The 121896-nt window shown below is 39.0% G+C and overlaps 1 protein-coding gene across 3 annotated transcripts; it reads left to right on the top strand.

The window, feature by feature from the left end:
- The first annotated feature begins 9754 nt into the window (after positions 1-9754).
- Positions 9755-86459, top strand: KLHL4 (kelch like family member 4). Of its 3 annotated transcripts, XM_010402752.4 has the most exons (12): positions 48293-48407; positions 49046-49460; positions 69112-69282; positions 69712-69848; positions 70339-70535; positions 73394-73606; positions 74663-74849; positions 77826-78050; positions 79911-80073; positions 82729-82941; positions 83963-84134; positions 84810-86459. In XM_010402752.4, exons 1-12 carry the CDS (start codon positions 48380-48382, stop codon positions 84867-84869), a joined length of 2181 nt encoding a protein of 726 aa, XP_010401054.1. In that variant the 5' UTR covers positions 48293-48379; the 3' UTR covers positions 84870-86459. The 3 variants fall into 3 exon arrangements, with proteins under 3 accessions (XP_039428019.1, XP_010401054.1, XP_019143347.1); XM_039572085.1 differs by lacking the exons at positions 48293-48407; positions 49046-49460 and adding an exon at positions 9755-9803; XM_019287802.3 differs by lacking the exons at positions 48293-48407; positions 49046-49460 and adding an exon at positions 62668-62708.
- The last annotated feature ends 35437 nt before the right edge of the window (positions 86460-121896 follow it).

Genomic DNA, 121896 nt, shown 5'->3' with positions numbered 1-121896 from the left:
CTGCTCTGCTGTGTATTAATTTCTCAGTCAGCTGTGCAAAAACATCTATAATATCACTTTCAACCCAGGCTGTGAAATGGCCGACAAAACAAGTGTTCACTTCTCTGGGGACAACCACACTTTCTTCCCTCGGAATGCTCCGGTGCCCCTGCTCCGGGGGATATTCCACTATCGCTCTCCTTCTGTTGAGACATATGACTGCAAACATGCTCTTCTCACAAGCAGATAAATGTTTCCTCTCAATCACAGCAAACCATGTCTGTCAGCTGCTCATTTCCTCACAGCACTTCATTGTATGTTTTGTATTGAATTGTATTTTTCGCATGAAATGTTCTTGCCTTATTTAAAATGGCAAAAAAATCCCAAACAAAACAAAAACACTGAAAAACCCGAGCAAAAGCACTGAGCTATTTGATTACTATGGTATAGGATTTCTGTGAGTAGCTGCATTTTATACATTGTTGAATATCTGTGCTGAGGAGTTCAGCAGCTCTCAGGACTTACCTGTGAATAATTCGCAAAATCCATTCTTCTGAGCCTGAACTCCTCTTCTGAAGCTCTCTGAACTTGGGCAGTCTGGGAAAAAAAACGGAGAATTTCTCATTTTTCTTCTTTGTTATGCTCTGCTGTTCCTCCAACAGCTCCTGCACTTCTGTGACAATAAAACATTGACTATGGAGCAGCAATTGCAAAAGTTCCTTTGTCAAATTCCATCCATAACTGCAATCCAGTAATATCACACACAATATCCTCGTGCAGGCAAAACACTCTAGGATTGCAGGTACTTCATTCACAACTTCAGCTCCCTGTAAAATGCAGCTACTAAATGAGAGACCAAATGAGACTTTGGATCAGAAGTAGTTGATCCTTGGCAATTTTATTCCTATTATAACTTATACAAAAATACAGCTTTGGTTCTGTACAAACAACTTTTCTGCCACATTTTTACCTGCTCAATCATTTTGTCCTTGTGGAAATGACAACTATCAATTTCACCTGGGTAATATAAATGTGCTTGAAGAAAACAAAATGTCACTGCTTTCAATTACAAGGGCAGCAGATAAACATCAACTCATTACAGAGTACTTAAAGCTCAAGTCCAAACTTACTATGAATTACTTTCTAAATCTAAATGCCAATATTATACTTAGGTGTATTGATTCAGACATATAAACCTATTTAACTCTCTGGGTCAGAGTTTGTTTTTCTTTCGTCAGGAACAGATTACTAAGGAAAGGAGAACAGTGGTGGGTTTGGATAATGGAAAGAGTTTGCCTCGAGTGCCCAGCTTCATTAGGAGGTGACAAAAGCCTGGGATTGCAATGCATGTACCAGGCCAATCTTATATTTTACATAATGCTCAACTCTGAAATTAGATGCTGAAACTCTGATTGAAAGCAGCGCTTTGACATACACAAACAGTGGAGGGACTTAAGAACAGGCTTGAAGCTAAACAAGTTCTTCATTGTATTGAGGCTGCAGAGAGGCCCCTCCAAATTCAGTTAATTGGGCAAGAATCATTGCATCAAAGACCAACTCACACAATGGAGTTCTTTAGTCACTCTTTGCCATTCCTTATGGAATTACCTGCCTTGCAAATTTTAATGAGAATCGTTGGTCTCTAAAAACACAGGTTTTGTATCCCCATCCCCTCAGATGCCTCTGCTACATGAGCTTGGCTATAGCAGTGAGTCTAACAGTTCCCTGGAAGATTTCAGAGCTTTTCTCAGGACTCTGGGAAAACTAAATTACTCCCCTGAAACCTCACAGACAAAACTCTCCACTAAAACCCAAAATTAACCAAATTTTAACTCAAAACAATGCCTTAGCAACAGGCAGAGGGATGAGAGAATAAACTCAAGGAAATGAAAATCAGTAAGTATATTCTAAGGATCCAATACTCACAATTCTCCTCCCCAGATCTGTCTGCCCTGCTCTGGAGCAGGAGGAGATCCAGCCCAGCCCCAGCTGAGCTCCCACCTGGCAGAGCTAGGGGAAGAGTGTCCTCACACCTGGTGGGATTACAAATAACAAACACCCTCAGAGCTGCTATGGGATTAAAAATCACCCCCTCACAGCAAGAGTTACTCCCCACTGCCCCTGCCCAAGGAGGGTGGGGGAAGATAGAAGGGCTGGAAATGAAAGAGTGACGCTGGGAATGATGCTGTCCCTGCCCTGTGGGAGAGGAATATGTTGTTATACTTTGTCTTTGCTTCACACTACAGAAACCTGCTGAAATTAGTAATAAATTAAATCAGTACTCTCCCAGTCAAGTCTGCTTTGCCCACAGGTGATTGGTAAGATGGAGGAGATGTCAGGCAGTATCTTCTATATTTGCCTATTTTGCTTAGTCTTTGTTGAACTTTTTGCTGGAAACACCAAACAATGAATGTGGAGAAGTACTCTGTGATGTTCCAGGCTGTTTTTTCCCTCACAGGGCAGCACTCTCCGGTATAACTGAACAGTGCTGAGGAACCTTCCTGCCTTCCTGAATGTCCAAAGGAGCATTTTAAGTGTTAAGCAGCTCTGGTGATCCAGCTCTAAATGTATACTCACAGCAGAATTAACAGAAAGACATTCAGCTGCAGCTGTGCAATCAGTTGCTGCTCCCTTCTGGTTTGTTTCTGCCCTCCCAGTAAATTCAGGCACAAACACTTCAGTCAGTGGGAACTGAATATTTACGATGGGGATTAAACAAAGGGAGACCAGCACTTTCCTTGTGGAAGTTCTGAGCCAAAAGAAGTTTTGTTTCCTAAATGCTGTAGTGGTTTGGTTTTCTTTCCAATCATGAAGAGAATCATAGTAGTCATTAATATATGTAGTAGTAATTTATGTTTACTCAAGATATCTATTCCAATTTATTTTTGGTGATTATGTTTGCAACTGACTTCAAAGCATGGCTCCCAATTGAAACTGTAGCCAAGCAGTGTGCAGTAAAAATGCTGTGTTTGGGTTGCTATTACATATTTATGGTATTGAATATGATGAGTAATTTCAGACTGGAGATTATCCATGCAGAACAATATCTTAAAACACGTTCTCAAGTAACCAGCAGATGATTTGCCATGTTATTGGGAAGCATTTCTAGGCTGGTGTACAGAAAGAAAACCTATCAGTGGTCAAATATATCCTCACTTTCTCCACATTTCTTACCTGCAACAAAGAGAGGGGATCACACAGCAATCTTTCAATGTTTTTCATCCAGAACAGCATCTGAGGGAAATTCCCGACTCTGGGTTTTAGCAAGGTCTGTGGCACCTACTTTAGGCCCTGTGAGCAAAGGAACTTACTGCAAAGCTGCTCTGTTTGTGGGAGATGTCTGCTCACGTGGACAGGGATTCCTGCTCCCAGGAGGGCTGGAAGAGCTGAGTATGGGAGGTGGTTACAAGTGGGCTCTGCTGGTGACATTCTACACTCTCAGCTATTCTCAGCAGGCTGGAATGAACTTTCTATCCCTTACTAGTTCAGTGATACTGGATGGTGGAAATGTCTGTGCTCCTCTCTGTGGGCTCGTTCAGGAGAGCCTCAGGGGCAGCGTGGCCATAACAGAGCCTGAACACCCTGGGTGGAGGAGCCGCAGCTCAGAATGCTCTGAGCTGACCCCATTTCTTGTGTGAGATGATGAATATGCTTGCTGGGAGAGTTCCCATCAGTGCAGGAGGATGTAATTGTGGATATCTGACACCCTGCTGAGACTCTACATCAAACCTCCAGAGGAAGGAGTGATAGCCGGGCACAGATCATGTGCTGGATGAGTGACAGTGGTGCTGACAGGGAAATGCTCAGAGCCTCAGCTGCAGATCCCAGGGAGGAGCCGGCACTGAGGTGTGAAAGGCACACCCGGGTGCTCCATCAGGAGTGGCAGGTTTATAACACCATGGCAAAGGGATGAGAGGACCTGGCTGCAGGGAGATAAGTCTTTACAGAAGGACCGTGTGTGATTGTCCCAATGAAATCAGTGGATGGAGCCAAAACATAAATTTTTTGAGAACAGCAGCACTTTTATTCCTGGCTGAACATTTATGAATAACAGCAATTAAGCCTCAGTTTGCTAAGATAAATAGAAAAAAAAATATTGTTTTTTACTCGAATATGTTTCAGACATAGTATGAAATTACAATGGGATCCATTCGAAGTTCCATAATCTTATTTTTCAATAAAAGGCATTCTTAAAAGGTAACAGTTTCCACTATAAGCAGTTGCATTCAAATTCTTAACGAAGTAGTGGGAATCTACAGAAATCACAGAATTCCTTGTGTTATCCATGCATTACAGGTGTTATTATTGATGCTTCAGTGCTTTTAACAGAAATTGTGATCAAAGCCACTAATAACTGAATCTACATCTCCAAAATCCCAGCCCAGGGCTGATATCCATATTTAAACCCGAATTCTCATATTCATTTAAAATCTAAACAATCTGGATAAACACAAAAGTTTAACGTGTTTCTCTTCTAAATATCTTTGAAAGATTTATATGCAGTCTAGCACATAAATGGAATTAGACTCTAAACAAAGGGACATTATTTCACCCAGGTAAATATTTTTATCTTTAGCATTCTGCTTCCAATATGGATTTTTATTTTTTTAAACAAAAAGGTCGATGTCCCCCCAAGCTTGAGGGGTGTTCTCATAATTTTCTTCAAACATAGTTATGGTGTATTTTATTTGTCATTTAAATATCATTAGGAAAACCCAATCTTTTTCTTGCAAATGTCTTTGTAAAACTAATTTCTAAAATCGTGTGAAGATGGCTGTATTCACTACATATTATTTTCTTATCTTCATCATGAAAATGCTTTATGTTTCTAATAGTGCACTCATATTTCAAAGGTAACAGCTCCAACCCTCCAAACCTGTGGAAAGGAATTTTGGAAGGAGCCAGCAGAGGGACCCCTTCAGTAAAAAATTAAAAATCATCCAAAACCCAACCCTTGAATCAAAACCCACCAGGGTTTTATTTAGGCACAAGCCCAGATAGTGTCTAAAGTAGCAAAACACACGAAGTAGCTGTATTTCCTATGCAAGACAGTGAGGTTTCAAACAAAAGAATAAATTCTCTTTCTGTGTTTGTACATTTCTAATAAAAGCTGTAATATTTTAAGATTACCATTCAATTACATAATATTAAGGCTGACTGGTACCCCTTTGGTAAGTACCACTGTGTCAGGATTAGAGTTAAGAAAATTATCTGGTTGTATTTTATGTTGTTCCCTGAGAGTAAATAGGAAACTGGGCTGTGACAGGAGCAGAAACTTATCTCCCAAAGTGTCCCTTCCTTCTCGAAACCCTCGCCTCACGCAGAATTAAACAGGATGTCCACCGGAATGTGACCGTATGAAAACAACCCCCAGCTGCAGAGAATGTCTGGTTTCAGAAAGCATCCTACAATGCTGGAGCTGAAGCCTGCTGGTGAGTGGTGCTGGAATACTTAGAAAGTGTGGTTCTGCAGCAAACACTTCCTAACTGCATCTTTAATTTGAGGGAAATTTGATCAGGGAGTGTGTCTTTTGCAATTGTTGCCATGGCAGCTTAGCCAGACATGCTGGTGTAGAGACAATTAATTTTTCACATTGCAGGAACTTGGTATTTTATAACCTTCTGCTTTTTATTCTTCAATTCTGTGAACTTCCAGAATATTATTTCTAGTCAAAAGTGGTAGCACCTTTAGAACCAATGCTTGTTCACACCGCAATGTGACAGCCCCCATGCTTCTAGAACTTTTATTCTAAAAAATATTTGTAAACTATGAAATTCTAGAAATGCAAATTCAGAAAAGATTTTATTGTGCTGTCTGCTTCACGGACGTTTCCAATGTTCTAAAACGCTATTTACATGTACAAGGCTACTCTATCACACTCTAAAAGCTCTACTTTTACATTAAGACTGAAAAGTAAATCAGATTCCAACCACTACAGATTTAACCTGCTTTTGTTTCTTAGATATGGAACTCAGTAAAGTTTGAAGACTCAAAAGAGCTTTGAGGAAAAGTAGCTTGTTTTCTAATCACTATTAACGCTTCTTGAATGATCTTATTTACAAAGGAAAAGGTAGCCTGGAACCTGTTAACCCCTCAACTTTACAGATGTGCCTCTTTCACAGATAGACAAAATTTACAGTCCAGTAACTCGTTGTGATTGGAGAGAAAACTGATGGCAGGTCTATCTTTGAACCTCTTTATTAATTATGATACAAAAAGATTCATTTTTGCCAATATAACAGTGATATTATAACAATAGCAAGACAAAAGGAAGCCATTTCCTGCATGCAACAAAATACTTTCACTGTGCTCTTTGTCTAAAAATTCATCTCCTTCCTCTTCAGGTTGTTTTGAGACTTCCTTCCTTCCCTCCCAATTCTCTCCCATTCCCTTATGTCATCTTAATAACTCAAGTCCTCCTTCAAACACTTTTACACTGGCATGGCCTTGCAGAGTAAAGTGATTGTCAGCAGAAAGGGATTCTACTTTTTTCAAATTTTCATCATTTTTGATGGACATGTAAAAATTTACCTAGAGTTAAAAAAAAAATCACGTGGGGAAATAAGTTTTTGATTATCTATGCCAAGGTGATGGAGAAATTTATAAATGTATCAGAATAGCAACATGGGAAATAACAGGAAACAATTTGCAGAGAATTATTTTATGACAGGACAGTTCTGATAATTTACCAAGATAAAATTTTCATTTAGAGTTTCAACAAAAGAGACAACCTAAACATTAAAATATGTGCTCTTCTCTATTCACTGATTATCTCAAGCTCTGTTTTCCACATTCCTGATACCTTTTGGGTTCTCCTGCTCCCAAGAACTGCAAAAAAGAAACAAAATCCAATTGCATTTGTCAGTGCATACACAGGAATTCTTCCCCCCCCATGTGCTGATAAGGATCCCACTGCAGACAGATGGCAGATGCTAATTCCTACCCAGCTGACACACGGAGAGTTTTTGATCACCATGTAGGGAAGGAATACAATGACTTGTGAGTTAGTTTGAAAAACTCAGTAGATGACCGGAATTTGCTGGGCAGAAGGCATATGGTCAGCAAAGCTGGAAAGAAATGAGCAGGTTTGGGATTATTTTATCTGACTTCTCAAATCTGCCTATTTGAGGGGCTGTTGGGGCATTTCTACAAAGGTTTCTTACTTTGTACATTTATAAAAATATGCGAGAAACGGAGAATTTGAGGATCTCTGAACAGAATCTATATATATATATATCACTATTTATGTAACCTATAGATAGTGATATATCTAAGAATCTCCACCCACATTTCCAATTCTTGAAGTCTTACAGCACTTTCATAGTAAGAGCAGCTAAATTCTTGGCATTTTGGGATTACAGAAACTCCTCACTAGTAATTTAAATGTGTTTGACATTTCTGGAGTGCACAGTTAAAGAGAAAGGGAAGAAAATATAAATTCAGAACTACAGGTCCATAAAAATCCTTCCCATTTTTTAAAGGTTAAGGTCTGACTGCACCTCAGTGCAAGGCTGTGCTTGGAAAACACATCAAACTCTGTGGTTCCTGTAGCACAGGTGTAACAAATTCGCTTCCAAATGCATTTAAATATGGAATTTCTCCCTGTACATTATCTCTAATTAAAGGCTGTCCCTGCTATACAGCCTTTACACCAGAACTCTATTTTCTGTCTCTTGGCAGCAGGTGGCTTCCTTCCTCCTGTGTAAAAATTCAAGAGCTTGGTCCTACAAGACACCACAGATTTAAACAAATGGTCTTTCTGAATGAATAAAATTTACTTTAACCAGCAAATAAAAAAATATTTGAATACATTATTAATAATAGGGTAAAAAAGGAACAGAGAAAATATGAAATCTTTCAGTTTGTCTCTTAGAGAGAAGTCAGCTGTCAGGTATTGTGTCATCACAACAAAAACCACCAGAAGTGGGCAATCACCGAAATAAAGAGCTGTACTCTTCTTTTTCTGTATTGTCCATCCTTACTTATACTAAAATTTGTGCTGTATTATCTAAACTACGCTACTCTGAATCCAATGGCAAAACAATTTTTGGAAGCTCAGCTGGAGAGATGAACTTGCCATAAATTATTTTCAAAGGTACTGCTTGGCTTTTTAAACATTTGTTTCAATGGCATTTATTTTTTCCCCAAAGCAATGTCAACTATTGCCTTACATAACTTTTATTTAATTTAAAATCAATAAAACGTTACTCATACAACCTTGGCATTCAAAAATGACATTTCTCCTTTGTTTTTACAGTACACACAGCAAACAAAAATCAATGCTTTATCTCTCCACACTTGGATAAAAAGGATAATAAAGCAGCAGGCTCACAGTGCTGTATGATATTGATTATGGAGTCTCTCAAGATAAATTACTAAGATTTAAAGATTATTCTTGGTAAGTCAGCACTACATATTTTTTATCAGTTTTCACAAGACTTTGAGAGAATATGGGCATCAGTACATGAGCTAAAATACATTACACTGGGTGTAATTCTTTGAAAATCTCTTCAATGAAAAATGTACCCAAGGAGCACATTTAAAAGTGAACTTGTTCCATATTTTTTTCTGTAGGGGAAAATGGTGCAAGTTTTCTGATCAAATTCATTGATGACACTCCAACACTTGTTCAATACATGGAGAGACATGGAACAGATTAGCATTTGCCTGCAGTTTTTAGCAAAAGAGAAATTTAGGACAAGAGAAAAGTTACTCTGTAGGCATTACTTAATTTTTAGCAAAAACTAGCTTTTCAAGATAAGCCTTTTTGGCGAATATTATAGTACAGGCCAGATCTATCTTAGTATTACCTATAAAGTATGTTTTGAAGAGAAATTTAAGATAAGAAATTTTTATGTGCCAGCTTAAAGGACAACCTTTTTTATGTCATTTTGAAAGGATTGCTTTAAGAGTTTTTTCAATTTGAGGTTAATTCCGAGATGAATGTAGCTCACTTATCAGCTTTATTTTGCCAGTAAAACTCTAATAAATCATTAGCTGCCACTGAAACCTGCACAAAACCCCCTGAATCTTAACTGTTCTAACTGAAAAGTTATTAAACCTTTGACCCAGAGGAAAATGGGACTAAACAGAAAAAGGTTTTAGCAGGCTGGAAGGGGTATATTGCTGAATATTATTCTGTAAAATAAATGAAAACTGCTATCAAACAGTCTCACTAAAATTCACCTTGGTGTGTTCTCTGGTCTCCTACAGTTCTAATGACCTACGAACACCAGGGAATAAAATACATAACATTCTCAGCTCACTAAACCCCCCAAAGCCTAGCTCTAACTCTCCAGAATTGTTACTTCTTAGCTTTGCAATTATCCTGCAGGAAATATTTCTGTAATTTCAAGGAGACTTTTGATTTCTGGAGAAATTTTCTGGTGGGATTTTTGAAATAATGATGTTTAGAGACTGGGAAATGTCCTGCAATGCCAAGTCCCATGCAGTGGCAGTGGGCAGGCATGACAGAGGTGTTGTTCAGCAGCAGAAAGTGGAGGCCTCAGGAAATGGTCCCTGGCAAAGTTGATGTTTAATGTGGATGGTGAAGGAAATTCAACGGAAAACATTTATCAGAAGCTTCCGTGCAGAGAGGAGATAAGGTTGTAGGGAAAAATGCAAATATTACTCAGCAGGCCAAGGGCAAAGGAAATAGGAAATGGGCTAGAGAGTTCTCTGAAATAATCTGTCACTGAAATGTGAGGAAACAGACTCGTGTCCTGCCTATCCTTCTATTTTAAAGCCTTCCACAAGTCAAGATCCTTTTGCAGCATTGTGCCATTATCTGAAAGTTGGCTACTTCCAATTTGAACTCCTTGAAGGTAGGATAAAAAGCTTAATTTGGGTCTTATCTTGACACTTCATTTGCATGTTTATTATTTGAGCCTTTGGAGTAACTCATAGGAAAGTCGTGAGCTTATCACGGAAACAATACATCTCAGAAATGCTGTAACCACTGACTTTGGGGCTTTTTACAGCTTGCACAGAAATGCTGAGGGTTCAGCCAAAATCTTTTAGGAATCTCAGAGGGACAGAGCACACCTCTGGGAGGGGTGTCACCTCTGAGCCTGCTGGGGCTGGGACAAGGGGTGGAGCAGAGCTTTTGGGATCTGATGCAAGGAGGAAACCTCCTCCTCATCTGCAACACTGAACCTGAACAGGGATAGAAAAAGATAGTGCTCCGAACTCTTCATTTTTAACCTCGAAATACTCGACTATACAGGCACTAAATCTCAAGAATGCCTTCATTACAGGTAATGAAGATGCTTTTATGAATGAAGACAAAATAGATGCTTATTAAAGTTTGATTATCGATGTTTTTATGATAATAACATTGCTCAAATGAACAGAACAGTAAGTCCTTACACAGAGGGATACACTAACAATCCTTCCTTCAGCCATATCTTGTATTCTCCACATTGATTAGAAAAACCCCTAACAACTTTCTCAAAGGTGAAAAAACTGATCTTAGAAATCATAACTGCTGCAATGAATGCTGCATTATCTTTTGAATTCCAGTTTCCTTGAGTTCTTATTCAATAAAATATTACTGAAATTGTAGTAATTCCCTAGGTTTGACAGATGCTTTCCAGGCTTATCTGAAAACACAGCAGGAAAGAGAGAGAAGTGCATTTTATGGAATATTCCCAGTGTTTAATTCCAGATACCAGTAATATGAAACAATACTCTCTAGGTGCTTCAGCAGGAAAGAGAGGCCCCTCCAGAGGGTGATTTAGGACAACCAAATTAGAGCTGTTGCTGTGAATGGCACTCGGAAGGCTCATGAAGCCAGGCAAAGTGAATCCTACAACGGATGGTATCAGGAGGATATAAAAGAAATGCAAGCCAGGAGAAGAAACAAAGGAGGAAAAGAATCAGTATGATTGCAATCTTGCACTCAACTGGGTGCTTGTCTTTGTCTGTCTGCTCTCCTGCCTCCATTGTTCACCCTCCGTATCTTTTCCTTCGCACCACTTTCTGTTTTAAACTACAGTACCATGTGTTCCTCACCACTTCCTAATTTATAATCCAGATAAATAAATGACTTCATCAAAAAGGATTCAACCAGACAGTGTACTCACATGGCTCAGTGCTTACAACATTTCTGAAGCAGGCTTTAGTTTATTGTAAATGAGCAGAGGAAGTGGATCTTACAAAGCGTCTCCTCAGTGAGGAAAAAACAGGTTAAAGGTATCTCATTCATAAAGCTTGATAACAAGAAGAATGGCAAAATGGCTGTGGCTGAGGCAGAGAAATTTGACAGTAAAATAATGCAAATGCAACAGAAATGAAGAGCAGGGCGCAAATGCAGAAGGAATTTCAACTTGGATTGGCTGAAAGAGAAAAGAACAAAGAAATGACAGATTAGTCGGGAGATGTGATCACATCAGAAGGTGTTAAAGATATTCTCAGGTATGCTCAGTGATAGAGATATTCTCGGCTTTGTTTTTATTTCTGTAATTCATTGTGCTTCCCTTTGCAACACTGCGGGGGCTGGGAGGAGTTCCAGCTGCGTGTGGCTGGAGCTCTGGGCACTCAGAGATCCTGCCTGGAGCAGAGGCTCCACGCTGGGCTGGGCACTCTTGGCTCTGGGACACACATCCCGAGGCAGCTCAGGAGCAGAGCTGAGAGCCCCCAGCCCTGACCCTGCCTGCTGCACACACTGGGGCTGCCCAGAGCACTGCAGTGGCTGCTTTTCCAGGTTCTTTTCCTTTGGAAGGAAAGCTGAGTGCACAATGGAGCGGGGCACCTCACAGTCCCCTCCTGGGACGAAGCAGGATGCAGACACAAGACTGGAGAGCAGCATGGGGAGACACCGCCTCAAGGGCTGCTCTGAAGCTCAGATTCAGCAAGTGATGCCAACACGTGTCACAGCTCTGTTGTGAATGAAAAGGATGAATGAAAAGGATGCTGAAGTAATTTTTATACTGCACTTTTGATTTTTATTGGATAAGTCAAGTGGCTTGGCAGTGAAGAAGGAGTTAAAATAGGCAGAAGCTGTATACATGAAGAAAATAATCCAGTTACTTCCGAGATTCATGACTTTTCTATATAATTAGATAGTTCTACCCTTTTTTTAAGCACTGGCTACGTTAAAGCTCTGTAGGTAGTGATGACAGCTGACTGAACATATGCCTGCATGAAGTGAGAGATCAGATCCAGTGAGATTTCTTTAGGAGAGTTCATTTCAGAAACCTCCACCACCTTGCTGGCAGCATCAATAAAAAGCACTGCTCTTGCCTAATTTGCTTATGCAGTAGACCTGATCCCCACTGGAGAACATTTGGAGAATAAGTTTGGGAATATCACAGGGAGGAAGAAGTTTGCAATCCTCTTGCTCTTCCTATGAATATTGCATGGATATTCAGAAGATTTAGATTCGATTGTAGAACAACCTGTCTGGTTATTTTAATTTTTTTTAAAGTAGTTCATGATTTCTACTATTAAGTGTTGGTAGACATATTGTGCCGTCTACTGAAAACCAGCCAATATATTTATTGCTTTTTAATCCTAGGATCAAGAGGTTTAACTGTTTTTGTTAAAATCAAAACAATTTCAGACTGCAACAAGAACGTGTTGCCTTCCCTCACACTGTCAAAAACTTACCAAGGAAAAAATACCCCCCAGAAAACTCTGCATAGAGCAAGATAATGCATCATTTTAAGTATGATTTTTTCAAACCATGTCTAATAAATATTCTGAACTCACAGGACCATACTCTGGGGCAGGAAAACAAGAACTAATGACTCTTGAGGAATCGACCATTTTCCATTTGGAAACTGCTTCTTAACACAGCTACAGCCACGCAAAGCAAGGTTCCTTAACACTCTGTCTCTTCTGATGAGACATAATTGATATCAGGCTATATGGGACACTCTGTAAATACAGAGGATAAAAACACTGTAAAAACAGAAGATAAAATAGGCAGTGATGCCAGGATGTGTGAAACAGCTGAATCCACAGATGTCCTTTTTAGAGAGCAAAAACCAACTTACTGTGGGGCACAGAAAAGGTGAGTCATCCTTATCTAATACATACATGTATGAGAATATATAGCTATTATGAAATTATTATAAATATATAAGCTATTAAAAAATGGTTGCGGTACCACTTGGCCACAGAACATGCCTGGATAAAATAATCCTTATGGCCACTACGTGTTCAGCGCCAGTGCTCAAAAGTTTGATGGGATGACTCTTCGAGTCAACCAGATAAGGCAGAATTTAATTGCTTGACTACAACATCAAAAATAAAACTGCATAATTTGAAGTGTGCAGCACTTGAATGTTTTGCTCAGAAAAGGAGCAGGACTCTCTGCTTCTGTTTCACTTAAGAAATGTGAAGTCTTTACATAAAACCTTGTTTACTACGTTGGATAATTAGCTTGTCAAATATTAAGACAGTGTCAGTTCTGTTCCATTAGCTAGCTGAAGATACCATAAATTACATGGAAAATGTCCAAGGAATAATAATATCAAGGAACACCATCCCCTGGAGGAGTTTTGGTGGTGGTTTTTTTCCTCTCTCTCACTGTATATCCTTTGCAGAGAATTTCTAGACAGAAAGGTCCCCAAATTTAGCCCACAGACTGGGGTGTAAATACCCAGAAGGGGAGATCAGCTCCATCAAAGTCTGCATGTCATATTCTATTTACAACCAGATCCAAGTGTGTGAGGGTTGTTATAACATGATGCAGACGAGGCTCACTGAGCAAGGTCAATGGGATGGAAGAGCTGGCATCCCTCTCCCTTCCCCTCCCACAGCACATGGACACACATCTGCCAGAGCAGCAGAGTCTGGCTGTTGTTCCCTGTATGCAAATGCAGCTTACCACCTTCTCTCAAACACTCTGGAGTGTTCTCCACAAATAACTGCACTATAAATAACCTGCAAAAATATGCACCAGGAAAAAAGGCAGGATCTCAAGGCAGCTGTCTGCTTGGTTCTGGTGAAACTCTAGGAATTCTCAAATAGCAGGCTTACTCTCTGAACTGAGGAGTGGGATGGTTTTACTCTGTAACTCCATCTAAAGATGGCTGGATTGATACAAATAAAATCAGTAAACAAAGCATTATTAAAGGTTACAGCATTTTTAAGGCTCTTTGCAAATTTTACTGTGAAAAAATACCAATACTCATAAGCGAGTGGATTCAAAATCACTGAGAAAGGGATAAATTGCATTAACTGCAGCAGCTCTGTGAGTCCTTTTGGAGCAAACCTTTTGGATTTCGGGGTAAACCTGGATTGTCACAGTCTGCTTCATGGATCTTTGCAATTACAAGTGTAACAATTTAGAATCACAGAATAATTCAGGCTGGGGACATCCTCTGGAAGCCTCAGCCCATCTAGTCCAACCTTCTTGTTGGAGGCAGGGTCAACTATGAAATAGCTGAGAGTTAAAATTAAATTTTAATAAAATAAGATCTACGAAGATTTATAACAGCAGAAACAATTTACTCCAATAAATACTTCCATATCAGATTTTCAATTAATAACATTTAATAATCATTGGCACACATTTACCAAAATTAGGGACAAGAATGTTTTCTCTAAAAAGATTGAAGGTTTTTTTTCCCATTTTTTCATACTTTCCCCAGTATCAGAACTGGGAACCAGTAGCCTACCTGGCTTGCAGTCTTTTAGAGGAAAACAGTGTGGGATCACATGAGGAATGGAGAATTTTATCTGCTCATGACTGATCCAGACACTTATCCACAGAGTCTGGTCTAGCAATAATGGAGAAAATAGCTCGAAAATATCACACTTTGGATGTGGCCTGAAAAGACTGATAGAAGTTTCTAGCAGAGGGAAATGTTCTCCCTGTTCTTTGAACTACCTCAGGCCATGCTTTTGGGGGAGCAAAACAGTTTGTGACTCCCACAGACAACCTGGCCCCACGAGTATTTGGTGTGGCTTTGCTGTCTGACAGGGTGAGGTACAAAGGAATGCCAACGCCTCCCAAACCCAGAAAAATCCAAAGAGAAAAGCAAACTGCAACGCAGATACTGTTTCAGCTTTTAGTTTGAGGGGTTTAAGGATCTTAACTTTATAAAGATGTTTTTAAAAAAAATTGAATACTAAAAACTGTAATTGTAATTCCAATACTCTCTTTCTGTTCCAGTTTTTGCTTTTTTCCCCTGTGCCTACTGTTCATGCTGTCAACACTTGTCTGGTTCATTTTGGTGTCTGAGAACTCTTAGAATTACAAAATAAACGTACTGTATCAAAAATCTTGAGACATGAAGACTTGTACAACAGCTTGTATTACACTACATCAAAATGGGAAAGAATATATGACACCGTTATCAGCTTGTGAGAGTGGATATCACACACAGAAAGGCTCTAGAGATCCCAGGAGAGGACTGAAGCTACTCCTGTAATCCAGCAAGCAACATGTGTGCTGTAGGTGGGGAAGCAGGGAGCAGTGATAGGCAGAGATAATGGTGTAGAGCAGAGCAGATAATCCAGAGCAGATAAGTAATTTGTGGTGGCTGTAAGCACTTTTGCACCTGTGAGGAGAAACTGTGCAAGTAATTTGAAATATGATTAGATCCTGTTCTGATTTCCATTCTTGTTTTGGAAGGCACAATGAAAAAGAACCTTTAAAAAAAATTAGAAGTTTTTCCATATGTCACTTTTGAATGTTGGCTTGGTCCTTCTGTCCAAAATGCTTTTTCAGGTTTTGTACACATCCGTTCAGTGGGGCTTGGGTTAAACATGTTCCAGCGCCTCGTGGGGTGAAATTTGTAAGGATGCATCTATTTATTTCCTTTGCCCTAACTGGTTAGACTATTTCCTTTTTCTCAGAGTCCCACTAACTGCTCTTCATTCAGACTTTGCACAAGCTCTTTCCACTCCACTGGCTCAGAACCTTGTCATCCCAAATCCCTCAGGACATCACTTCCCCGAGCACGCCTGGCTGTAGTGCTGTCACACCTTTCAATTTACTGCCTTTCTCTGTTTTCCTGCCTCATTCTCTCTATGGGTCCTGCAAAATTCTTCCTCCTTCCTGGCTGCTCCTCAGTGTGGATGAGCAGCTTGCAGAGGAGTAGAGCCAGGACAGAAACCCCACATTTTCTGCACCTTTGACAGTTTTACAAACCCCTGGCCATAGTAATGCATTTGGTGTGGGTGAAGTGAATGTGGAGTGATTGGCAATGAGCTGTGAGCTGTGACAGTCTTGGGAGGAAGAAACACTGTAAAGTTGAACAGAAGTAGAAAAGACATAAGAGGTAGTTCTTGCATAACCCTAGAGTACTTCTGGAGGCTTTTTTTGAAACATGATTTCAGTAAATTTTTCAGTAAATTCTCTTTGCTGACAGCAATATTTTTATCGTTTGGAGCACAGCATTTATTATTCATCTTTTACTCAGTTATTCGGAGTTAGTTATTATTATTATGACTTATTCTAAGTTATTCATATTTGAGTGTTTATTCATCTTGTATGGATTAGAGTCTTTTGCTAAGTGTTAATTAAGAATTTGAATATATCTCTTAGTTTCTGAAGCAGATATCCAGTACAAAACCTCTACTAAAGAAAGGAAAATCTGCCTGGTTTTAAAGAATAGCAGATCAAAGCTGCCTGAGAAAAGGAATGGTGTCTTGGAAGAGAACTAGGATTGCTTTCCAAAGGGCAGTCTTAATCCTTTCATATAATATTCATACATGGAAGTAAACTCAAGTCATGCTTCAAATAACTTATTTCAGAAATTAAGTCTTGAAGTCTAACTTGAGTATTTGCCTAAAAATAGTAAACACGTGACCACAAAAAGCTTAAAGCTGAATTCCTTTAAATCCGAATGCATTTTGGAGTATTATTTGAGAAGGTCAGGAAAAAAGGCCATGAAAATGAATTCAGTATTGCTGATATAGTTTGATGACAGATACTTTTTAATACACCAACTTCAAATAATTTTTGAACATGACTTTAATGCACTAGAAAAGCTGTGCACAAGTTGAGATCTCTGACTATACAAAGGACAGAAGCTCATTTCTTTGGTGACAAACATCTTCAAGACTTACACAGAAGGACAGAACTGGACAGAAATGGTAAAACTGGAAAACATGGGAAATAAAACTATCTCTCCATTTCCATTTCTAGTAACATAAAATCTCCTCCTAGTTGAGGGATCGAATACGTAAGACATGCCATGATGTAACCTGCTTAAGCCAGTAAGTGTTTTAACAGCAGGTTAGGAACAGTTATCCCCGATCCTGGATACCTATTCTCATCCTAAAACTGTTTTGTTAAGCCATTAGCTCTGTACATTCAAAGTCAGACAAAAGTTACAGCAATTGGAAAATGATAAAAATATAGCTGAGTTTCCTTATTCACTAAAAGAAGTAGAAGGAATCTATTTTATATGAAATTTACTTCCTTGTTATAATTTAGTGTTTGGAAACATCTTCATAAAGAAGATTTAAGTCCTGTATTGCTTAAATAGACACTGAAAATGATTTTGCTGGTATCCGTTACTGAATTGCTGAAAGAGAATTAACTTCCAAGAGGAATCAAACAGTTGGAGGCCTTATGTGAAAATCTAAGAAATAAGAAGTCAGTCATTCAAGGAACCATTTTCTCTCCATGTAAACATCTCAGTGATGCTTCTTTCAAATCTATTTTGTTTGAAGAAGTATTTCCTAGATAAGAAATAATTACTTGTCTTTCATCTGTTTGGTTCATCTGCTCTTTCAGTTAATTTCTCCATCATTTTAATTGACTGCCAGTACTCTTCCTGCTGAGGGAAGAATTAAGTCACAATAGATTTGTTAATGTTATAACTATATTTTAAGAGGTACCAATAGGTTTGTTATGAGTATTATGCTGTAACAGGAAAAGGGAGAGCTTATGTTTAAAGGGCTTGGAAAACTGATTGTTTAGAAACAAAAAATTTAATGTCCTCACGACACACAAAGCAGACCCAGGAAACAGCATTTGTGAAACCATTACTGGGTGTCCCATGGTTCCCCTCATCCCATCCCTGCCCCGCTCAGAGGGTTCATTACCATCACTCAGAATTAATGCCTCAGCTCACAGCACACAGTGTGCTGCACACGAGGCTCTGGGAGCAGCTCGTGGCTGAGATAACAAATCCAGCCCTTCAGCTGCTCCTGTTTGCGGTGCAAACGCGGCCCAGCTGTGCCTCACCTTGGCACAACAGCAGTCTGAACCTCATCGTGTCCCTTGGGGAGCTTTTTCCCCAAAACATGCTCCTGCCTGTGTGTAGCTGGCAGGGTTTCTGTACCTCCCCCAGCCCGGGCTGCTTTGGAAGCCAGGCAGATGCGTGGCCCTGTTCAGCAGCTCGAGGTGCTCTGTGCTTCTTACAGCCATTGCTGCCCCAGCTCCTTCTCCCCAAAGGCTCCACACCATCTTCCTGACCACTTGCTTGGGAGAATTTTCTCCTTCCTCCAATTTTTTTCTAAGCAGCTTCGTGGAGTTGTTTCTGAACTGATGGCACTGATCTGTAATAGAGACGCTTCAAACAAGTTTCATTGGACAGACTTTGCACCAAAATCTTACACAACAGCCTCACCACTGTGTTGGAACAAAGCACAAACCCGGCAACAACTACTCTGCAACCTATTGTGCACTATTCACCTTTGATCTTGGAATAGCTCCCTCACTGTTTTTAATTTCATGGGCTAAGTAAATGCCAGCCCATATGCCCACGAGATTTATGCCCAGAGAGACCCCCAGTGTTGGAATAAAAACTATTTATCAGAGAGCAAAAAACCTGTTCCCTGGACCATGTTTTTGTCACCTATTCATTTTGGGACAAAAAAATTCCGAAAACTCTGTGTCTGGTGAATGGGAAAGGGCATGAAAAGTTCAATAATGAGTCCTGTGAGCACAGGGCTGCTTCAGGAATGGGAATAGGTTCTGATTGGAAATTTTAAGTATTTCTTGAACAAGGTCCATACAAAAATTTTCCATTTGAAAATACCAGTCTCTCAAGCCACAAGCAACAAACCCTATTCCCTTCTAAGGAATCTAATGACAACAGTAACCACAATTATCATCCTGCAGCCGGCTGAAATTGGATCTCTTTACACCACAGAACAGATAAATGGTTTGCAACAGCAGCATTAATTCTAACCCCCCTTCCTAATTTACATAAAGAAATTAATATTCTGAAAGAATAGTCTCTGGTGTATTGGTGGGAATATAATTAACAAAATCAAGACAGTATTTACATGAGTATTTGTTTTGATAAACAACAAAATGTGCCGAAGACAATTTTTGGGAATAAATTGGTATTTGTTTCTTTTATAGATGGCATGAGTTGGCCTAAAAGCTTGATTTTCATTCAGGATTTTAATTACAGCCATAGCAAAAAATGCTTGCAAATTCTGACAATAGTTGTCGAGTTTTTTAGTCTTTTTTTTTAGTCTTAATCACTCCTCCCTCACTGTGGAGAATATATTTTTAAAAGTATTTATTGCTTCAGCAGCAATTCACCCTGGAGTACAGGACATCCATCAGGAAGATCAATAAAATCTCAGCCCTAAGGGGTTTGGCCAAGGCTGACTAGCATATAAACCACAGATGATGCTCAAAACCTAAACTGAAAACCAAATGTAACTTTAAAAACTCTCAGGGTAAAAACACTGCCTCTAAAATCCTATCTGCTTTTAGCCCTGTGGGGGGACCAATGGGTTTCTATTCCTGAAAAGCAACAAAAGGCTCTCATTTTCTCAGACAAACCCACAGAAATGTGTCACAGCCATGACTCTTTTTGGGTGCTTTAAAGGTCTTTTTTTGGCTGGCATCTATAATGATAATAATTTTCATTACTGCTTGTTCTATATCAAAAACTGCTGAAGTTTAACAGTCTCTACTTAAAGTACATTCATAATTAATTTTCTAGCACTTGATACATTTTAACTGTGCTTACAGCACTAATCCTTGAACTCAGCTGAAAGGCATAAAAAATAACAGGATTTCTACTGTACTCCAAGCCATTCCATTTGCCATCCTTCTGTATCATTCTGGAACAATGGCTGGAACAATGATGCTATAACCACAAAATGAAGTATAAAGGCTGTTTCTGGAGTCAAGGAGGGAAGGATTTAAAAAAACCCAAAGAAATCTGTGATATTTCCTTTGCTGTTTTTCGTGGTCTTTTAAAGTTACATATGACTCATTTCTTGCTTTAATATCCATATTATTGAGGTTGTGCATAAACCCTTATACTCAATCTAATTATCTTTTTTTGCCAGAGTGTGCATTTATAAGGTGTACATGGTTCACACCCAGGGATTTCAGAACTACAAGGCCCATTTTTTTATACAAGAATTCAACATGTGTTTGGTTGGGTTTTTTTTGCTCTGCACAGAGAAATCTGGTGTGGGTTCCTCTTTTCACTCCATAAATTCAGTCTGAAATTAGATAGAAATGTAAGACTTGCTCATTTCCCTGTGTTCTCACACTCTTTTTTGTCTGTTTTATGCTGGCCTGCTCATGGTTCTTGTTGTATTTAAGTTTACAAAGCAGTGAGTGACTGCAGAGCAGGGTGAGCCACGGGGAGAGCAGCAGGCTGGGCACTGAGGGGACACCAGAGCTTTCTTCTCTCAGTGACCACAGTCAGATATCAGGAAATCCTGCAACAACAGAGCCAACACAGCTGAACATCCCCTGAGTTAATATTTTCTGGAGGGGGATAATTTTTACATTTTTATGGGGTTATGATCATAACCCAGGATCTCTCTCCTGGGCAGACACACACGACTCAGAGCCCATCATTCCACCAGAGCATGGTTTGACATTTCTCTGTATGGAACCTCGGGGGCCTTTTTATTGCCCAGTTGCTGAACTTTGCTGACTTTTTGTTCAAATCTACAATTCTTCACTGCCAGGGCCTGAGTGTGATAATCTGCTGCTCAGTCTCATCAGGAAATGTTAACAACTTGTAATTCAGGTCCTTTTCCCAGATGCTATAAATATGCTGGACAGCAAAGTTCCAACCTCCAAACCTTATATAACTACTAATAAATTCCCTCAAGGTTAAAGATGGGCTTGCACTCCTACCTCGTTTTGCACTTTAGCCAATTATTTTTCCTCTTATGTACCTTCCTTGTTGCATATCACAAGATATGCAGATGAGGAAATATCCTGGTGAAACACTTGCAAACAGGCAGCAGGAGCTGTAAACCCAGAGGTCCAATAATTATTGGTGCTTGTGTGCGTGCCCAATGTAAGGATAAAATGGGTAATCAATCAGAAACTGTGATGCATGACAGATGAGAGCAGATAAGAAAAGGGAAATGAAGAGTTGTAGCTTGGCTCCTCTGGTTATAGAGCAAAGATAAGACTTTCAATGCTGCTCATCAGTCACACCATAATTCCTGCCACCTCAGATGCAACATCAGATAAATGTATTTCCATAGCAAATCCTTTTTTGAATCAGATCCTGGTTTTGTTTTTTTTTTTTTTTTTAAAGCCTTCCTAGGCCTTTCCTTGAAAACTATTCTGGAAAGAACTGCCATATTTGAGCATATATTTTAATGACAGTTAATACTGACATCTAGATACTTTTTAGGACTACAAATAGAGGTGTTTTCAGTGCTGTGATGACACATATGAGACTAAAGGCTGTATTAATTCACTACCAAGTGGTTTTGGGAGCATCTTAGAACAGTCAAACCCATCTAGAATTGTTTTTTTTCCCCTGGGGTGTTCTAGAAAGTTGAGTTGTTCCCTTCCTAGGGAGACAACAGTCATTATTTCTTTTCCTCTTTGGCCCTTACTCTCTGTTGAAATTCCCATGAGCAGTCAACAGCAAGTTTCTTTCCTTTTAGACATTTCCTAAACCTCAATGTCAGCTTCCATTCAGACATTAATTTTGAAGAAATTGTTATCCTCTGCATTTTTACCCCAAATGATATTATTTGTATTTAAAACATATTTGTATGTCAAAACTCCAACAAGGAATCCCTGCTCTATAACGAGATCTTTTCTAAGATGTCAGTACTCATTAGTGCTTCAGTAAAGACACTGGTGCTGTTATCACAGTTTGAAGTGATAGTGCTTTTGCTAGAATTTGATTATTTAAAAAGTCTCCTTTGCTGATATTCTCTGTTTCTCTGTTAATGTTCTCTGGCTTGGAGGCATTCAAGGACACTTGCTCGAATCAAGTATCTAAATAAGAACAATATTCTCAGTTTGCCCCTTGACATTCATGTGAACAGGGTTAGGTTCCCATAGCTGAATTTGCAGGAAAAACTGATGGTTAGAGCTTTTGGCTTTAAGATGAAACCCTTCCTACGGAAATATAAAACCTGCTGCTTCTACTTTCAACCAGTATTTAATTCTTGTACCTTTCAGTCAGTTCCCACACCATCATGTGTGCAAATGAAATGCAGCTTACACATGTAATGGAATTAACATAAAACCCTCATCAAATAAAGAGTTGCCTTTAGTCAGGCTTCAGAAGAGAGCCCTTGCTAGAACTGCAAAGATAACAAGTCAAACGCTTGCTCTGAAGTGCTCGAGTTTTCACTCAAAGTGCTATTTTCTCACGTATCTGAAGCTCAGGCTTCTCTACCACATCCAAAGATGTCTGACACAGATCTACCCAAATCCTTCTCTAACACCATGAACCCCATTTACAATCTTTTCATTTTTATTTAAAACTTGTTCCTGAAGAAAAAAACCCCTGCCTTTCATCATGGCAGTTTTGCTGTGATTGTGATGTTTCCTTCACCATTCCTTACAGAAATTGGATAGCCTACAGGTGCATCATAATGAAAGCTCCGTGCAGTCTATCTCCAGGCTTTCCACCAAGGTGACACCAAAAGACTTTAAGTTGTTTAAAATTGTATTCCTTACTGAGCTCCAAGGTATGAAACAGTTCGTGTTTTGACAGCTTATTTAACAGCTTTTGCTGACTTCACAGGCAGTTTTATCCTTGGCCATGAAGCAAAGCAACCAGGGGCAGCCAGTTCCAGAAGGGAGGAAAGGGCTGAAATAATGAAATAAGAAATAGTAATGGTTCATACACTATAAGAAGAAAGGGAAAAAAGCTATTTTCTAATTCAAAAAATAAGTAATTTCAAATTTATGCTTTGCTTTCCTTTCTGCAACAGCTCTAATATTCACTGCCATTTGCTCCAAAGTCCTGTTATTCTAAGGCACATGCCATGGCTGTGTCACAATTTTCCTGTCTAATTAAACAGAAAAAGCTCTCTGAGTCATATCCAAGGAGCCACTGCAGTCCTGCTAACACACTCTCACACGTGTTGGAAAGGCTTTCACTCTAAAACAGCTTTTATCCATTTGCACGTGGCCAAACCACTCACACCCCTGTCTGCATTTCCTTTTAGAGGATTCCCCTTTAACCCTTCAATATTTCACATTGCCTCAAAGAGCAACCTCCAACATTTTCTTTCAGGGGAAGTTTTGTGTTCAGTACATGACTTAAACAGGATATTTAAGAGTTTGAAGGAAAAACAGAACAGGACTTGAGCAGGAAAAGTAGCCTAGAACTAAATTAATCCATAAATTCTGTTTCCACTGTACAGGAAACAGAATTAAAGAAAAAGTTATTGAAAGTTAGGGATAAACATGGAGCTATCTCCAGGAGAGAAGCAGTTCCGAGAACTCTGCGAAGGAGTTTCAGAAAGCGATAGTATATTAAGCCACAAAATATGAGACTTAAATGTTCATCCCTGCAATTACCCTTTATGAATCAAAATCTTTGCTCAAAACTCTTAACATCTATTTAATCAGGCAGTGTGTTTTGATTTTCTCTCTAGTAATATTTCAGAGTCTGAGAATTTTCCATAACCAGGACTTTCAAACTGGGTGGTTTTCAATCAGACCTGCAGGAAGGAAGAATCTGCTGCTCAGAACACACTGCTGTTGGTAGCTACAGTGCCCAAACCCAGTCTCATTAAAGATGAGACCGGAATGGGAAAAGCAGTATTTGTGCCTGCTTTGCTTACAAAACAGAGTGGTCAGAGCGTTCCCCCCGGTGTGAGGAGCTCCTTTGTGCTATTCTTAGCCTGATGGAGAGCCATCCTCCCAGGGAAGGGCTGGGTGTTACCATCATCAGATCCAAACTGCTCGGGGGTATCACTAACCCTCCTGTAGCTCAGGCAGTGACCAGTCAAGTGCATTAAATCCCAGAATATGCCGAGTTGGAAGGGACCCACAAGGATCATCGAGTCCAACTTGCAAGCAAGTGGCCCCTACAGGGATCAGCCCCACAACCTTGGTGTTCTCAGCACCAGTTCTGACCAACTGAGGCAATCTCAGGGCCCCTAGTGACAAAGGTGGCAGCAAGGCTTACAGAAGGACCTTCTCCATATCTTCCAGGTTTTAGGAAAAATTTCTTCACCAAAAGAATGCTTAAACATTGAACAGGCTGACCAGGACAGTGGTGGAGTCACCACTCTGGAGGTGTTAAAAAATGAGTAATGTGGCCCTTCACAATATGGTTTAGTGGGTATTGAAAGGTTGGACTCAATCTTGGAGGCCTTTTCCAACCTTATGATTGCTGTGATTCTAAATGTTCACTAACTGTACTTAAATTAGCAAAGCAGGATGGAACGGCACTTAGAAGGTGTTTACATGATGTAATATAATGATATTTCCATGCTGTATAATTGCAGAAAATTTATAACAGGTTAAATCATTTATCAATTTGAAAAGCATATGTTAACCTTTCTCAGCTAATCAATTCCTTCTAAAAATAAAAATAGATTTTTTTTAAACTAAGAATAAGTTTAAAGTTAACAAAAGGACTGAACCAAAATTCAACATCATGGCAGGTTTAGGCAAATGGCACAGAAAAAAAAGCATCTCAGAACCCAAAGCTCTACTTCAATTTGCATCTTTTGTGCAATTTCCACTTAAAAAGCTCAGTTCCACTGAACAGAGCCAAGACTTACTCATTAAGTACTGCCAGGTATGAGAAACTTGGGAAATAACTGAGACTCTTATGAAAGATTACAATGAAATAATGTGGGACAATTCACATTACTGAGCATCACTGCTCAAATCCCCCTGCTGTCATTGTCACACGCCACGCAAGGTTTATAATGAACTTGTATACAAACGTTAATTAGAAATTTCTTGGAAGTTTAAGAACAGGAAGGGTTTAGTGAGCTGTGACAAATGCTCTGCTAAGGCACGTGTCCTTTTTGTAGCATGACTGCCAGGATTTATTCTGGTGCAGCTACAGGAGGGTGCCTGATGTGGATCCAGTCTGGACCCTGCTCATGCACTAAAGGCTAAGTTCAGCTGTAACTTGAACAGGTACACACACTGATATCAGGCTGTAAATGTGGCTGACATGCCTTAAAAACATTTTATATAGTTACAAAATATCCATGCCAATCTGATAGGAAACACCTTTGGCAGTGCCCAGTTCTGTTTGCCATGAAAAGCTCATTTACAGGAAGCATCATCCACAGGACTAACAGAGTCACCTACAACAAACTGAGCTCAGTAACTTCCCTGTCACCACAGGGGAGGAGAGCTGAAATATGCTGGACATGCTCCAACAGCTCCATGCTGACTCAAACAGAGACTTATTCCTATTTTCTGAAGTTAAATACATTCTTCCAACTCAGATTTTCAAGCATGAACTGATCAATACCTTGTCAATACTTTGCACACTTCACACATTTTCGTATCAGCTGTCCATTTTAATGTTTGCCTTGCTAACATCGAATTTCTTTGCTGTGCAAGAGAAAGCCATTCCCTTGAGTAGTCCCATGAGTATTAATTACTCACCTCACTAATTTCAGTAGAGAGAGGAGTTGAATAACTGCCAGATCCCAGGTCTTGCCTACAATTAATTAAACCCGTGGAAAAGATGTTAAATGCTGCACTGGCTAAAGGTTCTCAGCAGCCACATCCAGGTGTGCTCACTGTGCCCGCTGCCATTGGTACAGCAAAGAGTCCAGGAGGCTTTTAAAAACAAAGATCAAAACCAATCAAAGACAGTACAAATCCCAACAGTTAATACATTCATGTCTTTTTCTCACCAAAATGTAGAGTTTAAGACACAGAGGTGAGAAGGAGTGTGGAAGCTGCTGTACCTGTGACCTCCTTGCAGCTGTGTACTGTGGGCCACAGGAACACGAAAGCTTTGCAGTTAACAACCGCCTACATTCTGTAAAAAAAAAAAAAATTCCTCCCCAAAACCCAAATAACAAAAACCCCCTCCTCACCCTCAAAAAAACCCCACTAACTAATATTTTTGAGGATATAAAGAAACTTATCATTTCAATTCTAATCACAAAATCACACACATTTAGAGATCACATCTACATTTGGGTGCAAAAATATTTAGGAAGAAAACAATGAAGACAAAGAAGAATAAAATAGAAGTCTAGTAAGTTTCAAAACATTGTGTGCCATAAGTTTTAGCACATTCTCTGATTTTTAGCTCATTTTCTCATACAGAAAAGCAGCATTTTGAGCCATTAAATTAACAGATCAATGGATGCATCATTACTGTCTAACAGGTTAATAGAATTACTGGCCAAACCAAAACCAATGGACTTCTGTATAGTGCATGGAGAGAAAAAAACCCCACTCTAATGGGTATGTCTGGGAAACTTTAAAATACCACTATATTTTTCCCTCTTTACATACTGTAGCTATCCCTTCACAGACACACTTAATTGACTGGAACAATTCTACTTGGCTTCAGTGACTTTATAATTTGTCATAACCATCTCACGAGCTGTTGAGGAGACAGACTCTTCCTCATACTGCCAAAACAATCCTATGAAATATGGTTTGGTTTAATTAAAGTATAATTAATGCCTTGAATTTTAATTATTTCTGCTGTGATTTGGAGATGAAAATATTCTTCTGCCAGAATAACACATTTAATAAGAAATGGACACATTTTGTATTAATTCCCACTCTATATCAACTTCAGGAATGAGTTCCTTTGATCGAACAGGCAGAACCTGGGAAAAAAAAAGTAACCCACAAACCTACAGTTTTCTGCCTGTCAGAATAGAGATGCAGTTGTTGAAAATGGAATTCATTCATTTTATGTGGCTTGCAAAAATAAAACTGAAATCTGTTTTCTGATGCTAAAGGCTATGGCAGATTTTTCCTTTTATCTAGAGATGTGACTTGGAAAAAATATTTCATGGTTAACAGGAAGGGAATGTTGAGTGACACATTGACATGAAAATATTTTTGCTAAATGTGCATGTGCTAAATTTTAATTCTGCTCTGGAGAGACTTGAGAAGAAAAAAATCCCTACTGAGATAAACACAGGGCACTTTCTCTTCAGAGCAGTGATTCCATGACAGGTTACGTGGAAAATAGGGTGGAAACATTTATTATACAAATTGTAAAGTGTACTGATAATTTGATTTTTGTCAAATATGACATGGTTAACATTTGATTTAGTACTGCTGACCAAAATTTAACAGGTGACAGAATACTGCAGCCAGGGGAAAAACAAACCTGGTTATTCAGCACTTACTACTTCACCATTAGGCACTCTTAGTTTATTCCTTTCTGAGCTTGTTAACTATTGCTCCTCTGGGAAAGAAAAACCCCACATATTTCAAACACAGAAACAGAATAAATTGCATAGCAAGTCATGGAAAATAAATAAATAAATAAAAATAATCTAAGATCTCTCAAAGGCACCACCAGTTTTCTTCTGGTGCAGAAAAACTTTCAACTTAATTTGCAGATTCATGGAGTTTGAGATGGTCAATCCTTTATAAGACCATAAGAGAGGGTTTTAGTTGCACTAGTTAATTCAGGGCTTTTTATTAGCTGAATTTCCTGACTCAAATGTGTTTTGTGTCTATGAAAATATGGTATTTCTATCAGTGGGAATGAATATGGAGTATATAAAGGATTTATAAGACAGTCTCCTTTGTACTAAATCAATGATCTAAAAAAAGATAAGCCACTGTTGTCACCATCTGCCTTTCTTTCTTCTCCTACCTTTGTTTCCATTTATACCTCCTTGGGATTCCTTCCCTTACTCCCAGAGGAGCTCTTAACAATCAAACCTAAAATGAATTCAAACAGCGACTCTAAACATTAATTCCCCCAGGTTGAGAATGAAATACCAAGAGATGCCAAAAAATCTTACACATTCAGAAAAACAGAGCTACAAACATATGCAGTAACATATGCCTTGAAATGAGCAGTACAGTTATTTTAAATATTGAAATGTTTTTAATTTTTGAAGACAGGAAAACAGCTGAACCAGGAGCAGCATCATTAAAAATCTGGCAGTCTAAGTTTTCAAACGTTAAAGATTAAAATGGCTTCCAAATGCATCAACTATAGACCTAACATAACCCAGCAGTAATTGACATTTACCCTGGATTACCTCCTGTCTTTAACAGGAATTTTTCTGATAAGTATTGAATAAATGTATGAATTGCCAAAATAATTGCAATATCCTTGGGCATTTGCTTTAAAACATTAATTTATTCAAATAATGGAATGCAAATGTTACACCAAGACACAATCCACCTGCCTCAGTGTGCAAGGGGAAAGTTTTCCTCAGATTCTCTCCTCTAAAAGCTGTTACTGCCCCTGAAAACCCTCCCTGTGTCAGACCCTCAGCAGGGAAACAGCAAAGCTCCATTTTGTTGCTCCAAAATGAGGAGCCAGGAGCTGCCTGGGTTTGACACAATGGGATGTGTCAAACTGTCCATGACCACAGGACTCAGCTCTGTGTTCCTGATCCCATGGAAAAGGGGGTGGCTTGTGGAGGACAGGATTTTGCTCACCCCCAAAGCAGAGGGAAAGCTCTTTCCTTGGCAATCACTGAGATGTCCTTTCCTTTCCATCTGTCCAGCTGTGACTCTCCCAGCCCAAACATCCCACGCTGTGCCCTGGGTATGGATCCAGAGCTACTGGAACTGCCACAGGATCTGAAATGGTGAATTTGAAAGGATAAAGCAGCAGATGGGGTTTATACTGTTCTTTACCACACATGCATCAAACTTCCTGTGAATTTGTCAGGCTTGTAGTGGCTCCCATGGGACAGCATGGGACAGAGACAAAAGGCCTCTCTCCTAAGAGAGGCTAAAGGAAGACAAGCTCACCACTGATTGTCGCTCTCCCTTAGATCCCCAGCTGCCCAATGGAGCAGGGAGGCTCCATAAATCCAGTCTCCTAACAAGCACAAACAAAAAATTCCTGTGGAATGGCTTGTAGCTGGAGGGTGAGCTATCCCAGCTAAGCAGCAAACAACCCATTGGAAAAATTGCGTTTAAAAAGGGAGGAAAAAATAACCAAGAAATGGCTGGTCTGAGCAGTGTGATTTATAACATGCCAGCCCTTGGCTTCTGTTTTGGCTGCTTTCTTTAGTGCAAGGAGCTTTCCTCGGTGAGCAGGAGGTGCCCTTGATGTTGGGAAGCAGCTCTGGCTGTGCTGCTGAGCCCCTCACTCCCGGGAATGCTGCAGGATGGAAGTGCTGTCCCTGGGAGCTCTGGCTCCCTGTGGTGGTGCCTGGCCAAATCCAGAGCACCTCGCAGGGGACTGGAGCTTTCAGCAGGCTCAAATCCTGCAGCTACAGAGGGGATTTGGCTCCTCTCCTCAGCTCTGAGCACAGCTGAGGTGTAGCTCTGTACCTTGGGGCTATATCAAGTTCTATTTTCATGGTATCTTCCAGAACACAATTGAAAAAAACAAAAACAACAAAACCTTTTCCCACCAGTTCCTTTTCCTGCAGAAGGATCTAAAACTAACTACATTAAACATATCTGGTCTTCAATAACTCAGAGGAAATATTGCAGTTTTTGAAAGTAGTGCTCATCACTAAGGTTTGTAGCCTCCGTGTAGTAGAAGTAAATTAAGAATGAACTTCAGGTGGAATTCACATTTCATTTGTTTAAAAGTGTTTAAAAATGTGAAATCCAATGAAATTTCCTCTCTCTTGCACTACTGTAATACCTTCACATCAAAAGTCAACGTTTTGTTAGAATTTCTGTTAAACAGCACCTGTAACCCAGCAGGAATTCTGCCAGTGATTCCTGTTTGGTTTCTCCTCTGCCCCAGTCTCAGCTACACAACACAACACTCCCTCAGCCTTAAGCTGTAAGCTCACAGTAGGCTTGAAAGATAAATTCCCAATACTACTCCTCCACCTACAGATAACCCACCAAGTTACTTTAAAATATGGAAATTTATATATATAAACACATACAAAACGATATATGTTATGTATAATGCATTAACACACACATTATATAATGTACATTATACATATTTCAGCTTGCTAGGAGTACAATAGAAAATTTTGTATCATGAGGGGTGTGGTATTTTGCTAAACAGCACCACTGTTAACTAGATTATGAGATAAATTACAAGAATTTGTGTAAATATGAAGCTAGCCTTGTTCATTTCATACTACCAAATGGAAAATAAATAATTCAACTAAAAGTAGGATTTTTTGCTTGTTGCCAGGAAGAAAATGTTATTGGAAGCTTCAGTGCTTGTGGCAAATGGTATCAGTCACCATTAATTTGACTAAAGCTGTCAGTTTTGCATTATTTGACAGGCACTTCTAGTTGGGGCTTATTTTCTGAGAACATTTTGACAAGTGTATCACAGTACAAGTATTCCTAAACACAATGAAGGGGTTTAGGAGGCAGTCCGAGTGATGCAGAGCAGAGAGGTGTTTTCACTTCTCAGAACTCTGAAGAGCAGAATGCCAAAACTGAGGTAAATATTGCCCAGGCAATAACAAACATACAAAAAGCTCTCCTCAAGTTTTGCACTGTGAGGATATGAGCACAAGTAATGTAATTCATTCTATGTTTCTAGAGGTTTTGTTTTTTTTTTTAGCAGCACTGTGCTTGTTTGTGAATAAAAAAGGAAGAATGAACAGATGATACTGAGGACTGTAGATATTAAAAATTGGCTGGACTGAGGATGCTTCACTGCAACCAGCTGGCAGATTTTACAAAGAGAACTCAGCAGAAGCAGTAAAGGGATGGCACATGTGACTCAGAACATCTTCCAGATTTTCTTGGCACCCCAAGAGCTGCCCCTTGGTGCTCTTGCTTAAGGACAGCCCTTCCCAGCCCCACCCAGATCACTACTCCGTGCAGGAGAAAGGAAGATGACAGGATCCTAAACTCCAAGGCTATTGCACAACAAAATGCAATAACCATCCTTCAGACTGAAAACTCCTGTGAGCCACCTCGTCTCACCAGAAAACATCCAATGGTTTAACCAGGAGGATGGAAATTCACTATCAAGATTGAGTGTGTTCATTTACCTCTAAAAGGAAAACTTGTCCCCTCCCTCTTTTTCCCAGATAGCTGCTGGTGTCCTCAAGTCCCAGCTATTTTTGGCAGGGCCTGCTGAACTGTTCCAGGACAGAACATATAATAGCCTCTAAGGTTGCCTTCAGCATTCAACTGTGGATGAACTGGCAGGAGGTTCAGTAACACAGCCTTAGATAATGGGTTGCCGTGGCAACATTCCTGCCTGCTGCCAAATTCTGGAGCTCAAGTTTAAAAGCTGATCTCAAACCAAGGTCCTTTTCCAAAAAATCTCTAAGCTCTTATTAAAAGAAGCAAACACACCACCATGTTCCTCTAAAAAAAAAAAAAAAAAAAAAAAAAAAAATCCATCCCACATGAAAGGAGGCAGTCCTTGCTCTGGCATTTACTCCCAGAGCTGTTACCCCAGCTCTTCTGACCTTGATATTGGCTTCTCTTATACTAAAATGCTACATTTCCACTATGAATTTGCCTGGCTTAAAATCAAGCATGCAATATTTATATACTTCTACTCAAGCACGTGGAAGATAAGAATGCCATTTCTGAGGCAAGCAGCAGAGTTTAAAAGGGAGTTCTGTTGCTGTGGGTTTTCAAAAGCACCTTTGGGCACTGCCCTGTGCCCCTGTGAACCTCAGCAGAACTCAAACCAGAAGTTTCCCAATAACTAATTTTTTTGCCCTGGAAGTTCTGAAAAAGCAGGAGAAAATAGTTGCCCTAATTTTATGAAATTTAGGGCACACTGAAAAAGCTCTAGACTTATCAAACAGGTTTTATTAATACAGAAGGTAATGCAGAAAGGAGTTAAATTTATAATGGAGCTCGGATGCCATTCACAAACTGCAGTGATGGCACAATTTTATCATTATATTCCAATTCTTAGAGCTTTTGAATTTGGGTTTCCAATTCCCAGCTCTAAGTTCTCAATACATTTAAACTACATTACAGTGAAAAAAACCTCAACAATCTGCATCAACTCAAACATCCTATCACACAGGGAGAGAATGCCAGGAAATACAGTATATAAAGGGGTTTTTCCAAGGAATGTAGAACTCTTTCCACTCAGTCTTCAAAAAGCATCCACACTTAGAACCAGCTAAAAATGAGAGATGGAGCTTAACAATCACTGACACTTCAGATAAGAAATATCCTCAGCATCTTCAAAAGCCTCTCAGTGATGGACATTTCCATGGATCTTTCACAGTGTTCACTGTCAAGCAAATGCAATAATCCCTATGTCAGATGGCAAGGCACCAGCAGACCAGAACTTCTCTGCACTGACTCTGCCTCGCACATCTCACTTTTCCACGCCTCAGTGAAGTGCCCGTGTCTCACCTTTGCACTGCTCAGCACTCAGCAAATCCTCCAACCCAGGCCAGCACCATGCCCTTGTTGTTATAAATTCAATTTAGTCACTACATGGGTGGTGAAATCCAAAGGACTAGGAGGAGATTGCCTTTAGCAATTTCATGTTAGAGTATATAAAGCTTTCCCCAAAAGTTTTAGATCACTGAGGTCTGTCTGCTGCAAAAGCGAAGTAATGGGACAAAAACCCCATCAAGCACATCAGGTCTGGCTGATTCATGCATAAATTAGAATTCAGATTGCCTGAAAAAGTATTTTAAACAAGTATCTTGGCAAAATACCGCATTCTAGGTGGTTCATTATACAAATAACATCAACTAAGGGCAGAATAATTGCTTTGTTTCATCTCTTTCTGCATTAAGTGCGTGCATTATTATTGTATGTACTCTCCTAAAACAAACAACCTCCTTCACTGGCTATTAAAAAGTCTTTTAAACCACTTGAATCACAAACCTCCCCGGTTCTCAGCTGTGCTTGGCTTTACACAGGGGTCTTGTTTGTACTTCCTATAATTCTATGTCTGCACATCTGCAAATGTGCTTATTGTGAGCAGATTATAGCAGCACACCGGGATCCCTGGAGCAGAGTTCAAGGATAACGTTCCTCACGCACAAGCAACACAACAGAGGGCTTTTAAAGACACATTGTTTGCAGTGATTTGAAGAAATGAACCTGTCTTTAAAACCTCTGTCAAAGCTTTAGGCTCTCCTAACTCCCAGTGCTCGCAGGTTTCAATGGTTACTGGAAGACTTTGGGCGTGTAAGAACTTTGTGGATTTAGAGCAGGGAGGAAATTTGTCTTTGGGACATTTGGCTCTGCCACCCATGGCTTCCCTTCTCCATCCCTCCTCCTTCTCCCATCTGTGGTGGGTTTTCAGGACCTTGAGGGAAGAGTTTGTGTCTGGTTTTGTCCCGGGATGCTCAGAACCAGTGAAGTTTTAAGAGCAGATTAACAGAGCAAAGTAAAACATTCTGGCCTCTCCTTTCACAGCATCTCTTAACTCCTCTTGAGAAAGTTTTATATTGAAAAACACCACATTAAAACAAGAATCCCAAGTGCGAGTGGAGTCTGTCCTGGTTTAGCAGAATGGAAATATTCAGCAAAACTGGGGAAGTTATGCCAAATTTTCCAAAGATAGTGGGATTTAGGCTTGAGTGTTTTAGGAAATTGGGTAACTGGCTCTTTTCCTGGTCTCTGTGGAGGTTTAGGTTGGATATCAGGGAAAGGTTCTTTCCCCAGAGGGTGCTGGGGTACTGACCAGGCTCCCCAGTGAATGGGTGTGGCCCCAAACCGCCAGAGCTCCAGAAACATTTGGATAACAGGGGACAGGGGATAATTGTTGGGGTGTCTGTGCAGGGCCAGGAGTAGGACTGGATGATCCTTGTGGGTCCCTTCCAATTTAGGATATTCTATGGTTCTATGAAAAACTCCTAGAAAATAATCTAGAGTTCAAGAAAAAAGTGCCTGCAGTGAAATTTAAGAAACTAATTCCAGAAAAGAGATCAGTAGAAATTTTAGCAGTTTCATTCTCAGATTTAGGATCCAAAAACTCCCCATCCTATCCCATAACAGAACTAAAACTGTGGCAGTTTGGAGAATTCCCCCATGATTGATGCAATCAGCTGCCAAAGTCTCACTGATAAGGTATAGCAATCATATATATATATTTAAAATACACATAAATTATACACAGTGCAAGTGCTGCAGAGTGGGATGTTTGCAAAAGGAAACGAGTATCTTCCAACTTTGGAGATTCTATGGTACAAGTTTAACAAGAAAGTAGATTTTGTAATTTTTTTAGTATGAACACAAAATAATGACTGCTTTATTTTCATGATCCTGAGCTTAAGACAATGAAAATGCACCACAGAACCACTTATCTATCCTTAATGTAGTTATTATCTACCTGAACCAGGTCAGCAGTTGATGGAAACACAGAAAATCTTTGAGTTTCTTCTGTCTCCCAGCTCAGACTGACTTTAAATCAGGGTGTTTACAGAGTTGTGTTTCCCTTTGGCATCAGGCATTTCTGAAAGCACCCCCACAGCCTGACAAGCCGCACAACATTCTGCCATCTCACTAAAAAAAATCTGAACGTCTGTTTTTTATAAGGGGAGATATTTACCCAGATGAATTAATTGGCAACAAGATTTTCTGAAATACAGAAGTCCATTAGGCAAAGAAAAGTGATGCACAGTTCCTTGAGGACCTCATTTTAAAAATAAAATATAAGTTGCTGAACAGTTGCACTCAACTATTCTGGTCCATGGCATTATTTTCTGTTAAATCAAATATCCTGCCCTAAAACCCTCCCCATGAGCAGAGTGTCCTGATGAGACAGAAATATTGCAGTGCTTTCTTTTGAGGAATTATTCTGCCCAGGGGCGTATCCTCACTGGGTATTGGTTACCCAGGGAATGGAGAACTGGCTTTGGCCTGTGATTCTGGGTTGGGAGCATGGACACTTCTTGGAATAGTCAATATATTTTCTCTCCCAGTGTGTACTTCCTTCTGGGTGACTCACAGAAGGACATGGACAATGTTCAGGACAAATTAATTATCGAGGTAATCAGCCTCTGGTCTCTGCTTTAAAGAGAGAAGGGTCACAGAGAGCACAAAGTTAATTTATATATGGCAAAGCAAAGGCAGGGGAATATGGCTTTTCTACAAAATCATTTAAAGATTTGTGAAGAGGCTCTTAGAGCTTTGGATCAGAGATAATGGAAAAATACCCAGTACATATTCTCATTATAACTTCTAGACCAATACTGTGACATGTTCATCAGAAAAATCCCAATTTTTCAACAGATTGCTTTTGCTTACTAGGAATTGAACTATTTCTTATCTGTAGCCGCACACACTCACAGACCTGATTTGGTGCAAGGAGACAAGTGAGACATTGAAATCTATCCTGAGTATTTAAAAATATCAGGAAATATCCCATTACCTTGACTTTTATGGCTGATCAAACAGAGCACATTGTAGTCTGTAGCTGCTGAATACAAGCTTATTTCTCTCCACCCAAAATCATTTTTCCAACTGTAAGTAATGAAAGTTGTACCCAAAAGTAGCCAAGAAAGCCCTTGCAGTTCTGTAGCACAAATAATCACTTGAAACTGTGTCTTTGTGACAATCTAATTTACTATACAACATCTGCAAGCTGACAGCCTGTGCCATGTAATTAAGAAATAGATGCCTGGTAAGATTTATGTGCTGGGGGAACCCTCTGGAACCTAACAGGTTTTTGACAGGACTGAAGAATTGGACAAACTCAATAACTCTACTGGAAGATCATATAATTTCCTGACTAAGGTTTTGGTTTTTTTAAAGTTTTTAGATTACGTTTATTTGCTTTAAAAACAAGCAATTCAGGGAGTTCCAAATTCAAAATGGCATTGTTTATATTAGAAAGGCTATTGATGGAACTTTATGGATTACATAATACAACACAGGAATTTCCACCTGGCTGTGTTCACATCCCACTGCTAAATTAAAGAGGTGGGAAAGGTGCCTTCAGCCTAGGGATAAATAGTAAAACTGGCTTTGAGGAAAATCAGGAAGAGAGAGAAAATAAAGAATAAAATATTAATCATAATATTAAAGCCTCAAGCTAAAACAAAATAAAGCAAGGAAAGGCTTTAGTCATGCTATGGAATACAGCACTGAATTCTTTATAGGAATGACACCACAACCAAGCTCAGGGAAAAAAAAGGAAATTTTAGTTTGGAGTTAAAGAAAGTGGGACTGTTCATACAAAAGCTGTCTCTTTTGCAGGGAAATGGATGATCTATTTCAAGTACTTTAAAGCTACTAAAGAGAACATCACATAAGGACAATTTTGCACTGACCTGGACTAGGTGCCTGAGATCTTCCCATTTCAGATTATCTCATTAAAAATTGAGATGGCAGCTCTGATCCATTTTATATCATTTTACACTGCTGGCAGTATTTTAAATGGGCTCCAACAACAACAAAAAAATCCCAACCTTCTTTTTCATTTCTCTTATTTCAAAGTGTGTTTCTTTAATCCTTGGGCTGAAAGGGTTCCAAACTTGTGCCTTGCAGCCCCCCTGGCAGGGCCCAGGCAGCATTTCAGGCATTTCATTCCCACCAGGCACAGCCTGTTTGCCTGGTGACAGTTTCAGGTGCCACACAAACCATGTTGTGGTTTGAAAAGTCTTTATTGTGTCTTTCAAACCCACACCCCTCCTCTGAGAAGCTCAGCACTGCAAAACTCTCTGTGGGTGTTATGGGCTAATTCGCAAAACCTGAGCTGGGCTGAGGACCAGCAGCAGTTGAGGAACACTAATTAAAATTTGTAAAGACTAGTGAAAACCTTTTACTTTGCTTCATTCCCCCTTTACTTTTCTATACTGCTGGCATATATCAGCATCACAGGTGAAAAATGTCTCCAAACAGCTTGAGGAAGGGGGACACAAAGCAAAGCCTCTCTTTAAATCACAGCAGCACTGAGTAAAACTGTTAGTTCCTACATGCTGAGAATTCAAATACTGTATTTGTTCTAAATATGCACTTTGTCCTCCTCAAACACAGCCAGGCAAGGGCTGCCCTTTGGCTTTCAGGACAGCTCTGACATTAAACCCTCCTGGAGTCTCTGCTAACACGTGTAGCTAAAGATGCAGCTTTTTGTGGTTCAAGCCTCAGTCCTGCAAAGCTGATTTGTGCAGCCAGATTAATGAGTCATCTATGTGCTGGCAGTGCTACAGAAAGTTTTGTGCAGTGTTAATCAAAATATTGGCCAAAATAAGATATTTAAGTTAAAGAGGTCTCTGCTTTTGAACTAGGTGAAAAGGCAACTGGAATTTTGCAAGTGGTGTCAGAAAGAAAATAATTCCTGTACTGGTATTAAAAAAGCCAGACAGAATAATCTTCTCTTATTAAAGCTTCTTGGACTTTACCAAGTTGGTGAAAAGAAGGTTATTAAAGATCCTGATACATAAATGACGTGAATTCCACCACAGATTTTCAGTATTTCAGCGTTGTTTCCTTTTGAGAGTAAAATGTGTGTTGTTTCCCAGAGGACTGTATGTCCTGGTAACCCAGCAGTGCCTTTGCTGTGGCGTGTACTTGCTGTATGTAAGTGAGAGCTCTGAAAGGCAGAATGATTAGATTGTCAGCCAGAAGAACAATGAGCTGTGTTCCAGCCTACAGAAAGCAATTTCAGAGGGAAAACCCACCTCAATGGAGCAGCAAGAAGCAGTTATTAAGTAAGGAGAGGCAAATAGCTTTTCTTTCCCCACTGCTTTCTCCTGTAACATTTTCGTTAACATGACATATAAAATGATGAAATAAAGCAGTAAAATAATCAACTGCTAGAAGTGATTAAAAAGCAATCACATGTCCAAGGCTTTTCTGCATGTTTCTGTGGTTAGCTGAATCCTGTATTTTAGAGCAGTGGAATTTGGGAGTTATATTTTCCCTGTAATCACTAATTCCACATTAGCACCACCACATTTACAGACTTAGTTCTTTAAAGTCAATTGTATTGTACATGAAAATGGTGATAGCATCCAATATTCCTAAATGTTCAAGAAAGTGTAAAGCCACCAAGCACTCACTAACAAGAGTATTAGCAGTAACTTAATTTAGGAAATGAATGCCACACACTGTCACTCCAGCTGTGCCAAACACCTCAATATGCGCTCTAAAGTAAAGCTAAAGTTCTTTATAACCTCTGATGTGTAAATTGAGACCTCAGAATGATTTTATACAAAAAGCCTTTCAAATTGGCACAATCAGCCAAGAGCATCTCTGTTGGACCCCTGGGTTCTGAGAATTTCAGCCTTTCAGTGCTGAGAGGCAGTGATCCTCAGAAATACACTGTATTTGACCTGAAACCTTGGGAAAAGCTTCCTAAATTGTGTGATAACACTGAGGTTATTGCTGTGTAATTAAAAGTTATATCACTGGGTGGAATTTGTAGAAATGTAGAAAATTAGGTTTAGGGGATATGGGTAATAATAGGTTACAATATGGAGGATTTGGGGTGTGGATTTTTTTTTAATCTTTTCTCCTTCCTCTTCAAAAAACTGAGTGCTCTGTCATTGGGTCAAAAGTCCCACACTTCAGGATGTGAAAACTTAGTAATTGGGTTGTAAGTAAAAGCATTACTTGCTATTTGGTAATTGGTTAATTTAGACTTTAAAAAGCCTTGAAAGTAAAAACTCACGGCCATTTTCCACCTTGTAACCTTGGAGGCACACTGTGCAGCTGTATTATAGATAAGATATAATAAACAACCAAGTCCAAACAAGAATTCTCAATCTCCTGCATCTGAATTCAAACTCTGAGTAAAAGAACTCGAAAACCAGAAACAGACAAAATTAATACATCTCTCTTTGTGACATATGCTGAACTATATTAGTTAGATATTACCAATTTATTTCAGCAGAAGCTTAATTTTACGAGGCTTGCTAGCCTTAATTTCTCCTGAAACAGCTTCCTGTAGTGTATTTGCAACATGGTTTAATTTATTACAGCACAGTTGTCTTTGCTATAGAATTTCTATAGTTAATGTATGCAGCTGCAAGTATTTTCCTTAATCAAAGAGAAAAGGGCCACTTTCCATTGCCAAATCTCATCAGAGCACAGGCACCCAGCAGTGATGGGTATTTCAGTCCTGCTCCCCAGAGGACCCTTCAGGAAGTGGTGCTGCTTGCCATCACCACCCAAGCACCAGAAATTCCTGCTGACCAGCTCGGGGCTGGGGAGTTCCCACCTTTCAGCCATGCAGGATCGGCCACCTGCATCTCACTCAAACACCCCCAGCTGAGCTGGGAAACTGATAAGGGATTTAAAGTTTTTGTCTACAGCTTTTAACACAGAAACTCTGTCACACCTGCAGGAATTCCTCTCACGTCGTTAGTGTTTGGGGTGGCACAAATCACAGCAAAACTCAGGTTCAAGATTAAGAGATAAGGAACTGTATCAAATAAGACTGCTGGTGAAGCTCTGAAAAACAACTAAAACAGCATAATCTACACTAAAAACGAGGTGATCTTGTTGATCACACCCCTGTCCTGGGCCATAACTGGATTTTTCAGCCATTTTATGCTAAATAGTCAGAGTTAATGTGTTGGGTTCTGTTCCTCTGTTTCTCTTTAGCAGGCTCTGAATCTCTGGTCCTTTGGGAATCTGTCATTAATAGGCTTTGCCTCAGAATATGTTATTTTCAGTAATCTGTATTTTCTGAAGGTTTCATGTCATCCCTCTCTGCCTGAAATTTGCCGTCACTTGCAAATGTAATCACAATGTTGTTCAGTACCTTTTTTATTATTAGGAAATAGATATGAAGATAAAACATATTCTATTTTCCTATCAATCCCCAGTTTTCATCTTATGGTGCAGTACTTACATGTAAATCTATTTTTTTTCCCAGAAAATATGAAAACACTTACTAAAAATTCCTTACACACCAAAATAGAAATGCTGAGTCTCTTGACTCTAAAAATTGCAAACATGAAAGAATCAAAGTTTTTTTGCATGAGAAGGATGGGGCTTGAGTGTTTTAAATGTGGTTTTGTGTTTTTATATTCTGGGCCAGTATCACAGAGTGAAAATGCAGCCTCAAGGTGTTTTGGCAGCTGACAGCAGCAAGAGCCAGGCTGAACAACAATAATATTGTGATGTGGGTCTGTATGGCTTTTTGTCAAAGTGAAAATTGAGTTATTGTGTGCTTTTGCAGGTGACATGAGCAAAGGGATGGTGTTAGGGTGCTGGCAGACAGGTTGCTGACAAGGATATTGGTTCACAACACTTTTTCAGATGAGCTTTGACTATGATGCTTTTGAACATATGATTTTAAAAAGTATTCTGTCCTCTGCATTCTTAGGGAATCAAAAAGGAGAGAAAAACCTCTGGGGAAATTGGTAGGAATGGTGACAAGTGGGAGGGAAACTGAAGCCAAAGAAAAAGTTGATGGATTATTATGTTACCAAACCTCAACTGTGAAAGCCTCAACTTGTAAAAAATGGCTCTGTTCCCTTGTTGATGTCAAGGTAAAGCAGGTGCTGTTCCAGAATTGTTCTTTGCACCCTTGCAGGGACCACAGAGCAGCTTGTGGCAACTCAGATGTGTGCCTGTGTCCCCATCAATGTGTGCTGGGAGTCAGAGAAGTCATTAAGGAGAAAGACACGAAACAATTGTCTCAAGCCTCTCCAACACCTGCTGCAGGCTGCTCATTTTCTCAGGAATAATCGAAGAGCTCTCCAGCCCCTGAAGTCAGGGATTCAGGGGAGATGCAGGACTACATATTTTAAGGGGCTTTATTGACATACAGAGCCTTTCATGAGCCTCAGAACACATGTGTGGGATTAAAACATAAACACTTCTGAGAACTATTACATTCTACAGTGCACAGAAATCCAGCTGCCTCCAGGATTCCCATCTCCTACAATTAAAGGTGCCATTTATTACTTTTTAAGAGACAACAAACAAGAGTCACATTAAAAAAACTTCCCAGAGAAGGCTGACCTTGGGCATAAGTCCTTGTTCTGCCAAGGCTTTCAGATGGCAAATGATAAAGAGCTGTACTGACAAGTGTCAAATCTAAATACTGGGCTTTGTTGAGGGTATGCCAGATCCTTTCCATACTCTTTCATATCCAACAGGAATAACTGGGGTTTAAATAGGGGTTGTTTTTATCACTTAGTGTGCAGAAAATCCAAGTATTTTCTGCAAGAACCTGACAGCCATGATCCTTTTACATTTGTGGAATATAAGCCATCAGATGTTCCTTTGATGCAGCTGTTTCATGTAATAAGTGCAAGCTGCAGCTACCCTTCTACTACTTGCTAGCAGTTACCAGTAATTTACTAGTAGTTACTAGGCAAGCAGCAGTCGCCTTTAACTCAACACACATAAATACTGCCAGGTTTGCACAGCCCGGCCACAACAGCACGAGACAGATGTTGATAAACTGAAGAGAGTTCACAGAGGGTCCCTGAGGCTGATAAGGGCTGAAATATTTGCCCAAAGAGTAAAGTCTGAGGGAACAGGGCTTGTTCAGCCTGGAGAAAGGAGAATTGCCAGTGCCCACAGGAAGGATATCAAGAAGATGGAGCTATGCTGTTCATGGAGCATGGGAGGAGGAGGAAAGATATCAGACTGTGGGCAGGAATCAAAACAAGCGAGGTCCAGACAACTTCTAAGGAAAATGATTTTACTATTGGGACAGTGGAGCATTGGATCAAGTTTCCCAGAGGTGTTCTGATGTCTCTGTCCTAAAGATTTACAAGAGAAAATGGAATAATACCTTGAGTGGCCTGCTCTGCCCTCACACCTGCTATGAGGAAGGAGGATGGCAGCAAAATGAAACTACACAACACCTGGTATTTCACTGTATATAGCTCCATTTCTGACTGCTTGGTTGGTATATGTTGGGTTTTTTACTGAGAAATGGCATTTTACATGAGCAGTAATGAAGACAAACTCTATTTATATCACAGTGCCTACCTGGGGTTGGAGGCTATTGCAGTGAGGGACTAACAAGTGCGTTCATGCCTGCTGCCCATCAATGACCTGCTCAGATGAGTTTTCTTTAAGTAGAAAGGCTTACTTTGCTTCAAACTCTATGGAAAATACTCTCCCAGAAGACAATAAAGGGCCAGAGAGAGAAGAATGAAAATAACTTGTTCTGGAGTACTTGAACTAGTAGGATACTCCAAGAATAAGCAAACAAAAAAGCCTCAAAACAATCTCAATGAACCAAAACCCAGCAGACCCTTTCTGACTCGCCAGTAGATACATTAGGATTGAACTCTGCACGGGGGGGGACATTTTTGTGGTACTCAGGGTTAACAGGGGAAAAGGGATGTCATTTCATGCCTCAAAAGATAACCAATATTAAGTTTGAAATTTTTCATTGAAAAGTTTGTAAGAATTTTTTCTTACAGTTGAATATGTTTAAAGTTATTTTAAGCAACCCACTTGGAAAAATGCTTCCTTAGAAATGGGCTTTCAGAAAGTCAGGATGCACCTATTAGTTTTCTACTCTCCATATAATACCTGCAAAATTACAGATTGCCTTTTTCTAGCTCTGCTAATCCTTCTTGAGAGTTGGGAGTGTTACTACTCACAAGGGGCAGATTTTCTATAAGAACAGTAGTTCCCCATCACTTCCTGTGACAAAAATTCCATGCCTTCATCCATGTGATATTCCAAGAAAACCTTCCTAAGTAGTCAGAGAAAGCTCTGAGGAAAAACACCCCAGCAGAGCTGGTTCCGAGCCCTCCTTCCAGCTGGCAGAAGTGGGGAGCATCCCTGCTGTAGCGCGAGGGCTGTCCCAGCTCTCCCTGGCCCTGCGGGTGGGAAGGGTGGAGGCTGCAGGATGCCAGCAGGGTCACCGCTCCTTTTCCGTGCTCCTGCTGGACAGGCCTGGAATCACAGGAGGGAGGAGGTTGGAAGGGTCCAGTAGGCAATGAAATAACTAATGTAACAGTTGGCTTTTCTTGAGCACAGCTGTTTGACAAGAACATCTCAAATTTTACTAAATATAGTAAAATCCAGTACAAATAATTTTTATGCATGGTTGCATCAATCCACATTTTTTCCATTTTTTTATATCTTGTTCTTGACTTGTGACAGGTGTTTCAAGTCATGAGTTTGAGCTTATTTTTGCTGCATTAGTGGCATCACATTCAAGCCCTTGTCCATGGGAGACCCTTCCCAGTGGATATTTGCTATTTCTAATTTCACTCCAGTATTCCGGTTCCATTTTGAGGGTGGCAACTTTGTCACTGTTTATCAAGATCTTAATCAGACTGACTTATGCCAGGCTCATGTCTCACATTCTTTTTCTTTGGATCTTGTGGGAATGCTGTGATTTTTTTCCAATTCTGGCACAGAGCTTTGTAGGTGGGTTGCAATCTGTAGGATAGTTCCCAGTTATTTGAGGAAGCAATTGCGTCTAAATGTGTCAACACCTTCCCTTAAGTGGATCATCTCTCCTGCCTCCTTTAGTGGGGAGTATGGGAAGTCACTGATTGTCTGAAACTGATTTGTGTCTGTGGCATTCAAAGTTTTCTTTGAAGAGAAAGTGGAGCTTTCCTGCAGATTTTAAATATAGCTGTTTGTTCTGGGTTTTGTCCTGTTCCTTTCCACTTAGCTCTGACTTCTGCAATGCTGCTGCTGAGCTATGCAGATGTTTCCTGGCCTATCTCTTTCCCAAAGGATGGACTAATGGGAGCTCTTTTTAGCGTTATTTTCAAAACAGGGTAATAAAAATATTCAACTTCTTGTTGTCTGTGTCTGGCCTGGCCTGCAGTGGAAGTGGCTGAGTACACAGAGCGTGCAGACCCTGTGGAACACGGTGTGGGCAGAAAGGGAACAGTTTTTGACATAGGGCTGGTTTAGTTATCAACAGTCTGTGCACATGTAAATGTGATTATGCTGTTTCCCCCCAGTGCAAACACTGTAAACAATACTGATACAAGTAATTAACTTGACTTTCTAAAAAATGTAGTATCATAACAGACACCAAATGTCTTCAAAAATATGAGAAAACATTCTTCACTTTCTGTACTTGTCTTGCCTATGCAGATCTTTCCTAGTTGAGTCAGTTACCTGGCATCGAAGGACTCTGGCCCAAAGCTATCCTTGACTTTAATAAAAAACTCACTTTTTTTTATGGCCTGCCTCATATCCAGTAAAGAACTGTTTTATCAGCTCTTTCTGCTAACCTAGACCTTGCAATAGTCCTGGCTCTGGAATCCACAAGTGGTACCTTTCTGGACTTATTCTACAAGAAAGGTGGATGATTCCTTTATTATTCTTTGCTAGTCCTGTAGAAACAGATATTTTTCTAACAGGTTTTCTGTAGGTACACTGTACTACCAGGCTCAGGGCAAAGAGAAAAAGAATAATTTACTGTAATGCTATTGAGAAGAGAATAAACATTACATAACTGCATAAATATATTCCACTCAGTTGAATTTTCAAAGAATGAAATTACTGAGTTATTAATTAGAAAATCCAGACATTTTGAAACGCATTACAAAACTCCTTTCTGTTAGGTGTTTTGGTGGCAGATGGACTTGGGAGGCAGTTGTAGCTAAAAGTCATTTTTGAAGCCTATTTAAAACATGATTTGTGGCAAAATTCTAAATTTCTTTTTCTAGGTAGTTCCAGATGAAAGTACTTTTATAATTTGCTAAATCAAATGGTGCATTAGGTATTCACATACGTAATCTTAACATTATTACAAAAACCTATTTAGACTCTTACTTTTAATACATATCATTCAAATTATCTGCAAGCTCAACATGTTTATATGAAGCTTTTCAAATCATTCCCAGTTTCCTGCTGGGTGCCAGTCTACCTTCAAATTTAATGTGTTTTCCTAATGGGAGCAAAGACCTTTCCCAAAATCTTGTATCCATTGAATGAATGGAGGGTTTCTTGTGGATAAAGACTTCTTTTTCCTCAAAGTCCTCGCAAGCCTGCTTGGGATGAGCAGCTGGCCACCCTCCGGCTTTGCTGCTGGACTGGAGGGGAGATTTCTGGAGATGGATTTGTTCTTTCCAGCTGACAACCACATGAATTTTACTTGGCTCTAGCATAGCCATGAGATAAAGATATCAGAGAGGCCCTGGCATGTCACACAGTCACAGAAGAACAGGTTGGGAGGGACCTCTGGAGCTCATCTGGTCTGAGCTCCTACTCGAAAGCAAGCCCAGTTAGAGCAGTGACACAGGACTGAGTCCACTTAGGATCACAGAATCCCAGACTGGTTTGGATTGGAAGGGACCTTAAAGCCCATCCAATGCCACCCCTGCCATGGGCAGGGACACCTTCCACTATCCCAGGTTGCTCCAAGCCCCGTCCAACCTGGCCTTGGACACTGCCAGGGATCCAGGGGCAGCCACAGCTGCTCTGGGCACCCTGTGCCAGGGCCTCCCCACCCTCAGTGGATCTCACTTTCCCTGAGGAAGGAGATGCCACAGCCTCTCTTGGCAGCCTCCTCTCACCTCCCTGATCACCCTCACAGGTAGAAAGTTTTTTGTACATCTACTCAGATTTTTCCCCTGGACCAACACGTGCCTGCTTTCCCCAGTCCTGTCAGAGGTTCCTCTGGAGCAGCCTGATTCTGTCGCCTCTCTCCTCTCCCATCAGGCACCTGCAGGCAGCAAGAAAATGCCCCTGAGCGTTTTCTTCGTAAGGCTGAACAAATCCTGCTGTAGCTGCCTCCCCTCATCCATCATATGCTCCAGCTGCCTGACCCTCTTGGTGGCCCTGGCTGGACTTGCTGTAGTCCTAGAAAATCCCATTCTTAGGAGATTTCAGCCATGAGGGGAAAAGATAGTGCTGTTATGTGGTTTTTCATCTAAATGAGACCAAAGGCCTTAAATTAAGGATAGTAATAGCAGAAAAATCTTGTATCTTATCTATTTTCTCATTTAGAAGTTTGAGCCCAATCAGAGATACACCTAAAAATATATGAGAGATTCAGAAAGAAATTGCCAGGAAGCAAACACTCATTGCATTCAGGTTCAAGGGAACTAATTTTCTCACCAGAAGATAGATTTAAATGATGAAAAGCAGGTACATGGCATAAAGCTGCTCCAGGGTTATACATATATATTCCACATATCCACTTCCAACAATTTCAGGCCTGAAGTTTTGGGTTATCAAATCACTTGTGGTGACGTAGTACTGCTCATTGAAATTTTAGCCAGAACACTAACAAGCTCTGTAAAAAAATAATTTCCTTATGCCCTACCTGAAACATATTCTGTGCTGACTCAAGCTGACTTTCTGAGCAAGATGGTCTCTTCAGCAAAAGTCCAGTTTGACTATTTTAATTTTAGTTAGATTCACTACATCTGCTGAAGCATGTACTGAGTTAGCAGGAACAGGAGTAATTCACGAGCAGAAATGCTGTTTGTACATTGCCCAGTACAATGCAAGGAATTTGCTCTTGATGATATCTCAGAGCAAAGGATGACTTCTGCAAAAGGGATTTAAGGGAAGAAAACCGGCAGAAGCTTTGTGACATGATGAAAAAATATGGATTAAATGTATCAGAGCTGTTGCTAAGAGGAGCTGACAGAGCTGCTGAGATAGCTCAATGACCTGATTAAAGAGTAGCGAGAAACCGTGTTCTCTGTCCACCTCGACAAGATTTCATCATAAATTATTTCATTAGCTTGGTATATAGAGACTCCCTCCCTAAAATAGATGTCAGATTGCCATGTAGGCAATCCTGAGGAATATATAGAGATACCACTGGGTCTCATTTCTTGTGTGAAATTGAAAAGAAAAACATCCTTAGGTGTGCAGGCTGAAACTGAGAGGTCAAGAAATATTATATTGAATATTATATACTTGTAATGCAAGAAAAAAACCCTGAAGCACTTGGGTCTCCAGAAAGTTTTAGATTGTTGTAAAAGATCATCATTAAAGTGTGAACATTTTTTACACTGACTTTTGGATATACAATAATCTCTCTTGCTCAATGCCCAGCCTTTTCACTGATCCACACACTCCTTATAAATCCTTGAATATTCCTGAAGTTTGGCAGCAGCTTCCTTATTAGCTCATATTCTCAACAAGCTTGAATTGAACCCCCCTTATTAAATGCACCAACAGGTCTTTATATACTTTCTTCATAATGTGACTTGTTAGAAGCTAAGTTTTCCAGCTTCTCTCTATTCCTAGAACACCTAAAAGAAGTCTTGTTAAAGTACATTTGATTGCAACAGCTCAGCCTCAATGTTCTCTATAGCAACAAATATGCATTGGCTACGTCTGTCAAACCTTCCCTCAGCTTCTTCCTTTCTGCCTTTTATGGCCAAGCCTTTCACACAGGTTGTCTTTGGTACAAAGTCTTTCCCTCTACGTATCTAGATAGTAAAATATCTTTCAATTATTTTACTGTTCTTCACTCATCCTGTAATTTCTCTCCCATGCATCCAGTCCATGATGCTGCATATCCTTTGCTCAAATACCATGAGTAGGACAGGAGCAGGGGAGCCCAGCAAAAACCTGATGATTTCTTAGTCCTATCCTCTCATTTTGCTGCTTCTTCTTCTTCTTTTTTTTTTTTTTTAACTCTACTTCACATTTCCTTGCTTGTCTCAATATGCAGTCCTAAAAGAATAAAAAGCAGATTTTATTTGAAGGTTCAATGTCCCATCATAGAATTTAGGTAAAAAAAGAATTAAAATTCACAACAAATACAGAGAAAAAGGAAATTAATATCAGAAGGTCTGAGAGGAGAGGTAAGAAGGTGTGTTGGAGAGGGGTAACCTCCTTTAGGTCTGAATCCTGTTCTACTAACTCTGTTACAGCTTCTTCTGCTTCTGCACAGTGCTTACAGCTGGATAGACCATCAATAGCCAACCTGGGAGAATAAAGCATAAAAAAAATCCAGTCCATTCATTTCTTTTCAATTTGCACTTGAAAACATTCTGTGTACATTATTTCAAACCACACAGGGAACAGTTCTCACAGCCCTGCCTGGTAACCAAGGGATGGGAATGAATACATCTCTATTAAATCTGCTGAAAACACATTACAGTGCACGCTATCAAAAGAAAGAAAAGAAAGGTGTTTTCAAAAAACCCCAAGAGCGTTTCACTGTCCGTGAGAAATTAAGAGCAGGATGGGAAGGGGTGTTTACTCAGGCACTTAGCCAGGAAACTGTGTTTTCCACGGATCCAGTCATTCAGGGAGCCCATCTCCGATTTTCCTGAGCTCCCTCCCTCTCTTCTCCCAGCCCTGCAATTATATTGAGAAATCTATCTGTAGGTGAGAAAAGACAGCCAGTCCTGCACCATGCATTCAAACGCTTCCTCTCCTTTAGGTAAGTGCTACCACACCGAGGCCATTTGTAGGAATTTTACACAGCAAGATAAACAAATGCAGACCCTTAAGGAAACGCGTGAGCTGCAGGAGAGTTTTGCAGAGAATCGCTACCAGAAATCCTCCTGAAAGAATCCTCTCTAAATCTCCTGGGAAATGCAGCATTGCTAATTAGCAGGCTTGATGGAAAACGCTGTGAGATAGATAGAAAGTCTTGTCACTTTATTTGTGCGTGCTTCCCTGCATCTTAAGTTGCAGCTCCGGCTCCCTGAGGATCATGTGAGGCTGGGTTATATATTGGGAGCCGCGCTATGGTGCTGGGAGTGTGTAAGCCTGGCAGCTGGGGAGTGTTATGGTTGCTGCTTTCCTGTGCTAAGCTGATTTACTTGTTTAAGGTCTGACCTCATCATCCTGTCAGTATGGATTCCCACCTATACAGTTAACAGCAGCTTAGCATCGGCTGCGAGAGCTCGCGGTGTATTAATCAGAAGAGAGAGGGAGAGAGCTACTGCTATTGGTTCTTTTGTTGGCTTTTCTTAAGAAGAGGAGTTGAAACAGAAGAGATAACAAAGAATCCATTTCCTTCCTAAAAGAATAGGCTTCTGTATTTTTTTTTTTTCCCTCTATAAAAAATGTCAGTATCTGGAAAGAAAGAGTTTGATGTGAAGCAGATCCTGAGGCTCCGCTGGAGGTGGTTCAGTCACCCCTCGCAGGGCTCCGCCGGCTCCGGGGGCTGCCATCAGCAGGAAGGATATGAGCACAGAGGGACTCCGGTGCAGAACAGGTTAAAGAGCCACTCTCGGGACAGAAATGGGCTGAAGAAAAACAGCAGTCCTGTCCACCACAACATCCTGGCCCCTGTGCCAGGGCCAACGCCGGTGCACCACCGATCCATCCAAACCTGGCAGCAGCAGAACCTCATAGAGCAGCTGCGATCAAATGAGGATATTCCCCAAACGAGCACTGAGGAAAACTCTGTCAAAGAAGATTCAAGTAAAACCACACAGGAGCTGCAGATGATCACGGAAGAAAATGCAGATGAATCTGCAGAGAGGTAGGAGTTTTAAAGTCTGCACTTGGAAAGCCAGACTTGTTTCCAAGTTATTCCCTAAATCTGCCTTTGTTTTTAGCCAGAGTTCCTCACTGCATTAATCTCACTTTATGTATGTGCACACCCACACTCAAATGAGAAGGAGCACTCTCACATCAGAAAAATGAACAGAAACATTGTCATGAAATTTTGATCTTTGCTCAAGGTACATAATTCCATAACTCTTCCATATGCATACAATCTGCCAGTTTGTCAAATTTTCTCTATCAACATTCACAGCATATCTATTTTTTCTCTTGATTTATTATGTGTGAGTGCAATGAAAAAAGGAGCCTCCTGAAATCCTGTCCTCATTCTGACTTTATCAATGGGTGCAACTTTGACAAATGGGAGCTGCTGGAGGTGCATGGGCTCTGTGGTTGCCATTGATCTCTCAAATTTCTCACTGATTTTCTTTTTTTGTCTTCCTGGCAAGTAAAATTAACCTTGAACTAAGTGGAAAGGAAGCATCATTCTTTGCTTTTTCAAAGGTTTCTTTGAAATCCCAATACTTTCACAGCTTATTTATTATGCTAAGACAAATATTTTCTGCAAGGTCAGGTGAAAAAACATTATAGCTATGAGCTCTTAAAGGTATAAGCACAAAGGAAGAGCTGTTTTTAAGTTGGGAATAACAGAGAATACAATATTAATACCCCTTATTTGATAAAGCCTTTTTATGTTTTCTTTTTCAAAACTCATGTCAGTATTTTTAGCTCATACAGCAACAGCTTATACAGCATTTTCACCCCACCTTTACCCCACCCTGGACTCAAATCAAACATTTATAATATGATTATTTGCACTATTTGATGAGATTGCCATCAGTCTTTGGGAATAATTTAAATGTATTACATTGCATTTAAATACAAATTTATCTTACTAGAAGTTATAATTCTCTCAGTAAAAATCAAGCTGACAGCTTGCATATTTTTAGCAGTTATTATTTTTCAAGTTGTGCATCTGCTGTGGGGAACATCTGCAGACTGAACAGCAAAAACTGCATCCCAAAATGTCACTTGGAAAACAGTCCCAGTAGTCAGCAGGTACCAGATAAAATCATTACAGAATAAAAACACTGAGGAAGGACTGTGGGAGTTCTGTGTGTTTCCAAGGGCACTGCTTTGGAATGGGGAAGCAGCATACTCTTAGTACAACATTTCAAATGGTAGTACAAATTTCCTGTAAAAAAAGTGATTTTAGACACACCTGAGAAGGAAAATCAATTTAATTTGAAGGGAAATAAGAACAGCTATTCAAAAAAATAAGATTCTACACCATGGGAAGAAGGAGGTAAAAAAACCCCTAATCAGTTCAGTTTGGGAGGTAATAAACCACTGCCTTTTAAAATAAGATGTGACATTTTCTCCAGCTATATTTAAAGTTTCTGCTAAGACCTCCTGAAGTTTTGTACCCTCATATCCGTTCAAATTTAAGTTCTGCTCTTGAGCTGTTTAAAGTTGCAGCTTTCAGGATAGTTTTGGGAATGTATATATCACAGGTTGTTATATAAATAAGTGGGGTTTTTAGGACTTCAGTAAAAGCCTTTGTTTCATGTTGTAGGTTAAAATCTATCTTAACATTCATCTTAAAAAGCTGAACTGGTAAGAAATTGTTTAGAAAGTGATTAATGACTATGAGTTTCTCTATAATTAAAATTTATTTCAAGAAAATAAAACTAACCACAAAAGACAACGTAGCTCCAATTTCTTAAACATGTACCAACAGAAATCATTAAGTAAAACACTGTTCCCTTCCCCCACAGCATCCAGCACAGGCCACAGATGAATTAATACATAAATTGGCTGGGTAGAAATAAAATACTGAGAAGAAATAAGGAGAAGCAGCCCTATATCTACATCTACCTATATCTAGGATGTAGATATCTGTATCTGGATATATTTTCATTTCTTCAAAACAATGTCTCATCTTATACCTTTGAAATCATCTGATTAAATCCTTCCAGATCTCCTTTTCCTTTAGAAGTTCCAGATAGTCCCAATCAATTGCAATCTGTGGGTAATTAACACATAAAAATCAGGTGTTTCCAGGATCCGCTGAGCCCATGTCCTCACTCTGCTAAAGTCACCACAGAAGGAGCCGTACAGGTACTGCAGCCACATTTCACATCCACACCTGAGGACACCAAAGACAAGTTTGCTTTCTATACCATAAAAGCTCCGTACATTCAAAGCAGCTGTCTCTAAACCAGTGGATTTATCTCTGCCTGGAGCAGTCCCATTTTTGGGTGGATCTAAAGCAGTACTCTGCTGACTGTCATGTGGACATCCAAAATAGTAGAAAAGGAGAGAGAATCTGGCCAATACCTCAACCCTGAGCAGAATGTGAGAGCAGTTTCTACTTAGAGTTTAATGCTTCCCATGATAAACTTCAGAAACAAAACCAATACTCTGAATTTCTTCAGAAAAACTTGAGCTGTCTTTCTCTAGAAACCTCAGGAGCCAATGCTGTCAGTGATGGACAGAGAAAACCCTGGGGTTTGATGAAATAAGGGCTGGTTATTGAGGAGGAAATGTAAACAATAAAGTTCCAAACAACAGTTCTATTTGGAATACATGATCATCAATATGCTTATTTCTGCTTTCTTCTATCCATTTTGGTATTCCTGTCCCCAAATTAAATACTGCAAGATTTAAAGAAACCTTTCTGGTCCATGGTCTTGCTCCTGAATTATATCCCATGACAAGTGACAAAGTAAATGAGGCTCAGGGGACTAGAACTCATTAGTTTTGTCCTAATCATTACCACTTAATGTGTGGTCAACAAATACATTCTGGGCCATAAATAAGTGGTTTATTGGCACAAGGGTAAGGAAAGTTTCTCAGCAAGCTGGGGACTGTCTGGTCCAGAGTTGCTCAGGAAAACTGCTCAGCTGTCAAACAGCCTCCTAGAAGCACCTAAAATGATGGATGCTTGACCTGCTGCTATGAGATCCTTATGGAAGTTACATCTATAGTTTGGAAAAAATATGAACAGTGGACAATATATATTTAGTGACCTCATCCGGCTCTCCCCAATCTGCTCCTTGAATGAGGGTTGGGACCTCCTCACAGGTGAAAAACAGAGAAATCAGATAAAGTCTGAATAGCCACCAAGTTCTTTTGTTTGTAGAGTGTATTTCCCAATATCACATTTTTTGGTATTACTGGGGTGATCAGGGAACTAAACTTTTGGAATTTGGCCATGCCAAGGCAGAGCAAACACCTCCAGAGATTTCAGGTTTGGCTTAGAGAGGGAGCTGAAGTGAGCTCTGCAAGAACCCATGGGAAATGACCTGTGGATTGCTGCTGGTGCAGCAGGCAGGGCTGGGGCAGCTGAGCACTTGAGCTGTTCAGGACATCTCTGATCTACCCTGTCTGGAATCTTGTGAGGTTCTGGCTCCTCTGCCAGGGGGACCAGGAAGCACTTCCATTTCTTTCAAAGAAAGTGATCTGGCAGTGGTGCAGAGACACCAGCGCACACTGGCAGGATTTGATTGCTAGGTTTTAACAGAAACTTTGCTCTTGTGTGCATCAACACAGGTGTGCACACAGACTGACAAAGCACTGAAGACTCCTAAAAAGAAGAATTGTGATATTAAATTACTTCAATTACTTCCCTTAATAAGTTCTGAACTCACAGACATTGACTTCTCCACGAGAGCACCATGCCCAGCATTTATTAACATTATGCCACATTACCACATCCATCCCTGCATGCCTGCCAGGTTTCTGATTCCACAAGTGTGCTACTGCAGACCACGAGTGCTGCTGAAGTGTTTCCTAGTTGCCCAAAGGCAGTTAGTTTTCAATAGTAAATGTAGCATCCATTCATCACTTTTCCCTTATGCATTTTTTTTTCTAATTATGTGGCTGCAAAAAATTGCTGACAAACTCCAGTTTGGGACAAAGTCTAGACTTACTAATGACAAATGTTTTCTAATTTCCCACATGAGACAAAATATATTTCTAATTAATTTTAATAGAACCTTTTGATGTCGTAATCCAAGCAGTCAGTACTGATGCACATGGAAAGAGATACTTGGGAGGAGTATCCTCCCAAAGGCAGTCCTTTTCTGGGGTGGCTATTTTTGATGTACAGCTATTTTGATAGTTCATCTTAAGACTTGAGAACTCGCATTTTTTTGGTTTTGTCAGACATATGGAAATAACTATCAGACTATTTTCTTCACTGTCTCTGACATACATACAAACACACGCACGTGTGCATGACTATTTCAGATGTTGTCTCCTATGTGAGGGTTTTCCCTCGAGTTCTGCTTGTAACTCCAGTAGCAGATGACAGTCTTGGCTCACATTCCAGTGTGAAATATAGAAGAAGAAAATATCTGATAATTTTCCTGGTGAAAATGGAACATAAGACTTATTCCGTGAAACCACTGGTCAAACCAGACTGAGAGGGCTTTTGGCACGGAGAGTGAAGTTCTGGGTATCCAGATTAACAGTGAATCACAGGAATGACTGATAATGGACCCCAAGCAGCAGTAAATGGGAGGTCTGTGATGTGCCCTGTGCAGAGAAGGTGATAAAGGGCTGCATTCACAGGGTACATCACTACACTCTTTCCCTGTTGTGGGTAAGAATTCAGTTCCATGAACCATCTCTGATGCCCAAGGTAAATGTTTAGAAATGATGATTCCTAATCTCACATCACAGCAACCTGTATTTTTAAAACAGAACTACTCCAATTTTATTTTCACTGAACCTCCAGCATTTTGAAAAAAGTTTTAAAAAAACTTTAGAAAATAAGTATTTTAGAAGCATGTAGCCAGGCAGAATTTCAATCCTTCTGTGACAAAGTTGGACCAGCTACATTTTGGTGCTTCCTTGCTTGTCTACAGTACAATTTAGGCTCATTAATGCCTTGGTCTTTCCCCCTTGGGTATAGGTAGGATATTGTTCCCCTTATTCTTCTTATTGCACCACTTTTCTTCTTTACACCCTTTGTTTATGTTAGAAAATTGCTGTAAGTCTAAAGAGCTGCAATTCTTGAAGTCTTGTCTCAGAATTCCCATTTCTGACAGCTTTGATATTTCATTGCTCTCCTGCCTGTCTGCAGCAGGTCTGTCTGGACTTGCAGCTCTGTGGGCAGAGCTGGATGTGTTCCTGTTGGGGTCTGGCAGCTCTAGTGGAGAGCTGGATTACCTCTGTGTCATCCTGGCTCAAATCTCTTTGAATATCCTCAGTGGTTGTTTTTCTTTTATCAACAGCATGGTGCTGTTGCTCATGCCTGGCTTGTGATTCATGTGAAACTCCTGCCTCTGTACCAGAGAGCTGTTCCCAAGCCATCTGTACATTTTTGCAGTTATTTGTTCCTAAAACCAGTACTTTGCACAAATAAATTCCATCTTGTGTTTATCAGATACTGTCTCCAATTGGCTAATATTCAGTTCTGTTGTTATTTGATAGCCCTGATTTACTGATTTAATATTCAGTTCTGATCCAATACCCCACCATACTTGCAACTCTTCTCAGCTTGGCACGACCTCCAATTTTAACATACAATATCAAAGATTTCTCTTTATTTCTTCCTCCCTTCAAGTGATTTAGAAAATTTGAGAAGTTATAAAGGAACTTCCTTAGGAACCCAGTTTGATTTACCTTCCTATTTGTCAGTGAACCATTGATAAACACTTTAACAGCACGATTTCAAACCAGCTTCACACTTGTTCCAAAATGGGTTACTCCAGACAGACCTTGAGGTTGAACTTAGCACTATCTGATAAGAGATGCTGAAAATTAATATTCTCATGTTCAAGATATAAATGACAACTACTTTTTTTCTGTTCTCCATAATGTCTGGTAAAACCTGTTAATGAGGCACTTCAGTTTACTTTGACATGTTATTCTTTCAAACTCTTGCTGACTGTTAAGTTTTATTTCTAAGTGCTTAGAAATAATAATTATATGAATTTTAAACTGTATAATTTGGCAAGAAGGAACAACAAGGAAAAGAAATTATGTTTGTGTCTTGTGGGGAATTTTGCAGTTTCTTTACTATTCAGAACAATTTCATATAAATTCCAGCAGAATGTTTTAAGAAAGATGATTTACTGCGAACCTGCAATGGACAACCAAAATGCTTCATTGTCACCTCAGGGACAAGCAAAAACTGATTGTCTTCTAACAATGATCTTTAGCTAAAGGTGAAAATATGAATTTGAAACTGGATTGGTTAAGATGCTGTAGCTGATCTGAAAGGACTCAGAAGTGCAGCTGGAGCAGCCTCTGATGAGGTGGAAGCACCATTTGGAACAGGGTGAGGGTGACATCCCAGGCACAGGGGGTGGGTGAACATCACTGGGTGCTGCCCCTGCAAGCACCAGGGATTCCTCTGGTTGTACTCAGGAGCTGAACAAAGGCACGTGTGGCACGGGAGATCCTGAGTGATACAAAGCTGAATTTTGACAGCATTTTACAGAAATTCACTCACAACTGGTTGAAATATGGTAGGTGGGGGCAACCAAGGAAATTTGATATCTAATGTTTGCTAAGTGTGGAAAATCTATGAAGTTATCATAAATGGTATCTGATGCAGGATTGAAATCTAAGAGGAAAATCCCCTTTTTCCCAGCAGTTGATAATTCACCAAGAGGAACAGGCGTTTTGAGGCCAAGTGCAAATGCACTGAACAGTGACCAATGAATTAATTCTGACTAAACAAATGCTGTGACCTCATACAAGAGCTCTTGGTACAGAAATTAGAATCAAAATGTCTCAAAGGCATCCTTGGGATGTATTCCTACTCCCACCTTCTATTATGACATCTTCGGAGGAACTTGAAAAAGCAAAAAAAATGGGGTATTAAAGTGGGTTGAAAAAGTTATTAAAGATGAAAGGAATGAGTAAAATTGTATTTTGAAATTAATTTTATATTCACCCTGTGGAAGGACTGGATATTTATTTAAAACATTTTTTTTCATAGCTAGATAAATAGAATCATAGGAAAATGATTCTATTTATTTAGCTGAAATTATTATTTAGCTGAAAAGGGCCTCTGGATGTCATCAAGTCTAACCCCGTCTACCCACCAAGAAGTCTATAATGAGAAATAATCTGACTTACTAGAAAACACACAATATTTTACAGGCCTACATCTAACATGCTTAGCTTTCAAAGATGAATTATTACAGGCAAGGGAAAAAAATACCATTTAATAGTAATTTAAGAATCTAGGACAATTGCAGTCATTTCAAAACAATTTTTTTATGATTCAATTATCTTCTCATTTTCACTCCATAGAGCTTGCTCTCAGCAAAGACAGCTGTTAAATGACTTTTTAAAGAGTTATTACAGTTCTTAAAATCACTTCTCAATGTCTCCAGAAAAAGTTAAGGAGATGATTAAACACATGTGTCCGATGCAGAGCAGTTTTTGCAGACACACTGGGCATATGCAACTGAAACATCAACAAGGAATTGGATGGTCGGGGAAACATTCTGGGAAAAGGAGGAGAAGGTATTGCTTGGCTTGAAAGTTATAGCCAGACAGCATCCTAAAATTAAGAAACTATTTATTTTCACCCATGGTTTGTGGCTGAATTGTTTACTTTGGAATACTGTAATGAGGAACATTATAAAATCCTTCAAATTTAAAAAATAAAGGGATTTTTTGCTATAATCAAACAGCTAAATTAGCCCAGCTAAACCAGACCAGTTTGGTTTAGCTCCTTTCATTCTGCTAGAATAGAATAATTCTCTAATGTACTTAGAGAATGACTATATCAGGCAAATAGATAAGACTGTGGCTTACTTGTGGTGTACCCGGTGGTGTGCAGCATAAAAGAACTAAAAAATGAAGCTGAAATGCTGTTGGGATTCACAGAAAGAGCTGAAGATAAGTATAGGATATAAACTTAAAGAAAATAATCTCTAAAACAAAGTTATGACCAAATATTTTCCTCTGTGACATCAAACTCCACCTCAGTGACTCTGTCAGCAGATCCACCAGCACTGGAACTTCCCTGCCTGCTGTGACAGCAAATCTGCTCCCAGGCCACCTCCTTCCCTCCTTTTTCAAGCAAATGCTTAACAGTCAAAACTCAATTCAAAGCAAATTAAAATAGATAGAACAAGACCAGAGAGCCTGGCTCTTTAAAAAAATTCTGCCCATCCAATAATTCTTAGCTTAAAACATCTTTGATTTCATTGTAGTAATCGTTTCTATCCTATGTGACGAGTGAGGATATTTCACTAAAACCTGCCTGCTGCTCAAAGGGAACAAGAGGATAACTAAAAGTTTTTAAAGGAGCATCCTACTTTCATTTGAGGTTTAAATATATGCTATAGCATCTAAATTACTACAGTTTAAAAATGTTTTGTCTGGAAATAGGCACTGACGTCCCATGCTGTTTTAGAGGATAAAAAGTTTGCCTCATCACATTCTCAACGACAACCCATTTAGGCCCAACAGACATAATTAGTGGAAAAGAAAGCAATAGCTGATATGTGGTCCTTCCTTCAGTTTTGCTGTATATATTTTGAAAACCTTGGGAAAAGAATCTAGATTTCTTACCTGGATATTAACACTGGATTTAATCAGATTTTTACCTATATGACTAGGATCTGGAAACCAATATATGGGTTATGTCTCAGATTTGTTGCCTGCTTCTAATAATTACCTCAGAGCAATCACTCAGCCTCTTGCTATCACTGTTCACTCATGCAAAAGAGCATTTTCCTGGGGACACAACAGGAACTGAGCAGGGTTTTCAAATATCCAGATTTGCCTGCAAACAGCTACTCCAATGCAGAGTGGAATTCATGTACACTATGATTGATTCGTTATATTTTATAGTTTTATATAGTTTATATAGTTTTATAGCACAGTTTATCTTCTCGTTATCCTGACATCACAGAAATCAAAGTCTGCTAGAACTTTCCTGTTAAAATAAGTAGAGACCAATATACTTCCAATAAAATGTTCTGAGCAGCAAACAAAGGCAATACTTTTGAGAAAGTGGACAGCCACTGTCACCCTTTGCCATGCTTCAGTTTGCCTGATAAGTTACAAGTCAAGAGGAAGGGAGGCACTCTGGCAAGAAATGAGCATTTTCAAACCCTGTTCATTTTAACAGAAGTTGAGAAAATGAAGAACCTTTTTGAACTGGGCAAATATACCTTGATTTAAATGGAAATTGTGAGCAAACGACTAAGAAATCCTAGGAGTTGGAGAAAAGCTATTTTAAGCTATTACATATGGTTTGCGTTGCTAGGGAAACCTCTTTTACAGTGCTCATTTAGCACAGATGCTCAGGAAAGCTCTGTCTCCATGTCAGACCTTTTCAGAATGCTGCAGAATGTGAAGGAATAGAGATGCACATACACACACATGCAGACAAAAATACCTCAGTAATTTTATCTTAGTCATGTTCCATGTCTTCGGTTCTTTCCCACTCTGCCGCGACCAGCAGATCAAAAGCTCGGATTCCAGGCTGAGAATATTTGCTTAAACACTGCCTCCAGTTTTGATCCATTTGGGTTCGTGTTTTAGACACTCATCTTTGTAGAGCAGGAGCTTTGCCTTTGTCATGTACTCAGTGAAAAGGCAAAGGAGAGAGGCCAGCTCTGACACCGTTTCTGGCCACCCTTTGGAGCAGGGCAGTGAATAAATATACACCCTGAACAAAAGCTGGGGGGCTCTGTTATGTTTCTAACTGATATATATTGATCATTTAAAGATGAAAATGCTGGTTCTGGGTCATGACTCTCATTACTGTCTCACAAAGGTCTCTCACAGAAGATTCTCTCCAGCTCATCATTCAGTTTATGAAAAATTACACCTAAAGGCAGAAATTCCTTCCTGTGCCATTCCTTACCCTCACCCTGTTCTGTGTGCTGGTGCAGAGGCTTAGGACGGACTCTTGATCTTTCTGTCTGAGATGCCTGACCTAGTAAAATCCCCCAGCAGTGCAGCCTCCTGGTGCAGCCTGTCACACTGGATTTAGGAGCAGAGCAAGACAACTTCCTGGGAAGTTCCAGCCTGGTGATGCTGCAGGAGCCAGGCTGTTCAACCAGAACACAATGAACTGGTGAGATAAGCACAGAAAGGACAAGGCTCGGAGTCAGGACTAATTTCTTTTGTCTTTATTTGTTTCATTCACTTAAAGGATCCCAATTTCTCCTACAAAAGAGATGTAGAGTGGTTTGGTGGTACAAAATGCTGATAAACTTGCTGGGAGGATGGTGCCATGGGATGCCACAAAGCAGGAGAGCTCAAATGTGCCTCTCACTTCCTCATTCAAATGGAGCTCAATTACTCCTCAGCTGTTTAAAGTTTCCTTATGCTTTTTCCCTTGTTACAGTGAATCCAAACCTGACCTTAATGCAATTAATAAATTAACAAAGTCAGGGCTGGAAGGACAATTTGGTCTGTTCAGTGGAGCAGGAGAGCTGTGCTGGGTTTACCTGCACAATGCTGAGCTTACATTCTGCATCTGGAATCTGAAATAGTTTCCCTATACATTTAAGCAATGCATCAGATTGATACACTATCTTTCAGTTTTTACAAGTTGTTTTGAATCTCTACAGTTCCTAAAAACCCCTTTGTTCTTCCCCTTGTGTCAAGCCATTAATTAAAAGGCTTTTATTTCACTTTTACTGGCTACTGCTATGGCAGTTTGTAAATCTATTACCTTTTCCAATAAATAGCTTTCAATGTTAAGCTTATTTTAAAATAATTTTGGAGAATAGCATAGTTGAAATGTGAAATTTCTAATTTCTAGGCTTGTAACTTTCTTATCTGTTACTTTTTTTATTCTATGAGCTGTTGGTGAGATCATTCCAGTTTTCCTGTACCACAAATACTCTCTCAAATGGAAGACCAATCTCTAATGTAGATTTTTTGGCAAGACTTGCAATACATAAAACTCGTCTGCGCACTCCTGGCAAGTTAGAAAGGTAAAACCCCAGCAAAAAAGGGGCCTGACCCAAAGTAACATAAATATGGTCACAGCTTTGCCTGCTAAATTTAATATTGAATTTCACATTGAATTTGGAGGGAGCATCAATTTTATTCAATAAAGAGGTGCTCAGCAGACAGTGGCAAAAGGTGGCAGGAAAGGCTGAACTGGCCCTAAAACATTTGATTTGCTCTGATTTGATTTTGCTGGGGAAAACAAGGTCAGTGGGAACACAGTAAAAGAAATATTATGATATTGCACAAAGATTAAACAACTATTAGCAGTTTTCTACAGCCACAGGGCAAAACTGTCAGAAAATTCCCAAAAGAGAAATTAAAACATAACAATTTCCAGAAAGAAGAGCATCAATGCTTTAAGGCCACCCTTAAAACATTGAGATGGGTACAGATTAGTGTTTATGTTAATCTAATTAAAGACTTTTCACCTTTTATTTGAAATCCTTATTAAATATATTATTACCTCTTTCTAGTTTTTGAGTTACTGGAAGTCACAGGACTGTAAGATCCCAGGAAAGTTTGGGTTGGAAAGGATCTCAGGAGGTCTCCAGCCCAGTTTCTGCTCAAAGCAGCATCAGCTGTGAGATCAGCCCAGATTGCTCTGGGCTTTACTCGGTCAGGTCCTGGAAATCTCTCAGGATGGAGATTTCACAACCTGGTGAAGAGTCTCAGGCTGATCTTGTAGAGCATTTTCACTGAAACAACACAGATTGCAAGGAGCCTAAATAATCAATTCCTTCTCCACAAGGCAGAAAACCCATCCAAGGAAAGATTGGTTTCTTCTCTCAAGATTAGATATGATAGCATATTATCACATGCTTCATTTAGTTATGGTTATATAACAACCTCAGTTGTTATATATATTTATTTATATATTAATTTATATTATTTATAACAGTTGTAATATATATTTTATTGAATAAATGCAATAAAATTGCTGTGTTCTTTTTTGTATAATCATATTACAATGCAGATTTGCTTCTCTCCAGCCTGGTGATTACTACTGGCACTCCAGGAAAAAAACCTGTCATAATAATAATAATACAAGCAATATTTTCCACAATTCCTATCAGTTACACACTTTTAGCCTTTTTTAAATTTTTTCCTTTGATTTAATGTGCTACATTTGTTTAGATTTCATGTTTTTATTCCTATTCAATTCCAGTGACCTTGGCTTGTTGGAGCAAGTTGTCTCTGTTATCTGTCCAGATAAATGCCAAGTCAGTAATGGCATCAAGAGAACAGGTTTATTAAGCCATGCTGTCAGAAATGGTGTTAAATACACTGTCAAATAAAAGCAGAGCTAATGTTCTGTCTGTAAAGGCTGTAAAGGCAGTTCTCTGTCTCACAAAGGTGCTGTGGGCTCACAAATAGAGGTTTCCTCACTAAGCAGTTCCTGTTAGGTGCTGTCTCAACCCCCTTCTTCTCTGTGCAAGCACAGGAGATGTTCAGTGGGTGTTAATTTCTGACATTAGCAACGATGTACATCATGATAAATGCTAAAATATTTCTCAGGTATTAAAATGTGAAAGTCAGTGACCAAAGGTAAGAACAGGAGCTAAAGCACAAAAGTCTACATAATTTATAACAATAAAAATCCCTTCCAGTAAATATAGAAGGGCATTCACTGCATGCTGGTTTGATTGTACTGACCGAGAGAAAATGCTCTCGATTGAGCCAGAAATGAATACAGTAGGTTAAGTTGTTCAAATTCCTTTCCAGACCTAGGTTTGAGTTATGTTTTCTGTCACAGAAGCTCAGAAGATAACAACTGGCTGGAGAGCACTTTGGTATCAGGATATCTGTACCTATGAACACATAGAAATATTTGGCAAACAGGGAAACAGGGAAACTCTCTCAGGGTGTAATCGCACAAATTAAGAGGAGGAGAGAATTGATCACAGAAAAATTTATATGGCTCAGAAAACCTTCAAACAGAATAGAAAACTTCAGTCTACCTCTCATCTGTGCTTTCTACCTGTGTGGCTGCCCAGACTTTTATACACATCCCCTCTCTCTCTCTCATTTCTAACAAATCTGTAATTCTGACAGGGCACTCTGGCCAAATAGGTTAAAAATCACACTTTTTTCCCCCCATTACAGTAGAGTTTAGCCTTGAATGAGGTATCCAGCAGATCAGCTGAATCAGGTCAGGAGATATTTTGGAAGAAGCCTGGAGATTTTTATGAGACTGGGGGTGTCTCACACAGCAAAATGAAATTTGAAGCGGTGCCTTCAAACAGGGGATCATGTCTCACTTGAATGGGAAAATATGGTAAGTCTTGTTATTTGTTATTTGGGATTTAAACAGACAAAAGTAGAAAAGAAAAAGATGTAAAAAATGAAGTGGTTGTGAGAAGCCAAGAAGAGAGTCCCTTTGCCTTTGATGAAAAACAAAAAGGAAGTGAGAAGCATGTGTCAAGGTATTATGGTAGCCATTTGAGGTTTAACAAATCAGGATAAGAAATCTCCCAGCAGGATCCATATCTGATTATCTGCAAGGCTCAGGTTGGTAGGGGCAGGCCTAATTGCCATTGAGACTGTTACTCTCTGCCTTTGCAAAGCTCTGCTCACTGGAGGCACAACCACTTCACATTTGGAATTTTCTTCTACTTGTATCTCCCTTTGTGCCTCCTTGCTCCACTTTTCCCAACAACAGTCAAAAGGGATAGCACAAAGCAGGTCTTCTTCCACTCAACCTCTCCCATCAGGAGTCTTTCTGAAAAGTGCTTAATGAAGGAAGAAACATGGAGTTAATTAGTTTCATCTGGCAAGAGTTTTCCTTGGAGTGAAAACCAGGTTTTTTTTGCCATTGGCCTGTATTTTCTTTTCTATGTCCTCTAAGGAAAAACGCCGCAGGCCCAGATCCAGCATTAAGCCATTATTTTTCATTTTGTACATTCTGACAGCTGGAAATCGTGCTATATCATGCCTTCTGGACACACAATTTTCTGTTTTTTGGAAAGATTTACACTTGCTACCAGGAAGCTGAGCAAGTACTCAGCCTCCCGGAGTTTCTCCTTCATGACTTTTAATTTCCCTCCAACACAATCATGCAATACAAAAGTGAGTTTGGAAATCAGGCATTGCAGTGACCACGTGGCATTGTCAGAACAAAGGATAATTTTAAGATGATAACATAGATGCTCCTATCATTTTACCTGAAAGGTTTCACTCAGTTACTATTGCATAATGTAAATGAATACAGAGTTAATTCTCCTAGAGGATAATGTTCTTGAATGGTGATTTAAACTGGCTTTAATTGAAATGATTTGTCTGAGACACTCACTTCTTCTCTGAATACGGACATATATCTCTTAAATAAAACAGGGAATACAGGCAGTGTTCTCTCCAGGTTGATTAGATATTGCTACAGAAATAAGTGTTCACAAGTGATGCGTTAGAGTGTTTATAGCAAAGTTTCATGTTCAGATGAGTCTGTACCAGGAAGAGAATCATTAGAAACTCCTTTCTAAGTACATAAGATTATTCAATTCCTTAATTATCTGCATAAAACAAACAGTGAGCATAAAACCCTTCTGTAGACACAAGATGCCAACAGAGGAATGCATTAAGCTCTCAACAGTAGAAAAAGTAGAAAAAGATCAACAGCCAAGGGAGTTCACACACTGATCTGCAGAGTCTGGAAAATAATTTTGTAATTAGCTTTTTCTGTTAAAAAAAAAAGGAATAAAAAATACGATTTCCAAAGGAAAATATCTTACTGAGGAGAGTGTTTGGATTGACTCATCTTTGTACCACGAATCACGATGTGGCCACAGCTGAAAGCACAGAGTGCTCAGGGGCTCTGCAGTTTGGGTGCAGCTTCCATTTTCCAGTGGAATTACCCCAACAAATACATGATTTCTATTCCTAGGAGCATTCAAAATATCACAACCCAAATTCATCCTGGTATGAATCATGATGACATCTGTCTGTATATTGTCATGTCTGGGGGAGGAACAAAACTCAAACCAGCTCCAGTGGTTTCAGTGTTTTGCTGAAGCTCCTGCAGTTAATGACATGCACATTTACACTTGTAATCCCAGAAGGGAAAAGCTATTTTAACTGACACCGACTGAGAGAAGAGGCAGGTTTATGTTAACTCCAGCAATAAAAAAATTGTTAAAACCAGGCAGTTCCAAGAGCTCCAGGTTCTAAAGGAATTGTCAGAGCTTTCAGTTTAGTTGGGAAATCAGGAGTTTCTCCATTAACTGAAATAAATTGTAAATTTTAATTACTTATTTCTTCACTTACCACATGATTTTCTATCATTATTACAACCTCAGGTTAATGTTACAACCTCAGCAGTCATCAACAATTTTCCATACTCTTTTAGGTCAAATGTTTTCACCCATACCCTAAAAACTTCACACTAAAGAGTAAAAAATAAAGAGATAACTGCAGTAGAAATTTCAAGGCAGAGGCTGGGACAGTTACTGATGTGCTGTAATTTTATCAGCATCAATTAATACAAGTGCGTCAACTTTAGCATTATTTTATCTGTGTTCAGAAATGGCTTCCTAACTGAAATATTTTTAGTTCTCAGCCAGCTGCTGGGGTTTAGCTGTGACAGATGCTGTGATTTTTGTGAGAAAAAAGGGTTTCTCTCACTCCAGCCCCACACCAGCGCCCAGCAGCTGGAGGGGCAGAGCTCACCCAGCTGCACAGGACAGAGCTGTCTGCAGGAAAGGGGCTGAGCTGCATTTCTCTTAAATAAGCAACAATAAATGAGAGGAAAGAAAAATGATGAGCTGCACTGTAAATACTGCTGCACAAACAAACTGAACTGATGGAGTTGCAGTTTTGCCTTGCCACAGCTCCAGCACGTCCAGTGCCCCACAGAGCTGAAGCCCCTCTGAACTCCCAGCTGTGATAGTGACACTGATAACTGAACTGTTACCTGATTAAACTGAATTTCACCAATATCATAGCAGCTTAAATAGGCACATTCAACAAATACCCAAGAAGAAGAGAGGTCACCATAAAAATGTAAATAATAACATCAACAAAATGAAAAGACTCCAATAAATCACCTTGTTTTCATGCAGTATTATGCTTCTAAGCTTTCTTATCATCAGGTTTGCTTCCTGGTTTTGGCCACAGGCACACTGAATGAGGTTTAATAAAACACTGGATTTTAAAAAGGATATGGCAGATAAATGGCATTTATGTGTTATCACATTCTAATTATATAATGAGGAAATCTGAATCTATAGACTGATTAATGAAGAGTGCTCTGCTGACTAATGTGAAGAGTACGTCATTATGACAGAAAATAAATCCAACATAATTCGCAGTTTTAAAGAACTGTAGGCCTGTATTGAATCACAAAACTCATTACATCAATTCTGATTACAGAAAAGATGAAATTTTACCTTCAAACACCATTTTTGACTTCCAGCTTGCTTAGGATCCCATACAATCTCACTGTTACTTGTCATTTCCTCCCCTGTGTTTCATTCAGGTAATTATTTGAACAGAGGTGTAAGCAGCTCTTTGAAAAGTACAAATTTCCCTAAAGTTCAACGACAAGGGCAAAGATGAATCTCTGAATTTAAATCCTGTTCCCAAAAACTTTGTGCCTTGCTATGATAAGTCCATGTAATGATTAAACCCTGCTTCCATCACATGATTTTCTGTAATAGAACCATGGAGCAGCATCAGAAGCAGGATTTGCCTGGCATGCTCTCAGCGCCTTGTCTGCCTTTGGAACTGAATCCCTGATAAGTTTCAAGCATGGCTAAACAAGTTATTCATATCTCTTATATTTATTACACTTAAAACCTGCCATCCCAGCTCGATTTTGAAAATGTCATGTGAAATAGTGTCAGAAGCCATCCAAAAGGCGAGATGACTTCTGACAACTCATGTTTTTCTCCCAGTAAACTTTGATATGCTGGAAAAAAAGAATAAAATACAATGTTCTGACATGATTCATTCTGACCAGCCACGCTGGCTGGTATTTATGTCCTTCTTATCATCAACACACTTAATGCTTTTTGATTATTTCTTCAAGTTTTCAGTATTGTCTGTTTCAAAATTCCATGTTTCTTTTAAAAAATGGGACCATATTTTGACTATCCTTCACAAATCCTTGCAGGAAAACTCTGGAATCATTTCACTTGGCTATCTACCTAAAAAGAAATTCATACATCTCAGTGACTTTGGAATAATTTAAATATAGATTTATCTCTCCAAGCTAATCCACGTTTTAAGCCATTATTACGAATGTTAATGGTGTTACAGCTCCTCGTGCCAGTGAACACCAACTCAAAGATGACATTACACAGTTTGAGCTCCTGATTCTTCAGAACAATTCATTGATATTTTCCCTCCTGACTGATGCACTTTTGGAAACTTTTATTCCTGAATATTCAGCTTTTGTTTGTCCAGACTTGTGCGGATTTTACGGGAATAAATCTTTACCTGTGCTGCATCCTCTGCCAGAATCTCACAAAGACTCCAGGGGCCTTTTCCTGACTCCTTCCTTTAGGATATTTTGATCTTTGACTTCTTCAGTTCACCATTACCCAGTGTTACACTCTGAAGGTCAATATTTGAGTCTGACAGTCATACACTAAGGAAAATATATAAATATTTAACTTTGAATTTAATTTTTCCCCTCCATAATATATCTACCATTTTGAATCAGCTGCTGCAGATAAACCAGAAATTATAATATTAATATTAATGGAGAACTTGCTTTTGATTCCAGTATTTTTCAGTCTCTGAAGACCTTTGCCTTTGAAATAATTAATTATATTAGTGGTATTTTTGCTGTAGTTAAATGTGACTCCACTAAACTTGTGAAAAAAGTACTCAGCACTAAATGAAATAATTAGACTTTCACTCCCTTGGCAATGATTCTCTAACCACAATTAAATACACACTGTGGGGAATTATTTATTTCTCACAACTGGTACTGTCTATTTACAGTAGGGATGGTTGAGTATTATTTGAGCTTTTTCTGCAAACACCAAGGCTAAGTGCAATGTACTGAGCTACAACACTTAGAGTGGATATAATGAATCTGAAAAAAAGATTTTTTCAAAAACCAATTTTCTGAAAAACATTAAAGGACACTCAAGAGGTAAATAGCAAAACATTACAGAGTATGAATTTGGCATCCAGTAGCTGATACAAAACTAATGAGCATATAATCCAATTTTGCAGTTTTGTCATTTTCTATGAAGCATTGAAATAAAACAAATAAGAAAGTGAAGTCATTAAACACACTGAGACAAATTCATTTTTGTAAGTCTTAAATGACAAAGGAAACACATTAGAGGTCAACTTGGTTTTCCCCTTTTCCTTTAAAACTAAACTAAGCTAAGCTAAAATGGATTTGAAATTGTAATAAAGGCAGAAATATTTTGCAGAGAGGATGGAAAACTGTTGTGTCTCAATTCAATATTACATTATAATTTGGTTTTTAATTATTTCCCTTGAATTCTATTAGATACAGAATGAGGTATGATCCTTGAAAATGTATGATCTAACATCTCTATTTACTGGTACTACCAATTCAACCTGACTTACCCATTTTTATTTCTCTGTTTTCTGAACTAGATGCTAAATTCTGGATGTTATCCAATATTCTGCTAAATTTAATATGCTAATTTCATGAAGAGATCTTATCTCTCCTAATCATTTATGAATTTGCATTAACAGTATCAAAGACAGCCAGGAAATTTAGTCAACCAGCTGTCACTATTTCCTAGTTGGGCTTGGAAATTTAAAAAAAAACCCAGGTGCTTTACATTCTAACAAAATATTTAGATTTTTCAAAAATGATTTCTAAATAATCTTTAGCTAAAGTAATGTTAAATATTGCAGCACTTTCAAGGTCTGTGATAAACATTTATATCAACAAATGCATTATTATTTCACTAAAAACAGATGGATAGAAAAATATTGATTTTCCTAAGGAAGTGTCAGAAAGGTGTTTCAATATGCAAATTAATCCATATTAAAAGGCCGAAAGGAATTGATGTTTTGAAAAAACAATATGGGTTTTCTATAAGTAGGACAGCTAACAGAATTCTGGAGTGGGAGGAATATATTTATATTGTACGTTTCCATGAAAGGCAGAGAAATTAATTCGTCTCCATTATTTGCATTCAGATTCTAAAGGCCATGCAATGTACAGCTTCTGTGGGTTTTTAATTTGGCAATTTCTCTCAAATTATGTGGTGCTCATTAAGTTTTCTTCAGATCCATTCCTATTGAGACATGTAATTTAATGGACGAAGTAAGAAGAGATCAGAAATTTCACCTAAAGATGGAATATTCCACATTTCATACCAAGAGGTATTTTAGCTACCAGTATCACAGGAAAATAGGGGTTTTTTTAAGGATTCTCTTTGTGAGGCTGCATTTATCATGTCAGTGCTGTGCAAACAGCACATCCACTCAAAACTGAGGGAAGCAGACAAGTCAGTAGCACCACCTACTCCAGACAAGTCTAGTAAAGTACAGTTTAGGTGCAGGTTTACGAATGAAAACTTCCAGATACCAAAGAGAAAAAGCTGGAAGAAGCCATGGTAAGACCAGGATTGTGGGACCTTTTAACTTTAAAAATTTCTGTGCTGCTGTCTTTTGAACAAAACCCACCCTAATCGGCATTTCTAATGCAGCTCTAACGCTGTGTTCATCACTGCCTCTGTCCCTGGCAGGCTGTCCACGACCAGCAGCTCTCTTGGGATGAGCTCCAATGGCTCTGACGAGTATTTCCAGTCCACAAACCACGCGGAGCAAACCTTCCGCAAAATGGAGAATTATCTGCAGCAGAAGCAGCTCTGTGATGTGCTCCTGATCGCTGGGGACCAAAAGATTCCAGCTCACAGGTACAGTTCACAGGATCCTTTGGGTCTGAAATTTCCAAAAGCTGCCTCAGTTTATGAATACCCTGGTTAGTTATGAATGAACAGTTAATTAGGACTTCAGCTAATGTGGAATAAAATTATGTGATCAACCTTTCCCATCTATTATTTCAAACAGAATGAAATTCAAATACAAACCACCGGCATTGTCCATCCTCTCCTCTCACTGCTGTCAAACTAAAGCACGATCAGTGAAGAAAATCTGCCCAAATAAGCACTCTGGGAGAAAATTAGATTACTAATTACTCCTTTAACTTCACTGCTACAAGATTTGAGTCCTAAGCTAATTGTTTCCATTGTACACACAATTTATAGCATAATAACGCTGGATTTTCTGCCTGCTGGTGAGGTTATGAGGTAACTTTCTGTCCTGCTCACACTGCCTCCCTCCAGGCTGGTTCTCAGTGCAGTGTCTGATTACTTCGCTGCCATGTTCACCAACGACGTGCGGGAAGCGAAGCAGGAGGAGATCAAGATGGAGGGAGTGGATCCCGAGGCGTTGAGGGCTCTGGTGCGCTACGCCTACACAGGTAATTACTCAATTAATTAAACACTGCCCCCAGTGCTGCTGCTTCCCAGCTTCGCACACTGAACTTCTTCTTATAGAAACATTATATATATTTTTTTGTTCATTAATATACGAATTTTCCTACTTCGGGCTAGAAGTGAGCTTAAAAAACCATCTTTCTCCAGGCTGACACCTTCCACAAGACCAGGTTACTCAGAGTTGCATTTTGGGAAAGGTTTTTCCCTAATAGCAATTTTATTTATTTTTTTTTCCCATCCATATCAGATCTAAAGCTGTTAAAGTTCCAATAAAAATGTGCCAGTCATTGTATTCAAAATCCACCAAACCCTGTAAGTCTGTTAAAACATCTGTATGAAGAAAGGAAAATGAATTTTTTAACCACAGGACACCTCAGAGAAAAATCAAAGAGCAACAAACTTTTAAATAATGACAACACAAGGAAAACTACTTAAAACCTTCATTTTTCTTTTTCCCAAATGAAAACTGCCCAGGTATCCTCGAGTTAAAGGAAGACACCATCGAGAGTTTGCTGGCTGCTGCGTGCCTCCTGCAGCTCTCCCAGGTTATTGAGGTGTGCTGCAACTTCCTCATGAAGCAGCTCCACCCTTCCAACTGCCTGGGGATCCGCTCCTTCGGGGATGCCCAGGGCTGCACGGAGCTGCTGAAGGTGGCACACACCTACACCATGGTAAGGTGAACAGCTGACAGCTCTGCACTCATAATTACAGAAAGGAACAGTCACTCGTGTTGCTCCTCATTTTAGAGTTTTGCCGTGCAGAAAGGCATTTAGTGAACTGAAATGTGCAGTACGGGTGGTACCTGTTCCTGCCAAAAAGAGTAATAGGACCTTAACACGGCTCATGTCTAGAGACAAACGGCAATGGGCCATCCTTATGCCTGTGATTCCACACAAGGAAAATTCTAAAGCTGATTTTAAGGTGAGACACGCATAAAAAGAGTCAAAATAAAGGATGTATTGGAAAGATTTGGAATGCTAAAAAGAAGCACGTCCCTGACTGGAACATAATCCTCCTCTGGCTCTAAGCAAGAAATGAATATTCAGAGCGTGGGAAACAGAGAAGCGAAATAACTTGCTGTGAAACCAAATTGAGGGATAAATATTCAGGGCAACAAGATGTGCTATTACAGCTTAAAACACAAAAAGAATGGCAACTGCTACAGCTAAATAGATATAAAAAGAACTACTTGTTAGGAGACACATGGCAGATTTATGTTTGAAATATTAGTGGAGGATGTCAGAACCAGTTTAGAGGCTTCATAGTGCTGAGAACACTTCAGCAAGGGATTGTGCATGTCCACCTGCTGAGAAAAGTGAGAGTGGCATGTGCAGATTGAGGGCACTGCTTGTGCTCCTCCCTGTCACAGTAATGAATGGTTTGTTTAGCAGCGATTTACATCCCTTTTACATTTCAGAGTTTGGAATGGGATATTTAAGATAAAGGTTCCCTTCCTGCATAAAATAGTGTTGTCCTTGCTGCTCCACACCTTTTTGTACTCATTCAAAATCAGGAAATCTCCCCTCTACTGTTGCCTCTTTCTTCCTGCCAGCCTGAGAACATGGGGGGCATCTTCAGGCATTTAAAATTATGGTTCAAATTTCTTCAAAACTGAAATAAAATCATACAGTTGGTTTTATGATTTTATGACAATAAGAGAGCTCTTTTTTCTTTATAGTTTTTTAACCATTTGAATCCTCCAGTCTTTCCCAGGAGTTAGACCTTTATTATTTTTTGAAACCATGTGTCACAGAATTGAGAGTTGAGTCATTAAGAACTGTCTAATATGAAGGATCATGATGACTCTGTGACACTCAGCAGCACTGGGCATAAGTTGTACACTGTTTTATTTGAAAATGTCTTCTACCACCTCTCACCTCCTGTTCTTGCATGGAACAGACTGAGAATGCTGCCATGAAAGAGGACCTGGCACGCCATAAACTCACCCACCACGTGTGCTACTGACAGCTTAGAGAGAGAAGAGGAAACCTGCACCTCTGAAATAAACTTACAGAAAATTTTGTTTCAAACCCTTGAAGTGATATTGAAAAAACCTTTGGAGAATAGGAGATCATAAAAATGCATAAACACATAAAAATTTTGGGAGGGGATAAGTAAAACATTTGGGTTTGTTTCATGTTGGTGAAAATGTGTAACTTAGGGGAAAGACCAGAAAGTTGTCCTGTAAATATAGAGACCATTACATTTTCAGAAGATGTACTGTAAACACCAGATCCATTCAATAAGACCAGACACAATAGAAACCTTCCCCTTCAATATTTTGGCCACTGAGGCAGAGTATTAACAGTTTCCTGCCTGGTATCTTTTTGTGCAGATAGAACTCATTCTGATAAACAACTTGTGCTATATTTGTAACTAGAAGTGGACTGGCCTTCCTGTCCCTGTTGACTGAATGTCACAAATATTAAAGCAGGATATGCATAACAGACCAAAGTTGACATCTCCTTTAATCACTGATACTTCTGTATTTGCATCCTGGCTACATTTGAAATGAGTAACAGAAAGTGAAGAAACTGCTGAAAACAAACAATAAAATATCAGTTACTAGCATTTCTTCACCTGCCCTATTTCAATCTGGCTCCTAAAGAAGATATATTAATTCTAGGTACAGAAATTGAAATTCTATTTCAAATGCAGACATGAATTCCTACCTACATCTCTTTGCAAGTAACATAACCCCCTCTCTCTCTTCACCAAATTTCTTTTGTCCTTTGGAATTTGATAAAGAAACAGACTATATGTATATTGATATCATGTATATTGATATCAACTCTGATATTGTTGTAACCCAACTGTACAATATATTTTCTTAATGAAGAATAATTCTATTAAAGACTCTAGGGATTTAGTACATGTGGTCACTTCTGGTGTTGGGGAGTTTTATCACAGCAGTAGCTAAAAGACTGAGATCCCTTTGTTGGGGCTTCTCCAACTTTGTATTGCCCAAATAGTGTTGTTAGAAAAGTGAGTTGAATTTCTTTGCTGTATTTTCTTGCCCTAAGAGCAGAGTCCTAGAGCCAACAGCTGGCACAGCTTGTTGCAAAAGGATTAGGAGGTTTCAGTGCAGTTGGCTCAAAGCCTTTGAATCTGCAACAGAAGTGACACAGTTTATTTGAATGCTCACCTGGCATTTCCAAAATGCATGTTATATCTTCAAACAGTATTTCTATCAAGCCACAGTGCTAAGATCACACTGATGAACAAAAGTGCCAGTGGCAAATCCCTAAGCCAGGACAGGCTGACAAGAAGCCTGGCAAAGACAACTGTGGTATGGTGGTGTGAAGATGAGAATTATTCCTCAGTTCTGCAAGAGTGAGGCAGCAAAATGCAACCAAAATCTCGCTTAAATGGTAGAAGGACGTTCAGTGATCTTTAGAATACCCACAGCATTTCCCTATATTGTGGAACAGAACGAGAATGAAATATACACAGAGCCTACATTATCTAAGAAAAAGCTATTCCTATGTGTGAAAATCATCAGTGTATTGAAATCTTCTTCTATTTTTAGGAACACTTCATAGAAGTAATAAAAAACCAGGAATTTCTTTTGCTCCCAGCTAATGAAATTGCCAAGCTCTTGTCTAGCGATGACATCAATGTGCCAGATGAAGAAGCCATTTTCCAGGCCCTGATGATGTGGGTGAGGCACGATTTGCAAAACCGCCAGCGGGACCTGGGAATGCTTCTCTCCTACATCAGACTGCCCCTGCTGCCACCCCAGGTATCAATGGGAAGGGCTAACAGGGAACTCTGCCAGCTGAAATGCTTGTCTCGAGCGTTCTGTAGGCAGACAGAAGAGTTCCGTGGAAAGGTTCTGATTTGGACTGGAGATTTTTTTGGTATATTTTTATACTTTTTAATATTTTTACCTATACAATATGCATCTTCACTGTTTTTAAACAGATAAAAAGAAATCCCCCAGTGCCAGTGTAATTACTAGGCTCAGAATTACCTCTAAAAAATGTCAGTGTATTCCAAAAGCCAAGTGTTTCTTTGTTGGGTTGTAAGAGTTCTCCCCTAATAGCACAGCAATTTAGATCACATGCAAAGGTATTTTGCCAAAAGATTTGCCAAACTGCAGGACAGTTAAGCCACAAAGTTTCTTTCTTTATTGCCATAAAAAATAAACAGACACAAAAGGGCCTAAATTTTTGCTGACAATTCTGAGCGCTGACATTACATGTCCCTTAATTCTGAAAGAGACAATTCATCCACCAAGTTCCAGAGCTGGACATTCTGTTTCATGGAAAGGTGACACTGCTGTGCCTGTGTCATAGAAGAATCTTTATATCCCATCAGAAATGCATGCAGAATATCGAAACTGTCAGTCAGGACACTTTATGGATCTAAGTGATCAATGCTGCAAATATTCTACCTTGGATAAAGTATAAAAGTACTACACATACGATTTTAAATACATTTAATATCTTCTAATACTCAGAGATGTCTGGTACTCTGTATTAGATTTACTTACATCAGAAGGAGTTTTGCATTCAGAGGGTGCAGTACTACATTTTTGTTTTTAACCTTTTTTAAAAGTTAAAAGAAAGAGGTAATAAAAAATTAGGCAAAGCCCTCATACTCACAGAATTTTCCCCCCTACCTTTATACAGTTTTGTGTCCATTAAAGCAGAGTTCCCAGCAAAGCTCAAGTGAGCGGTGAGCTTAAAATGAGTGTTTGTAGCTACAAATACTTTAATTATTAAAGTACATGCAATTTTAATGATTTAGATGATATATCAAGATCCTCTTTTTTTTTTTTTTTTCCATTTCTTAGCTCCTGGCTGATCTAGAAAACAGTCCAATGTTTGCAGACGACCTGGAGTGTCAGAAACTTCTCATGGAGGCCATGAAGTATCACCTCCTGCCAGAGAGACGCTCCATGATGCAGAGCCCTCGAACTAAACCCAGAAAGTCCACAGTGGGTGCCCTTTATGCTGTGGGAGGTATGGATGCCACTAAAGGTAAGCCCACAAGTTAATATGAGTGTAGTAATTAATTGTATTGCAGACACCCAGGGAATATATGACAATTGTTTAAATATTTCCTGTAGGAAAATATCAGTTTAGGGGAGAAAAAGAAGAAAAAGCAAATAACAGAACAGAATCCTATGTGTCAGAAGTTCTTTCTTCTTGCAAGGATCATACTTGTAAACAATACACTTATATTTAAGTGCAGACTAAAGAAGTCTGATGGAGATGGTGATTTTAAAATTAAACTTAGTAGGAATTTTTGCAAAAAATAGTTGAATTTAAAAATCAGAAGAAAACGTACATATTTGAAATGTTTCAATATTTGTTTAGTATTGTACCTTGTGGTCTATACTCTGACAAAGTAAGAAAGTTAAAAAAACTTTTGAAGAAGAGAAAAGAAAAACAAAATGCATCATCGAACTCCAGAGAGCTCATAAATCGTTATTATAAAACTTCAGGTGGAAAGATTTGTGTTTTTCATGAATGCAACTTCTTTTCAGGACTCCACACACAGGTTTTTTTTCAGATTTGTAGTCGAAAGTTAATTATTATAAACTATTCCAGTTTCTATTATTTGATTTCCACAACTGCAATCAGGTTACAGCTTTAAACATTGCACTATTCTATTTAGGAGGCAGAATATTAAATCATTTTCTCCAGGAATCTCAACTTCAAACCCACAGCTTGGAGCCAGAGAACTCTAATTAGTTTAAAGTCTAGCGACTTGCTGCACAGAATTACTTTTAGCTGTGTGAGTTCACTTTTAATAGAATCACAAAGAAGATAATCCATTTCATGGTTTACAAAAAGCTGCTGACAACTGATTTTTGCCCATATGAGACACCTTGCAGAGCTACCTCCCTATCTCTGTGCAATCAAATCAAGTGCAGAATACACATTCATCGCCAGCACAACATGAAAACACTCATTCCTAGGACAATTTAGCAAATTGGAGATAAACTGTTGCAATTAAGTAGATTCATTAGCGATACTGAGTATTTATGAATTGTATAGACAACCACGGATTCAAGGTAATTTTTAAACTCTCTTCCCCTAAAATAAGAATACAATTTTCCAATATATTTTGCCTAGTAAAGGTTATGCAAAGAAAGGGCTGTTTCAGTCAACATCTGCACTTCCTGTTGGTGCCTCTCCTGCTTCTTCCCTTGGAATGAAGCCAATTGTTTGAACTTTTGCCTTTTGATGGGTAAGAAGAACAGCATTTCCGCTCCTCCCTGCTGTCCTCCACGGCTCTGACTCAACCTTGGAGCCCAGGCTGGATTGTGAGATAAAGGAAACAGCAGTAAGAGACCAGGATGCACTGGAGGAACAGCTCTGAGAAGGGAGTAACTCCCACCGCTGGCAATAACACACTGCCTGTGATAAAGGCAGACACCAGGTTTGGTGTCTCAGGCAACGCCAGGTTTGGCTTTGTGCTTACCTCAGGTGGAATAGGAAGTCAAATCTCAAATTCAAATGATCAAAAGAAGATCAAAGAGGTACTTTTGGGCCAGAATTTTGAAAAACGTGAATGTGCCTAACCATGTTAATTTTACGACTTTCAAATCTTCCAGCCTCTGTAAGAATTACAGCCCACAGGGTACATCTGAACACACTGAAACCTGACTGCATTTTCCCTGTGTTTCAGTTAGTGTGAGAGATTTCCTTTGAAGTGGGGAACTTTGGGGCACTCATGTATTAGCACAGAATAAATGAGAAAGAATCAAAGTGAAGAGGAGCAAACAGACTAACAAGATGGAAAGAACAGGCAAAGAAACCCAGCTGCTCTGAATACAGGGCAGAAAGCAGAATTTCTCTGTTTTATCGCAGGTGGAGCTGGTAGTTCCTTTCCCAGCCTGTGCGTGTGGAAAAACAGATAGATAAGAGAAAAGATAGCATGAGATAAACTCTTATTTCGCTGAATTTCTGGAGTACATCACGTGATCTCTAACAGTTCTCTAAACCAAATCCTACCTTTCTTTTCTGCTTTATTGCATGGTTGTTTTCCTGTTGTAAAAAGAATTTCTTAGCCACAAACTGCTTGTTGTTATCTTCAAAACACTACTCGTCTGCTCTCAAATCCCAGTCAAGGAACAAGAAATCGGCTCTGTTTTCCTCATCTGGTTGCCTTTGACTGAGCTGAATTTGAGCTCCAGGGTGCACTGGAGCTGGAACTGGCAATTCTGCCTTGGATCTTACTGAGCCATGCCCTCGCTGTGCTTAGCAGCTCTCAGAGGAGCAATTATGGCTCCTGAGTGATGATGGGAGCCAGCGCATGGAAAAGTGTCAGTGCTGAATGGCAGAGAGCTCGTGCCTTCTGAAAAGTTTCAGTAAAAATGTTACTGGAGGTCCAGTGACCTGAAAAAAATGGAAAATGTGGCTTTATATGTTACAGCAGCCAAGCAGCTACTGCAGGGCTGCTGCACAGGTGAGCGTTGGGGAAGACACCTGTGGGAACCAGACGTGCATTCACACACAGCCCAGTCTTCTGCCTGACTCCATCCAAAAATGGAAAATATCCACAGGATTGCTGGAGATGCTTGTCCAGTTCCTCAGACAGATACATGGAATCTGGTTTTGATATCCTTAATACTTTAGGCACAAACATGGTTAAAGAGTAGATTGTTGTGAGGCACCGTATTCGTAGGGAATATAAAGAAACCCCAAAACAAACCCACAAAACCCCTACCCTCATGGTATTTAAGTTATAGATTTAACTTCTCTCCAATATTTGCACACAAATATTACCTCAATTTAATTCTCCATTTCTTGCTCCCAGTATATTCTCATAGATTTGCCAATCATGTATGCAATTAGCACAGCTTTCTCACTACGTTCACATGAGAACTGAAGTTCACAGCAAAATCTCACACACAGAATTTCAGTATTTCATAATTTAATCATGTTTTGACCTGACTACTTACTGCTGGGTACTGCTCCCTCCATGGCTGTCTCTGTTTTTCACAGGCACCACTACAATTGAGAAATACGACCTCAGAACCAACAGCTGGATCCAAATTGGGACCATGAACGGGCGGCGGCTGCAGTTCGGGGTTGCAGTGATTGACAACAAGCTCTACATTGTGGGCGGAAGGGATGGGCTCAAAACTTCCAACATTGTCGAGTGCTTCAACCCCCTCACCAAGGCTTGGACTGTGATGCCCCCGATGTCAACACACAGGCATGGCCTGGGTAAGAGGGGCTCTGCCTCTGCAAACGCCTCACAGCACACACAGATAGGTTTTGATTGACACAAACACTGCTGAGAAAACCTTTAACAGCATTTAGTAACACGCAGCAGTATTTGTAAAAGATGTTTTTCAAGGACAGATTTGCCTGTTTCCGTAATTTTATGATTTTATTAGTGTTCACCTAATTAGCACTGGTCTTCCAGAGTTAATTCTGCTTGTAGGAAATTCCAAAATATAAGGTACAGTGAAAATAATCAATGCTTCACAGGATTTAATGGTCAAGAGATACATTTACAATACAATAACAACCTTACTGTATTTTTTTTAATAAATTATGAATTAAGCCCAGAGGTATCAGTCACCTCTGTAATTCAGATCAGGACATTACCCACATTGAAGAAAAGAGTGTATGGAAATAAGTGCAACTTCACCAGTTCTAATGTTGTAATTACAAGAAGTTTTACAGAGCTCTGCCATGGCTTAGTGTCTATGGGTTTTTTACTGCAAAGTAATCCTTAATATTATTCACACTGAAGGAATAATATGAATATGAACTCTAGAGTTTATTTCTGGAACTATAAAAAATAAGGCTAAGTTTACAGCTGAGTAGACTGTAACAGAGGGAATATGATGATTTCTGCACAATTTATGAAAATTATCTTATGAAAAAGGTCTTATGAAAAAGCTGGCTTCTCTCGAGTTACAGGTATTGCTTGAAATCATTGGCAAGTTCAAACGACATGGAATATTTTTATTTTTATGGATAATAGAGGAAGATTGATCCAGAATCATTTGACAAACCATTGTGGCCTATGTCATGTTCTCCACTGCTTGGTGAAGAAAGGGTAGTGTAGGGTTCTTACCAACTGGAGCACAAAATTTATGAAACCAAATACTAGTAGGTAGCAAAGGGGAAGAAGACCAAACAGAAGAAATAATTTTCATTGAAGTCTTTATAATTCCTGACAACAGGGGCATAATTCTCCCCAGCAAATAGGTCACAGCCATAGATTTGGGTGCCCAAAGTTTGGCTTCAATCTGTGCCTGGTTTGCAAAGCTGCCTCACACTTCCAGCCCCTATTACCTTCAGGGAGATTCTGTGGAGAGCTGGCCTTTTGAAGAAATCAGGCCATGTATATTTAGGCCTGAAAGACAGATTTAGAAAACTTTTAAGCAGCTGGATTGAAACGTTTTGCCTCACCTAAAAAAGCGAGCAAAGAGCAGCAGCAGCTCTCAAAGGGGAGGCACCAAAGCCCTTCTCTGGAGAAGCACAATGGCACAGGATTTGTCCACACAGAGCTTTGCAGTGACAGCCAAGTTGGCTCTCCCATGCCTCAAGGACAGCAGATAGGAGCCAGCTCTTATCCAAAAGGCATTAAAATGTTGTGGTGCTTTAGCTGTTAAGGACAGCCAGCTACCCACCCACCCAGGCTTTGTGCTGGCAGCACTACAGAGCTTCAGCTGGCTCAGAATTAAGAGAGGTTGTTGGCTTGGGCACATTTTTCATTGCCTGACTCAAGTTTTGCCTTTCTGTAGGAGAATAACATCGTTTCCCCTTTTGGGGCTCAAATTTGTTTCAGAGCAAGGTCACCAGAAGCGAGATAAAAGTCCAAGAAGAGAACATTAGAGCTAAAGCAGATTTCCTCTAATCTTTTGGCAAAAGATAATGGTTATTTAGAAGAACACTGTATGTGAAGTGCTTGTTTATCTTTATTTATTCTGCCAAATGAAAAGGCAGCTTTCAGATCGTTTAATACCAGCTGAAGTTGCTTATCTGCATACAGGGAATTAACGTATGAAATGAATATGCTGCTGGTCACTGAAACCAAGGGATAATTTGTCCCTAATTCCATCTCTCAAGGAGTAGCAATGCTTGAAGGACCAATGTATGCAGTTGGTGGCCACGATGGGTGGAGTTACCTCAACACCGTGGAGCGCTGGGACCCGCAGGCGCGGCAGTGGAATTACGTGGCCAGCATGTCCACCCCCCGCAGCACCGTCGGGGTCGCGGCACTCAACAGCAAGTATGGCAACAGGAAAACCTCTCTTTGGGTTTCATTTGCTTCCTTCCTTGGAAATACAGCTTCTTAAATTTTCTTTTCAGGCTTATGGTAATTAATGGCCTCAAGGAAACAAAGAGAAAATATAATGCGCAGACATAAGAAAGGAAAGCTTTTCCTCTGCTGCGTGGTAAATTGATTTCAAACTTGCAGTCAGGTTTTAGACACATTTCAGCCCTTTTAAGCTATAGCAATGTGAAAATGTTATTACGTGCACATCAGAATTTTACCTGGAATATAATATATGGGGATATAAAATCAGCTACTTAAGAAAATATTCCAAGTCTGTGTTCACACTTTAAAATCATTGTGGCTAAACAGACTTAAAAGAACATGTTTGAAAACGAAGTCAACAAATTCACAGAAACAAATTCACAGCCAATTTTTAAAATGTTGAAGGTATATGATGCGTTTAATGGAAAGAAGAAAAGTTTATTAATTAGGTATGGAATAAACAGCCTCCTGTAAATCTTATCCTTTCCAGATTTGTTCTGCCCTCCATTTATTTCTTGAATACACCGAAATCAAGTGTTAATGCGCTTAAACATTTTGCTAAGATGCTAAAGCCACTCAAGCCCTTTTACATGGGAGCAGACACCCATGTGGATCTTACAAAAGCCTTGAAAAAGGCCTCAGCTTATGGAAAATATGGCTTGAACCAACCTTCCTTCTTATTTAAAGCTGTGGGAAGCTCTTAGCGGGGCCAGTTTATGGGGGCTGGGAACACTCAGTTACAGGCAGACAATTGCATTTACCTGGAACCTTTGCCACTGGCTTCCCTGATCAATCTGTAAACTCCAGAGAAAAGAGAAGGACAAAACAGCAGCAACAAAGATGTCGGCAAAGGGATATTTGTAAATGCAGGTTGGGGTTTTGCATTCATACAAGGACAGGATTCAAATCATAGCTCAGAAGTTCAAGAGAGGCAGAAATGCCTCTCAAGGTTCCTGCTGTACCTCAGAGGAAATGTTCTCAGCAAAAACTCCACCAGAAACTCCTGGTGGTGCCTTCTACAGCAACGACGTGCAGGAAACCACTTTGTCAAAGAGGAAATCAGCCCGATCCTGACTCTGTTCTCAATCATTGCTGATATAAGCTGTCTCCAGCAGGGCTTAAATCACGTCTGGTGATGTAATTTCTGGCATACCAGGAGATCAAATGTCCATCACTCAGTGCTACTGCTGCAGTCCAACCAAGCAGAATGCTTCTCCTTTTCCTGTTTCCCTAAATCACACCATATTTTTTCCTGTTCAACCCCACCAGAAAAGACTTTACGTATCTGTGGAGCAACACTTTCAGACCAATAAATGGTCCATTGAAAACATCAGTCAATAATGCTATATTTGGTCTTTTCCTTAGAGAATGGGAAACACCACTGTGTTTGTAGATATGTTATGGCAAACAAAGGATCCCAACCAATCACTTTGTATATACAGAGATTTCCTTTCCCTGTGAAAGCTGGGTAAACAAGCAGTCTGTGTCCAGTGGCATGATGTAAAAAGAAAATAAATCAAAGCCTCAAGTTTTGTATGGATCAGACAACAAACTGCACAAGCAAACTCAATTTTATCGAGGGAACAAACATTAGGAGAGAGACAATTGGGGATTTTTTTTTATTCTAACAATGGTTAAGAATCTTCCAGTTAAAATACGTATCAGAGCTCTCTGAAAGGTTTTTAAGTCACTGGAATAAAACGGACACTTCTAAAAGAAAATTCAGCTGATCTGGTTCAGGTGATTTACACTGGGCAAGTCCATGTGTTCCCTAGGTCTCTAATTAGGTGCACTAAGTAAATTCAATTTCATGGCAGAAAACAACAACCAGGGTTTGAAAGGGAGTAGAAAGAATGGCACACTCAACATCTGATCCCATCTTCTATTACATTCCATCACAGTTCAGCAGCATCCAAGTTAGCTTGAGACCAGAAAGAAATTCAGGCTTTGTAAAATTCGTTGACAAAAAGCCAGAACCCCCAATGTTTTTAAACATGCATTACCACAATTTATTCCTAAAAGTTTCCCTAATGTTTTTTAATGTGGATTGCCACAATTTATTCCTACAAGTTGTCCTAACACCAGCTGCTTAAATCTTTAATTGTTTGCTAGGTACTTTGAGGTAAACAGACAAGATGACACAAGATGGTACCTTCTGTCCAGCAGATTTTCTTAAATGCAGGCTTGGAGGAAAATATATTTACTCTATGTTTTAAGTATGTTTTTGATGTCTATTCATGTTATTAGAGTCCTTTAACAGCACAGAAAATCTCTTAATGTGATGTCAATATTCTACAACCCTGTCCCAGGGAATGCTGCCATATATTTCAAACATATGCAGCATCCTTCAATTCAATTCTTTCTATTGCTCATATTTAGAGAACCTGGCATGAATTTTTCAGCTTAATTTTCATACGTGGCTGCTTGGACATTTACACTGCAAGTGAAGAACATGACCTCATATAACACAGGAAAGCCTTTGAGCAAAGAAAGTTCCAGAGCGTAGCAAATAATGGGCATAATGACAATTTTAAGGTTGTCTGGAGGAGGTTAGCCAAATAAAACTCTTATTAGTGGGAGAATAAAGACTGAAATTGTTTGCCTGCTTATGGGTTGTCATCCCAGGCTGTACGCAGTTGGTGGGCGAGACGGGAGCTCCTGCCTGAAATCCATGGAGTGTTTTGACCCGCACACAAACAAGTGGAGCCTATGTGCTTCCATGTCCAAGAGGAGAGGCGGCGTCGGTGTGGCGACCTACAATGGGTTTCTGTACGCTGTGGGAGGCCACGATGCTCCTGCTTCCAACCACTGCTCCCGCCTTTCCGACTGCGTGGAGAGGTAAGGATTTATTTTGCTTTTTTTTTTGTTGTTTACTTTCCAAGAAGGAATTATAGAATAAATTCTCTTCACGGTTGGAACGTTATGTTTGTAAAACGTATTCTGCCTTTTAAAAATAATCTTTTGAGCAGGAATAACTGATTCCCAATACTTTTGTGATGACAAAAGAATTAAACCTTAGCAGCAAATTCCTCCCCTCTGCTTGAGGTACCCAAGAACCAGGTAAAAGCAACTGAAGTGAGACAAATTCAACCTGTGACCTTTCTACTTCTTAACTGCCAAAACTCAGGTTTAGGCTGCTTGTGCCATATATTGTAGGAATTAAATACTTTTCAGTTGTTCGGCCAATAATTTGACTGATACTGATAAAAGTTGTGAAAATAGAAGAAATATCACAAAGTCTTGTCATTTGGGAACAAGAAAGGAAAACTGAGGGGGTGTTCAACCCCTGCTGTGAACAACAATGGACCAATTCTGTTCTCAGTTAGATGGGGTAAAGCAGGAACTACCCTGGAGTTTACTGCAATTTATATTGGAGTAGATCAGAAGTAAAATCCATATTAATGTAAGATGGTGCCAGGCCTTTCATGAGATAAACTTAGAGTTACTACACAGATATTTAACTTCTTTTACAGTGAAATTTTCTGAAAACTTTGACAAGAAAGATAAAACCAAAAGCTTTATGAAGAAAGAAAATAAGAATGTATTGAAATTAACTTTGCTGAGTCAACTGGCGGCCATGCTATCATTCCCTCAGGTTCCATTTGTGTTTAAAATGTATTGATGGCTTAATGTAATTGAAATGGAGAGACTGTAATCAAAAAGTGAAAACAGGGGCCTTTTCTGTGGGCTTGAAGGCCCCTCTAGTGGCTAAATCAAAAACTGAATCACATCACAATTCTGCTCGTTCCTGGTGTAAACCGAACAGCAACACAGGAGAAAACAAGCGAATGTCAGCAATTTAAATTTGAAATGTGCCTCCACAAGTCATTTTTCTGAATTTGACCATCACACTGCCTAGGTACGACCCCAAAACAGATGCTTGGACAACGGTGGCCCCTCTGAGCGTGCCTCGGGACGCGGTTGGGATCTGTCCCCTGGGGGACAGGCTCTACGCCGTGGGGGGCTACGATGGGCACACCTACCTGGACACCGTGGAGTCCTACGATGCCCAGAACAACGAGTGGACAGAGGTAATGGCAACAGCTGCCTCATAAATGATAGGGGCTCTTCCTGCAGCTAGGAATAATTCTGTCCAAATAACGGAAACCTTATCGCTGGTTTGGGGAAAAACGGCACATCAGGGTGCAAGCAATACTGTAGGTGGGCTTGAATGAAATATTAGTTGTGTCTCCTGTAAAATAACCACGTGAAGCTTCTCACACTGAGGGGTGGAGGCAATGCATGGGCAAACAAACCAGGTCGCACAAGTAATTTTGGGCCTTAAGTGTTTAATTTCACTGTTGTAATCTGGTGTGTTTGTCAGCAATGCCCTCTTCTGGAGGCACCTTCAGAGTTTTGTATTTATGGCCCTCACCGCTGAGACCAAGAGGAAACACCTGAGCTGCCAAGATCCTTTGCTGCCACACAGTCCCTGGTTTTGGAACACAGGATGTGAAGGCCTTTGGAATGTGTTAAGGGAACAACCCCAGGCTGCACCCTTATAACTCAGGGGCTGCTAAATTTTGCCAAACAGCCCAAATTCTGTTTTCATACCTTAGTTAAACCTAATTGTTTTAGCATTACATCAGTTTGAATAAACAAATTGCTTTCCTATTCATCTGAAAGTAATTTCCTCTAGTCCTATCATAGGAGGCTACTAAACATGTTTCCTCCTGTTTCTTCTCCTTTTTTCTTTTACTTTCTAGGAAGTCCCTGTCAACATTGGACGGGCTGGAGCATGTGTTGTTGTCGTGAAGTTGCCTTGAGGACTGTAAATTATTGTGAAACTGAACTGAGTGGAGTCTCAGCAGACAAAAAACATTTCCAGGAGCAGGACAGACTGCACACACCTCAGCAGCCCTCCCTTGCAGACAATATTTATCTCTGAGCCCTCACACTATTAGAGCACAAAAGCGTCTTCCTGCATCACAAAAATCAGAAAACTTTGGAGAAGTGAATTCCTTTGTTATGCCTAATTCATAAAATCCAGTAAAACAGTTTAAATGTTTGAATGGTTCAGGTTTGTTTCAAAAGTGTATCTATTATTTATAAAATGCAGTAGTGAGAGATGGTATAAGGTTTCAAAAACTTCTTTTTCTTTCTGTGTTGTCAGGAATGTTAAAGTTTATAACAAAAGCTTTTACATTTTAAGTAAATGAAAATGACTATGAAGCACCTCCAACAGAGAACTGCACAAAAAGAAATATTAGCTCTTAGATATTACTGACAGCAGAATATTCTCTGCAGAAGCGATTTAATTCCTATATTCAGAAATTAAACTCCTAAATTAACTTTAAAATCAACTCAGAGAAACAGATAATTTGGCTGTTATTTACCATCCAGCACTGCTAGAAGTGTGACAGAATACCCATTTTTAGCAGTATATTGAATTGAGTAATGCAAGTTAAGTCATAGTAGGGTCAAGGTACCTTTGTGCTATTGTATGCCAGCAGAAAGAAATCTCTTTTGTCAAAACATAATGCAAATATAATTTGCAATCATTTTCAGTGCATAGATATGTGATATTTTAACGCTGCTCCGTGTGTCAGGTTATTCATGGATTTCTCTTTGCCCACTAACCATCTGTCAGTATGAGTTAAACTAATCTGACTCTTCTTGGGATGATAACCACGCGTTAAATTTTAAAACAATCATATAATTACATTCCTCGAATATAACTTACAAAATGAAATTTTTATATCATATTGATATGACAATCTTTGACCTCAGCTGAAGATTACCAGCTTTCTCTCATGTACAGTAGAAATATGGTAAGGAATAAACCACATCCACTGTGTAACATTAGATACCATTTGTGTGAACGTTTATGTTCTATCTGGAATTAGGGGAATGCTAAGAATCAAGAACAAACAAGAAAAAAATCACCTGAAAACAGCACATAGTGTTCCACATGCATGATATTTTCTTTTTGCGTGCCAATTTCTACCGTTTTGCTTTAATTTCATTTTTATAATTTCAAATGCTGAAAGTGTATTCTAGAAAAAAGAATGTATGTAAAATATTCTATGCTGTAAAGCACAATATTTGGTCAGTATCCACCTCAGTGTTTGTTATGTTGTTGTTTTGTCAGTATCAGAAAATTCAGGACAGAGGCAAAAATCTCTGAATGTGTAGGCCAACTTCCCTGATAGAATACTGTGGTTACAGATTTTAGCAATATGTTATTTTAAAAAAATTTATAGTATTAAGCCTATTGAATGCCTCTAAAGAAAAAAAAAAAAATCTCATAAGCATATTTATAAAAAGAAGGACATTTTTAACTTTAAAAATCAATTATGTTTATATATAGCATGCTACATTCAAATAAACTTTACTTTCTCTGCTAAGAAAATTTAGACTATATTTTAACAACTTTGTGTTTTTTATTTTGCATCCTTTCAAAACTAGAGGATACAGAAGCATTAATCTCATTTTTGTACTCTAAAAGAACAAAAGATGCACAAAACCCCTCTAAAATCTGAGCCAACACGAAGAGCCAAGCAAATGGGGGATGAACCCTAAACGAGCTCGTGGGTTCCAGAATTCACATCAGAAGAAGGAACTATTTTAGCTTCCCAGCAGATCAAGAACCTGAAGCAAACACAAGGGGCCAAGCACAGAGAATCTGCCCAGTGACACACAGGGGAGTGGGAGGTGGAGGTTTCTGTCTCCCCTGTCCCATAGGGAAGCTGTCTGACCAGCTACCCAGAACATCTTCTTGCAGCAAATACTAACTTTTAAGCACTAATAATAAAAGTTCTAACATTTCCCCCCTATTCTTTGCCATCCTGCTTTGGTCCTGCAACAGCCATGTGCACTCTTACAGAAGTAGGGATTTATGCGGATGCAAGGAGAGGGTCACTGCTGCTTTTCACTCAGGCTCCAAATCATGCTTTTCTCCTAAAACAGCACACCACTGCTCCCAGTAACCAGCACAACCTCTTATGTTTTATTCCTGTTTGGAAACACTGATATTGAATGCCCATTTTTAAAATTCCAAAATAAAAATGTCATAGACAATGTACAGCTGATGCCATCATGTACAAGAGGCACATCAGGACAGGCTGAGAGTGCTAATGGGCCTGACCCACAGAGCCTTTGCAGGGAATTTGAAGTTTTCTTGGGAAAAAGAAGGTAGACAGCCTCAAGTGAGAGAAAGCAGCCATGGCTCCTGAGCCAACAGAGAGGTTTGTAAATATAAACCCATCTCTAAAAACCTATTCTATTCTACCTTAATCCAAACACACAGGACCAGCCTTTGACAGCCACACGGCTGCCAAATCTTCTCACTGCAGAGATAACACAGAATTCCCCTGCCTTTGTCCCCTCCTCAGCTTGCAAATTTTATTAAATGCTCTATCAGTAAACGAGACATGAAACACTCAGGGAAAACATTTAGATATAAACAATCCCCTTAAATAGCTCTCGAAATACACACTGCCATTTCTGTAATTTAATAAAGGCTCAGAAGGGGTATTAGAAGACTTCCTGTACTTCTTTACAGCTCTCTGAAGAAATCGTGTCTTGAGGTTTGCTTATGCAAAAAATAACATGAGGCAGAAAAAAATATATCATGCTTTTAGCTTGCAGAAAGCAGCTCCATTTATCAGTTTAATAAATTCAGTAGCTCTTCCTAGAAACAACCACAACCTCTAAGGCAGAGTATGTGAATATTTGTGTGTGTGTGTTATGAGAGGAGATAGTCTAACTTCTGTGGCAAGGCTGCAGTGACAAGTGCACTTTTTACATTTTAAGGTTAAGGCTGCACCTTGTTATAGAAACAACACCAAGATAAATACAGGTATGGGGAAAAGGGAAAGGATGGGAAGGGTGTGGTGGTTTTAGTGCTGAACTTTAAGGGTTTTGTTTTTTCCATATTATTTGTACAGCAGCAAGAAACCATGTGAAAGGAAACCAGCACTCCACAAAAGGAAATTGGGCCCTTAACAGGAAGATGGAAGGAAAGAAAACTGGGGAGAATTTGAAGATTTGGGTGATAATCTCTACACGAACTGCACAAGCAATGATATTTTATGTAAATATAATGTATGGGAAAGGCTGAAGATGCAGCTTAACCACTATCATGTCTCTATCTTGTAGGAGATATTTAGGCCAAGAGCACAAGCCCAGAAAAGTCCCTCCCATAACCTTAGCAGTGACAGGTGCAGGAAAGCAGTATTGGAGCTATTTACAGCTGTCACAACCAAAATAAATGAATTTCCTGAGAGAGTATACTTTTAAATTTCTTGCATAACACAGTTAAACACCAACCCCCAGTCTCAGCTGATCAGTGCTGGGTGTCTTCAAATTTTACAAACCAAGGAGTGAACAGCCTACATTCAAAGCTTATAGGAACTTGGCAAGGATTTATTCAATCCAGGCAGTAAAAAGAGATTTTTTTCCCTGACAGGATCACACACCCTACATTTTCTGCATAGGATGCCTCAGTGGGAATTTCCTTACAGTTGCTTGAGGTTTGCCAATGAATTTTTCACTCAGGGCAGACACGAGACTCTTGAACACAGACACATTTCTTAATAATGAGTCCTCTTCCTCAGAAAATTGGATGGAAGTTTTCTCAACCCCTAGTCCTTGAAAAGTCAGGCTTTGAGCACTGGGGGTTTGAGTGAGACTCGAGCTCAGCTCAGGCTCGGTTTGCCATTCAGACTCTGCTCAGAAGATGGTGCTATGGGACAATTTTTGGAGAATCCTGGCTCTAAGAGACCACGAGGCTACCTTGTAGTAATATTTACCCTTGAAATTTAAATGCACTCTTTAATACTCTCAAGAGCCTCCTCCATTTGTTAGTGGAACTGCCTTAGGGAAATGCTCCCCACACACAAAAACACAGACCCTGCTGAGCTCCTAAGGCAATTTTGGAATCAAAGCTACTGAGTTACAGCAAAGTGCCTTTTGTAAATATTCCCAAAGTAACAGCTGGTATCATTGCCCCTGTGCTTATCCTGGGTTTAGGTACATAGAAATCAGAAGTTGGTCGCGTTTGATTTCTCTGAGCATGAATCATGGAACCCATTTTTTGGCTGCAAAGGCTTGTGGTGAAAAGCCAATGACGTGGGCAGGTGGATGAAGAGAAGCCTGTGCCCATCGAGCAGCCAGGTAGCCCCCAGCACCCTCCCCTGACTTCATGCAGCGATATCCAAGCTGCAGTTCCTGATGTGGGGTAAAACTGTACAGCTCTGCCTTCTAGAAAATGCACATGACACGTCCAAAGGTGCTGAATAAATAAATAAAATATAAAATGTTTTTTTGCTCTGCTTCCCCATTTTCCATACTGGAATAGTCATGAAACAGAGCCAGAGGTGAATACAATGTGCTTTATATGAAAGATAAGGAAACTTCTTTCCTTCTATGCAGTCCTAACATTTCTCGCTCTAGGGGATAAAGCAGGGCGTCACCCTTCCTCTGCAGCAGTGAGCAGAGACTGCTCCCAGATATTGGATGCAAATTTTCCAGGGTTCAGCAGTCTCACCTCTCTGTAAACACTGAGCTGCAACTTGCTTTTACATGTATTTCTCCCTGTCACCTCAAATTAATAAACAATTCAATGACACTACTTCCAGAATTCAGAAAGAGGTTCTTAAGCATAACATTAAAGAAAAAAATACAGATTATGAATTATTTCTTACAGAAAAATTTCTTACAGAAAATAGAGACCAATTTACAAGCAGCTTTATACTATTTATAAGACAGCTCTAAACAATAATTTAAAAAACTTTGGGGGCAGTGAAGTGTTAGAGCACTTGACACTGAACCTTTCCTCTGCTATACTTTAATCAAAGGGGTTTTTCTTCACTGACTTCTGTCTGCTCAAGGAAAGTCTGAGCTCAGAGACTTTTGACTATGCTGTGTAGAGAAGTTAAAACACCACAAGTATATTAATAATCTGTTATGAGCCACCATTATTACATGGCAAAGTTTGCTTTTGTTTTTTCAGGACACCTACCCCCCACCAAAGACATTTCCTCAATAATTACAACTGTGGGGCAAAAAGAAACCCCAAGAGAAAACCTTTTTATTTCTGTGGTACAAGCAGCAGAGGTGGAAAGAGACACAAAACCCCAAATGGATTCATTGCCTCAGCTTTCCAACCTCCTCAATGTCCAGCTGGTCCCTTTAAAAAGTCAGAGCTAATATTTGGATGCAACTGTTTACATAACCAGTCTCAGTGGCTCTTTCCCTGCCTCCCTCTCCTCACTAAACAGGAGCTTTCTTCCAAAAAGCTTGGAAACATCATTTCCCTAGAGACTCCTCTATGCCTTACCTACCTTCTGTTCTCACAGCCTCCTTAAAAACAAACATCCTGCCCTCAAATCCTCCAAACCTCTACATGCCAAAGGCTTTCCTGCCTTTGAGTTTCTCCTCCTGAAGCTCGGTGTTTATGTGACAGTGCTCACATGTGGGATCATGCATGAGAAAATAATGCCAATTGTCAAGAAACCAGTCCAAGTGGGAACAGTTTTAATTTCAAGCATTCAAATGTAAGCTAATCTTTCTTAAAATAAAGATAAAATCAGCACTTCTAGATGAAAAAAAGCGCCTGTGTACAGCTACTGAACAACTGATGATAATTGAAAAACCCCATTCTGCCCAAGGCATCTCTGATAAGAATTGATTATCAAAGGCCTCATTAGTTTCTTTCACTCTACACTGTTTGTGCTGAACAATAGTAAATAAAAAGTCTTGTGATGATTGTGTCTTTACAACCTTAAGCGTTGCATGATGCTCAGAAAAACATGTGCTTCTCTGATTCAGTTGGGAAAAACAGTGTGCCATATAAAGAAAAATTCATTTTAATCACACTCAATAATCAAATTCTTTTGTGGGAAAAGGGGCCTGCAGCTGCTAGATGGAATCAAACACGCTGCAAGAATAAAGAAAAATCACTATGGCATGTTCTTCCCAAGCAGCATTGTACACACTTCATTAACAATATCCTGTAAAACTGAGAAAGATTGGAGAGAAGAGGTCAGGAGCTAAAAGAGACACTACAGAGTAGGGAAAAAAAGCCAAACCAGAAAGTAATTCCTCTGAGGAACCTGTCAAACTTAATTTGATCCTTAAAATACAATAAAATACAATATAAAAATCTCATTTGATACTTTACTTCAAGAAGTAAAAAGGACCATGAAGCAAAGCCGGAGCAATGAAGCTCTAAGTGTATACAGGATTATTTGTTACAGACGTCTTTCCTGTTTTCTTCCTTCCAAGTAAATAATATTCTCAGATCATAAAGCAACATTATATTTGGAATCTGTTTCACTCTATACTTAGTAACTTAGAGATGAAAACTGCATATATATTCGCATTTCAATTATCTAGCATGCAGACATAGCAATGGAATTAAAATTCACGGTGATTAAATGCCAAGAATTTTTTTTCATTTAGTCATAGAGAATTGAAGGGCCTTAACCCGGTTAAAAGCCACCAAAATCCAAAATGTGATGCAATTTTCTCAAATTTAAACATCAGCATCTGTGAACTTCACTGTACATATCTTTTATTTGTTTGGTATCTCCTTGTATTTATTTTCTTTTCCACAGTCAAGCCCTTTTATTTAATTTAATTTAATTTTATTTTTTTTTTATTTTCTCCACTAGGTTGTCATCATAAAACCCTTATAATTCTCTCAGGACTGTTGAGTTTGTTCAGCCCTCCAGAGACAGATACAATGCAAGGTCCACTACAATGTTGGCATCTTGTCATAAAATACTGTAGCTACAGAGGAAAGTAAACTTTTGCTCCAGTTATTTCAAGAATATTGTTTGGAAACTGATTTGATAATTCTCATTACCTTGAAAGGTTTATAGTCCCCTAATTTATTTGCATAGCTCATTTCTGTTATTATTTAAAATGCAACCTTTTCAGGGAAACATCCATGAAATATCTTTTTATAGTCTGATCATTTGTTTTCCCTCATGGTAACTACTGAGGCAACCTATTTTTTTACACACAGTACATGTTCATACCATCTCAAAATGGCTGGCAAAATGTCATTAAATTGAACAGACATGGAAGAGAAGAATCTGTTATGACCCCTGCAATATCTCACATCCAGCCTTGGCCAATGGAGCAAGTTTTAAAGAATGATATGAATTTAACCAGGCATTCAATTGTTGCCTAGGCTTTCCTAAAAGTACTGCAGAATTACATATTTTATTCTCAAATTCTCATTTGAGAACAGACATTTGTAGGAGTTTAAACACAGAATTTTGTAGAATTGTGCTTGGATATTGATTGACAATTGCAAGAAACAAGCTCTTGATTTGAGCATGAAAATAACTTCTTTTTCAGATAAAAGCACTTCTTTATACATTTGTACTGATAGAGTCAGGACTTAAAGGGTCACTGCAAGAACCTATAAGTGATCTGCAAATTAAAACATAAATTCTGTGCAGTGAATTAAAAGCTTCTTTTCTCCACTGCTAAAAGCTCATTGGCTCTTTCTGTTATAAACTGTTAAATAAACTGAGTTCAAGCAGTACAATTCATGGAGGAATAAGTCTCTATAATATACATCAGACCATGCCTTACCCTTATGATAAACAGATTTTATTTTCTGTGTTTCATGACCTATGAGAAGTCCAGATGCACTTCATAAAACAATAACTTTATTTTAAAATGAAGCAGACACATATTCTAGTGTGGTCAGATCACTGCAGTGTTAAATAAGGAATACTGAGATACTTTATTCCTCAGTTTTTCAGATTACAACCCACCAAGGAGAGAGAGCTAAAGGAGCTTTGTGGGCAGGTGGGGATCAATCTCTTCTGCCAGGTAACAAGTGAGAGGATAAGAGGAACAGAAAAGAGAAACTCAGTCTCCTACTGTGGAGAACCAAGCAGGATCAAATAACAACAAACAAATTGAGGAGGATCAAAGACCAAAGGATGATATTCCACGTTATATCTGTAAAACTCCCTACACCCTGAGCCCCCTGCATGTCTTCCCTGCCCAGTGGCGTGCACAGCACCCTCAAATTTCAGCACAGACATATTTTATTTTTAGTCTGCCACAGGTGACATCTCAGAAAGTCACCCAGTCTAGCCAGCACAGCTGTAATGGCACTCCAAGCTACTTTTACAAAGCAAATCAATTTTTATATATGGTATTGAGTTACAATATCACTAATTTAATTTCAACTTGAAAAAAATACCGCAAACTGATTGCTCAAAGGAAGGGAGAGGAAAACTGGATTTCAACACCAGAGAAACCAATGTTTGGATTGGATAGAAAATTCAAAATAGGGCTGAAGCAGCATTTTAAATCAAAGAAACAAAGATATGGTATATCTCTGACTGCATATCCATTACTTTTATGGTATTTTAAAGTTTAAAAGCTTGTTATGTGTCTCAATAGTGACAGATTAAACAGAAAATTATATTACTGGAAAAAAAATAGATGCATACAGCTCTTAGAAAAAGGAAGTACTGTCTATGTGTGGTAATTTTGCAGGGGAATCCTGTTTCTTTGGGGGTTGGAAGAGGTGACCATTTACTCCAAAACCTAACACTAACATTAAAACTGAATGTGTGAATTAGGATGCTGAAATGCATAACATTTTTAAGAAAAGGTGGTTCTTTCTAGCACATGTTAATTTATTTGGACTGACAGTAACTTGATGATTCAATTCAAACTGTCACCCACTCTGTCAGGTTTGCTAAATGAAATAAATTTTCAGGTGCCTGCTAAAAGGAAAAGTACCGCTATGTTGTAAACATGATATTTATTTGTTTTAATACATATTCAGGGCTGGAATGGCCACTGGATGTCAGTAGCCTTTCATTTTGGAAAGGGAAAAGAATAAATATTGGTGCCACAAGACTGCAGGAACTGCAGGACTTCTAAACCCCCAAATTATAGGGAAATTCTTTAGTTGACTTCATCCTCACCATGCTCCTGCATTGTGTAGTGCAAGCATACACTTTTTTGGGATCTTAAAGAAAAATAAGGGACAAAAGGAGAGGTTTTCATGACTTCTAAATAAGGAGGGGAAACAATGCAATGAGTCAAGTGGGGAATGAGCCACGCTGGTGTTCTGCACTATTTACCAACAACTGAGGTGAAGCTTTTGCACCATTTAATAAATGTGCAGTTTTTAAAACTCAAACCAATAAATTGTTTCCAGCATGACCCTGTGTTTTACACATCCTTAGAAGAAATTCTGCCATCAAATGACTTTATCAAACAACACACCTGTCATCTGGGAAATGCAGATAAATCAATGGTCTCGTTCTAAAATTCTTCTGCAAAGTAAAATTTGGAAAGGTCAGAAACTAAAGAAATTATCTTTACAGCCACCAGTGGGGGTTTGCTCAGCACTGTGGGTAGTTCAGGCTGAGTGTGGCTCTCTCAGCTCTCAGCAGCTGCAGACCTGGTGCAACGAGCTCTTACCAAGTGTGAGCAAAACACTGAGCTCTCACTCCTTTACTTCTGAGAGGCAGCAGAGGATTCAAATTTCAGGTGGACCCCCACCAAAATAGTAAAAAAAATACAACAAAATTCTATTTTAAAGAATTTTTATACTCCACTGAACATTTCTTTGGTCTTGGTCAGCACTTAAAATATTACAGCCTACAAGGACAGAAAATCTCACAGTTCAGTGATGTCATATCATGATGTCATCTGTGATGTTTTAACACAATCACCAGAAAGTGCCAAGAAGCTGCAACATTATTTCCAGTAAAATCAGTAGGATCTGCGCCCGTAAGTGGCCACACATAAGTGGACATAAAGGTTAGAGCAAGTCCAGCAGCTACCCCTTGGTTATCATCTCCCCATCCTCTGTACTAGGATTTCTCCTTTTGTACACAACAATAACAATAAAACACCTTTAAATAAACCTGGAAGTTATTCTTTAGTACATTAAATTCTCTTAGATTTTCAAGTTTGTCTTCATAAGGAAGGGAAAACCTTTTCCTGCAATCCCATAAAGGTTTTAGCACCTTCAAGGTGTAGCCTTGAAGGGAGGTTGCTGAAGCATTACACATGTGATTTGTATCAGTTCTTTCTCTCTATGCCTATTGCACAGAAAAATAATTGCAGTTTAATAGACTTCTTATGAATAGCATAATTTATATAGAGTATAACTTTTAATGTAGACTGAGGTTACTTTAAAAGGAAAGGTAAATTAAACATTTTAAAGAGTAAAGATTGTAAGCAAATGGAAATATAATTCAAAGCTGGAGAAGAACTATGCTACTTGTTGGAAACTGAAAAGTACTAATTTGCATTTCTGTAATCATTAATAGGGGTTATGAGGTGTCAATTATGTTCCAAGTGTGACCTTTTTAGTTTCTAGGTAATGTACCTCAATTAATTGTCTGTGGCATCATAAAGCACCTTTTTCACTGCACCATGACTATGAAAAGCAATAAAATTCTGCCTCTGCAGCTGAAGTATGAAATGCACAGCTGACCTTAGCACTCAGCAGTAGCTCACTGATGCTAATGCAGACCTTCTATTGGCATAAATTACAGTGCAGTCACAATCTCAGAGCTCAGCTAATGCTTTCCCAGCTCAGGGTGGATTTTTGTAAAGTCACAGGAATGGCCACGCTTTGAAATTCCAGTTTGACTTCTCAGCTGAGCTGCTCACTGAGAATTCTGCCAGAGCAAAACTCAATCAGCTGCTTTAACTTTCAGTGTAGAAACTGCTGTGAAAGACAAAACCATGATCCAGTTACGCTGTTCCTCTCTTAGGAATATAAATGAAGCAAAAGTCTGGATATTGACAGGCATTCTGAACAACACTGATGAACAAAATCAGAAGAACATCATGCAATATTTTCTGCCCAAGAGCCCTGTGCTGTAAATACAATGTGTAAATGTAATCTGTGAATGAAAATCTGCCATTAACTCATTAAGTACTTTGGAGATATTCAGATGAACAACTAGTCATGTGATTATTCATTTTTTTAAAAAAACCCCAACAACCATAAATTAAACTTCTTGAAGCAAGAAAACTAATATGATTTTCAGCTTTCAAAGTAATTGACTTGCAAAATCATACAGGAGGAAGAAGAGAAAAAAAAACGGCTCAGGTCATTAAACAGTAACACAATTCAATAGAAGAGTATAACCCTAAATAGCACTTGCATCACCATTTTAAGAAGGAGAACATGGTGAAAAAGTTAATGTAAAAAACCCCTTTAACTTTCCTCCCTCTGCTCCACAACAATGTACTACAGAACTGAAAATCTAATCAGCAAACAAAAACAAACTAAATCCAACAGAATATTTTATCTTTCTCAGCTTTCTAAATCTTCAAATAAATGTCATATGTAAATATATTTTCCAACCTGGCAATGCCAAAGTGTAAAAATCCTTTTGGGTTCATGCAAATGTCTCTTGCTGCTCACAGAGACTCTTTGAATCAATTTTGAAATATCTATTGAAGTTCATATTTATTGCCAAGATTGCTTTTCAAAGCCCACCTGTCAGTAGCAGTTTTGTTTTCATTAATTATTGACCCACATGTCTCTGCACAGAGACAGACACAGCAGAGGATTTATCTCAGCTTCATAATAACAAGACTGCTCAATAATTTCATGAAGTATGCACTGATACAGATAGAAAGTTGGCATTACTGGAACTTTTAAAAGAATAAAAATGTGCTGAGTTGAAGTACAAACAATTTCAGAAAATCTTCAAGCATTTCTATGAAAAGTAGCACATAATAAATGGGATCAGTATGCACCCAGATCAAAACAGAACTTCCCCAACACACTTTTCCTTTTATTCCTTTTTTTAATTTTTTTTTATTCCTTTTATTTCTGTCCTGACATTTTGACATTAAGAAATTAAACAGCTAAAAGTGGAGATGATTTCAGTATTAAAATACTCCCAATGTCTGGTATTAGAGGCAAGGAAATGTATTTAGGTGCTTTGTCAAATGCTGCCTTTGAGCCCTCAGCCTACGCAGGCTGTGTGAAAACAGAGTATGCTCATTAGATGTGAGTGTTTTCTCCTGTGCCCTCCATTTTATGGCTCTGAGGAAATGCATATGAAAGCCAGAATTTTGGCTTTCCTTCCCGCCTAATGGTATTCTATTAGTTCTACTATAAATAGGGAATTCTATTTAGGAACACACCTCCAGCACACTCAGAACTGGTAGGTGGCTACCACACTACAGCTGTAACAGGAGTGAAAGTACCTTAAGGTTTTTCCTATTAAAACAAGATTTAACAGACACAAAAATCTACTTCATGTACTCAAAAACTACCTGGTAGTAGTACCATGAACTCATTTTGCCTTGCTGGTTCTCTGTTACAGCAAGAGCTCTCCCTCACTGGTAAATTTCTCCTTATGTAACAAAATTAAGTTCTTTTATTTGGTTGCTTTATGAAACAGAAGGTTTCCATGTGTGTCCGATAATAAATAATATGAGTGAAACTAAATTATATCATTTCTCATGAAGAAAAGTGTGCAGCTGTTTTTGAGAAGGGGCCTTATGGATTTAGTGGGCCCCATATTGCCCAAGCTGCTCACTTTGAACAGCCCCAACAACACACAAACTAACTTTTCCTCCAAACCACTGCATGTGACATTGGAAAATGTCCATTTTTAAAAGGAAGCCAGTACAGGAACAGTAAATGATGTGTAAAATTGAGTAAAAGATCTTCACTTTTTCTCCATATTTATTGTTGCCAACTATTCTCAGAATTGAATGGGGCTGACAGAGGATTCAGGAGAAGTTTCCATCCATCTGTATTATTTTCATTAAACCCTGTAATTTTATGTCAAAGGAATTTATGTTCTGTTCTGACATGCATTATACTATATGTCTTAGACATCATAAAGTAGTTTCTGATCACCAGAGTTTAAGAGAGATTAATTCATTCCACTTACCCAGAATATGCTCTGTGATTTCTCCATAATAATTTCTGAAGCTTTTCTTTTGGGGAATGATGATTCTTCTTGTAGATAACTATGAATCCTGGACTCCTGGTAATTAAATGGAAAAGTTTACATTAGTATTGAAAATTAAACCTTTGATTGCTTCTAATTCCAACAGTTATGAAAGATTTATTAAATTATAATATCTCAAGTGAAAATACATACAAATAATGTGGTTTGGTGAGCTGACACCCCATAGAAATATATAAAGACATATACATGTGTAAATGTACCTGGAAGACAATTGAAAAAGTGCTGCGTAACACAATTTGCCTTTTTAACTTTCTGCGAGTTATTCTAAAACTATAAAAATATTTAATTTCTAATAAAATTCACCTGAAGAAGATGTAATAAAAATCCAGGGTATCTATTTGTTTTTGGGAATCTCTAGGTTATTTCCTGAGGAGAGGGAGAATATTATTTGGCCAATTACTCCCCAGCTCTTTCAGTAATTAATCCTGCTGAAGTAGTTTTGTGAATTTAACCTTTTGTTTTATTCTATTGTGCACATTGGTAATGGGAAACAACAAAGAGTGGAGGACTCAAGCCACACGTTATCAGTATTTCTCCTTCTGTTTTGACAATGAACCACAGAGTAGGGAACACTGTCAATCTTCTGCCAGACCATACTGCTTGTACAAAGTTCCATTTAACAGCCTATTTATTGATGCAGTTTATATGTCAAAGTATAAAGTACATTATAGGCCACGCTACCAGTAGAATGCTGCAACTTTAAATATGTTGAATACCAAAATATTTTTTCATTCAGATTCTAATTTAATGCTTTAAAAGTAATAAAATTAGCTAGTTAATAACCCACTTCATTCCATAGGGGAGTTCTTTTGACAGCTTCATGATGACATAAAGCTTCTTGCTTACATTTTGCTGTAAGAACAAGTTCTGGAAACTATTAATTATTAAAGTAGCACATTACCTATACACAAGAACTATTTTGTGTTATCTTGTCAAGACAGGTTAGTGTATAACATGTGCTCAACACCTCCAAGTCATTTACAAGTGCTCAATACTTCCTATACTTTCAGACACAACAAAATCAAAGTTTTACCAGGTGAAATATTCTGGGTAATCTTTTTTGGTTTTCTGTTACATTTAAAATGATACCACAGCTTATTACAGTATTTTTTATTATTACTAAAAGTTTAATTCTGAATCTTTAGGCAATCTAAATTGGAAGACAGGGATCGTCTCAGCATTTAAAAGTTTTCTATTTCTTTTTCATAAAAATGTTCAAGACTTCACAAAGTAAATACAAAAAAAAACCCCTTATGAAACTAGAAATCTGAGAGGAGATTTAAGTTTAAACTGCAGATAGGTGTGTGCAAATAAACCAAGACATGAAAGCAGCCCTAGAGAGCTTTAAAGCCCAGTCTGCTAAAGCATTTTATCTGCTCTCATATTGCTTCATCAGTGCATGTCCCCATTTAAAGTAAACCTTTACCTTCAATCTTAAAACTTGTCAGGTGACAGAGATAAGAATGAATTATTCCAGCACTCGGTTCTTACGGGGGCATCCTTAAAGCTCTCGGATTGCCTAACAACTTTCTGGTGTTTCTTACATACTTAAAGCCCACGCCCAGGGTTAATCAGGACATCCCTGCAGAAGATTTCCAAAGACAAATGCGAATCAAAGGGCTCCGAAGAGGGATAAAACACCTCCTTCGACTCCCTGCCACTCCTGGCTCGTCACAGTGGAGCTGGAGCACACCTGAGCTCCGAGGCTCCCAACATAGCGGTGACACAGGACAACAGCCCAACAAATCCTGGCTCTGCTCTGCTGAGCAATCTCTTCCCACATGCTGGGAGCCTCTCTGAGGGTTCTGAGGGTTTTGTGCTTTTCTTCTGTCTAGGGTTTCCCCAGGAGCCAAAACGCTGTTTGAAAGACAAAACAAAATCTTCATGGAATGTTCCTTTATATTTATAGCACACTTTTGATCACACTCTTCATGTACTTAGAAATTCATTAGCAGTGTTTCGAGGTTGTTTGCCTAACTTGGTAAATCACTCCATGTCAGTGGCAGCCAGTGAATGAAAACAAAAGAAGAAAAAAAACCAGCTGTAGAAAAAAACCCAGAAAGTATTTGCTACTTTTATCTTCAAGAATCATGCTGAATTTTAATCACTCTCAGTAAAAGATATTGGTCCACATGTAAGACCATCTTCTGACCTGTAACATTTTTAACTCACAGCCTATACTGGGACCTGAGAAGGGAAAAGGAAATAGAAATGAGAGGAGTTTTTTGTGAGCAGTTAAACCCTGCCTGTGTTGATGTCCAGCCCTGCAAGAAGTGACAGGTCAGTGAATTTCTGCTTCATTGACTGTTCCAGCAATAAGCAGGATCAGCTGATGCTCCTGCATAGGATGTGAGTGATGGCTCCTCGTAGGCCCACATTTAACTGCAGGGGGCCCTGACTGTCTTCCCTGAGGACTGAAGATCAATTACTGAAGCTTTAGGAGAGGCAGGTGCATTTGCCCAAGGCTTCCTTGGATTGGGGCCAAGGTGACACAAAGGAAGGTGTTATGGAAGCACAGCCAGCACGGCTGCTCACTGGGCAGCCCTGCAGGCAAGGCAAGGTTTGAGAGTATCCACCAGCTTGTAAACTTCTCATGCATTTCAGTGCTTCCAACTGCAAATTCCAGTCACCTCCGCTGCCATTCCAAATGATCCAACTAATCATTTGATGAAAGACCTTATTCTTCAAATCTGATCGCTTTAAACAGGAAGGATTTACAAACTGATCCTCCTTAATCAACTGCATACTTAAAGCTTTAATTGTGTGAATACTGCTAATTTCATTCAAAAATTGCTAGTGAACAATTATCATCTTATTGACTGTCGCTTATATGCAAATGACTCGCAGATCCTGATCAACTTTACAGCACAGTTTCCTGCTAAGGGTCATTAATGCCATTTCCATGTACTCTGTCATGGTTCTGCTATTACTGTAGCCATAATGAACACTTAAATTCATAGTAATGAAGCAAAATTCTTTTTTTCTTCAATATATCCTGATGATTTTTAGAAAAAAATCCTTGGGCTCAGCCTAGTGATTAAAAAAACTCCACAGCCTTCTATAATCAGTATTGAATTCTCTTGGAAAGGAAGTTAAAAACCAGGACATTATTTTCAAGTCAGGAGTCGGGGTTTGCTTTTTTTTTTTTCACAAAACCCACTGTAAGTGGGGCTGGCAGCTCTGTGCTTGTGCAAGTGTTGTATCATAATCCACACCAGTAGATCAATGAACTGTTGGACAGAACCACTCAAAGTCACCTCCCTTCCCATTATCCTGCTTTCTGGCCTTCCAAGCACAAATTACCCATCAAGCTCCCTGACCCAGTTCCAGGCACGCTGCCGTAAAGAGCACCTGTCAGAGTGATGCATGCCCCAGCCCAGTGCAGTGAGAAATAGGAGGCAATAGCACTTATCACAAGGAATAACAATTTAGCTACAAATCTGGCTCAGCATCGGACTGGCTTGATTTCCTGCTGCAGAATCTCGGAGCTGCTACTGGACAGGACATTATCTCGCCAAATCCTTGTGATTCACCACAGGACAAATTGCCAGCCAGGTGTGTGACTGCTGGGATATCCTCCAGCTTTTTAAAGACCTGACACCAGATGGTTTTCTCCCTCAGGTAAAGCTGGCAAAGACAGCACGGAGGAAACATGCCCTCCTCTCTTATCGGATAAACTTTTAGAGTCGAATTCACAGCCCGACAACCCTAAGGGTGTTCACCGTTGCAGGCCTGAGTATGTTCTGTCTGGAAAAAAATAGAGCTTAATTAAAAGCATATATGCTTCCAAACTGCAATTAGTCATATGTGAAATCTCCAGAGACGCAATGTTTGTCTTAGATTTTATCCTCATCCACTGTTTCTAAGCCAGAGGGACAAAACAGATTTTCCTGCTTGACATTTAGTTTTGGCATTAGTAAAATTAAGCAAGGAGAAAAGGATAGACAGGAAATTAATTGGCTGTGTCCATTACCATGAAGGCCTGAATTATCACTATAGAAACTGTGATGGGGAGTGTGCCACGTGTGCTGCTGTCACCTCAGAAATTGCCAGGGCACAGGCCAGGGGACGGGAGGTGGATGAGCCACTCAGGCGTAGTTGGGGATGGACTCTCACACACTCATTTGTGCTTATAGCTGCATGGAAATTAAAGTCTGTAATAAAGGCTTCCATTTCCATTAATGAATCACTGACTTAAGTTCACGGGGGTCTTCTGAAGTGAGAGTGGCTCTGTCTGCGGTGGCGATTTAACCCACTCTTGATCTCAGTAGGGCTGTGAAGTGCTTCACATACTCCCAGGTGAAAGGAACTCAAACTCAAGCCCAGTGCTCCAACTCGGGGCCTTCAGGACAAATGTCCCAGGCTGTGCACAGAAACAGCACCCAGGACTTGTGCTGGGGAAAAGAACATCCTTTGATCATGCTAAAGCCACCAAAAGGTAGGGCAGGAGGGAGATTTCTGCCTCAGTTCCTGCCTCACTCTGGGTAACATTTTACAGTGACAAACTGCTTTGCTGGTACAGATTCTCCAGAAGGCTGATTACCTGCTTACTCTTCTCCTGCTGAAAAGGAGGTTTTTTGTCTCTGGAAGAGGGAGGAAAAGGAAAGGCAGCAACAGCCGGAGCTGAGGAAGGCTCTCTAGGTCACCAGTCGAAAGGATGAAGTGACACCACATCACAGGCTCTTATATTTTGTTTGGTGTGTGAATGTAAACTTCAGGGCTTACAAGAACATGCATCCATACATCACCAGAATTAGCTAATTCCCTCCCTGGTCATGCAGAACTTGGTGCTGTATCATCCCGTTTCTCACCAGCAGTGAGTGAAAACGCTTGCCAAGACCCCAAATTCACAGTAACGGATTGTAAATTCTGCAGAAATTTATCTAAAGGCTTGACATTTTAAGATCTATGTTTTGGCATTTCTCTGTTTCGTTGCATTGAAAAAGCAGGTGGTGAGGGTAAAATAGATTGTTAACACCAGAACCCCGTTCTTTAGATGTGGCACATGCAATATATTAATTCATGCCAAAGAATAATAATCCTATGAGTTATAAACAAAGCAAGTGCCATGGGAACCTTCAATGCACACTCAAGACACTAATTAAAAGTTAACATTTCCACCAAAATTTCTAACAACAGGTGACTCTCACCAGCTCCCAAACTGCACACAGAAATATGAGTTGCTGAAGTCTTCAAAAGCATTTGTCTAACCAAGGAGCAATTTTTACCACACTATCCAACTTTCATTTTTATGCCAATGGGAAAAGGCATTTAAAAAAATTCTTCCTTAAGCTCAGGTCAAGAGCAGACATCTGTGTGGAAACCTTATGGAATCTGCTGGAGAGTGAGCTGTATGCTGAGCTGGTGACCAGTAGATGGTGGCATAAGCTAAAATACTGAAATATTTGGTAAAAAGATGGCAACCGTGATAAAATGACAGCTTTTGTTTTTACTGAGACTTCAGATCTTTTATCTGATACCAGGATTCTTTCTGCTTTGTTCCTCTTGTTGCAATTGCTGTCTTTGTTCAATTCATTTAAAGCTGGAGAGAAAGGTGTATTGTATTGTCTTCCATCAAATATTAATTTTCATGTTCTTTGGTCTAATATTTACACTGTAATTCTATTGATTCAAAAAGCCTTCACTTTCATGATTCCTGATTAATCAGTTTTCTATTTATTTATATCATTTAATGCAGGAATAATAATTTAAAAAGAGCAAGTTAGCTTGATTCTCTCAGAGTTAAGCATTAGCAGGACAGGGCAGCATCAGCTTTGCCTTGGCACAGGCCAGAGGAACAACAGCAGCACCAAAAGAACTTTTCTACAGGTATTTGCTCCACAGTGTTGCACACTGCAGTTCATAAATCATTCTTGTTCCAATACCAAGGAACAGTGAGAGAAACAAAAGCAATTTACTGTTCTTCATTTCGGACTCGCAGCAATTGGGAAGGAACTGATAGATTTGGTGGGACTGGAGCAACAGCAATGCTCCATCACCAACCGTCCCAGAATTAGGTAAAGAGCACACAGGTTTTCCCCATATTAAGGAAAAATTGGCTCTTGGATTAAATAAGTGCTGTCTAGGTGGATCAAGGCGAGATGTAAGTAGAGATAAAATGCGGTTTCAGAGCTCGCTACTGTTTGTCAGGGCATCTGTCAGGAAGCTACAGAGGGATCTAATAACTGGAGGGCACCTCTGTGCTCTCCTGTTTCCCGGAGGCCAATGGGAATGGGAACGAAGCCCATCCATTGTCTCTGTCACTCAGAGCAAAAACGGTGCTAATGCTTCACTGTAAAGAACGCTGCAGACAAAACCCGCTATGAACTGGCACTAAAATACCTGGCACACTCAGCTGGGCAAGGCACTGTGCAGCCACACAAGAAGTGCTCTCTCAAACAGTATTTCGTTCAGGATTTCTTAAAAGCAGAATCTCCAAAGTTTCAAACTGCCCCAGATTTCCCTTACACAGAATTACCTGCAACAATTAGTTGTAATCATGAAAGAAAGAAGTTTTGCTGTCAGACTTACAGTTCATAATTCACTTCCACAGGCAGTGATGACTGCAGAACTATTCAAATTTAAAATAAAAGTCTTTGCTCAATTATGGCTCTATACACAAATTAAGATATATGACACATGCTCACAAGCATAAACAAAAATCCCTAAAGGCAAGATATCTTTACAGTTCACAAAATAAACCTAAAGGAGTGTTATAATGTTTTTGAGGATATAAAATCCAAACCTGACTCATCACTGTTATTGTTCTCAGATGGTTTATGCACTAAAGCTGATGCACACACAAAAGTTTCATCTTTGCCCTTGTGCTGCAGTCCAATTTGCATTGTCTGCAAACAGATTCTTCAGATTAGAGAAACAGACTTTAAATGTTGTGGTCTGTGTTAAGAAATTCAGTTTCATTAAGAGATTCCCCTAATTACTTCTATTAGCAGGGCTGAGCTCTAAGCATTGATTCTAAGTAATTATGTAATAAAAACAAGACAGGAAAGGTATGTCCACTTAAGTAAGGACCAAATAATTAATATTTCATTAATTCTTCAAATTTTTTCCAAGCACCCCCATTTACAAATATATACATGTAAATGAATAAAAGTCTGCACTTCCATTCTGATTAACAGCCTTGAGAGAATTAATTATAATGTCAAAGCTTACAGAGAATGATTATGGTGGAATTTTTTTCAGTACTTTTAAAGTCTTTTTAAAATGTGTATGATGTATTTAAACAACTAAGAATTATACAAACTAAAAAATCCCCAAACCCTACATTGGGAAGAACTGAAAAAAAAAAAATGCAGCGAGAGCAGGAAAGATCATTGTGAAAGAAAATGCTGAACCCCTTCAAAATGCTCAGATGATAATGAATAAAGAGTGGAATGACAACAGTGAAGGTGTTTTAAAGTTTCTCCAAGCTGGGAAATATTTACAGCCTGTAGTTCATGTATTCAATGACATCAAACAAAAAGAATATGTTCAACTCCCTGTGGTGTGGAATTCCTCCTCAGCAATCCATGAGGGAAAACGATTCATTGAGTTATTTACAGTGAGACCTAACAATACCCTGGCAAGTCTCTGATGAAATTCTTGTGTGCTGACAGGGAACCACACAAGGGTATTACCAGCAATCATCTTCTTCCATCCCTAAAACAGCACGTACTTTTTTGCAGATACTCACTTTGTATAACTTTAGGGAATGACATTTCCTCAAAGGAAGTTACTGCATGATAGAATAATTACATGATTTAATATCTGTTTATTTTCAAATTATTTTAAAAGTAGAGGTGGAATAGGTTAGCAAAAGCTCTTCTTATGAGAGTTCAATGCTGCTTTGAGTTTTGTGCCAGTTTAGGGTGGTGGACTCTCAGAAGCCCACAAATACAGGAGCAGAAGCTCATGGGGCAGCAGGAAAACCCAAATGTGCCTTTGTTTCTCAGATAAAGCCATGCAAAAGAGGCAAATTTATAGCAGCACATTCCTAATAATCACATGTAACTTTTTAAAATACAAATCCCCAGTAAAAGCATAATTCTTCCAGTAGCAACAGTTACTGCAGAAGAGAAATAATAAGACATTATTTTTAATTATGATACAAGTGTCTGTTTGTTAACGTATGCACACCTGCAAATGAATGTCTATATTTTAATTTTTTATTGGAAAAAACTACTTTTTAAAAATTTTTCTTTATCTAGGATAGTTGGGCATTACACAAACACGTCTCTCAAAGTGAAACAGTGAGAATACTTGGTAGCTGTAAGACCTTCTTAGGTAAGTCCCAAACCACTGAAATTATGAAAAAGAATTCAAAAGTGAAATGTTATTTGTCAGTCTCTTCCTCAGTTTTAAAGCTCTGTAGTACTTGAATTTATTTCTTCTTGTCCTGAAATCAGAATATTTTGCCCAGTTATATTTTGAGCAAGTGAGCCTTGCTGCTTTCCTCTTAAAACAACCAGATTCCGATCTCCAGTGAATGACCAATCTAATACTTCTTTTTTGACAAGTAATACTTCTTCAAGTTGCAAAAAATATCATTTTTGTCTTTCCTGATGCTGCAGCTGTTAAACTCTGCCACTCCCACAGAATTTTGCCGGGGATGCTGTTTCCCCACACACACTGGGTGATGCCCTTTCTCCCAGGTCAGTGTGTGCTCTGTGTCAGCGCCACCACAAACGTGTAATCTGTGAACTTCACTTAAATGCTGATAGTTTATTATCTCCTCATGTTTTGACACAAGGGCTACAGTGAAGTAAAAGGTGGCTGCATCTCCCTAAATATCCCAGTGATTCCTCCTGAGTAAGTGCTGCAATTTTCTCTCTCTCTTTTTCCTTTTGTTAGCCATGGGATAATCACAGCAACCACCACTCTCCACCATTAATTCAAGTGGTGTGACACCGTTCCTGGACAGAGAATGCACAATTCATTCTAAATGGCAGTATTTCCATCTGACTACTTTAGAGTGGAAAAATATTTCTAATCTTTTGAAGCTGCCTGCTGGAAAGGATTACAGAAATTGCTAATGTAGAGGAACAGAGAAAGAAGAGGTGATAACTACGGGAAATGAGGTAGCATGAAGGCGGTTCCCCTCAAGTTATGCAGTGAACTCTTCTTGATGCACAATTGAATTTGTGCTATATATAGAAATAGAAAATAATCCAGTGACTTTATGGGGAGAGTGCTGTGTTAAAAGCAACATGTAAATCTGAAGCCACTAAAGCTTCACTGATCCTTGTGTTTGTTGTGTCAGCAAGTAAAAATACGTGACCATGTGAAAACTGATGCAGCCTGAAGCTGCAGGATGGGAACTCTTGCGTGCAATGCTGCCAAATTTTACAGGTTCACCTGCCACCTCCTGCTTGTAGGAATCTTGTGCCTTCCAGTGCTGACAGTAAATTTTGCGAACTCACTGTGAGATGTTAGAGATCTATCAAAATTAATGCAGATGTAGGCTGGATGTGCACTGTTTTTCAGTTGTTGTCTAACTCCAAATCCCATCCAGCTCTTGTATTGCAAACAGATTGTGGATATAGAAAAGGAATTGAGCAATGATTCAAAGTTCTATATATTCACTAAGAATAAATCACAACAGAAATGGAAAAATCCACAACCTAATCAAGAAAATCCACAAAACAGGAACTTAATGCACGTAAATAAAGAAAATTCAGAGAAACTAATCACCTTTTCTGGTCTGCAGTATAATTTCATTTTCTTTATTTAACCCCCCTTAAACAGCTGTACACCCACAAGTATTTCTGGTATTTAGTTATTTTTCATTCGGCTTTTTTATCTTTATTTCTTTTAAATTTGAACATTAACACAATTTAATTGCTATGTCTTTCAGTACTTCACATGGTACCAAAGTAAACGGATTTAAGATGGAAGCTCTTTCAGCTGCTGTCAGTCATTAACATCAGTTAATTTGGTTTTATAGTACCTTCCTCATTAAACTCTTTTTGCAACTCCCAGTCAAGTCACAGAATCCAGCTAATAGTGCTGCAAAAGGTGCCAGGCTCTACTTTGTATTACAGGTATTTTTAAAAAATAACTCTAATCTTACGTAAATCTAAATTCCGGTTGATTATAAGCCGTTCACAAAGACAAATTATTGCAAACCAATCTTCTGCAGATGAAAATGATTGCTAAGCTGGTTTTATGCATGCTACACATTCTACTGCTAACTCTCAGAGTCTGGAAGAAAATAACTTGTTCCTTTCTATTAAAATATAATTGAAAACATACGGCATTCTTTCCCAGCTAATTTCCATAGAGCAGCTAATGAAAGTGCTGCAGTGAAACTGGGCTTCAGTTGGAAGCAATATCAGAAAAGTAATGCCAGCGCAGCATGGGTCTAATTACTCAATTTTTAAACTAATTCTGAGGGCCTTTTAGTAAACGCCTGATTTAATAGTTTTACCGTGCTTTGGTTAATATATGACCCAGATAAAAAAGAACAATTGTTTTTAAGCATTATAACAAAGACTCCCACCAGAAATGTATCCGCCCAGTCATTCTGAGATGCTTTTCAAATCCAGCTCTCTTTTTTCCTACAGCATCTGCAGGTTGGCTGTGGCATAACCTGTGAGAAGTTTTGCAAAGAGGCTGGGAAAATATTGAGGTCTACATGGACTCTAAGAGTTCAGGCATAAGTGATTTTCCTCAGCCCCCATATTTGATGGCTGTGCAGCCCCTACACTTCCACTTTAGATGCCAGAAAAACACATATCAACCTGGATTTAATGCAGCAGGTCTGCAATAGTCAGGTGCTAAGTAAGGTTACTTGTTAATTATGCTGAAAGCACGACTTCTTAGGCAGTTGAGTCTTTTAAAATATATTTTAAAAGAATTACCTAAAGAAATGACATTTCACTTTATGAATCTGTTTTTATGGAAGTGAGACTGCTGTAAAGTAATGGATGTTGTAGTTCTTTGGAAGCACTCTTTGGGGATTACTGCTTGCCCTTACACCATGAAGAACTTTAATGTGCTTTAGCTTATACAGTGACTTCATGCTTTTAGATGAAATCCCCTGGTTACACCATAACTCACTCTCACTCAGAGATAACAGCCATATTTAAAAGGGGATGCTTTTTATTTCCTGCATAGTATATCTTTTGCTCCCATGTGCAGATTTACACATGGTTTCAGTGACAATTAAACAGGGAATCCAGCTTTATTTCAGCGTGGTAAATTCTCTGATGTAACATTTACCATGTCTGCCAACTCTTCAGCTCATCACATGCGTTTCTGATAACAAAGCTCTAAGTTCTCTGAAGTTCTAGCAGTAGGAATATCTTGAAAGTGAAATACTTGGCATAGTCTCTGGACGTATCATCTCACTTTTCTCTCAACAAATTTAACTGATATCTGATGTCTGTTTGCATTTTCCTCTGAGACAGTGTTTTCTAATTTTTAAAGCGTATTTTGTTAACGAGTGATAAACAGAGAATGGCTTACTCCAGACAATTTCTGCTTGAGGGCTCTGTGGCAAGAATCTCAGTTAATTTTAGGAGCAGGAAATTAATACTATAATTTTCAATAATCTTGAATGGTCTTAATCTCAAATACCTGTCCCCATTCCTGTGCCCCCATGCCTCAGCAGCTGTTTTCTCTGAAAACCTTCCTGCAAACAAGTTTTTCCTGTTTTCCTTTATCTTACGTAATCATCTTGCAATATTTTATAACGGACTGGGTTTCCCTGCTTTCTCTTTCAGCACTCTGAGATTAAAAAATCTTTAAAATAACTAAAATCTTGTTTTGCACAACTGCTGTAAAATCAGTGGCGTTGGTACCATGACAAGCAGTAGGAGCTCTGTGGGACCTACCAGGCCACTGAGGCATCATTTACTCAGTGAGTAGAAAACCTATAGATGTACCTCTGGTAAATCCAGATCAGTGAACACAAGTTACCGAAGCTGCACTGCACAATGGATCAGGCCTTAAACATTACAAGCAGAACTTGCAGATGAGATGCAGTTGGCATGTGAGAACCTTCCTGGGAAGCAGCTTTCCTTTTATATTGAATGTGTAAGGATTTGATGCTAATTTTAGTCAAATTTCACAAATAACCAATTTGCCAAACATGCAGTCAGTTGGTAAGAGCTGTAATCATGGTGATTTTAGTAACATGAAAACGTTAAGACCAGTTTATTTCATATTCAGTAGGCAATCCAGAAGATAATTTCTAATTTGTAAGTCTGAAATCAGTTATCCTTGGGAAGCACTATGGAGAAATCCTTATCCTGCTTTCTGAGCTATTATGGTTTCTCTGTGAATACACAGTGATTCTCTGCATAGACAGCGAGAACTGTACACAATTAAAAATCATTGAACATTTGAAATGCCTCTGTTAATTGCATAGCAACCACAAAATCAAAAAAGAATTCACAAATTCAAGTCCAAACATAGAAAACAACCTCTAGGAATTCTGGATGTTATTCTTTGGTTCCAGCACTACCTCTTCCTCCCACTCTTCCAGCACTAATTAGAACGCACAACAGCAATCCCTTTTCAGATGATTCTCTGGCTCATCCTTCTTCTCCCTTTATTGGGAACCAGTGATAAATGCTTGAAGCACAGCACTGGGACCATGCACCATAATCCTTTAAACAACCTTTTCTGGGAGATTTAGCACAGAGAAACAGCTGCAGATTCTTATGCTGGGCTTGGAGAAAACAAAAACCTCAGTTTTGGCTGGGAGTTTAAGCTGAACTCCAAGGCTGTGGAATCCCTAAATGAAGTGAATGGGGAAAGTCAGGAATCTCAGAGAGCAGAGCACTGGATCATGGATCATCCTCAGGTTGGGTTTTCGGTGTTGTCTGTAACCACAGTGACTCTCATAATCTTAGGGGGGGAAAAAAAAATCAAATCTTTCTAAAGTAAACAAAAACCCATTCTGAACCACAGTTTTGTTACAGGTTTCTACATTTCTACTGGATATGGAAATTTCTTTTACCATCTTTGTGTACTTTCAGACAATCTTTTTCACTTAATATTTTTATTATCAAAATAGCAAGCAAAAACTGAACTTGAGAAGAACAATATGAAAACATGAGTAAATCAGAGAGGATTCCTTGAAATTCACATTTTCAAAATTTGGATTTCTACGAGCCACAGATTTCTTAAATTTAAAGGTTAAAGTAAATAGCTGATCTCCTCAGTAAATCAAAGTTTTGTATCATCATAAGCCCTTCAGCACACAGTGTTTTGATTCCACTGTGCTTAAGAAAGGCCTTGCTCTGTGAGCATGATAAAGAACAAGATTAATTGTTAGTGAGGAAAACCTCTTAAAATGTTACAAGAAATAAAGCACCAAAAATTCTATTTAAAATCATTTAAATGTATCTCTCTATTCTATGATCTTCCCAACCCAGGAGGAAATTGCAGGCCCTTGTGTGCACCAATTTACAAATTAAACTTCATGCCAAGGAGCAGCAGCCTGTCAGAGAGGATCTGACTGTGCAGGTGCATGAGCAGGAACACACTCTGAAGTGTCAGCTCAAATAAAAACACAGATCACCTTTTTTCCCCCAATCAGTAAACAAAGAACACTTAAAAAGGGCAGCAGTACACAGAGGTAGAAGAAAATCTTCCCTAAATGATGCTGTCAGAAAAAGGGAGAAGGGTCTGATTAAAATCTAAATGCCAGGAACCCAGACATTCCCAGGACATGCAACAATTTGTAACAGCTAGGAGAAAAGAATATTGAAGGAGAAAATAAGTCAGACCTGTCAGATAGGGGCAGTGAGTTCATGATTCAGCAATGCTTCATTGTTAGCCCAAAGGTCAAGGATGCAAGGAAAGATATTGGAACAGTGTATTGTAACAAAATGCTAAACACACACTCACAAAGCCATTACACTTAAAAGCCATCAGTTAAAGCAGGATAACACAGCCTCCTTACATTTTGGTGTCTGACTGCACTGTGACCCAAGGCAGCAGGCTTTTTTCCTTTTCTCCCTGCCCCCCCTCCTTTTTTAGCTAAATTGACTCTGAAAAGCAGCCAGTAGCTTTTGGAGGCATCTGGTACCCAAATGCCAATTCTTGCTGCATCTTGACGTTTGTACGAGGTGATCATCTTTTGAAGCTTCTTCCCTCTTCCCACCACCAAGAATATGAAATTACTTCATCATATTCACTCAGGATTTTGAAATTATTTCTGAATTATGAAAGGTTAAGTGTCGTATCCTCAAACTGCAATTTACAGAAGCAATTGCCTTGATAAGAATAGAATAGCGAAGACAAGTTTGTGCTGTCTCTCTCATAATTAAAGGGGTGAGTAAGATCCTGGCATCTGACTTGGCAAATTTATTGGAACATTATATTTTATCATTCTGATGGAGATCAAATTTTCCTGTTAGTGAGTGGAAGGGTGGGCCTGGCTTTCCAGCTGGGTGGAAGGGTTTTATGCCTTCTACAAGCAGGAGATTGGCACTGGACACCAGCTGAATATTTACATGTACCTTACCTTACAGATATCATAGTTTATAAATTGATTCAGAGGAACACAACAAACTGTACTGGCATCTGTTGGCTCTGAACACAGGAGATTCTAAGTTATAAAAGTAATTGGCCAATAATCTACTCATTTATAGGTAACAATTTATGACTAGAAAAGAATAAACCTCATTGTAACTACTCATAATACAATCAGGTGACATCCAGAAGAAGCATGATCAAAAGTGGAGTGAAATTAATTTAACTGGGAGACAGACTCACTCCAGTAGCCTCAAAAACAGTAAAAATAACATGCTTAAAAGGACTTGAGTAATATTTGGGAGCAGAATTTAGCTGCAGGCTGTGATCCCAGAGATAATGATTCATAATGGAACCCTGGTAAAACTTCTGTTGGGTTTTTGCAGCTTTTTTCCCTAATTTGGCATGTAAGTCCTTGTGGACAAAATTACTGTCCAGATGAAGGGTAATGAAGACAAACAGCTCCTCAATTACTATTTGTTAAAAAACTTATCATATTCTTGCTTCTGTTTCAGTATTATGAATAATGAGAATGTCCATCATCTGTTGTAATAAAAGTTTAAACAAAACCTCAGTTATTGCTATAATTTTCAATGTATCTCCTTGTCCAAGTGAACTGAAGATCTGAATTCTGTTCTTATTTCCTGAAAAAGCCACAGGATAGGGCAGCTTCAAAGAGAAATTGCTGAAATACCCAATTTTCCAAAGCAAGTAATGAAACCCATATTTGCACGTGTTTACTCAGTATCTAATAGAGAGCAGGCTGCATTCCTAGATTTTTCATTGAAAGCAAACCATCCCCTGACCACAGCCACGGCTCAGCTCACACTGGTTTGTAACTGGATACACAAAAACTGACATTAACCTAAATTGCATTTATTCTTCACCGATTTATTTAAAACGTATTAAAAACAATTTTGCCGTGAAATGAGCAGTGCTATGTCTGTGTTGGACAATAATGAGGTTTGTCCAAAAACTGAGTATACTGAAAAAGAACGAGTTCTGCTTCACCATTTAATTCCAGCTGAATGGCAGAGCACAGCCAAATCAGGGCCCTGTAAAAGGATGAGATCTAAACTCTTTTAAAGATGTAGATCCTTTCAGGGCTGAGACACAAATACACTGGTTTATTTTTTTTTCCTTTTACAGATCAGCTGTTGGTCTGTATTTTTTCCAGGCTCAGACTCTGAACTTCATAAAGGAAAAAGAGTGGGTGTCTTGTAGCTGTCAAGGGATGGCACCAAGGTGATACTTTCACTTAGTTTGGCCACAGATAGATCATCATTCTGTTTTTTCCCTCTTAAAATTGCTGTTTCAACAGTGTGACATAATTTTAACAGTACCATCATGAATAACAACACTGCAATTACAGCTAAGAATTCACTGAAGTAAACATCTCATTTCTGAAGTGTCAACAGGCAGCATCCTGCAGGCTACAGCTCCACATTTCAGTAGTAATCAATTCAACCAACAACACAGCTGATTGACAGGAAGCTTGATGCTATTAACACCCAAACAAAAACCCCTGATTTTCTCCAAATGATAAAAAAATGTATGGACCATCTACATTCTCCTCATGATATCTTCCTGTAGGAAAAAATAGCAACACAGCTGAAAACCAAAACAATCTTTTTGGCCCATCTGTAATTAACCTCCAAGTCGGAACTATTGCACAAGTGTAAGAATTGGCCAATTTCTAGGCTACATTTTTTTATGAGGTGCTGTTTCTGAGTCCACGAGAACCTTCAAAGGAATCTCCACATACAGATTTATGCCGTGGTTACCACAGGTTCATAATCACTCTTAGTTTGGTTTCTAGACATAAGAAGCTGCAGTCATCACTTGTGGTGAGAAACTGAGAGAGCTGTAGCAGAAAACCTCTGGTTCTTCTTACCAACAGAAATGTTTTTAAAGTCACCCCAGTGGTTTGTTGTGGTACTGGTTCTCAAAGGCAGAAAACAGCAAACAGGCAAACTCTGCAAACACAGTTAAACCTCAAACTCCTTTTCCAGCTCAGTCCTGAGGTGTGTTTTTCCCTATTCACACTGAGAAATAAACCAAACAAAATCTGCCAGGGCAGCGCGAGGATCAGCCATAGAAAAACAATTGTAATAACCTGGAACTACTGTCTTCTCCCCTGACCTCAAAGGTTCACTGGCATTTCTCCGTGCAGCAGGAATAACCTGAGACATTCCATCTTTCTGACATGAGGAATGAGCTTCGATTAAAAGGAGCTAAAAGAAGAAAAGTTACTAATTTGTTTTATACAGTCACTGGTCAGTCCCTGACATGAAATATTTCATTTGCTTTAGGACATTAAGGAATGTTGTGTACCTAAAAACAACAGCTTGTGTGATAGGATATCTATCATTACACACATCATAAAAACAAGAGGGACATAAATTTGTTTCTGCCTGTTAAAGTCTAATTACCTGTAAAATCATTACTTGGCACTTTAACAAATTGACACAATCAATTTAACGATCCTTAACATATTAAAATTTGCAATGTGTTTCTGCTTGCTGCCTGTCCAAACCACAGTAAATATTTGTTGGTTCAGGTGACACCACAGCGAGGGTCAGATCTTAATTTCTTCTGCTAAGTACGAGTAATTGCAGTATTGTCACTTGCCATGGTGCCTGTATTATCTCATCAGTCCCACAGCTCGGGATGACAGTGGAGAGAGCTTTGTAGCATCCTCTCTTTAAAATTACACTAAATATTTATGCCTCGCGTTGCTTTCTTTCTTTCTTAATATTTGGAAAGACATGCAGGAATCATGTCCAGAATGTGGCCTTCAGATAATTCTGTTTATGACAGTACATCCACAGTGTTTGCTATCACCTTCTTTTAGTACCTGAGATACCCATGTTACAGAACTCGTGATGAGCTGCCAGACTATTCCTCCTCACCACCCACCTTTGGCTCTATACACTGATTTATTTTCTTTACAGCATCATCTAGCAGTCCAAGAACATGACCAGACATAGTTTATTCTTTCCCACTGATATAAAAGTTTTCTCCTCTGTGAAAATTACAATATCCAGATCCTTGGGAGAAAACCAAATCCCCTCAGAACACATCCAAGCTGAAAATCTTGTGAGCCAGCATCTGGTATTTTATCTGGGAGATAATAACTTTGTACAGCAGTTGGTTTTAACTCTCAAAAGTCCTATGTTCAAGGCTGGAATATTTTCAGACAGACTACTTAAAATTAATGGGATGACTTCAAATGAAGTGTTCTATGTCAAAGTCATGAAGAAAGAAACTCATTAGATACTGAAGGAATGAAACTTTACAGGTGTTCTGGTGCTATTAAGTGCATGTGCTATCCCTTCTGATTCCTAAAAACTGTGCAGAGCCTTGAGATAAGTTCTTAAAAATTTACTTTTGATTTTTAGTTATTTTAATGATCCTTTTCCTCATAATTAGAAAGTACAACAGAAAACCTTTGTAATTTTCTTTTGCTTGTCTCTTTATAGCACTTCCTTAATTTCTCCCCATAGAAGAATTTACTTCCCCTTTTCATGGCCACCCTATGAATCTTATCTATTTCTAATAGATATTTATATCAAAAGACATAATTAACCCCAAAATCAAGGGAAGACACTGAAGATCAAATAATGCTTAATGAAAGCACCAGAGAAACTGAGAAACCCCTCAACATTAAAAAATAAAATAAAAGCTGACAATATGGTTTATAATCTTCCAGGGTTTCTGTGATCTCTCTTTAATCATAGACAAAGGTGAGGAAAATTGTAATACCTCAGACTGAATAACATTTTTTTAAAGTTATTTTGAAGCTGTTGCACTACAAAAGTAATCTTCACATTAGAAAAAAAGAGAAATTATTTGAAAGACTGAGTTTAAGATGGAAATTCTGGTGTTTAATCAATCCTTACACTGACATATTACCAACTGATCTTCTAATTAAAACATGACAGTATCTTGATCAACAATCAGAGGCAGAAACATCAGTGTAAGAAGGTCATTATTACTGCATTTGTAACCTTCATAATTTTTCATTTATCTTCTCTCTAATAAAAATTACCCAATAAATTATACAATTTGATTAAAAGAATAAAGCACTGTTACCCTTTTCTTGTTAAATATGTTATTCCTACACCTGTAAGAGTGGAAACACCTTTATCGAATTCTACAGGTAAGAAAATTGCCTATTTACCAAGTTCATCCTTAAAAGAACTGCAGGATCCCTTCCCTGAAGTTCAGCTATAGCTTAAGGAAGCTTTTCCCCCCTCTGTTTCTACAAAGACCATGCTGTCAGTCAGCCCAGCTGCAGCTATGAATGGCCAGTTTACACACACTGGTTCTCAAGCCAACATTTATACTTCAGAAAGCTCTTCCCTCCACTCTACTCGTTGTCTTCACTGCATTTGCATTGCTATTAGAGGGAATGAGCCTTCGTCAGAAGCTTTTTCACACTCTGCTGTCTCTTCCCCATGTCTGGCAGTTTGTATTGCATTTTAGGTGCTTTGCCACCAAATGCATTTTGAGACAGGGTAGAGTGCTTGTTCCTACAGCTGTACACATTCATCTGAGAATTAGGACAAAATAATTTGAATTCAGTGAGGAGGCTGACATTTTTCTTGGAGCATTCTGCTTTAATCCTATTTGCATTTTCATAAGAAGCTAGTTCTTGCTGAACAAGAAGATGAGGGTGGTACAAGGCCTCCTAAGGGGCTCTTTTCTGAATCCATTCATGAAAAAACTTACTCATGGGAAAACCAAAACCTTGTAAAGTGTTCAAAATGCTCAAAACAGAAAGGAACAAATACGTATGTAATGCTTAATGAAATACTACACTCCATGAAAATGTCAGAGAGGGAACGAACTTGTCCTTCTTTCCATGTGAACTGCAAAAATCAGACTGAAGATGAATCCTGGGAGTAGTGCAGATTCTCACAGTATTTCTTAACATGCTGGGGAAGAGGAACCTAAGCCTTGGAAGACTCAAACATGAGAGCAAGGAGAAGATTTCCTGGCCAGAATTATCTTGCTGTTGAGAAAAACTCTATCTTCTTTTATGTACAGACAAATCTTAATACAAGTAAAATAACAAAAACATTCCTGTGTTACCCCATTTCCAGCACAAATCCAAAACGCAGCCCTACCCCAGATTCTGTCTGAGCCCAAACCAGCCTAAGTCATTACTGATTAATGTAGGAACTACTACACAGTTTCCAAAACAAAATATTCTCCCCCATTTCTAAGAGGAAGTTCTGCCTGGTGCGCTAAAAGAAGGATCATGAAATTAATTAGAGGTCTTTCCTTCAGATAAGTGCAAGTGGCTCATTAACATTAGTGAGAAAAAGTCTTTTGTAGTGGTGGGAGAAAAAAATACCCCATGTGCAATTAGACATTTATGGGACAGTGGAAAAACCACCAAAACTCAAAATCTTGCTGCTTCGGTTCAGCTCAGTGATGGATACAAGGACCAGGAATGATAGTTTACTCCCCAGAAGAATGCAGAGCAGTAAAACTGCTGTCCAAGCTCACAGGTACCCTTCCTGCAATTCCATTTGCATTTTGCTGTAACAGAGCTCAGGCCTGTAGGCTTTAAGGCACATAATAAAGACACTGAAATTTGGAAGTCACATTGCTTTCTAGTGGGGAACCTGACACAGAAGGTCACGAAGAATCAAAATCAGAAAGCTGAGGATGAAGCCATACTAACAGTGGGCCTAAAGCCAGAGGCAGACTGTATTTCCACTTAAATTTTGAGTCAGAAAGGGCCTGTTGCTCTCATTTCTGTGATGACCCATGTTTTCCCCTGGCAATTTAAAGCTAACCTGTTAGATTGATGAGTGTCTATTTTTCCTTTTTTACCTTTGGTTCCTGTTCTGTTCATTGTGTTTGATCTCTCTCCTTCCCTTGTCATACACTGCCTTTTTTTTCCTCCTCCTATGATCAAATCCTTCCTAATGAGCATTCCACAGGATTTTAAAGCAGTCATTGCTTAGACACATATCCACAAATCTAAAAAGGGGAGGTCCTGCATGCTGCACTGGAGAAGCTGGTCACAGGAACTTGCATTGAGGGAGGTAATACTTTGTCAGCAACTGTGCATTTGAACTTGCTTTCAGCTAGCCAGGATTTAATACTAGAGAGTCAAGAAGAACTTGCAACAACTAACAGGAGTTGTGGCCGACACCAGAAATGGAAGCTTCAAGGCTGCTCCTGGAAAACGTCAAAATGCTAGGAAAAGCATTTCTCTGCAATATCCAATTTTCCTAACACATCAAATGTTGTCACAGTACTGACCAGGATTATTACCAGGGATGAACTGCACGAAACAGCAGCCCTGACCTTCAGTGAATCCCAAGTGCATCCTTTATAGCGCTGGAACTCCCTTCTCATGTCTTCCAAAAGAAGAAATGATATGTGAAAAGGAAAAGAAAACAGCTGTGCCGTTGTCACAACCACTTTTAATCATTTGGAAAAATAAGGTAAAGGTTGAGAACTACCACTATGGGGGAGAAAATGGGGACCAAGAGGAAATCCACTTCCAGAAATGATACCAAGTTTGTACATGGCGCTAAGGAAGGAATGTGGTCCCTGTTTTCTAGCAGTTCTTCAGATCGTGCCAAATTTCAAAGTCTCTCTTTGATATGGTTGCAGTGATTATCATAACCTGCATCCCATCCTAAGAGCTCCATATGTGACATTTCCTACTTTGCATAAATTCACAGCGAAGTTTCAGTTCATATGTTTCCTCACAAATGGCTCAGTGTGGATCTCAGAGATGCAGAGCTACAGAAGCTGGGTTACATAGAATAACTTTCATATCTACATTTCATTCACATCAAATACTTTATTTCTTTGACATATATCACAGATCAGGCTTTTAGTCTTGTCACTGAACTTTCATTAGATGCCTAAGGAAAAACTCTATAAATGGTGTTGCATTTGATTTTACACTATGTTTGCTCACCGGTACAACTGCATGGTAAAATAAGTATGTTCCATAGTTCTAGACGTGCAGAAGTTGCTCTGATTTTGAACAAATGAGCAGGAAAAACAGTAACAAAATCTTTTAACCACTACTGATGTGAATTAATTACTTCCTTATTTTTATTTGCAATATTTTCCCTATTTTATGCGTATATCTTATGGAAAAAAGTATTAATTGTAAACCAAGGTACCCATATTCATTAAAAGTAGTAGTACCACGTACCTCTATGAATATGTATGGATGTTGTATTCGTATCTTGACTACAAACTTCCATCTGTGTGGGAAATGTTGTGTTCTGCCATGCTGGCTGCTCTGTGTTACGTCCCTGATCCGACTGCCCCAGGCTGAGCACAGTAGTTCCAAATTCTGCCAAGCCTGGAGTGGCAACAAGTCCAATGGCACATTGGCAATATCCATACTGCTGAATTTCTCACTGGCAAGGGATAAACTGACAGTGCTAAGTCATCCCCAGAACCAATTGAAAATTATGTTTGAATTTACATGTTTAGAACTCTCTACTCAAAAGAACTCCCCCCAAACTTGTCTCCACTTAAATTCACAACTCCTTTTTTTTTAGCATCTCATTTTCCCAGTGAGAAACTTACAATTCCTCTTTGTCTGAGTATAGAAAGGCATGAGTGATATCTGCAGCTTTACCACAATTTGTGGTTGAAGAAAAGAATATAAAATTCCCTGCCTCCAACCTGTCAGATGCACTACACATTCCACATTCCCTAAAACAGCCATAGATTGCAGAAAAGTCAGTGTGATGCCTTTTCCAAAAGAAATGTCACTTCAGAAAACGCTCCTTTAAATACAGTTATGCATACATTAAGAAAATTATATACTATCAACTTCTTTTTTGATTAAGTGCACTTTTAGAGGAAAGACTGTATGCAAACCAATTCATACAATCAGATACAATATTTAAGATCATTTCATCAAGAAAAGCAGTCCAAAAGCAATCTTCCTAAGATGATACCACACAAATTACTCCAGACTTCCTTTAGAATTTGATTAGGTGAAGAGATAAATCATAATCAGTGCTTGTTATCTCTGTAGTCTATTTTTATTAACAATAACCTTCCCAACATGAGCAGTAAGCAAGAAATCTGTGTTTAATGTCAGTTATTTTTAATTTAATGAAAATTCTGCCTTTCAAAGTATCATGACTCAACTCAGCAGCTTTCCTGTTTCTGCTGGGTTTAGACTGACTCATTCCTTCTCAGAGGACAGATCCTTGTAACAATGCTTCATTCTGCGAAGTGCTCGAGATGCTGATGATCATCTGCAAGATTTATTATTGCTTTCCAACAAATAAAACCAACAGACTGGATTTAAAAATCCAGATGTTTAGTATTACTCATAAGCCAAAAAGGCTTAAATCCCACTGAATTGCAGTTCAACATAATCATTTGGTTGCTTATTACACAATAAAATAAACAACAAAAATTTTTTTCAGACCATTTTCCTCATTAAACACTAATAATGAGTGAATAATAATGAAAAACCCATTAAAAATTCCAACTCATTCCGCTGTTTAAATGAGCCAGATTTGAAATATTAGAATCTGCTGAAAGTCTGTCCTTTCTACAAGCACAGAATTGATATATACTTAAAAAAGAACAATCATACTATTAAATTTATAAAGAACTACCTGGCTAATGTAAGTTTAATTAAGCATACACTTCTGGCACAATATTTTAATATTCTACACTGTTTTTTCCAGTGTAGAGGGATTTTGTTTTAATAAATTGATAGAGATTTCTCTTGCCATGAGTTCTGCTAGTCTTAGTTGGAAATAATTTATTATATTTACCAGAAGTTGTAGTTAAAAAGGGGAGTACCACCAAATTTCTCATTAATCCTAACATTTAAGTAAACCCTAGAGCACAGAGTGATGAGTTGGGCTTTTTGTTCTTTTTTCTTTTTTCCAACTACCATTTGTACATTAACATTTTTCTTTAAAATAAAAGCTTCTGGAATCAGTTTAAAATATGCAATCATAAAATATTGGAACAAAGATTCTAGTCTATAACTAGCAGGATTTTTCAGAGTGATACATTAAAAAATAAACCCAGACCTCCTTTTTGCTCACCTCAAGGTGAAAGCAATTTGGATCATACACACCAATAACACCCCTAGTGTCCAGTGTTTCTGCTCCAGCCTATTTTGCTTGTAATTAGGATTTTCATTTATTTGATATCCCAACACATCAGTTTTGTTTCACATGAAAAATTCTACTGAGGAAATGCAATTACAGAATTCACCAGTTATACTATCTGGGTATCTCGTGCCATTTCTATTTTTAAAGTAACACCTTAGTAACTTATTTGAATAAATGGAAGGATTATTTCTAACTTCAGGGGAGGGGGTTCTAATCATGAG

This window comes from Corvus cornix, chromosome 4A (genome assembly GCF_000738735.6).
Source record: "Corvus cornix cornix isolate S_Up_H32 chromosome 4A, ASM73873v5, whole genome shotgun sequence".
Classification (NCBI taxonomy): domain Eukaryota; kingdom Metazoa; phylum Chordata; class Aves; order Passeriformes; family Corvidae; genus Corvus; species Corvus cornix.
The sequence above is the reverse complement of the archived record's forward strand: the minus strand, read 5'-3'. Positions and strand labels throughout refer to the sequence as shown.

Coding starts and splice junctions, on each gene's coding strand:
- KLHL4 (XM_010402752.4), top strand. CDS start 48,380: ATGCATTCAAACGCTTCCTCTCCTTTAG. Junction 48,408..49,045: donor AAACGCTTCCTCTCCTTTAG/GTAAGTGCTACC, acceptor AAAAAATGTCAG/TATCTGGAAAGAAAGAGTTT. Junction 74,850..77,825: donor AGGTATGGATGCCACTAAAG/GTAAGCCCACAA, acceptor TGTTTTTCACAG/GCACCACTACAATTGAGAAA.